Source organism: Oryx dammah, unplaced genomic scaffold (assembly GCF_014754425.2).
Source record: "Oryx dammah isolate SB20612 unplaced genomic scaffold, SCBI_Odam_1.1 HiC_scaffold_5, whole genome shotgun sequence".
Lineage (NCBI taxonomy): Eukaryota > Metazoa > Chordata > Mammalia > Artiodactyla > Bovidae > Oryx > Oryx dammah.
Genome location: NW_024070189.1, coordinates 38,409,585 through 38,553,763, shown reverse-complemented (window position 1 = coordinate 38,553,763; position 144,179 = coordinate 38,409,585). Strand labels below are relative to the sequence as shown.

General features: G+C 47.0%; 2 protein-coding genes across 2 annotated transcripts; one reads left to right on the top strand and one right to left on the bottom strand.

Moving 5' to 3' along the window:
- The first annotated feature begins 34,873 nt into the window (after positions 1 to 34,873).
- FABP6 (fatty acid binding protein 6) lies at positions 34,874 to 40,962 on the top strand. The gene is made up of 4 exons (XM_040239480.1): positions 34,874 to 35,000; positions 36,163 to 36,338; positions 38,065 to 38,154; positions 40,838 to 40,962. Exons 1-4 carry the CDS (start codon positions 34,934 to 34,936, stop codon positions 40,889 to 40,891), a joined length of 387 nt encoding a protein of 128 aa, XP_040095414.1. The 5' UTR covers positions 34,874 to 34,933; the 3' UTR covers positions 40,892 to 40,962.
- A 6,308-nt stretch (positions 40,963 to 47,270) lies between these two features.
- Positions 47,271 to 113,073, bottom strand: CCNJL (cyclin J like). Its single transcript, XM_040239479.1, has 6 exons — positions 112,811 to 113,073; positions 112,307 to 112,421; positions 82,328 to 82,541; positions 52,470 to 52,772; positions 50,802 to 50,961; positions 47,271 to 49,361 (listed from the first exon to the last, which is right to left on the bottom strand). The coding sequence occupies exons 2-6, from the start codon at positions 112,370 to 112,372 to the stop codon at positions 48,947 to 48,949; spliced, it is 1,158 nt and encodes a 385-aa protein (XP_040095413.1). The 5' UTR covers positions 112,373 to 112,421; positions 112,811 to 113,073; the 3' UTR covers positions 47,271 to 48,946.
- Between the last annotated feature and the right edge of the window lie 31,106 nt (positions 113,074 to 144,179).

The window sequence follows — 144,179 nt, the reverse complement described above, 5'->3', positions numbered from 1 at the left end:
ACAGCAACAGAAAAGAAGGTATAGTACATACATATGATGAAATATTAACTTGCCATAAAAAAGAATGAAATAATGCCATTTGCATCAACATGAATGGACCTAGAGATTATCATACTAAGTGAAGTCAGACAAAGACATATATCATATAATATCAGTTATCCAAGTCTATGCCCCAACCAGTAACGCTGAAGAAACTGAAGTTGAACGGTTTTATGAAGACCTACAAGACCTTTTAGAACTAACACCCAAAAAAGATGTCCTTTTCATTATAGAGGACTGGGATGCAAAAGTAGGAAGTCAAGAAACACCTGGAGTAACAGGCAAATTTGGCCTTGGAATGCAGAATGAAGCAGGGCAAAGACTAACAGAGTTTTGCCAAGAAAATGCACTGGTCATAGCAAACATCCTCTTCCAACAAAACAAGAGAAGACTCTACACATGGACATCACCAGATGGTCAACACTGAAATCAGATTGATTATATTCTTTGCAGCCAAAGATGGAGAAGCTCTATACAGTCAACAAAAACAAGACCAGGAGCTGACTGTGGCTCAGATCATGAACTCCTTATTGCCAAATTCAGACTTAAATTGAAGAAAGTAGGGAAAACCACTCGACCATTCAGGTATGACCTAAATCAAATCCTTTATGATTATACAGTGGAAGTGAGAAATAGATTTAAGGGACTAGATCTGATAGATAGGGTGCCTGATGAACTATGGACTGAGGTTCGTGACATTGTACAGGAGACAGGGATCAAGACCATCCCCATGGAAAAGAAATGCAGAAAAGCAAAATGGCTGTCTGGGGAGGCCTTACAAATAGCTGTGAAAAGAAGAGAGGTGAAAAGCAAAGGAGAAAAGGAAAGATATAAACATCTGAATGCAGAGTTCCAAAGAATAGAAAGAAGAGATAAGAAAGCCTTCTTCAGCGATCAATGCAAAGAAATAGAGGAAAATAACAGAATGGGAAAGACTAGAGATCTCTTTAAGAAAATTAGAGATACCAAGGGAACATTTCATACAAAGATGGCCTCGATAAAGGACAAAAATGGTATGGACCTAACAGAAGCAGAAGATATTAAGAAGAGGTGGCAAGAATACACGGAAGAACTGTACAAAAAAGATCTTCACGACCCAGATAATCATGATGATATGATCACTAATCTAGAGCCAGGCATCTTGGAATGTGAAGTCAAGTGGGCCTTAGAAAGCATCACTATGAACAAAGCTAGTGGAGGTGATGGAATTCCAGTTGAGCTGTTTCAAATCCTGAAAGATGATGCTGTGAAAGTGCTGTACTCAATATGCCAGCAAATTTGGAAAACTCAGCAGTGGCCACAGGACTAGAAAAGGTCAGTTTTCATTCCAATTCCAAAGAAAGGCAATGCCAAAGAATGTTCAAACTACCGCACAATTGCACTCATCTCACATGCTAGTAAAGTAATGCTCAAAATTCTCCAAGCCAGGCTTCAGCAATACGTGAACTGTGAACTTCCTGACGTTCAAGCTGGTTTTAGAAAAGGCAGAGGAACCAGAGATCAAATTGCCAACATCTGCTGGATCATGGCAAAAGCAAGAGAGTTCCAGAAAAACATCTATTTCTGCTTTATTGACTATGCCACAGCCTTTGACTGTGTGGATCACAATAAACTATGGAAAATTCTGAAAGAGATGGGAATACCAGACCACCTGACCTGCCTCTTGAGAAAATCTGTATGCAGGTCAGGAAGCAACAGTTAGAACAGTTACAGCAACAGTTAGAACTGGACATGGAACAACAGACTGGTTCCAAATAGGAAAAGAAGTACATCAAGGCTGTATATTGTCACCCTGCTTATTTAACTTCTATGCAGAGTACATCATGAGAAACGCTGGACTGGAAGAAACACAAGCTGGAATCAAGATTGCCGGGAGAAATATCAATAACCTCAGATATGCAGATGACACCACCCTTATGGCAGAAAGTGAAGAGGAACTAAAAAGCTTCTTGATGAAAGTGAAAGAGGAGAGCGAAAAAGTTGGCTTAAAGTTCAACATTCAGAAAACGAAGATCATGGCATCCGGTCCCATCACTTCATGGGAAATAGATGGGGAAACAGTGGAAACAGTGTCACACTTTATTTTGGGGGGCTCTAAAATCACTGCAGATGGTAACTGCAACCATGGAATTAAAAGACGCTTACTCCTTGGAAGAAAAGTTATGACCAACCTAGATAGTATATTCAAAAGCAGACATTACTTTGCTGACTAAGGTCCATCTAATCAAGGCTATGGTTTTTCCTGTGGTCATGTATGGATGTGAGAGTTGGACTGTGAAGAAGGCTGAGCACCAAAGAATTGATGCTTTTGAACTGTGGTGTTGGAGAAGACTCTTGAGAGTCCCTTGGACTGAAAGGAGATCCAACCAGTCCATTCTGCAAGAGATCAACCCTGGGATTTCTTTGGAAGGAATGATGCTAAAGCTGAAGCTCCAGTACTTTGGCCACCTCATGTGAAGAGTTGACTCATTGGAAAAGACTGTGATGCTGGGAGAGATTGGGGGCAGAAGGAGAAGGGGACGACAGAGGATGAGATGGCTGGATGGCATCACGGACTCGATGGACATGAGTCTGAGTGAACTCCGGGAGATGGTGATGGAGAGGGAGGCCTGGCATGCTGCAATTCATGGGGTCGCAAAGAGTTGGACACGACTGAGTGACTGAACTGAACTGAATATGTGGACTCTAAAATAATGATACAAATGAACTATTTAAAAATAGAAACAGACTCACAGAATTTGAAAACAAATTTATGGTTACCAAAGGGGAAAGTCTGGAGGGAGGGATGAATTAGGAGTTTAGAATTAATATATACATACCACTATACATTGGAGGAGGAAATGGCAACCCAGCCCAGTCTTCTTGCCTGGAGAATCCCATGGACAGAGGAACCTGGGGGACTACAGTCCACGGGGTGGCAAAGAGTCGGACATGAGTGGGCCACTGAATCACCATCACCACCACCACCATACATGAAATAATTCACAAGAATCTCTATTTTGAAACTTTCTTGAGACAGGAATGATTTGTACAGTTTTAAAGACTGGGAAAAAATTAGGCAAAGGGAAATATGTTACCGAGAATCTCTGCTTCCCTGATAGCTCAGCAGGTGAAGAATCCTTCTGCAATGGAGGAGACATAGGACATGTGCATTCAATCCCTGGGCCGGGAAGATCCCCAGAGAAGGAAATGGCAGCCCACTCCAGTATTCTTGCCTGGGAAATCCCATAGACGGAGGAGCCTGGCGGGCTCAAGTCAATGGAGTCACAAAGGGTCAGACACAACTGAGTCACTGAGCACAAACAAGAACCTGCTGTACGTCATAGGGAACTCTACTCAGTATTCTGTAATAATCTACATGGGAAAAGAATCTGAAAAAGAATGGATATTTGCATATGTATAACTGAATCACTTTGCTGTATCTATGAAACGAATTCAACATTGTAAATCATCTACACTCTGATATAAAATAAAAATTAAATTTTTTAAAAAAGGGGAAAATAAATCATGGAGCTTTTCCCTCCTTCTTCAATATTCAGGGCTGGGTTGGAGAGCAGGGGAGAAGCATAGTAATGGCAATGTTAACCTGGAAAGGGTTGAGTAATAGAGGGGATAGTGCCTTTTCAATCCTTGTCTCCACATCTTTGAAGGTAAAACCTTTGTTAGATACTGAATAACTATAAACCTTATTAACTGTAGGGAATTGGAGGTGGGGGGTGGTTGGAGGACAGTTTATGGGTGTAAGGCTTTAGGACATTGTTTTGGAGGAAAGGAATGGCCAGGCCTTTTCTGTGCTCTCTCTCAATGGAGCTGGGGATCTTTCTGCACAAAAGCACATTTTAATGTAGGGAGTAAAGAGCTCAAGGTAGACCTCAGAATTTTCATTCATTCACTCACTTATTCATCCATTCATTCAGTTAATTCAGTGGTTCTCAGTCGGGGTGACTTTGCCCTCTGGTGAGCACTTGTCATTACCTAGGTCCCCTCACTCCATGGGAAATGGATGGGGAAACAGTGGAAACAGTGTCAGACTGTATTTTGGGGGGCTCCAAAATCACTTCAGATGGTGATTGGAGCCATGAAATTAAAAGACACTTACTCTTTGGAAGGAAAGTGATGACCAACCTAGATAGCATATTCAAAAGCAGAGACATTACTTTGCCAACAAAGGTCCAACTAGTCAAGGCTATGGTTTTTCCTGTGGTCATGTATGGATGTGAGAGTTGGACTGTGAAGAAGGCTGAGCGCCAAAGAATTGATGTTTTTGAACTGTGGTATTGGAGAAGACTGTTGAGAGTCCCATGGACTGCAAGGAGATCCAACCAGTCCATTCTAAAGAAGATCAGTCCTGGGTGTTCTTTGGAAGCAATGATGCTAAAGCTGAAACTCCAGTACTTTGGCCACCTCATGTGAAGAGTTGACTCATTGGAAAAGACTGTGATGCTGGGAGGGATTGAGGGCAGGAGGAAAAGGGGACGCAGAGGATGAGATGGCTGGATGGCATCACCAACTCAATGGACATAAGTTTGGTTGAGCTCCAGGAGTTGGTGATGGACAGGGAGGCCTGGTGTGCTGCGATTCATGGGGTCACAAAGAGTCGGACACGACTGAACCACTGAACTGAACTGAGAGACATTTTGGGGTGTCTCCCCCAACTGGTGGGGAAGTATTACTGGCAGTCAGTGGGGAGAGGTCAGGGATGCTACTAAATATCCCAAAATACACAAGATAATCCCTACAACAAAGAATTTTCTAGCTCAAAGTGTCAGTGCTGTGGTGGTGGAGAAATCCTGATCTAGCTAGTACTTCAGTTCAGTTCAGTTCAGTTCAGTTGCTTAGTCGTGTCCGACTCTGCGACCCCATGAATCGCAGCATGCCAGGCCTCCCTGTCCATCACCAACTCCCAGAGTTCACCCAAACTCATGGCCACACACAATAAATTTATCAGGTGATGATAAGCATTATCAGGAAAATGTGGGGGCTGCAGCACAGAGAAGGGATCTTGATGTTCCAATTGCAAAGAGCTGGGGGAATGGAACTTCTACGGCAAAGGCCCTAAAGGCTGTGGGGAATTTGGTTTTATTTATTCTGAGCTTCCCTGGTGACTCAGATGGTAAAGAATCCACCTGCAGCACAGGAGGCCCTGGTTCGATTCCTGGTTGGGACGCTCCCCCACTCCAGTACTCTTGCCTGGAGAATCCCCATGGACAGAGGAGCCTGGCAGGTACAGTCCATGGCTTCACAAAGAGTCAGACATGACTGAGTGACTAAGCACAGCACGTTCTGAAAATACTACTGAAGTGCCTCCTGTGCATTAGGCACGTCCCAGGTGCACAGTATAGATCAGAGGGCAATAAAGACACAAACTCCTGCCCTCATCAACAGTGCTGGCTCTGGTGCCTAAGGAGACTTTATAATAAAATGAAAAGTGCCTCCTCTGGGCACTGAGAAGGTGACACCAAGCCAATATTGGAAGAGAGAGAGTGAGCTTCCCAGGAAGTGAGGACCACCAGTGCAACAGTCCTGCATTGGGAGGGAGCCTGTGGAAGGGGTAGGAAGCCAGTGTTGTTGAGTGAGCAGCCAGAAAGGGGCTATGGTCTGAATGTTTGTCATCCCCCACAATCCCATGTTAGAATCCTAACCTCCAAAGAGGAGGTGATTAAGTCAGAAGGGCTTTCATGGGATTTAAGCGAAGTCAAATGAAAGTCACTTAGTTATGTCCAGCTCTTTGCGACTCCATGGACTGTAGCCTGCCAGGCTCCTCTGTCCATGGGATTTCTCAGGAAAGAATACCAGAGTGGGTTACCATTTCCTTCTCCAGGGAGTCTTCCCGACCCAGAGATCAAACCCAAGTCTCCCGCATTGCAGGCAGATTCTTTAATGTCTGTCTGAGCCACCAGGGAAGCCCCTCATGGGATTAGTGCCCTTATAAAGTAGGCTCCAGAGAGATAGCTGTCTTTCATTTTTTTTCTGCTGCTCAGCATGTGGGAATCTTAATTCCCTGACCAGGGATTGAACCTGTGCCCCCTGCAGTGGCAGCTCCAAGTCTTAACCACTAGACCCCAATTCATGTTGTTTATAAGCCCTCAGTCTGTAGTCTTTGCTTACTGCAGCCTTAACAGACTAAGATGGTCTGTGTAGGTCACTGTAGGAATACTAGAAGATAGGGTAGGGGGAACCAGAGAAAGAGAACCAGGCATGGCTTTCTCGACGGAAAAGAAGCCTCTCTTTTTTCTTGGCTATACTACATGGCTCGTGGGATCCTAATTCCCTGACCAGAGACCAAACCCAGGTCCCTGGCAGTGGAAACTTGGAGTCCTAACCACCGGGCCGCAAGGGAATCCCCAAGAAGCCATTTTTGACCTAAGCCATTTTGTGATCTAAGCCTGGCCACAAAACTTGCCCTTGAACAAGTCTCAGTAATTAGCGATCTTAAGGGAAGTGAGAGAATACAGGAACAAAAGAAAAACAGTCAGTAAACAATAGTTATCAGTGACAAAACAGTCCCAGTTCCTTCTCAAGGGATAGACATAACAATCTGATTATGTCTTTGAGTTCTGCAGGAACTAAGGCCCCCACCCTGGTGGGGAATGGAATGATAATGTTGACCAACATGACTTTAATCAAACAAAGCTTAGCAGTAGTAGTGTGTGCTCAGCTGTGTCTGACTCTTTGTGACCCCATGGACTGTTGCCCACCAGGCTCCTCTCCATGGGATTTCCCAGGCAAGAATACTGGAGTGGGTTGCCATTTCCTTCTTGGACTTTGTCCAATATGGCCCCAATTCTGTGATGAATCCTCTTCACCTAGAACCCCTTTATGAATATGCATTGCCCTTAGCTTAAAACTTCCCCAAGTTTGCTATCTTAGGAAAGATCTCTGGTAACTAAGATTCTCCTTACTTGCTGCGGAGTGATAAAGCTTTCCTCTCTCCGATCTTTGGTTTGGTTGTATCTTTCCGCTGACACCCACCAAAAGGCAAACCCAGTTTCCAGGATTAAAGGCAATATCTGACCAATGAGAGCTGCCCAGGAGAAGCCTGTAGGAAAGAATAACAAGAAGGGTTGTGGGCAGTCTAGATTGTCAGTAATTAGTCCACAGGAAGCAGCGTGGACAGAGGGGAGAAGTGGGTGGCAAAGTTCCACAAGGAGCAAGCAAGCCTCTACCCTATAGACACATCTACAGGGGTAAGCGAGAAAATGAACAGTTCCCCTTGAGGGTCCCAGGTAGAGGTGTTAGGTGAGGGGGAGGGGCGGTGGGGTACGGGGAGGGCAGATTTCAGGCCAAAAAGGGGAAAGGAAGGTGCAGAGAAGAGGCTGAAAACCCAGCAGTTTTCTGATGAGGACTGTGGGCTCGTGACAGCGCCATGGCAGGGTGGTCGCAGAAGCCGGGACCCTAGGTCAGATTAGGAGCTGTGCGGGGGAGGGGGTGGGGCTTGTGGGAACCAGGGTCCAGGGGATGGAGGACGGACGCGGTGGGAAGCTCGCGTTTGTGGTGGCGAGGGATCTAAGAGTTTGGCAGTTACACCTACTCTGATCCACGCCTTTAATAACTGTTTACTACTACTTCTGTTTCTCCCGGCAGCCAGAGGAAGGAGCTTCTGAATTCCTCCGGGGCGGCTCTCCTAGTTCACCCCGGAGGGAAACAGGCTGGGACGGGTCTCGGATTCCAGCCGGGCGGCTGGAGCCACTGTGCACCCCACGGCTGCCCTCGGGCAGCTCCAACCGATTCCTTATCAGCCAGGAGCTCCCCAACCCGGCGCGGATCAAATGCTGCTTTCAGAGCCGAAAGGAGCTGGGCGTGTCTTCCGTGCTTTGCCAAATCAGGGGGTGCGCGGGAAAGCCTGGGCGAAGTTGGAAAGCCTGGGCGAATCTTCTGGCCCTGGTAGGCCAGAGCAAGCAGAGCACGGGACTCGCCTTAGAGCTGGGCTGCAGCCGGGTGGGGGCCGAAGCCGCCGGAGGCACCGAGCGGAGAGCAGAGACCGAGGGGGGAGGCGGGGCGGGCGGCGGAGACCGAATCGCAGGGGCCTCCCCTTTCCCGCCTGGGAGAGGCCTCCACAGACACCCCCACGTACCCCGCCGCTGCAGGCCCCCTCCGGCCCAACTGAGGCCCCAGGGGCCGAGGCGCCCCCTAACCCAGACGCTGGTCCACGCCTTTCTACCCTGAGGGAGGAAGTCCCCAACCTGGCTGTTAGCCACGTGCTGGGTGGCCTTGGACAGGTTGCCTCTAGGCTCTGAGTCTAAGTTTTCACGTTAAAAAGAGGACTCTGGACTCAAATTCTCCAAGGAGAATTTCTCTCAGCTAAAAGGAGTTGAGCTGGACTCAGCTCCCCCGGGTTGGAGCAGTTCCTGCAAGGACATACCTTCTGATTTGGAACTCTTGTTTCCCCCTTGGCCTGCAGGTGGACCCTGGGTTATCTCAGATGCTATTTGTCCATTTTGTATTCTTAGGGGCAGAACTGTTGCTGTGCAGCTGTGCTTCCCATCAGAGGTCCGCGCACACTTTTTCTAAGAAGGAACAGATGATAAAAAGTTTAGGCTTTCTAGTCCATGAGTTCTCTGTCACAACTATTCAACTCTGCCCTTGGCAGCAAACACAGCCCTGGAGGATGGGGAGCTAATGAGCGGCGCTGTGTTCCCACAAGACTTTGTTCGTGGCAGCTGATTTCAATTTTTTAAAATTCTCGGGCATCAAGACAATATCGCTGTTTTTAGATATATCGTTTCTTTCATTTAAAAATGCAGAAAGCATTCCTAGCCTAGCAGGGTGCGCTAAATCAGTTTGTAACCCCTGGTTTACAGCCCAGGCTTTGTAACGCGGGGTTTGGGGCTGATTCCTTCACTTTTCTGGAGCTGTTTTCCCATCTACAAATCCTTGACAAACTTCAGCCTGGTTGTGGATGAAGCCAGACCACAAATGAAGCTACCACAAAATTGATGTCTCTGTGTTGCAGCTGGTACGTGTCCTGGGTTAGAAGTCAGGATGGTGTCTTGTGGGGTCCCACACTCCCCCCCATTCCCTGAGTGCTTATTATGTGACAGGCACTGTGTCAGCGGTTTGCATGCTAAGTCGCTTCAGTAGTGTCCGACTTTTTGCAACCCTACGAACTATAGCCAGCCAGGCTCCTCTGTCCATGGGATTTCCCAGGCAAGAATGCTGGAGTGGGTTGCCACTCCAGGTGGTCTTCCTGGCCCAGGGATGGAACCCCCGTCTCGTGTCTTCTGCATTGGAAGCCTGGTTCTTTACCATTAGCATTACCTGCTAAGCCCACTGGGTTAGCTGCTCACATGCAAATCTCACTCAATCATCTCAGGCTTAGAGATAGAAATTGTAGGCAGATAGGGTAAGGGGTCCCAGAGAAGGAGAACCAGGCATGGCTTTCTTGACAAAAGAAAACCATTTTTTGGCCTAAGTCATTTTGTAATCTAAGCCTGGGGCACAAAGCTTGCCCTTGAATGGGTCTCAGCAATTAATGATCTTAAGGGACACGGCATCACTGACTCGATGGATATGAGCTTGAATAAGCTCCCGGAGTTGGTGATGGACAGGGAAGCCTGGCGTGCTGCAGTCCATGGGGTCACAAAGAGTCGTACAGGGCTGAGACTGAACTGACTGAAGAAGGGAGGGGAGGGAATGAAGGAACAAAGGAAAAGCAGTCGGGAAACAATGGTTCAGTGAGGAAACAGCCCTAGGCCCTCCTTAAGGGATATACACAACAATCTGATAATGTCTCTGAGTTCTGCAGGAACCAAGGCGCCCACCCAGGTGGAGGAGGGAATGATGATGTAGACACTCCTGCCTTCAATCAACTAAAGCCTGGACCCTTCATGAATATGAATGTACCCTTAGCTTAAACATCTACTTCTGCTTCATTGACTTCACTAAAACCTTTGACTGTGTGCATCACAACAAACTGTGGAAAATTCTTTGAGAGATGGGAATATCAGACCACCTTATCTGCCTCCTGAGAAATCTGCATTCAAGTGAAGAAGCAACAGTTAGAACCAGACATGTAAAAATGGACTGGTTCCAAACTGGGAAAGGTGTATGTCAAGGCTGTATATTGTCACCCTGCTTATTTAACGTATATGCAGAGTAAGTCATGAGAAATGCCAGGCTGGATGAAGCACAAGCTGGAACCTAGACTGCTGGGAGAAATATCAATAACCTTAGATATGCAGATGACATCACCCTTATGGCAGAAAGTGAAGAGGAACTAAAGAGCCTCTTGATGAAAGTGAAAGAGGAGAGTGAAAAAGCTGGCTTAAAGCTCAACATTAAAAAAGCTAAGATCATGGCATCCAGTCCCATCACTTCGTAGCAAATAGATGGGGAAACAATGGAAACAGTGACAGGTTGGGCTCCAGAATCAGTGTAGATGGTGACTGCAGCCAAGAAATTAAAAGACGCTTGCTCCTTGAAAGAAAAGCTATGACCAACCTAGACAGCATATTAAAAAGCAGATACATTACTTTGTTGACAAAGGTCCATCTAGTCAAGGTTATGGTTTTTCCAGTAGTCATGTATGGATGTGAGAGTTGGACTACAAAGAAAGCTGAGCACTGAAAAACTGATGCTTTTGAACTGTGGTGCTGGAGAAGACTGTTGAGAGTCCCTTGGACTGAAAGGAGATCCAACAAGTCAATCCTAAAGAAAATCTGTCCTGAATATTCATTGGAAGGACTGAACCTGAAGCTGAAGCTCCAATACTTTGGCCACCTGATGCGAACAGCCTACTCATTGGAAAAGATCCTGATGCTGGGAAAGATTGTATATTGTCAATATAGGCGGGAGAAGGGGATGACAGAGGATGAGATGGTTGGATGGCATCACTGACTCAATGGACATGAGTTTGAACAAGCTCTGGGAGTTGGTGATGGACAGGGAAGCCTGACGTACTACAATCCATGGAATTGCAAAGAGTCAGACATGACTGAGTGACTGAACTGAACTTAGCTTAAAACTTACCCAATTTTGCTGTTGGGAAACACTGCTTTGGGAAAAATCTCCAGTGTTCTCATTGTTATCATCTACTTGTTTAGTTGTGTCTGATTCTGAGACTCCATGGACTGTACCCTGCCAGGATCCTTTGTCCATGGGATTTTTTGGGAAAGAATACTGGAGTGGTTTGCTATTTCCTCCTACAGGGGGTCTTCCTGACCCAGGGATCGAACCTACATCTCCTGCACTGGCAAGCAGATTCTTTACCACTGAGCCACTTGGGAAGCTCCTATGTTCCAGTATTAATCCTTCCTTCCCCCTTTTTGGGGCTTGGTTGTGTCTTTTGGCTCAGCATCCACCAAGAGGTGAACCCAGTTTGGGGTTAACAAGACGACGTATTCCTACTTTAAGGGTGAGGAGGCCGAGAGTCAGAGCCCAGATCTGAATTGGATGTGAGATCAGAACCCCTTTCCTTGTTTCCTTGTTCTTCTGTTTGATAAAACTTAGAGTTGCTTAGTTTAGCAATGTGATCTCAAACAGAATGCTTATTTTTCTAGACATTTATAATCTCTCTGGTCAAAGGACGAGAGTTAATTCCCATTATGTGCATCTGTCATTTTGCTCCCATTTTTTCAGAAGACAAGACTGAGGCTTGAAGAGGTTGAGGACTGAAGTCTGAGCCTAAACCGAGCCCTTTTGACTGAGAACAGCTTCCATGTAACTGGTTAAATAGGCTCCAAGCCTAAGCCCCGGCTGGGTTTCCTCCTGTCCCTTCCCCCATGTCCGTGTTGGCAAGTTGTTTTGATTCATCCTTGAAAATATATCCGGAACCTATCATCTGAGGGAAGGAGAAGAGCTGCTTTAGGGCTACTGTGATCTTTTGAAAATGCAGAGTAAAACACTGGGAGCGTTCCTAGTTGACTTGGAATAAGATCCCAAACCTTACCCAGCCCACAGGACAATATGCCATCTAGCCCAGCTCTAGCCATCTCCTGTCTCCCAATCATGGCCACCTTCCCTTGGCCCCAGCCTCAGTGGCTTCCTACCTTCCGCTGTAATGAGAGGCTGAAAGAGATAACACAGGCACAGTATGGTCCCAGGGCAAACGCCTGGTAAATGACAGCCTGATGACAGCGTGATAGTCCCTCTCAGGCTCAGCACTGTTGACATTTGGGGCAAGATCATTCTTTTGTTGTGGGGGCCATCCTGAGCCTTGAAGGGTATTTAGCAGCATCCCTGGCTCCCACCCACTAGAGGCTGGTGGCATCCCCTCTCAACTTATGATAACCAAAAATGTTTACAGGTATTGCCACATTACCCAAGGAGACACAGTTGCATACAGCTCAGAATCATGGGTCTCGAGGGAAATGCAGCAGGAGCCAAGAGGATGGAGTGGAGGCAGCAGGAACAGGAGGTGATGTGAAAGGCAGCAAAGCCCGCATCCCCCTCCTTGCAAAACTCCACTGTCAGCTCCTCTTGCTCAGTCTCAGGAGACCCTTTGTCTCTGCAGGAGGCTTCCTTCTGATAAGGCTGCAGTAAACTGCGTGCATGCATGTGTGTGTGTGTGTGTGTGTAAGAGCTGGAGAGGGAAGGGAGAGAGGGAGAAAGAAAGGAGACAAAGAAAGGAGACAGTGATGGGTATGAGAATGAGAGGGGGAAAGAGCTCTGTGAGGCTAGAAGCCCCTCTGGCCTCCAGGTCCCCAGCCTCTGAACATTCTGAGCCATATCCCTGGGGGCTTATGGCAATAGAGTCTAGGGTCCTTTGCCCCTCTTCTAAGTGAGCCCAGCAGATGACTCAGTGGCCCTATCCTCAGGCTGGAAGGAGTGTGGAGGGGGAGGCACCAGCCTGGTCTCGCCCCCTCCACCTGCGGCCCACCAGCTGTTCCTTTCCATCTGGCCTCTCAGATTCCTCAGAATCGGACTCCACCCCACTTTGGTTCAGCAACCATCCCCCTGTATCTGGAGACCTGAAGTCCTCTCCTAGCTGCCTCCCTGCTTCCACCCTCACCCTTCCTATCATTTGTTCTCCAAGCAGATGGAATGACCTATTATTAAAATTGCAATTCAGATCATGCCATCCTCGGTCACAGCCCTCCAGTGACTTCCTTGGACCCCAGAATCAAAGCCAAACATCCAAGCCCCTGGTGCACATTCACGCAGATGTGGTCCTCAGCCGTCAGGTTTTACCTGACGTTCCGCTCCCTGCTCTCCCCAGTCCTGTGTCCTCAGCATGACTCGCCAGACAGGCTTTCCCTTCCCTCCTCACCGTAAAACATTTCCTCAAACGTGGGCACTTCCATCGCATATTTTTCAAGGCACTTTGGACCACACCTTCTCCTGGAGAAGGGAATGGCAACCCACTCCAGTATTCTTGCCTGGAAAATCCCATGGATGGAGGAACCTGGTAGGCTCTAGTCCATGGGGTCGCAGAGAGTCAGACACGACTGAGCAACTTCGCTTTTCACTTTTGGACCACACGGCTTACTTTCTTTGTTGTCTGCCTCGCCTTGCCTGGAATCTCAATTCCTTGTCTGTCATTAATTCCTGCATCCACAGGGCTCATACGGCTGGCACATAGTAGGGGCTCCATACACACTTACTGAACAAACAAAAAAAATGAACAGTTTGATGGTCTCAAGAGCCCCTGTCCTTGCAATGACTCTGCCGACTAAAAAAGGTGTACAACTTGAGAGTTGTGAGTTAAGGCTTATTGGGGGCAAAATGAGGACTGCAGCCCTGGAAGCAGCATCTCAGATAGCTCTGAGAGACTGCTCCATAGCGGCAGTGGGGGAAATTCAATATATAAGGTTTTGGTGAAAGGGGAGCTCAATACCATGAAGCACTCAGTTTACAAAAGGGTTTTTGATAGTCATGAGGGTCTGACGTCACTATGAAGGGATTTAGTGCTTCTCTAGATATGAGGAGATGCAGGACTGAGAGCATAAAATCTGCTCCTAAAAACATCCAACTATCTAAAGACCCGTCCCACCAGATTCCCTGGAGGTGAGTGCCTCAGTCCACCCTGAACTCTCTCAGGGGTTGTTGAAGGTCAACAGCTACAGCAGCCTGGGGTTCAGTCTCCGTGGAGGCGGGTGGCAAATGCCTCTGTTGCTCAGTCATTGGCAGTGCTCTTGGTAAGTGCCAGTTTGTAGTTGACAGCTCTGTGCCTCATCACAGGCTTTGAGGCCTTGGGCTCAGTGAGGCTCACAGGCAGGGCCGGCTCAGCCTAGAGTGATGGGGCAGGAGGCACAGGTTCGGCAGCCCTGTGAACGGGTGAAGATGTCATCAGAGGTAAATGCAAGATGTCCCTGGTCACAGTGGAGGGGGACACTTGGGGAGTTACACATAGAAAGACTCTAATGATGACTCCACGGCTTCAAGAATCCTTTCCCTTCTTTCAGCAGTCTCAGGGGCGCTCTTTTTGGGAGTGCCTCAGTGTTACTATTATTAAGCTGGCTTCCCTCCCCACGGAAGGACAATCCTGGGGGTGGTGCCCCCCTGCGCCGAGATGATCCTGGTGGGGAAAAGGGGTCGCCCCTCCTCCCCTGGGCCCCGCCTGCCCAGGACATCCTGCGGAGCGCGCCACCAGAGGGCGCTCCAGGTCACCGCATCTCCTTGCTGCGGCCGCCAGAGGCAGCGGGGCTGGGTTTTGCTGGCTGTCCCACCTGCCGAGGCCTCTCTCTCTCCCCACCTCCCTTTCCTTCTCCCTCTCGTTCTCTTTCAGGTCTTCCTATAAGAGGTGGGGGCTGTACATGGCCTTCTCCATGGAGAGAACTCCACATACCCACCCAATACCTGCAGCCAGTTCCTCTTTGAGCCCCTCACTGTGCAGTCACAGGCCACGTGACTTTCTGAGATGGAAAAGGCTTGTCGGGGTCTCTCTGCTTCACCTCACTGAAGGTGAATCTAAGGCAGTGAAACAAAATCTTAAACTTGGAATTCTTCTTTTTTGTCCTGATAGCTCGTGAGGTCTTATCTCCCATCCAGAGATCCAGCCCAAGCCTCTGCAGTAGAAGTGCAGAGTCTTAACTGCTGGACCACCAAGACTGGATGTATATCTTGACTCTGTCACTTAAGACCTGGGCTGCCTTGAGTTGGTTCCCTAATCTCTCTGAGCTCAGGCTGCAAACGTTCCAGCCTCTTAGGGACGTGGGAAGTTACACACGCAACATGTTTATCGCTGTGCCTGGAGCTTCCCTGGTGGCTCACACCATAAAGAATCTTCCTGCAATGTGGGAGACCTGGGTTCGATCCCTGGATGAGAAGATGTCCTGGAGAAGGAAACAGCTACCCACTCCAGTATTCTTGCCTGGAGAATCCTGTGGACAGAGGAGCCTGATGGGCTACAGTCTATGGGGCTGCAGAGTCCATACGACTGAGAGACTACTACTTTCAGTTTCTGGAGAGAGCTATTATCATTATGAAAGTGGCCTACGTAAGGCCACCTATCAAGCCAAGGTGGCAGACCTGGGCTGCCCTTCCTCTGATGGGCAAGGGTCACCTCTGGTTGCTTATGGGTTCTTAGTTCCCTGACCAGGAATTGAACCCGAGCCCTTGGCAGTGAAAGCTGCGGAGTCCTAACGACCAGACTGCAAGGAAATTCCCGAGGGAGATTTTCTTTGTGGCCCTTTTTGTTACTCCTGAATACTGAAACATGTGACTATATTATCTATTTTGAAGCTTAATTCTAGAACTCTCTTTAATGAAAGAAAATGGTGACCAAAGAAAAATTATATAATACAACATAATATGATAGGACACGATATAATGTCATATATTTGGGTTGGAGAGAACTCATCTGGGATTCCTTCTCCATCTTCCTCTTCTTCCCTCCTTTCTCCACTTCCTCCTCCCTCTCTTCAGGGAACTGCCTTCTCTGGACCAGCCCAGATGGTGAGCTGTCTCTGAACTCATTCATTCATTCACTTGTTGTTGATCTATTCACCAAATGTGCTCTGGGACAGAAGAAGGATTTAGGCAGACATAACTACTTTCTGCTGTCTATGGGGGAGAGAGATATTATGAACCCACAACTACCTAACAGAGTCGTTGCAATTAGTATGAGTGCCGTGACAGAGGTGATGTGGCAGCACAGAAAATGGACCTCACCTAGCCTCCAGGGTTGGAAAGGTTTCTGAGGAAGTGTCTCCCCCCACCAAACCCCTTTTATTCTTGGACAAACTCTTATACTTTCTTTTGAAAGAACTAACAAATGTACAAACACATAGAAACTATTATCATGAACCCCATGCAGCCATCACCCAGCTCCCACAATGAGCAACGTGGTTAATCGTGTTTTGCTTCTGCACCACCCACTCCCCTACTTCACCCCCACCCAATTATTCTGAAGCAAATCCCAGGCGGCTTATTATTTCATCTTTAAATACTTCATTGTGCTGTGCTGTGCTTAGTCGCTCAGTCGTGTCTGACTCTTTGGGACCCCGTGTACTGCAGCTCACCGTGCTCCTCTGTCCATGGGGATTCTCCAGGCAAGAATACTGCAGTGGGTTGCCATGCCCTCCTCCAGGGGATCTTCCCAACCCAGGGATTGAACCCAGGTCTTCCACATTGCAGGCAGATTCTTTACCATCTGAGCCACCAAGGAAGCCCAAGAATACTGGAGTGGGTGGCCTATCCCTTCTCCAGGGGATCTTCCTGACCCAGGAATTGAACAGGGGTCTCCTGCATTGCAGGCAGATTCTTTATCAGCTGAGCTACCAGGGAAAACCAAATACTTCATTATGTATCTCTAAAAGATAAGGATGAAAAATCTGCATGCAATGTGGGAGACCTGGGTTCGATTCCCGGGTTGGGAAGATTCCCTGGAGAAGGGCATGGCAACCCACCCCAGTATTCTTACCTGGAGAATTCCATGGACAGAGGAGCCCGGTGGGCAACAGTCCATGGAGTTGCAAAGAGTCAGACACGACTGAGTGGCTAACACTTTCACTTTCAAAAGATAAGGACTCTTTAAAAAGAAAAATATCTCAGTGGTAAAGAATCCACCTGCCAATGCAGGAGACATGGGTTGAATCCCTGATCCCCTGGAGAAGGAAATGGCAACCCATTCCAGTATTCTTGCCTGGAAAATCTCATGGACAGAGGAGGCTGGTGGGCTACAGTCCATGGGATTGCAAGAGAGTCAGTCATAGCTAGTGACTAACCAACAAAAACAAAAATCACAACACCATCCTCATGCCTAAACAAAAGGAACATTTCCTTAGGAGAGGAAGTGACATTATGCTTAGAGCAGAAGCAGGTGCAAAGGCCTGAGGCAGAGAGGGGCATATATATATATTTAAGGAATAAAGAAAAGACCTGTGTGGCCGAAGCAAAGGAGAGAAGGGTGGTGGCAGCGGCTAGACCATCTAAGGGTTTGTAAGCTGCGGTAAGGACTCTGGCTTTGAACCTTACCCTCATAGCAATAAGTAGCCTGTGAGAAAAGTGAAAGTCATTCAGTCATGTCCGACTCTGAATTCTCCAGGACAGAGTACTGGAGTGGGCAGCCTTTCCCTTCTCTAGAGGATCTTCCCAACCCTGGCATCGAACCCAGGTCTCCTGCACTGCAGGTGGATTCTTTACCAGTTGAGCCACAAGGGAACCCCAACAATACTGGAGTGGGTAAGGTAGCCTATCCCTTCTCCAGAGGACTTCCCAGCCCAGGAATCGAACCAGGGTCTCCTGCATTGCAGGCAGATTCTTTGCCAACTGAACTATGAGAGAAGCCCATAGCCTGTGAGCGGCTTTAATCAATGTTGAGAGATGATCTGTGAAAAAACAATTCCAGCTGAATACCTGGGCCTCCCATTGAGCCTGAACTGTGCTTTCATGTTTTGGAGGTTGAACAGTTATTTATCTCCTTCAAGATGTTCAGACAAGGGCTTCCCTTGTGGTCCAGTGGCTAAGACTACACACTACCAATGCAGTGAGCCTGGGTTCAATCCCTGGTAGAACTAGATCCCACAAGTTGCAACTAAGAGTTTGCATGCAGCGACTAAAGATCCCAAGTGCTGAAACTAAGACTCGGTGCAGCTGAATAAATAAATTAATAAATATTAAACAAAAAAGATGTTTCGACATCTGTGTTCCTATTTGACAGAGTGTGAGCTCTGGAATGAGGCCGTCTGGAATTCAAATCCCACCTCTGCTCTTTATAAGCACTATGAGTGGGAAAATTTCTCTCCCTTTCCAAGCATCATTTAAAAAACCCACAGAGTCCTTGCTTCAGAGTTCCCTGTAGAAATGGGGTGAAATTCCATAGGGAAGTTGCAGGCTTCCCTGCTTCCTGACCCCGCCATATTTTCCTTACTGGGAAACGTGCTGTAGAGTGGAAGGGAAGCCCAGGGCTCAGGGCCCACCAGGGTAGGAGGCACCCGGCCAGCAGCCTTGAGCTCCACTTCCTGCTCTCTCTGAAATCTCGACCTGAAGTTTACAGCCCCTTGGGTGGGGCTAGGGTGGGGATCATGGAGGGAAGCCATATGGCAGCTAAGCTTGCCCATTGGCTGTTGGAGAATGGTGGTGTCCCAGGTAGAAAACCGCAAGCTCTCAGGGAATCAAAAAATGTGGTGGGTCCCCTCCTCCACTGCCAGTAGTGTGGTTTCAGTTTTTGATAAGGCCTGAGTCTTCTTCCTGGCTCGGGACCCAAGGCCTCCCAGTCAAGGGCAAGATCCCAGTGATGATTCAACTGTTACCTTGGCCAGGATTTGCAGTCTCAGCGTATGTACCCAGGAAAGCCACAGCTCGGGCAGGTCAACCCCACTGACTTTCCCTCTTTTTGTGTGCCCACATGCGAGCCCCTGGCTCAAGTGGACGCTTGCACCTGCACGCACATACACATTACACATTTCCCTGTGTTTATATGCACTGTTCTCTACACATACTTGTGCACCGACATGTGCACCTACATGTGCATATATGCACATAAACAGGTGTGTGCGTGTAAACTGACACACATGCACACATAGACACACTGTCCTGCACATACCCACATTCCTTAAAACATACACACACAGGCCAAAGTGCACATGATCAGATACACCCACCTTCGTGTTCAGGACCTACTCCTGCTGTGGCGGAACGTCTTTAAAATGGCTGCCATTACTGCTTTTATTCTCTGCCTGTGCATGCTGCCCTACCTATCCAAAGGTAAATTCTATTCCTTTCCTCTTGGATATCTGTGGAAGAAGTAACATTCTGAGATTTCTGAATCCAGGCTTTATGAGGACTGGCAGTTTTACTTCCTCCTTGCTGGAAGTCAGCAGCTATGTAAGAAGTGCAAACATCCTGAGACCACCATGGTGTAAGGAAGTCCACGCTAGTCATAAAAGAGAGAGAAGCCGTGCTGAGGGGCATTCACATGTCAGACACGCAAACGTAGACCTTCCAGCTCAGCCCACTTACTAGAGGAACATAGCTTTGTGAGTGACCCCTGATGATGCCATTTGGGGGACATGACCATCCAGCCATACCCTGCACAAATTCTGATCCACAGAATGATGGGAAATAATAAATAAAACTTTGCTGGTTTAAGCCATTATATTTTGGAAGAGTTTGTTATGCAACAATAGGTTATGAAAACAACCATACGCAACACATACTCACTTATGTCCACATATACCAAAACTCATGTACACTTCTGAAAAGGCATACCTGCATACATGCACATGGCTTTGTACTAGACATTTTTTTTTTTTTTGCTGTGCCATGCAGCTTGCTGGAGAAGGGAATGGCAACCTACTCTAGTATTCTTGCCTGGAAAATTCCATGTTCAGAGGAGCCTGGTGGGCTACAGTTCATGGGGTCACAAAGAGTTGGACTCAACTGAGCATAGCACAGCAGCATGCATTTGGGAGGATTCTCTGACCAGGGATTGAACCAGGGCCATGGCAGTGAAAGCCTAGAAACCTATTCGATCCCCAGAGAACTCCTGTACTAGACACTGTTGACTATCTATCCAACTCCCATTCCTGCTTGTCTTCCTTCCTGACTGAACTGTCAGCTGACTACCGCTCTACCAAGCAGCTTTGGGCTTTGAAAGGCTGTTTCCATCCTCAGTTCCAGAAGAGGGATCCTGATGAGTCTAAACCAAACTTGGTGGTCTCATCCCCTCAACAGATGGGCTTAGCTTTGGCCATGTTTAGTTCTACCCCATGAGACATGGGGGGAGGTAGGCTTGAGCTTCTGGGAAAACTTCCTCTCTAGAGAAAGTCACCCCAGAAACACTGGATTTTTTTTTTTTTTTTTTGCTGTGCCATGAGGCATGCAGGATCCTGCTTCCCCAAACAGGGTCAAACCCATATTACCTTCAGGGGAAGTATGGACTCCCAACCACTGGACCACCAAGGAATTCCCAGTCACTGGATTCTTAATGTCTGAGTGTGGGATATGGAAATGCTACAGTCATTTTGTGACCATAAGAATGCAGAATTAAGCCAAGAGGAGAGGTGGTTGTTGTTCAGCCGCTAAGTCGTGTCTAATTCTTTGTGACCCCATGGACACCAGACTTCCCTGTCCTTCACTATTTCCTGGAATCTGCTCAAACTCATACCCACTGTGTTGGTGATGTCATCCAACTATCTTATCCTCTGTCGCCCCCTTCTCCTCATGCCTTCAATCTTTCCTCGCATCAGGGTCTCTTCCAGTGAGTCAGTTCTTTGCATCAGGTGGCCAAAGTATTGGAGCTTCAGCTTCAGCATCAGTCCTTCCAATGAATATTCAGGGTTGATTTTCTTTAGGATTGACTGGTTTGATCTTGCTATCCAAGGGACTATCAAGAGTCTTCTCCAGCACCACAATTTGAAAGCATCAGTTCTTTGGTGCTCAACCTTCTTTATGATCCAAATCTTACATCCATACATGACTATGGGAAAAACCATAGCTTTGATTATAGGGGTTTCCCTGGTGGCTCAGATGGTAAAGAATCCAGCTGCCAATGCAAGAGACCTGGGTTTGATCACTGGGTTGGGAAGATCACTTGGAGAAGAAAATGGCAACTCATTCCAATATTCTTGCCTGGAGAATCCCATGGACAGGGGAGCCTGGTGGGTAACAGTCCATGGGGTCACAAAAAGTCAGACACAACTGAGCGACTAAGCATGCATGTATGCACCTTTGTCAACAGGCCCTTAAAGACATTATTGATCAAAGCGATCAGTCAGCTTGAGAGTCCTCCTTCCCCACCTTTGGAATTCCAGTCACGTGACATAAAAGCTTATTTATTGTTTGGGAAGAGTTGTTTGCTTGTTTTTGCTTGAAGTCTAAGGCATCCAACTAATATCTCCCCTCCCTTCAGTAAACAAACACTCTCACATAACTATATACAAACAGATCCAGGGTCATGCTCAGAAAGTCACAGCTGAGCACATGTGCACTCTGCTTTGCATGGAAACACCAGCACATACTAATACTCCACATGTATACCCCGTGATACACACCTACACACAAAGGAAGTATATATCCTACACACACAGATACAGGGGCACCTACACATACTTTCTCAGGACATGCATGCAGTTTCATCGTAGAGTACCGCAGATATAAATGTTCCTGAGCAATGTGCATTTTTGTACAGAGAACCACAGACACACACACTGGCCACATTAATGTCAACATGAATTTAGCGATTCCTGCCCATGTCTGAATAGCAACAACAAACATAGAGCTCTGAGGGGCTCCCTGGCTGCAGTGAGAAGCCACCGGCAGAGGCCAGCAGCACCTCACGTGGGACTGACGGAAAGTTCTGGAGATAGGAAAGAGGGACTTGCAGACCAGAACGTGGCCCAGGAGGTGGGAAGTCAATTCCAGTGTGACCTAGACATGCATGGCAGCCTCATGGTCATGGAGGCTGAACTCAACACAGCACCAAGGAAGGCTGTGAGAAGCTTGTTCCTACCCTGAAAGGGGAAAGAAAACCTCCCCCACAGCTGCCCAGCACCTTCTTCCACACTAACATAAAAACCTGTGCTGTAAGGAAGCCCAAGCTAGCTTGCCCTCCAAGGGCCTCTTTTGGCTTTCTCTGTGGGCAAACGATTGACACTGCATGAAAGTAGACTTTCACCATTTATGGCAATGGGCATTCCAGTTAAAGATGAATACATGCAAAGGCACTGTGGTGCAAAAAAGCATCGTGAGTGTGTGGGGTTCCAGTGACCGTGAGTTTGCAGCATAGTCAGGGCACGGCAGAAAATGAGGCTGGGGAGGGAGCAAGGGCCACATCAGGCCCCTGGGTTTATCTCTAAACTCCGCAATCCTGTTCAGTCACCCTGACTCCCAGTGCCAAGCAACTCTGCACTTAGGCCTTCACCCTCCATTCACTGGTCTTCTCATGCCAAACTCCTACATCAAACTGATAAACCAGATGTTTTGGGAGATAAGGTAGCAATGAGCAAATTTCCTTTCTGGCTTGCATATGAGGTGATTTGGACTTTATTCTCTCAATCCCCCTTCTTTTGTATCTTCCTATAACCCAGATGAGCTACCAAGGATATTTTTGTTAAATTAGTTTTTATTATCATCTGATAATGTAAACTCATCTTTCAGAAATTTCATATTTCTAAAGTTTAATAAAACACAAGTTCTAAAATAAAATGTATGATACAATCCTATTTTGGGTAAAATGTTGGCATGTATATTTGTGTGCATATCATAATAACGTCTGGATGGGTACATACACCAACTAGCAAACAACTGTCATATCTGAGTGATGGGATAACAAATGATCTTTCTAGTTTTTAGGCTTTTCTGCATTTTTTGAAATTTTATGCAAAAACCATAATTTACTTTTAACATCCGGAGAAAATGAAGTCAAACTAAAAAAATAATTTAGGGACTTCCCTGGTGGTCCAGTGGTTAAGACTCTGTGCTTCCCCTCATTCCCCCTAGTGCAGTGGGCCTGGGTTCAATCCTTGGTCAGGGAACTAAATCCCACACTCTACAACTAAGAGTTTAGGTGCTGCAACTGAAGATCCCGCGTGCCACAACTAAAAGATCTCACATGCCAAAACAAAGATTGAGCATCTATGTGCCTCAACGAAGACCCCGCTTAGCCAAATAAATAAGTAAAAATCACATATATTTTTAAGGAGTTTATCTACGTTTTAGCCAAAAGTATAAAGCTGGTTGTTAGACAGGAAGAATAAAGAGAGAATTTCAGGGAGAAGTGGGGAAAAGAAACATGAATCAACTTCTGGATGATAGACTTTTCCAGGTGTCCTCAGAGCCCTGACCTAACCCTTATTGCCAGAGTCTTGCAGCCATGATCTGAATCAAGGCGAGACAAATAGGTAAAGGAGGTCATAGACACAGCTGCCACCTCAAGGACTGTCTGATGCCACTGCGGTGGCAACCTGAGTCACATGTGCAGGAAATGCATGCCAGGCAGTAAATGAGGGGTGAGCTAGAGAGCTAAGTCACCTGGGGGTGAGGAGACATGGGTTCTGTTCCCAGCTCTCACACCCAGCAACCTTGGGCAAGTTGCCTCACCTCTGTGAACCTCAGTCTCTTATCTGTCAGAGGTATAATGATGATAACTGGGATACTGTGATGATCAGATGAGATAACCTATCTGTGACAGCTTTGTGAACTCTTGACGGGTGCCGTAGGTCACCTGTCAACCTGCAACAGGGCCTCTAATGTAAAGGAATCCATCCCTATGATGAAAATTCAGACTCAAGCTGTAGGCCATGTGGGGCAGGGTCACCTTTGGATGGGGCTTCCCTAGCGGCTCAGCAGTGAAGAGCCTGCCAGCCAGTGTAGGAGACGTGGGTTTGACCCCTGGGTCAGGATGATCCCCCAGAGGAGGAGATGGCAACCCTCTCCAGTATTCCTGCCTGGGAAATCCCATGGACAGAGGAGCCTGTGAGCTATAGTCCACCAGGTCACAAAGAGGCAGACACGATATAGTGACTGGGCATGAGAACCACCTTGGATGGTCTTTAAAAATCCCACCACACAGACTGCAGCCTGCTCAGCTCTGCCATTGCATACAGAACATAAACTCAGGAAGGGCATTCATGTCTTCACTCAAAGACCCACACAGCTGGATCCCCACTGTAGAGCAGTACACCCCAAGGAGAAAAAAATAGAAGCGGCTACTTCCTGGCCTTCTCTGAGTGTTCAATCCTCTCCATAATTTAACTGCCTGCTTTGGGTAATTACTTTTCTCCTGCTTATGAGCTTAGAGCAATAGTAGTTCCCAATTACTAGAGACTTAATAAGGCTAAATTATAATGAGTGTCCCGTGGAATTACATACCGCATTAGCACCAAATGAGTTCATTAGAAATTCATTAGGAATGATTCCTATGGCTGCCACAGGTATTAATCATGGTTAGCCAGCGGCAGGAGACGGGGCAATGAATAACTGCACAGGAACTGTATGAAGACCTTTTGGCACCTGACTTTGGCCTGAAGCAATATTTTTCAAGGGTCACAGGCTGCTTTGGTTCCAAGTTTGGAGGGCCGGTTGTTTGGATGTTGTTGGGTCTATCCGCCTTGCTTCCTCCTCCTTGCTGGCTATGGCCCCAGCAAGGGTCAGACCGGGAGACATGGCGGGGTGGCTCTGGGGTGCTGAGAAATTTATAAAGAGGATTCAGGGTTCTTGCCTGCCCAGCATGCACTTCCCCTTCCTCTGTATGAGGCCTTACCTGTTCCTTGAAGGGCTGCCTCTACCCCTGCTGCAGGTGGGTCTTCATGGGACTGTCAGTCAAGACCCTCCACCCACCCCCAGGAGTTGAATACAACCTAGTTAGGCCAACAGAACTTTGTCTCCTGGTACTTTTTTTTTTTTTTTAAGCGTGCTTCCTCAGTTGCTCAGTCGTGTCAGACTCTTTGTGACCCCATGGATTGTGGCCTGCCTGGCTCCTCTGTCCATGGGATTTTTCCCATGGACAAGGCAAGAATAGGCAAGAATACCAGAGTGGGTTGCCATTTTCTCCTTGAGAGAATCTTCCCAACTCAGGGATCAAACCTGAGATTGCTGTGTCTCCTGCATCAACAGGCAGATTCTTTAGCACTAAACCACCTGGGAAGCCCAGGGTGTCTACATACTGGTTCAGTAATAAATTATTTACAGTATTATGTGCAATTTAAAGACAAAAATACACACAAATACAAACCTATGCATGCTAAGTCGGTTCAGTCGTGTCCAACTCTGTGACCCTGTGGACTGTAGCCCACCAGGCTCCTCAGTCCATGGGCTTCTCCAGGCAAGGATACTTGCCTGCAGTGGATTGCCATTCACTTCTCCAAGGGATCTTTCCAACCCAGGGGTTGAACCCACGACTCTTATGTCTCCTACATCGGCATGCGGATTCTTTACCACTAGCGCCACCTGGGAAGCCCAACACAAACCTACCACTATAATAAGATGTCATGGTATTTTTAACACCTATGTATTTCTGTGTATGATTCCACTTGACTCAAGAGGCTTCTAGGTCATTTGCTATAAATTAAATTTCCAATTAAGACTTGGAAATCATAACATAAATAACACTATAGCACCTTGAGACTTTGCCTGCTTTAATGATACTTGCTGAACTGACTGGCTGTTTTAAAAGCTATTTTTAATCTTTTTCTATTTTCAGGATAATTTTTACACTCTCTTATATTAATAGTACTCATTAATATGATTTAGTATCATTTAAGGAAAAGAGGAGCACAAGGTGAAAAGTCAAAATGACCACTAAAAAAATAGTCCTTTAAATTAGGTAGCATCTATTAAGTATTTGCTAGGTCCTATGCTCCTTCCTACATACCTTCATGTGTTGAGTTATCCAGTCCTCCCCATGTCTCTAGGAGTCAGATTTAATTGTTAACCCCATTCTGCCCACAAGCAGTCCCAAACACAAAGGTTAGGTGACCTGTCGATATAGCCAGTAATTGGTTGAGCTGGGAATTTGAGTCTCCAGTGGAGGACTATAAGAAGGGAGAGTGGGGACTTCCCTGGTGGCTCAGTGGCTAAGGATCCATGCTCCCAATCCTTGGTCAGGGAGTGAAGTGAAAATGTTAGTCACTCAGTCATGTCTGACTCTTCGTAACCCCATGGACTGTAGCCCACCAGGCTCTCTGTCCATGAAGAATTCCCAGGCAAGAAATACTGGAGTGGGTTGCCATTTCCTTCTCCAGGGGATCTTCCCAGCCCGGGGATCAAACCTGCATCTCATGCTTGGCCAGGTGGATTCTTAACCATATCCATATGGTGGATTAATTTAAGGTCATTAAAGTGATAGCAGGGGACGGGGCTGGCAGGCAGGCAGTGGGAGTGATGTAGAAGACTTGATAAGGGTAGCTGGCATAGATAATGGAGTTGGGAACCACCACTGATGAGGGGAAATACCACTGAGCTGTTCAAAACTTGGCTGAATGAATCTGTAGTGGTGGTGCGCTCCTCCCCACCTTCAGTTGCGTGTCTTCTTCTGGTTGTAGTCCAGTGAGGGGAGGTGGAAAGACAATTTTTGGGGGGGGGGGTCCAAAGATGGGGCCTGGGAAGCCAGGGTGGCCAAAGGACATTGAGAGTCCTAGCAAAAGAAGGAAAGCATCTGGGGTTCCCTGGTGGTCCAGTGGCTAAGAACCTGCCTTGCAGTGCAGGGATGCAGGTTCAACCTCCAGTCCAGTAACTAAGATCCCACACACCATGGAGAAACCAAGTCTACGAGTGGCAACTACTGAGCCTGCATGCTGCAACTAGAGAGTCCGTGTACCGCAACGAAAGATTCCACATGAAACAACGAACGTCTCATGTGCCACAGCAAAGACCCAGTGCAACCAAATAAATAAATCAGTGAAGCACCCATGGGCTGCATAGGTAAGGAAATGAGTCTAAGAGTAGGAGATGAACCTGGGGAAAGGGAGTGAGCCACGAGGCTAGGAGATTCATTCGATGGAGTGGGGACTGTTTTCTCTTCTGCTGTGTATCTTCCTTCCCTAACACACCCAGGTGCTCAGTAAATGTATTTTGAATGAATGAATGCATGGGTTATAACTCTGATGTTAGAGCCAGAGACTGGCATTCTGCTTTTCATCAGAGAGCCATAGTGGTGGCAAATATCACTTCAGGTAAAAAAGAAAACAAATGAGTTCACACCCAATCTTGATCAACAACAAACTGTGTGATTCTGAACAAGCCAGCTAACCTTTTAAGCCTAGGATTTCTTTTCTGTAAATTGAGATAAGGTCAGATTTCTCAGAAGTTTGTTGCAGGGATTAAATGAGATGCCATGTGTCAAGTCCTTAGCACTGTGTCTGGCATTTAGGGATCACCTGCTAAGTACCATAGGAGGAATCATGGTCTCCAAGAGCCTGCCTGGTTCTGGAGGCTACACCCAAATTCAACTGCTGTATTTAGTTAGAGGTCATGGCAGCAAGATCTGAAGTAAAACTGCTTTCTCAGTCAACTAACTGTGACATTTCTGAGCCTGTTTCCTTATTTATATAGTAGGGATAATATCAAGGCCTACCCAATAGACTGGTTGGGAAAACTTGAGTAATAATTTATGCAAAGCATTTAGCATACTGCAGGTGCACAACAGATGCTGGCTGCTAGGATTCCCCATTATTGGAGATGAGGAGTTGGCTTTGTTGAGGGCATAAAAATAGGAGTTTTGGACCTGCCAGTCTGAGATGGCACAAGACATGAAGTGGAGCTGTTAGGTGCGCAGTTGAATGTAAATTCAGAGAGGAGGTCTCAAATGGGGAAAATATCTGGGAGTCATTGACATACAGATGATATTTCAAGCCAATAAACTGGGGACTTCCCTTGGTGATCTAGTGGTTAAGAATTCCCCTCCAATGCAAAGGACATGGGTTATAAAACTGGTCACAGAACTAAAATCCCACATGCTGTGGGTAACTAGAGATCCCACATGCCGCAACTACTGAGCCTGCACATTCTAGAGCCTTTGCACCACAAGAGAAATCCATGCACTGCACAAAGACCCAGCACAGCCAAAATTAAAACAACAACAATAACAAACCAGCTAAAAATTCAGCATTAAAACTAATAATAAGCCCATGGACTGGATGAGATCACCAAGGAAATAAGTGCTTAGAGAAAAGGCAAGAATGAGGACTGAACTCGGGGGTACTGGATGCTTAGTGATGATGTACATAATTGTCACTGCAAAGCTGGTGACCAGACACAGTGATGCTGAGGCTGCATAGCCAGCCTGCCCGAGCAACGTTTATTTAACACGCTCTTATATACTGTGCCAGGCTCTTAAAAAATTGCTTTATGAAAATTAACTCATTTAATACTCATAGCAACCCTTTAAGTTAGAAGCAATTATTATCTCCATTTTGCAGATGAGAGAACTGAGACACAGGAAGATAGCTAACTTAACCAAGGACACTCTGCCAGCAAGAAGCAGAGCTGGGATTTAAACCTAGGGAGCCTGACCTCAGAGCCTCCATCTCTTCTAATTTTAAATTTCTAAGTTCTACTTGTGGATAAACCAAATGTCAACTGGATTTTCCAAGAGAAAGCTTAATCTCTTATTCTCTGACCATTGAGAGCAGAGCTAGGAGAACTGTTATGGAATAAATTGCCATCAGAGGTCCCATTCAGCCTGGGTACTCCAGGATTAACCCTAGTTAGCATTTCAGATTCTTGGTTGAGGAAAGAAGAGGAAGGGGATGGGTGGCTGATCAGGGAATCTATAACTCTGATGGATCACTCACTTCATACATGGCCCTGGAAAGTCCTGGGGTGAGGAGGTTAGGGGGAGGTCAAGGGCTCATGTTCCAACTGTGGACTCAAGCACCTGCATTTGCTACTTCCTTCACTAGTTATTCTCAGAAATAATGGTGGCTGGTTTGACGCAGGAGCCAGAGTCCAGGTGGGAAGTTGGGGTGGCCCGGGGGGACTAACCTTGGGGCCATTCTTTATCTCCATGGGGAATAGCTGCTCTAGGGGTTCAATTGCCCCATAAAACCTCACTGTGACACGGAAGCAGTTTGAGTTCATTTACTCCTCTTGGAAGGTTCTCAATGAGTGTCTGAACAAATAGGTGAACCTCAGTTGAAGAGGGAGAGAGAGAGTGTGTGTGGGTGGGTGGAAGGCTGGAGGGTCAAATGCACAGGGATTCCAGTTAAGAGGAACACTGCTGAGTCAGGTCTCCCGGTGCCAAGCCTGACCCTTCCCACACCCCTGCCCCTCCCATCCTGTCTGTGCTGCTGGCTTTGGACGAGCTACTGAGGAGAAAATGGTTCGGACCATCCACAAGGAAGTCCATGGGAAAAAGAGTGAAGTCGGGGTCTGGTGAACCCATCTGGTCCATCTGCAAGCCGCTGCTCACGAACCCTGGCCTGGAGCTTCTCAGGGTAATAACTACAGCACAACTACCGGGGATTCCAGGACCCCACCAGGCTGACCAAATCAGAACTCCTGTGGGGCAGGGCCCATAGGTTTCCATTTTTCACAAGTGCTCCTCTCCTGCACCCTTAGCAGTGTATGATTAAGACCACACTTGGAAAACAGTCTCACAGCCTATTCCAGACTGCTCTGAACCAATAAAACAAAATCAGAGATGTCCCAGTGCTTACTAGGTACACAACCATAAACAAGTAGGAAATGCGGGCTCTTTCCTTAAAGGGATTATAATCTGATTGGGAGATAAAAGACACATTTTGTGAAGAGTCAAACTAATGCTACAAAAAATAGTGGGCATCCCTTGTGGCTCAGTGGTAAAGAATCTGCTTGCAATGCAGGAGACTTGGGTTCAATCCCTGAGTTGGGAAGATCCCCCGGAGAAGGGAATGGCAACCCATTCCAGTATTCTTGCCTGGAGAATCCCATGGACAGAGAGCCTGGTGGGCTATGGTCCAATGGGTTGCAAAGAATCAGACATAACTGAGCCTCTAAGCACACACACACACACACACACACAGAAATAACAGTATCATTCAATGAACACCTACAAAATACTAGATCCTGTCTTAAGCCCTTTATTTATATACTCTCATTTAATCCTCATTTAGTCTCTGGAAGACAGGTCTGTTTTTATTTATTTGGCTGCACTGGGTCTCAGTTGCAGCACCCAGGATCTTTGTGGCCGCATGTAGGATTTTAGTTGCAGCATGAAGGATCTAATTCCCTGATGAGGGATCGAACCCAAGGACCCTGCATTCAAAGCTCAGAGTCTTAACCACTGGATCACCAGGGAAGTCCCAGAAAACAGATATTTTTATTACAACTTGTCAGGATGGCCAAGTGGTCTAAGGCGCCAGACTCAAGCTTCTACTTCCCACTTACTAATGGTTTATTTGCCAATTTTCCTCACACCAGCCTTCCCTGACCCTTAAGAGGTGATAAGAGTGATGCCTCTGTTTTTCAAAACACCCTGATGTAACCGACTTTATCTCATTTATCATACCATGTTGCAACTGCCTGTGTACTAGGCTGGGTCTCTCACAAGACTTGAGGACAGATACTCAGTAGTTCCAGGGTCTAGTGCATAGTAGGCACTCAGATAGTGTTTTCTGAATGAATAAAGATTCTGTCTGAAGTCTCGGTTAATATTGTGACTCTAAAGCCCAGGTTTCCCCATGACCCATTACAAGCAGCTGGTACACACCAGGCAGATTCCTGTAACTGATTTATCTATAGGTTGGAGTAATCAAAGAAGTCTCCCTGGAGAAGGTGTAGTTGGGAGGACAATTCAAATTTGGAAAGACAGGTGGAAGGTGAGCACGCAGGCCAAGGCATAAAGGTAAAAGGGCATACTTCCTAGAGACCCCAGGGGATTTGAGGAGACTATCCCATCCCCTAAACCTCTCTAGCTTAACCATCTTACATCCCAAATACTGCTGTGGAATTACTTTCCTCCAAGCTTTCCAGGGAGATGGCAAATGCTCTTATTGGCTTCCTACGCCTAGACCAGTGGATTTCTCTGTTTGGAAAGTCCCTTTAAATAATGACTGGGGTAGTTTCAGTTTCCATGAAGAAATAAGATCCATTAACCTCTATGATATACTGCTAGGTGGGGGAAAAGGCAAGGGAAAACAGTGTCTAGATTTCAGCAACTGGGTAATCAGGGGCTAACCCAATTCAGTCCCAATGTGGCAACACATATTAAGAGCTGTAAGAATGTTCCAGATCCCATAACTTGGTAATCCTTTAATGCCAGAAGACACATGTAAACAAGCTCACTGTGGCCTCTCATTTAAATGGGTACCCCTTTAAATGAGAACCCCCTAAAATTCCAACAGCAAACATTATGCAGCCTTTTCTAACAATAAACATGGCAGCTTGTGACTTCCCTGGTGGTTCAGCAGCTAAGACTCTATGCCCGGGTTTGATCTCTGGTCAGTGAACTAGACGGAGAAGGCGATGGCACCCCACTCCAGTACTCTTGCCTGGAAAATCCCATGGGCAGAGGAGCCTGGTGGGCTGCCGTCTATGGGGTCGCACAGAGTCGGACACGACTGAAGCAACTTAGCAGCAGCAGCAGCAGCAGCAGCAGTGAACTAGATCCCTCATGCCACAACTAAAGATTCTGAATGCTGCAACTAAGACCCAGCACAGCCAAATATATATCTATAAATATATATACAATGTATACAATGTATATATATTTATAGATATATCTATCTATATATATATGGCAGTTTTACAGAAACATGGGACTGTATTTACAAACCAATACTGAGCAAAGAAAAAGAGAATGGAATATTGCATTTACATGGTGACTATGCCTATTATATATCTGTTAGAATCAGTGAGAAAGAAAGCAAGGATGAGAGAAGAGAGAAAGAGATAAGAGAAAGAAAAAGCAATGGGATTATGGAAGGTTTTTGGAAATGTCTTTAAATGATGCTGAAAATTGTCTTGGTAGTAAATATGAATTATACACAGGGACTCAGTGACTTTGAGTGGGATACTTAACTTTTCTGAACCTTGGTTTCTTGGTTTCCTCCTTGAAAAAATGGGGACAATAATGGTCTTTACTTCATAGAGTTGAATGTAAGAGTAAATGAGAGAATAAGTAAAAGAAGAGTAAATGAGAGAATCCATGTAGAACACTCAGCATCATGCCCAGTGGGTGGGAAGCACTTAGTACGTGTTAGCTATTACTGTCATTAGTATGTCATCAATGCATCTCCTGTGTCCTGCATTGGCAGTTGGACTCTTTACCAATGAGCCACCTGGGAAGCCCTATGATAGCCATCAGCTCAGTTCAGTTCAGTAGCTCAGTCGTGTCCAACTCTTTGCGACCCCATGAATCGCAGCACACCAGGCCTCCCTGTCCATCACCAACTCCAGGAGTTCGCCCAAACTCATGTCCATTGATTCGGTGATGCCATCCAGCCATCTCATCCTCAGTCGTCCCCTTCTCCTCCTGCTCCCAATCCCTCCCAGCATCAGAGTCTTTTCCAATGAGTCAACTCTTCACATGAAGTGGCCAAAGTACTGGAGTTTCAGCTTTAGCATCAGTCCTTCCAATAATAGCCATAGTCACCATGTAAATGCAATATTCCATTCTCTTTTTCTTTGCTCAGCACTGGTTTGTAAACACAGCCCCATGTTTCTATAAAGCCACCATTAAATATATATATACCTGCCTGTGCCAGGTCTTAGTTGCAGCGTTCAATATCCTTAGTTGCGGCATCTGGGGATAAGGGGAAATGGATCAATGAAGGGAAATTCTCATATTCTCTAGATAGGAGTGTAAACTGTTCTAGTATAGATATAGTTTTAACTCACATATAAGTTTACATATAACTTTAGGTACAAAATCCCTTTGTTCTAGGAATTGCATGTCTAGGAATTCATCCTTAGCAAATAATCTTAGTAAATAAGCTGATATGTACACCAAGGGGAGTGAATGAGAATTTTGTCTCAGAGTTATTTATAACAGAAAAAGATTGGGAACAACCTAAACGCCCAGCAATAGTTACATAAATTGTGAAATATACATACCATAGAATGTGGTATACCTTTATGTAATGATACACACATATACTTACATCATTACATAAAGAATACATGACAGAACAATATAATCTTATTTACAGAAGAAAGTATAGGTATTCACTTAAAAGTCTGAGAGGACAGATACCAACTGTTATCAAGGACATCTCTGCCAGAACTGTCATTTGCTCTGAATTATGAAATTTTAATATATATAGTTTAGCATCAGAAAATCCAAGATGGGTGGAGGGGAGACAGTATGGGTATGTATTGATGTTGTTATTTTCTAAATACGACTCTTGGCTGGGGTAAGGAATTCTAAAATTGAAAATTGTAGATTTGCAGAATGTGGCAAAACTGGTTTCATCAGTTCAGAAACCACTCAGTCCCAGGTCTAGGGTTAGCAACTGTGGTGAATTCTGCTTTGCATATAAATGATGCGTATTCTGCTGCTAAGTCGCTTCAGTCGTGTCCGACTCTGTGCGACCCCATAGACAGCAGCCCAGCAGGCTCCCCCATCCCTGGGATTCTCCAGGCAAGAACATTGGAGTGGGTTGCCATTTCCTTCTCCAATGCATGAAAGGGAAAAGTGAAAGTGAAGTCGCTCAGCCGTGTCCGACTCTTAGCGACCCCATGGACTGCAGCCTACCAGGCTCCTCTGCCCATGGGATTTTCCAGGCAAGAGTACTGGAGTGGGGTGCCATTGATTCTAAGGGACTCTAAAAAAAAGGAGACAGATGCAAAACTTTCTTTAATAATAATAAACATGAGAGCCTTTGTAAGTGCTTCATACTTTGCATGGCCAATCTATCTGATCCGGAGAGCAGTCCCATGAGACAGGCTGGGCAGGAGTTATCACGAGGAGATGGAATCCTTGAGTGTGAAGTGGTGTCAGAGTCAGAACTGAGACAAGGGGACTTCCCTGGTGGTCCAGTGGTTAAGAATCTGCCTTCCAATGCAGAGGACACGGGTTTGATCCCTGGTTGGGGAACTAAGATCCTGCATGCTGTGGGGCAACTAAACCTGTGTGCCACAACTACAGAAGCTGTGCCTTACAATGGAGATCCAGCACAACCACAGAAGAACAGGGACAGGAAGTTGGGGCCGGATGCCTGGCCCTCCCAGTTGCTTAGCTGGAACAGACTGAAATTTGCCACACTCCCAGCCCATGCCAGGCACATAGCTGGTCTCTAGGGCAACTGGCACTGCCTCCTCCAGTTGGCTCCCTGGCTTGTGGGCTACACTCCATGGGTGCAGATGATCACACCATCTACACCCATCTCATGCCTGTGCTTCTGCAAGTGTTCTTTGCTACAGACAAACTCACTGTTTCCTTTCTTGGTGGCTCTACCCAACTTCATCACATTGTTCCCTCAATTTACAATGTTATCTGCCTCTTCCAACCTTACCACTTCTCTAAACATCCAAATTCTTTCAAGACCTGTATTAAATGCCACTTGCTATGCAAAGCTGCACCAGCCAGCTGGACCCCACTGCTTCTTCCCCAGATCTGTGTGTCGCAGGACATATCCCATCCTGCTTGCATGAGGATTCTTTGCAGGTGTGTTTTGACGCTGGACCAGACTGGAAGCGTTTTGGGGAAGAGGGTATGTCTCACTGTTTCCTCAGTGCTGGCCACACACTGAGGTACCCGACACATTCTGGTCAATGAATGTGGGGGTGACTGAGTAAAGGAGGGATGCTAGGAGCATGGATGGAGGGAGGACATGGATGGATGGATGGAGGAGGGCTGGGCAGAGATGGATGATCACTCAAACCCTGCAGCAGAGCCATCCCTAGCCTTGCCAATGGTAATAGGATTCCAGCCAGGAAGTCCCCAGGGTGAATAACCTCAGGGTTTTTGCTCCTCCACGTCCTGCCCACATCATAAAATTGTAAGTGCTTCCTCTTCATGGGTGGGAAGAAGTGGGGTGACTTTGGGGCTGAGCCTCAGCATCCAGAAGGGTTTATAAGCTGAGGCACCAGGTCCCTCAGCACCACAGCTCTTCCTTCTCATCCTTTGCTCCTGAGGCTCCAGCTCTTCAGCAGTATGGCCTTCACTGGCAAGTATGAGATTGAGAGTGAGAAGAACTACGATGACTTCATGAAGCGCCTGGGTGAGTGAGCTCCTGAGAGCACCTTCCTGGGGTTGGGCGTCACAGCCAGCTCTGCACAGGGAACCCAAAATCCATGAGGCTCAGAGAATTTGAGTGACTAGTGCAAGGTCACAAATCTAGTAATAGGTGAGATGGAGAGTTGATTGGCTTATTCATTCAAACATTTATTGAATGCTTGCTATATGCATGGGCCAACCTCATGTTACTGATGGGGCATTTCAGCAAGAACGGCTCACGGTTACGCATCAGTGCCAGAGGTCATGAGACCCCCCCTCCCCCAGGAGCCAAGGATAAGATGATGAGTGATGTCACCACATCCTGCCTGGGGAGAGGTGACAAAGGGGTGGGAACATAGATACCAGGGTTGACAAGCTACTTGTTCACGCCATCATTCAGCAAACAAGGGCCTCTTACAGTGTTAGGCACCATGGCCGGAGATCAAACACCCCACTCTTGTGACTACTCGATTTGTAACACTGGTTGAGAGGAACCAAAGAGACGGTGGACTTGACGACCCTGCAGAAATCTTGGTGTGTCAGCCAAGTGTGAGGGATTGCAGCGGTCTAGATTCAGAGGACAGCCACGGGGGACCTGGGCCCCACCTGGGCCCAGGTCGGAGAGGGCCCCCAAGAGCAGGGGCCTGGGGCCATGGGGAGGAAAGAGCCCTTCTGAGTCAAGTACTGGGACTGGCTCTGAAGGAACAGGGACCTGGCTTCACTTACAACAGTCTAGTTGCAGGGATCCGTATCTGTAAAACAAGAGCATCAGAAGACAGTCTTGCAGGTCTCATTCATTTTAGGACTTTGTGAGCTTGGGAAATTTCTAGCATACTACTTTCTAGTAGTACAGTAGTAAATTTCTAGTATAGTATAGAAGAGCAGCTATTATTGTCAACTCCATGCCAGGAGTTTTATCAGACATAATCACTGTCATTTAATCCCTGCAACAGTCCTGTGAAATGGGCCTTATTATTCCGTTTGTGGATGAAAACCCTGAGCCTTAGAGAGATAGTAACTTGCCCAAGCCACATGGCTCATGACAGAACTGGGGCTTGTGCTCTTGACTGTCAAACTAACCTGCCATGGGTGAAGCAACCTCGTGCCCAAAGCCACAAGTTGTAGGCAGCTCTTACACGGCCACTCTGCTTGTTCCCGGGGCCCAGGGCTCTCCAGCGACACGATTGAAAAGGGCCGCAATTTCAAGGTCATCTCGGAGATACAGCAGGACGGGCAGAACTTCATCTGGTCCCAGCACTACCCTGGGGGCCACTCCATTTCCAACAATTTCACCATTGGCAAGGAGACCGAGATGGAGACCGTGGGAAACAAGAAGTTCAAGGTGAGAGCCTGCTAGCTACCCCGCCCTCCTTCCCCAGGCCTCTGGCTGACTTCTTGGCTCCCACCAAGTCCCCTGGGGCTGCTCCCTAAGCTGAGGCTTCTTCTGAAGTCTGTGAGTGAGTGCTAAGTCGCTTCAGTCGCATCCAACTCTTTTATGACCCTATGGACTGTAGCCTGCCAGGCTCCTCTGTCCATGGGATTCTCCAGGCAAGAACACTGGAGTGGGTTGCAATGCCCTCCTCCAGGGGATCTTCTGACCAAGGGATCAAATCCAGGCCTCCCGTGTCTCCCACATTGGCAGGTGGGTTCTTTACCACTAGCACCACCGGGGACACCCTTCTTCTCAAGTCTAGTCTACAGCATTAAGAGCCTGAGTTACTTGGCAATTTAGCCATTCTTGGTTTTTAATGATACATCAATAATGGACACAATATTGGTGATAAAAATTGTTCCCATCTGCCAAATCCTTCACACATATATCCTGGACACTAGCTGGATCTGTCCCACATCTTAATGCAGGTAAGCCTGTGAGGTCACTATAACTACTGCCCCACTTTACAGATGAGGGAGTTGGGCTGAGTCTTGTGATTAAATAGCTGCCTGGATCCCACAGCAAAGCTGGGCCTGCACACTCAGGCAGTCTGGTTCCAGAGAGCATAACCACATTTTTATGCTGCCTGTAGTGTGACCTAGAGATTAATCTTGCCCAGGCCCTAGAACTAGACTCATCTGGGTTAGAAACGGCAATCATGGGTAGCAAAGAAGCGAAAGTTGGCTGTTTATCCCCTTCCTACCCAGAATGGCCCCTCAGGTCTTCCACCCAGCCCATGTCCCCTCTGTAGCCCCCAACCCTGACCAAGAAAGTACTCTGCTCCTCAGATTGCCAGGGGAGGAAGATAAGCAGTCATAATATTGATATGCTGCCACTTGGGTATTTTAAAAATTTAACAACTTCTCACGGTGTCTTTCAGTTTCAGCACATATTGACTTACCTTATTCTTTTCTTAATGGTGGTATAGTGTCCAACGGTATGGAAATGCTAGTCAGCATTCCCTCATTAATAGATATTTAAGCTATTGACTGGCGGATAACGTAAGTTGAATATTTAGGTTGTTCACTGTTACAAACAATGCTGCAATCAACGCTCTCGGATGACATCAGGATCACTTAATAATGATGATCATAACAGATTTTGCAGCTAACAAGGAGTGCTCAGCAGGGAGCCAGGCGCTGCTCTAAGCACCTTACACATATCATGTGTGACTGTTCAGAAACGTCTGACTCTTCTAGGGAACCTTCCTGACCTCAGGATCGAACCCTCCCCTTCTGAATTGGCAGGCAGAGTCTTTGCTTCTTCACTGAACCACCCGGGAAGGCCACGTATATGACAGTAAATCATTTAATCTTCACAGTAACCCCATGGAGTAGGTGCAAGTACCATCCCCATCACTGAGATGAGAAAACTGAGGCACAGGAAGGTCCAGTGACTTGCACAGATTATCTGTGTCTTTGGATGTATGTAATCACATGTCTTTGTTGGTGGTGGTGTTCTGTTGCTCAGTCGTGTCCAGCTCTTTGCGATCCCATGGGCTGCAGCATCACAAGTCTATAGGACACATTAATTCCTAGAGGGGGCTGCTGGGGCTGGAGGCAGGTCCATTCCCCTGAGGGCTGGTCTGCATTTGTGGGGGCTCTGCAGCTCAGGCTACCTTTTGCTTTTCTTTCAGGTCACCGTGAAGATGGAGGGTGGGAAAGTGGTCGTGGACTCCGCCAACTACCACCACACTGCAGAGATTGTGGACGGCAAGCTGGTGGAGGTAAGTGTCCTGCTGGTTCCCACATAAAATAGAGGACGTTCTTCTGCCTGAGAGGCGGGCCTCTGGGAAGCTGGCTTTACAGGCATGGGCTCTGTGCTGATCGCTGGATGCACAGGACTTCATCTGACCTTCACAATCACGCTGTTAGGTAAGGATTTTTATCCCCATTTGGCAGGTGAGCAGACTGAGGCACGGGGTGACTAAGAGATTGGCCAGAGGGCACAGAGCTTTCTTGACAGAGCAGGAATTTGGTGTTAGGCGCCAGACTCCAGTGCCCGCACTCAGCCACCTCAGGGGCACAAGTCTGGACTTCCCAGAGTATCAATGAAGCAGGGAGTCCTGGTGGGCCCTGCAAACACAGCTGCCACTCCCTCACTTCCATGAGGGACTTCAGGCCCTGAATGCTGTATCTTCTGGTGTTTCAACAGAAGCTGGAAATTGGCACTTTAAGTGAAATTTCCAGACTAGCCAATATTGGCAACTAATTAAAAGATTTAAAAAAAAATGTTGGCGGGGCCAACTCACACACCTGTGGACTGACCCCTCCCACAGGCCGTTTCCTCCTCCAGGGGATCATCCTGACCCAGGGATTGAACCCTCGCCTCCTGTGTCTCCTGCACTGGCAGGCGGGTTCTCAGTAAACACAGGTCGGAGGTGCTCCACCCCCCATCCAACTCTTCCCCCGGGGGCTCCAGAGTTTCCCTAGGTGAAGGAAACGGATGTGAGGTGACGAGAAAAAGGAAGATGCTTCGACATGTCAGTCATTTCCTCCTCATGACCCTAGGTCTTGGGCTAGAGTCCCCCCCAGGGGAGGTCGGGGCTGTCCTCCCCAAGCCTCTCCAGGAGGACGTGCTGAGGGAGGCAGGGTCTGCCACCCTCATTCCTCTCTATCTTGCAATCTCTTCCCCGTTTCCTTGTTTCCTCGCCCAAGTCCAGTCTACAGAAAAGCAGCACGTGGCTCCGGAGGCCCGATGCCCTCACATTACTCCCATTTTACAGAGAAGCCTCAGAGGCTCAGAGACATAGGCAACTTGCCCAAGGCCACACAGCTAGTCTGTGGGGGAGGTAGATGAAACTGGCTGATTTCTAAACTCTGCCTGCTCTTCCCAGGCCATGGGTCTTCTTTCCCTCCTTTCATTTCAGTTAAAAAGAAAACTATAGTGTTTTAAAATATGTCTGTGTACATATATGTATAGCCACATATACATGCATATATATATACGGCACAGGCTTCTCCAGTGGCTCAGCAGTAAAGAATCCTCCTGCCAATGTAGCAGATGAGGGTTTGATCCCTGAGTTGGGAAGATCCCCTGAGAAAAGGAAATGGCAATCCACTCCAGTATTCTCGTCTGGAGAATCCCATGGACAAAGGAGCCACGCGGGCTATAGTCCATGGAGTTGTAGAGTCAGACACAACTGAGCAACTAAGCACAGGCACGAGCATTGTTTTCTGGATGGAAATTGACTTCTTGGATAATCTGATGAAAGCTAGAGGACACTGACTCCCAGAGGCAGAGCTCCCCAGCCTGTGAGGGGTTCAGGAAGAACCCAGGGCAGAGCCTGTGAGGGGTACAAGGAGAATCCAGGGCAGAAAGAAGCACATCTGTGCCCGACAGGAGAACTCATCTTCCCAAAAGAAACAAATGTTCCCTAATTCCTGGGGACACCTGACCATGGAGCCTGTACGGTGTGAGCAATGCCCAGAGTTCATGGCTATTACACACATACACACACACAGGCACAAGAAGGCACACACACACACAGGCACAAGAATGCACACAGACATGTGCACATGGACAGACTAGGTACCAGAGAGAAGCTGTCTTGGTCGCATATGTGCTCCCATCTCTGGAGACCCAGAATTATTCTGGACACCTTCCTCCTTCTCCACCCACAGGGATGCATTCTGTGAGCTTCCCTCTTCCCAGCTCCACCCACCACCAGCACCCCTTCTCTCATCACTCCTCCTCTAGATAGAGCCCTGGCCTCCCCCTCTACTCCATCCTCCATCCACCCCATATGAAAATCACACATCACTTTACTGCTGCCCTTAGGCTAAACTGCTTCCACAAAATTCCATTTGCCACCCGTCCCCTCCCACAAGAAAGCAGCTCTCCTCTGCTAGGCATCAGGACCAACTGATGCTATGACCACATCCAATGACAGCGTGTCTTGGATGAGCCCAGGGTGCTGCACACAGCGGGCCTCTGCTGAATAGCATCCTCTTTTCAGCCTTTTCCACAAAACCTTACACTTCCTAAGGGCAGAGACTGTATCTCCTCATCACTGAGCACAGGGGGAAATGCTAAATGGTATAGAGGGTGAGCGTGGCCTTCCTCCTTAGAGGGGTGACTGACTTCTCTAACCTTTAGCTTTCTCATCTGTACAATGGGGCAAGCTCAGTGTTGGGGGGAATGTGACTGGCATGGGTGAAATGAAACGGATGGATAAGTGGAAGTTTATCCCAAGAAAAGTCACGTGGTGCCAACATGTTAGCACTTTAGCCACATAAAAGTGAACAGAGTGAGCCTTGCAACAAACTGGGAACCAGAGGCCCAGAGAAGCAGTGCCACGGGCTCACTCCCATCAGGGCTGGGACTAGAGGACAGTCTACCTTCTCTAGGCCCCATGGTCACCTTGGGCTCCCTGCACTGACTCCCTCTGTTCGGGCTGTTTCTTCCAGGTCTCCACCCTTGGAGGCGTGACCTACGAGCGCGTGAGCAAGAAGGTGGCCTGAGCTGGCCCGAGTTGGCGGGTAGGGCTCCGCGGGGGCCATAAAGCCGTATCAATAAAGCTGGTCTAACAAGACTTTCTGCTCGTTCCAGAACCTCTCTTTGTTCTCTAGTGTCTTAGGGCAGTTCTGGCTGGTGGAGATGGGAAACCCCTGCAGATGGCTGTGCAGGCTACACCTTGGCCCTGAGGTCCCTGTGGGCCCCATGTCACCACAGAGACTTGGGGTGTGGACAGGTGTGGACCTAAGACCCCTGGCCCCAGAGAAAGGGCACAGATGGTGCTCGAGAGGCGTGGTGGGCACATCTCTGTGGTCCCTGCCGCTACCTGCCACCCACACTCAGGGTGGAGAGATCACTCTTTCTCAAGAGACAAATGTCCCCTGGGAGGGGTGACACACTGACTCTCAGATGGGCCACAAGAAAGTGTATCAGAAGCAGGGGGCAGGACTGGTGATTCCCTGGCAGGACTCGCTGCTGCTGGGCGCCGAGGCTGCACAGACACTGGGATGGACGCACCAGCCAGGAACAGTGCTTCAGCGTGGCTGGGGTTCTCTGCTCATTCACTGCGGAGTCCTTCCTTTGGGCCTCAGTTTACCCACTGGTACAAGAGAGGGGCCAGGAGGACCAATGAGGGACTGAGGAGAAATGGGAGTCTATGCGATGACAGAGGGGTTATGGGTGTGCCAGGCAGGAACTGAAACGTCATGGATTGAACTAGCAGGGCTTGGATGGGGGCCCAGGGAGGAACTTGGAGAGGCTGCAGTGGGATGGGAAAGGTGATCAGAAAGGTCACTCTGATTCCCGGGTAGGTGCCTGGACCTCTGCATCAGGGAGGATTCCAAGGCCGCACCTGGACTGAGCAAACGTCCCTGCCTGATCACGGTGTCTGTTCGGGGCATGGAGAGGAGGAGAGGGGTCTGCCTGCCCCTTGGATAGATCATCCCTAACCTCGAATGGGATTTTCTCATTCTCGTCTTTCCTCGGTGCCACCCTGAGTTGTTCTCCCTTTTGTTTAACTGGCTATGCCACACTGCACACCGGATCCTCAGCTCTGGGGATCAAACCTGTGGCCCCTGCCGTGGAAGTGCGGAGTCTTAACCAATGGACCGCCAGAAAAGTACTTCACCCTGACTTCTTTTTACCCCATACTTTTCTCCAGGACAATTCTTTTGTTTTTACTGCAAAGGAAACTTTATATCACTTTCATACATGGAAAGCCATCATCATTTTCCATAAATAGATTTAAACTATTTTAAAAAGTCAAAGCTGAACAATATTGACTTTGAGCTGGATTCTGTTGTCAAAGCTGTGAGCCTTAGGCCTCCCTCTGTGAAAAGGGAAAGAGCCGTACAATAGCCAGTAGCACCAAACAGGAAACTCTCTCATTCCCTCATCAAAATGCCTGCAGGACTCCATGACAAGAGAAGAACACACCCTCCTTAAGAACTGAATTATCTAAGTGTCCATCAGTGGATGAATGGATAAAGATGTTTCACACACACACACACACACACACACACACACACACACACAGGAATACTATTCAGCCATAAAAAAGAATTAACATTGATGGAGCCTGAAGTGGAGTGAAAGTGGCTCAGTTGTGTCCCACTCTTTGCGACCCCATGGACTATACAGTCCATGGAATTCTCCAGGCCAGAATGCTGGAGTGGGTAGCCTTTCCCTTCTCCAGGGGATCTTCCTAGCCCAGGTTTCCTGCATTGCAGGTAGATTCTTTACCAGCTGAGCCACAAGGGAAGCCCTAGAGTCTGAGGGTATTTAGATGGAGAAAGACTTTTCTGGTGGTCCACATGATTTCAAAATAAACTCATAGATAGATACAGAAACAGGTTAGTGGTTACTAGAGAGGCTGGCATACAACAGGTACTTAATAAGCGCTATGCTACCTGACCTCAGGTACTTGCAGCCTGTGTAATCTACAGTCGTTCACTCTCAGGAGCCTGCCTCAGCCTGGACAGATGGCACCGCCCAGCTCACTGGCAGCTCAGCCCTTGCCTCCTCCCACATTGTGCCCTGAAACTTGTTTCTTTCCAAGAACAGCACTCAGCCTCCCCTACCCACCCACCAAATCAGGACCCTGTGAATTCCAGCATTTTGCCAAGACTTATTGCTAATTAAGTGAACTAGAAAAGCATTAAATTAAACTAGCAGTGTTCCTGTTTTCTGTTCAGACTGAATAATTACTCATAATGAGCTTGGATAATAAGTCTCTAAATAAGAGTTAAATACAACTAGGTGGAAAACTGAGAGAGAGAGAAGGGATAAGAGAAAGAATAGAAGAGAAAGGAAGAGTTGGGAGGAGAGAGATTGTTTTTGCTTTGGTAACCAACTCAAGAACAAATTCAAACACTGCAGCCAGTGTTACAGAGTCACAGAGTCACAGACTCAGAGAACAGAAGAACCTCAGAGCTCAACTAGTTTAAATTCTGTATTTCAGATATGAAAACCAAGGCTCAGAGAGGTGAAGAGATTTATCTAAGGTCACATAGCTGAGCAAGTCTCCTGAGAGAAATGTGGGGCTGGGCATCACCGGCTGATGGAGGCTTGAGGTTCTAATTCCAGTTTATGGGAGTAAGTGGAGTAAGGTGAAATGGGGTGAGGTATCCATTTTACCGGCATCTTGGAAAAGAAGTTTCCTCAACCAGAAGAATGGACACAGGTTAAGAGCTCGGACTCCGGAGTCACATTGCCAGGGTTCAAATCTCTCTTCTGCCACCTAGAAGCTGTGTCGCCTGGGGTAAGTGCATCCATTTCTCTGAGCCTCAGATTCCTCACCTGTCGGTGGGGATCAAAACTGCACTTACCTAGTAAGAGCTGTCACGCTACGAAGTAACTAGCCACTGTGAAATGGCCACCATCACCTCCATCATCAGCACCACCATTCTCAAGCCAGTGTGACCAAAGTGCCAGGAGTGCCTCCTCCACGCGCGGGTGAGACACGCGGGCGTGCTGCGGTGTTCCTCAGCGGCGTCTTGTCCGTGTGTAAAACAGCCAATAAAGCCTTTCCTTCTTGGGTTGTAGAGGCGTTTCACGGGTAAAAATCCATTAAAGTTAGATGCGCATCACCATTCTGCTGCACGGTCCAAGGTGCCCCTTTACCCTGACCACTTCCCTCCCACCAAGCTCACTTGCTGTTAACAGGAGCTTCCCAAAGTATCCTTAAAGACCACCACTAGGTGGCGCTCCACTACGCACCTGCGGTCCCAAGGACCCCTGGGTGTGCATGTATGCTGGGGATGGGACAGGTGGTTGACCAGTGAAATCCGGAGTGATTGGGCTTTGGGGTGGGTGTGGATGTGTTCTCTGGGGGGTTGGGGGGTCAACTCAGAGGCCACGTAGCTCCTCAGTCCAGCACATCTCAGTGCAAAACAGTTCACCATTGCCTGTGGTGAGACCTTGGGCCTCTTTGAACCTCAGCATCACCTGAAAAGTTGTGATTGTAAATAATGCTAGGTTATGATGTTGAGAGAACAAAAGAGGAGCAGGGGATAAGAGAGCATGAGGAAAGTGTCATGCACAGGGCCTGGAACACAGTAAATGCTCACTGAACAGGATCCTTATGGGTGGTCTGACTGGTAGAATGGGCATACAGAGGGTCAGAGCTTCTAGAACAAGAAGACCAAATCCAGATATGCATACACATTTCCTCAGGGGCATATTAAAAGGGCAGCCCAGGCCCAAACGCAGACCTACAGAATGGGACACTTTAGGTATGAAGACCAGAAAGCTGTAATTCTTCCAAAGTGCTGTCCAGCCAGGTGTGACCTTGCAGATCATTCCAGTCCCAATCCTCCCATTTCACAGATGAAAAAACTGAGATCCAGAAAAGGGGACTGACCTGCCATGTCTGCACAGCCAGGGGGTAGCAGAAGTTCTGACTTCTAGTATATGCTGTCTGCTGTGGCTCTGGCAAGGGCAGAACCTGAAATACTCATTGGAGATGGGCCAGCAGAAGGCTGACCACTTAAGTTCCTCTCCCTTAAAAGTCAGAGTGGGCTGGAGGGAGGTGAAGCTCTGGGGCTCATCTGAGCACCACCCCTCAAAAAGGAGTGGTCCACTTTTGAGTCCTCAAAGGATGCATTGTTGGATAATGATTCCATATATTCCATGCTTTCTTATCATAAATCTAAAATGCAGCCCAGCCTGACAATGTTCCCACCTTTATAGATGACGAGACAGAAGTTCAGAGGGGAGAGGAAGCTCTTCTCAAGGTCACCTAGCTAAAGGCAGGCAAACTCAGATCTTCCACCTCTTAGGTCCGATGTTCTTGTCTACACACCAGAAATTGTAAGTTTTTAGGCTAAGAATTTCCCTAACCGACTATTGTGTTTCATTGGTCTTCTATTGCATTTTTTTGGTAGCTTTTAAAATTACAAATACTTAGATTTCCTAGAAAGTGTAGACTGAAAATTTGAAGTTGTGGCAATATACAGCTTACATCCCTGAAAGGCTGTAGTTAGTCAGTGATGAACAGAAGCCAGCCGTATCCCTTACAGGGGAACATAGGGTTCAATAGTCCCCACCATCTCACACTGTCTCACAGTCATCCAGCTGATCTACTCACTGTTACCTGCCTGATCCTGATGGGCCTTTGGATTTGACACTCCTGCTAAGTGCTATGGCCTTTCTGCTGAAATTTGTCACAAGCAGCTTCCCTGAGGAACAGAGAATGAGATTAATGAGGCTGCTAAGATTCTTTCACTGGAACTCAGTGCCAGCTATTGCCAGAACCAGCCCAAAGGTAGGGTCCCTGCCAGGGGATGCTCGGGGAATGCCCCAAGCAGGATCTCAGATCTTCACCTTCACAGATGAGGCTGGGGGATCCCCTCCCAGGTCAGAGCCTGTTGGAGGCAGGCAGATGGAGCTGTAAATCATATTAGCCTGCGGCAGCTGTGCAAAACCATTTCTGTCTGCTACTGAGCATGCTCTAAGAACCCCCTGGGACCCTGTCAATCAGGAGCACGAATGCCTGGCAACCCTTTTACAAACCCGTATCCATTACTCTGTTATGTCTTCTCCAGCAAGTGAGCGGGATGGCCCGCGGGAGCCTTGCACTCATCCAAAACCCCTGAGGCACCTCAGGGTGGCAGGGCAGCTCCTGGCTGCCTGAGTTTGAATTATGGCTCCTTCCTTCACCTGACCTTAGGCAAAGAACTCCTCTGTGCCCGTTTTTCTGGTCTGTAAGATAACAGCTGATAATAGTTCCTACTTTGGAGGCTTCTTAGGACGATTATAGGAAATAATATGAACGAATTCCTTAGCACAGTGCTTTACTAAGCAAATAATAAACGCCAGTTGGGTGATGAGCACTACTATCTACAAGTATCTATATATTCTATTGGCTGGAGGTGGTTTAGGGCACAGCCATCAAACTCAGTAAACAAAATGATTCCAGGTGATTTAACAGCTATGATGAAAATGAAAGGGGTAATGAAAGGGACCTGGGGGATGATAGAGACCTCATTGGAAGGTGTTCTGTGGGTTAAGGTTTTTCAGCCACAGCACTGTTGTCATTTGGGGCCAGTCCGTTTTTCACTGTGGGGACTGTCCTGTGCGTTGCAGGATGTTTAACAGCATCCTGCTAAATGCCCACCATGCCCCTCTCCCAACTGTGACCACCAGACGTTGCCAAAATCCCATGGAGGGCAAAAATGAGCCTTGCTGAGAATCACTGATTAAGGGGTTAGTAGAGAGGAGTGTTGAAGAAGGCAATGGTAACCCACTTCAGTACTATTATTGCCTGGAAAAACCCATGGACGGAGGAGCCTGGTAGGCTGCAGTCCATGAGGTCACTAAGAGTCGGACACGACTGAGTGACTTCACTTTCACTTTTCACTTTCATGCACTGGAGAAGGAAATGGTAACCCACTGCAGTGTTCTTGCCTGGAGAATCCCAGGGACGGGGGAGCCTGGTGGGCTGCCGTCTATGGGGTCACACAGAGCTGGACACGACTAAAGCGACTTAGCAGTAGCAGCAGAGAGGAGTGTTCATATGACAGAACAGATGACTTTGGAGAGATGGACTTTGAACCTAGAGGGCATGAGGAAGTGGAACCTTAGCTCTGATCCTAATGCAGGCATTCACAATGTTTGGCCAATTTTCTTAGCATAAATCACTCTCACTACATATACAATGGGCTCTGTTTTTCTGGAGAGCCCTGCCTATTCGGTGGTGGTGCTGGGCTGACTCTTGCAGCCCAGCCCAGGCCCCAGGGAGGCGTAGCTCCAGCTCAGAGGGCAGGAGCTCTTCCTGCAGTCACCCACTCCTCCCCGACAACCTCTGGGTACCAGTGTGAATCCCTGGGGCTGACGAGGAAGAGAGAGGGAGGGCTAGCTGAGAGAAGGCCAGGAAGAGAACCCAGAGAGGCCACAAATAGGTGATGTATTTATTGCAGGACCACTTCTTCTTTGGGCTGGGCTGGCTGTGAGGCTCTATTTGGGGGGAGACCCTCACAAATGGCCAGACCCAGAAAAGACAGACACAATAACTCGGAATCCAAACCAGTTGCACATAAATAGAAGGAGGCTGGCAAGGAAAAAGAGAAAACAAACGAACGTGCACTTTCTATGCTAGTGTGACAACGTGACCCCTCCGTGCCGGCGTCCAGGCTCTTCTTTAACTCAGCTTCCGTGCTGAGGCTCCCATCAGCTCCGAAAACCACCTTCGGATCTGACTTCCGGCAGTCCCTCTGCCAGTCTCCTAGACTGGCAACCAAGTCAAGAAAACCAAAATGGGTTCTTCTTTAAGAAACAAACCAAAATATGCTTCCATGGTTCTTTGCACCTCTCGGTCCCAGGGGATGAACAATGTGACCACTGACCCCAAACCAACCAAAAAATAAAATACACTGAGCACAAGCCGTGAGTCAGAATAAAAACATATTGCACATGGTTCCAAGAGTCTTCCTGAGAGCCCTCTCACTGCAGAGACCCAAATACTGGCTTTTGATCCAATCCATCACTGGCTGTCAGTGGTGTCACAGACCCCACACGCCCCTAAATCCAGCTGGCGTCAGGCGTACATTCCACATTATGATCCTTTGCTCTGAGCCAAATGCAAGGCCAAGGCTGGGTTTAACCTCATGCACTAGAAGCATGCGGTGGAGGGAGGGAGGTGGGGGTTGCTGGTGTTAAATCTTTGTCTACTTTTCAACAGTCTTTTTTCTCTGGGTGGTTATCGAAGTTCTACAGATGAACAGAGCATCCAAGATGTGGAATCTTCTGGAACCGAGAGCTTGGAAAGTGGTTCTCCCCAACCATACATTTTTGCAAAAGGGAGCTCTGTGGTTAATCAGGGGTCCATCCCAAGCTGGGTTAAAACCTACAGCCCACACATGGGACAGGCAGTGTAGCAATCACCAATGTTTTTCTCCTAAGCAATTTTCAAGTATCATAAAATCCCTGATATAGCATGTAAACAAGACATCTTACTGAACAGAAAGCTAGGTCACTTCGGGAAGCAGCAACACGTGAAACATCTCAAAGGCTGAAGAAGGTTTTAGGTTCCACAACAAATCAAGACAGCTTCTCACTGTGTCTCCGGAGGCAGACGCATACCCAGGCCCCTGCGGATGGAGCCAGACGGCATCTACTGGGGTTCCTGAGAGCACGTCAGGCCACCCCCTTTTCAATGGTGCAGCTGCCATCAGCAAAGAATAAAGGCGTCTTCGATGCTAACACCTGGAGGTGCTCGTGCACTGCAGGTCTGCATCCAGTCTCCAGCGTCCTGGCCTCTTCCCGAGTCTTCCTCGACCCTCTGGGCCCCTCTCCAGAGGGTGGCCACCGAGCCACCCTCCTGCACCCTAACCACAAGTGGAAGACATTTTTCCAGAGGAACGCTCTCGGGTGAGGTATGTTATTACTTGTTTTGCTCCGGGTCAGTTTTATTTAAAAAGACCACAGACGCACTCTGTTCAAGGGCCCTGAGGCTCTCTGTGGGGATGGCCCCTCCCAGGTGCCTCGCTGGGCTAGGCTCCCCTGGTCAGCATCCTCTTCCTCTGCCTGGGTCTCCAAGGCCTCCCTGTGTGGCTAAAGGTGCCCTATCTATCAAAACAGCCTGCGGGGAATGCATGACCCCCACTGAAGTAACTGCTCCCATAGGTGGCGGCGAGGCAGTGCCTGGGCTCGGCTGCGATCGCCATCTGCATGCTGAAGGACGCGGGCAGCGGCACAGGACACACGTCCAGGGGCTGGAGGGTGGGGTACAGGGCGTGGAGGGATGAGCTCGTGCCCCCCGAGAGCAGGGTCCCCGAGCGGTGCGCTTGCAGCGAGTCCCGATAGGCCAAGCACAGGTCCTGCACGGGGGTCTGGAATTGGGCCAGCGCCGTCGCTGACGGCTGGCTGAGGCCCGGGTAGGTGGGTGGCTGGAACAGCACCTGGGTGGGTGAGCCGGGCACCATTGCCAAGGCCTGGCTCTTGACAGCAACGGCATCCTTGAGGACGTTGTCATAAGCTCTGAAAGGAAAGGACTGGGTGAGACTTGGGAGGCCAGAGGCCGCAGCGCCAGTCACCTGCCTTGCTGAGTGGGATGCGACCCATGTGCTGCTGGCCTCTCCTGGCTTGTGCTCACTGCCTCAGCTGATCTCCGACTAAACCCAGGCCCCAGATCTCAGTTTGGATCTGCTTCCCACAAAAGCCCGGCAACCCGCAAGACTAACGTAGCTGTTCATGCAGACCCTCTGCACTGCCCCTACTTGGCGGTCAACACTGCAGACGATAACTTTCAGGTCACTCCGTGGCCCCTAGTGTGGAGTTTAACTTCGAGAGGGAGGGCCCGTCTGCTTTTGCTCATCACTGTATCCTCACACAGGGCACAGGAACTGCCCGCTGGTGCTTAGGTGAGCACCCCTTTTGCCTTCAAGACACTTTTGGTCAGCTCCATCCCCGGCTGAGATGGAGTTATGAGACTTAGCAGATTTCAAACAGGTTGTCCCCAGGGGCCTAACTGTCTCCATCTGAAAAGTAGGATAGAACAGGTTTTTTTCCATCTCAAAAAAAAAGAAAAGCTTCCCATAATAAATTTGTTTTGGGAAAACAATTAGAGGCTTTGGTAAGAAAGAAACAAGTGAAGCTGTAGCAGGTCTGAGCAGGGGGCTACCCCAGAGCCTTGGAGAAGAGGCAGGGCTGATGGCTAAGTATCTGGGACACTTGTCCTCATTCAGGTCAGACCATATTTCCAGCTTTCAAAAGGCAGAGATTTTAAAATCAGGGCTAGGGAGCATGACTGATTTCAGAGGATTGAGACAAAGGCAGCTGTACCAGGAGATGAGAGATGGCTCTTCAGAGGCGTGGCCCCGAAGTGAGCGGGACCAGCACGCAGGAGATGCTGCCAGCCGTTGGATGCAAGAGAGACCAAGTGCAGCCAGCTGAGAGATTTCTGTCCTCTCTGTCCTCCTCCCTGCAGTCACTACTTGGCCTCCAATATCAGTTTTAGGGTGCTGTGTCTTTAAGCATCCTCTCTGAAACATTGAACATTTCCTCCACAAGATTCCTAGGCTATGGTCTCTTAAGTGAAGCCACTCTGGGCTGAGCAGGCTAAGAGTTCACTTTGTGACCACATCTGAGAAAAGCAGCTCATAATGAGGGTCTCTCCATGTGCTCACCCAGAAGACTGACTGATACATTGGGTCAAAGAGCCCAGACACTCAGAAAAATGTACAGTGAGCCCCTCTTCTCCTGCACTCTTGACCTGACAATTGCAAACCCAAAGCTACCCAAAATAGGAAGGACCAACTCCCCAAATCTGAATTCTATCAGGAGTCATGGTGGTTCACTTTCTGTGAGCCACCAGGACACCATAAGCGTCAAACTGCAGGAAATCACCTGAGGTGGGCCTTACGAGCAAGTGGAACTTGGCTATTTCAGAAACACAAAAGGATCAGGAGACGAGCTTACACCAGCAGGATTTCGATGCACGTGCTGAGATGTTCCAGGGAGTAGTTTGAGATCCTCTGCAGGTCTCTGGTCCAATAGGGAGAAAGCTGAAGGCAAATCCTAGAGGCCCCAACGCAGGCTGCAGCCACCACAGAAGGCTGGAATTTATAGAAAATATGATCTGGAAGAGAATCACAGAGAGACTCACCATCAGAAGCCTGGCCTTGGAGCTCTGCCTTGTGCTCCCTGGGAACTGGGAGACAAACGATTAGGTCCAAGGTTGTTCACCATACACGCAGTGCAGAGGGTCTACGTGAAAAATTAAAATAGCATGAATTTTCATTCTTAAAACACCTCAGCTCTCGGTCTGCGATTTCTGATGTCAGCCTAGAGCAGCAATTGTCAAAATACATCCCTGGGTTCCAGGGGCTGCAAAGGACTTGCTGATGCTACAAGGAGAAACACTAAACATCTGTCCTTCCTTTGAAAGACAGTGGGGAACACACACCATTTCCAAGACTTCTGTTTGGGGTGCTGACTAAAGGCTATTTAGTAACGAAGCCTGGCCCACAGCAGAAACTCACTGAAAATCTGCTGAAGAACGAACAAACAAATGAATGTTAAGAATTTGATATTCATAAATTTACTCAGTAATCTTCCCCTCACCCCACCCCAGATTTATTGACAAACAACTGACAAATACTATATATTTATGATGTACAGGGTGATGTTTTGGTATAACTAAACACTGAAATAATATGAGAAATCTTAATGTCCTACTAAGATATTTGGCAACCCGGCAAAGCTGGTACTAACATGTGCAAAGACAAACTGCTCAAATTCCCACAATTCTCATGAAGAATAGCTGGTTATCTGCACATTACTTTCCTGTCTTAAACTGTTCATGACTTTCAACGATTTCAACATTTGCCTCTTAAAGTATGAATTAGGCAGGGTGGTATGGTTATAAGCACAGTCAAGAGTCAGACTCCCCAGCTTCAAATCCTAGCAATAACCTTAGGATAAGTTACTTCACATCTTGAGTATCGATTAAGGAAACCGATTTGTAAAATGAGAGTAGCCTAAGTGAGCTTCATGTGAAGTTGCTGTGAGGTTCAAATGAAACAAGACATGCAGAGCACTGCCTGGTGTACAGTAAGTGTTCACTTACTGCTTAATATCACAATTGTTGATACTGTTACTCATAAGCATTTTGGCTTGGAGTGGGTTATCAGGTGGTTAAATCAACAGTATTTCTGACCTAGTGTTGTACCTAATACCTAGATCTTAATACCCAGATCTTAAGACACTTTAAGCAAAAGTCTCCAAATGGTAAAAGTGTATTGCTAAAGCAGATGGAAACAAAACCCTCTCCCCCATCCTACCTGTACGATACTCTTTCAGAATGACCTACCTGTGACTCTGGGCTACTCAGATCATTTGCAGTGTTCCCAGTGAGTTAAAAACTACCAGGCAGGTGATCAGTAAACAGACAGACTACAGGCTGCCTGCACACAAGCTACTCCTCCTTTACACATTATTGCTAACTCCGTCTCTGCTTACCCCTGCAAATCTTTCTCTGCCTATCCCTGCAAAGTGGGGGTGATCTGGTGATGTGGGTGCACTGGCCCCTGACCTTGGCCCCCATGTGGGTGGGGAAGGGTGGACAGGCCTTGACATTGGCCCCACCTTGCAGGGTGACCTCTAGGAAGTAGTGGGCATACTCCTTGAGGCACTCTTTGGTCTTGCGGGGGCAGGTGGTGGGCCAGCTGTGGCAGTGGTGGTCCTTCTGGCTGACGGAGGCTAAGAGGTAGTAGTCGAGGAAGTGGGCAGGCGTAGGCAGGCAGAGGTTCCAGCCGAAGGCCTCCAGCAGCAGCAGCTCTGTACTCAGCAGCTCCTTCCTGGTGAGGGAGAAGTTTTGGCTGCTCAGGATCCTGGTGCTGTTTATCTGCTCCAGCTTGGGGACGTGGTCTTCCCGATCCTCGAACTTACCTAAAGGAGAAGCAGAGATTATGTGAGACAGCACTTGCTGTAAAGGCCCTCTTTATAGTACCCAGATGGTGCTGGCAAGAAGAGCAAGCCCAAAGGCACAGATTATAGATCTGTCACATTTGAGCTTGAATCCCCACACCATCACTTCCAGCTGTGTGATCATGGAAACATGTCTCATCCTCTCTGTGCCTCAGTTCTCTCCTATGTAAAATGGAACTTATACCTCCTGAAGCTTTTGTTAGATTCAATGAGATAACACACACCAAATGTACAGACCAGCGTGTGGATCACAGAAGATGTTCAACAGCAGTTCGCAACAGCAGCAAGGGCCTGGGCCCTCCTGTCTGGTCTGTACTAATTCAACATCAGGACGGGTCAGGGGGCCACAGTCACAGTGACCTTGTAAATCTGGCCTGTCCTTGCAGATGTGGAAGAGCCCTTCAGTGGCTCCCCAGTATCTTCAACACTGAGCTTTAACTCTGTCAAAGGTTTCTGAGTTTGGATTTCCTTAAAACAGTTTTCTTGGGAGGTGAGCCTGGGGAAGATCTATAAGTAGGAGAAGACAGAAAAGGGATGAAAGCCAAAGGGGCATTTTATCTTGAAGAGGTATCTAAACGCCATGTTCACTGCAGCATGATTCTCAAGAGCCAAGAAAGCCTAAGTGTCCACTGACAGAGAATGAATAAAGAAAATAGTTATTTATGTACAATGGGCCCCATCATTTCATGGCAAATAGAAGGGGGAAAAGTGGAAACAGTGACAGACTTTATTTTCTTGGGCTCCAAAATTACTATGGATGGTGACTGCATCCATGAATTTAAAAGACACTTGCTCCCTGGAAGGAAAGCTATGACCAACCTATACAGCATATTGAAAAGGAGAGACATCACTTTGCCCGCAAAGGTCTGTATAGTCAAAGCTATGGTTTTTCCAGCAGTCGTGTACAAATCTGAGAATTGGATCATAAAGAAGGCTGAGTGCCAAAGAATTGATGCTTTCAAACTGTCGTGCTGGAGAAGACACTTGAGAGTCCCTTGGACTGCAAGAAGATCAAACCAGTCAATCCTAAGAGAAATCAACCCTAAGTATTCACTGGAAGGACTGCTGCTGAAGCTGAAACTCCAGTATTTGGCTGCCTGATGTGAAGAGCCGACTCACTGGAAAAGACCCTGATGCCGAGAAAGACTGAAGGCAGGAGGAGGAGAGGGGGGAACAGAGGATGGTTGGATGGCATCATCAACTCAATGGACATGAGTCTGAGCCAGCTCTGGGAGATAGTGAAGGACAGGGAAGCCTGGCGTGCTGTAGTCCGTGGGGTCGCAAAGAGTCGGACACGACTGAGCAACTGAACAACAACATATTTGTTGTTGTCATGTCTGACTCTTTGCGACCCCACGGACTGCAGCACGCCAGGCTTCCCTGTCCTTCACTATCTCCTGGAGCTTAAAGTGATATTATTCAGCCATGAAAAGAAGAAAATCCTGCCATTTGGGACAACATGGATGGACCTTGAGGTGAGTAATGAGAGAGACAGACAACTACTCTAAGATACTGTTACCGAAGATCGCCAAGTTTGTGTGCCCGACACACAGTAAGGCCAAACAATACTAAAACACCGGAATTTGGAACAGAGAAAGGTTTATTACAGGGACATGAAAGGAGATGAGTGACTCATGCCTTAAGAACCCCGAAGTTACTGAAAGCTTTCAGCAAAGCCATTTTAAAAGTAAAAAGATGAGGGAGGGACACGGTTACTTGTGTCAGGGCCTTTGTTCTTGAGGTCAGGTAATGATGTTCCTATAAAGCTCCACCAAATGAATGTCATTCCCTGTTCTGACACGAAAGGGCCAGGTCCCAGGTTCTGGGACCCTCACCCCCCGAGGCCCAGGTTCTGGCTGAGAGGAGGCAGAGCTCAGCTGGCAGCTTCCTCAGGGCCACGTCCCAATATCCTGTCCAGCTGTCATCGCCGAGGGAGCCAGGTACTCAGGACCCAACTGGCCCTCACGCTCCTCAAGCTGCCCGTACGGCGGGGGCAGGTCCTGAAAACTGTGAGCCAGGCAGACGGCCACTGCTGTTAGGTCGCAGACAGGGACTGAGGAGAGGTTCACAGTTGCCTTAATGCCTGGGCCAAGGCTAGTGAGCAGCCTTGGCAAGGGCTCTGGTGCCCTGCAGGACACAGTCCCCAGTCTGTTCTCTGGGCCCCCAGTTCACCCGCTGGCCCAGGGCTGGGTGAGTTGGGGGGCCTCAGGGAGAAGGCTGCGATCCGCCTCTTAGCTCACTCTGCACCTCAGGACCACCACTTTACAGTTGTCTGAAGCCCCTCACTAACTGTTGTTGCTTGTGGGCGGGGCCCACTGCCCCGCTGTCCAATGGCAGAGAAGGACCACTAACGGTTCCTCTTTGACAGCTGGTTGCCAGTGGGCAGGGCCCACTGAAGCACCTACCAACTGAGCAGGACCCACTGCCTGGTAACAGTGTGCAGAGTAACAATGCACAGCAATGGCTACTACGCTAAGGGCTGAGCTCCCGGCACTGTGTTACAGTATTTGTTACATGTAGAATCTTTAAAAAATTGAACCCAGATACAGATAACAGCTTGGCGTTTGCCAGAAGCGGGGTGGGGAATGGGATCAGAAGGTACAAACTTCTAGTTATAAGATAAATTAGTCCTGGGGATGTAACATAGTGTATAGTGACTAGTTAACCATATTGTATATTTGAAAGTTGCTAAGACAGTAGACCTTAAAAGTTCTCATCTTAAAAGAAAAAAATTCTATGTGAGATTATGAATGTTAACTAATTGTGATTTCACAATATATGCATACATCAAACCATTATGTTGTACAACTTAAATTTATACATTATGCCAAATGCATCTCAATGAAACTGGAAAACATGGTGTCACGTAACTTCCAAGACAATGCTTTAAGAAGCCTTACAACTTTTAAAAAAAATTATTTTATTTTGGCTGTGTTGAGTCTTAGTTGTGGCACACGAGATCTTCACTATACCATGGCGGACCTCTCATTGCAGCACATGGACTCTCTAATTGTGGCTTGCAGTCTTAGTTACTCCAAAGTATGTGGGATCTTAGTTCCCCAACCAGAGATCGAACCCATGTCCCCTGCATTGCAAAGTGGATTCCTAACCACTCGACGACCAGGAATGTCGAGAGAGACCTTACAGATTCAACTTGGCCCTACCTGGAGTGTCATTCCAAGACCTCCATGTAAGGAAGCACATTTAGCCCCCTGGAGTCAAAGAAGCCACAGGGATGAGAACAGACATGCCCAGGCAACATCCAGCACTGATTCTCATACATGAGAATGAGGCCACTCTGGACCTTTCAGGCCAGTGGATCCTCCAGCAACTGTATGAATGAGCCAAAGTGAAACCAACACAGAACCACCGTGCAGTGCACATTGCTGTTGTTTTAAATCACTAAGTTTTGGGGGTTGTTTTGCAGGAACAGATAACTGAAATATACTCATATCGGTGCACAGTGACAAAAAGATGTGAAATCCCACAGACGGACCTGTCACAAAGCTCGGAAAGGGACTTCCCTGGTGGTCCAGTAGTTAAGAATCTGCCTGCCAGTGCGGAGGACATGGGTTTGATCCCTGGTCTAGGAACTAAGATGCTCAGAGGCAACTAAGCCCATACACCACAATACTGAAGCCTAGCCACCCTAGAGCCCATGCTTTGCAACTAGAGAAGCCACCACAGTGAGAAGCCCTCGCATCACAACTAGAGAAAGATCTCACACAGCAATGAAGACCCAGCACAGTCACAAATAAAATTAAATAATTAAAAAAAATTTTTTTTAAGAAGTAATAAAAAAAATAAAAAATAAAAATAAAAAGAAGTAATAGCCGAGTCCAGAGATAAACAGGCTCTAGGTTAGACATTTACAACTGGCTTCCTATTTGCATTTCTTGGGGCAGGAAGAAGTGGGCTTCAGACTGCACACTTCTAACCAGTCTCCCGCGTGCATTTCCTGAGATAAGAGATAGGTGGGCTCCAGTTAAGGCATTTACAATCAGCCTCCTATTTGCCCTCCAAAATGGAAGTAACAACAGAAACAGGGGAAACAGCCAGCCTTTGCCTCTTGTAAACACCTTAAGGTAATAGTCATGGCAAGGACAATGAGGGACAAAATCCTGCTTGAGTAAAGGATTAAGGAATTTCTGCTCCCCACTTTTTTGGATAGACACTACACATACACAGAAAGGCTCCTTGCAAGCCGAAAGTCAGGGAATAATGCTGGACCATAATGAGTCTTGATCCTCCCAGAAGACTTCACTTCAAAATCTATCTTGGTTGAGGGGTGTGCACACATCCAAGAGAGGGTCCCAGGGTAGGTCAGATGTGGAAAAAGAAGCCAGATAATTGGCTAAAGGTAAACAAAGACCTGTAAGAACTGACCTATACAAATGACTTACCCACCTCTTTACTGCATTCCTCCTCACTAAGGGGGACAGCCACAACCTTTCCCTCCGCGCGTGCATCTCTGCCTTGCTTGTCTTAACAAACTGCTTCTCTGTGTGCTCTCCCACCTGTTATGTGGTCTCTAATGATAAACTCTGTACCTGCATTTACAGTTCTTGTCTCCATGATAAATGCATTTTTCACCGGGGGCAAAGATCCATGGAAAAATAGCTTCTAGCCTGTAACCCTGGTTGGTCTGGTGGCTGGGATTCCTGGTTTTCATCCAGGCTACCCGGGTTCAATTCCTGGGTAGGAAATTAAGATCCTACCTCACACCACTGCTCACTGCTGCCTCACTGATTACATACTGGAAGATCCTGGAAATAAACTGCATGAAATACATCCAAATGGAGCTAGATACAAACAAAAATAAAACACAAACCTTGGGTTATCCTGCTCAGGGTCAAGGGAATGGAGGATTTCCATAGTAATGCCGCTGGGCAGTCATCCATGGTAGAAGCCCCACAGGCAGCCTGCGTTGGAGGCAGCTCTACAGGAGAAACTGCTGGGGACCCCTAGCCTTCACACCAATGCTCAGGGAAACCACTCACACCGGACTGTGGCCTTGGCCATGGAAGTTTTCTGAAGGCACTGTGCCTTCCTTGCCGACGAGCCTTGGTTAGCGCAGCCCTTCTGCCCGAAGCACCTTTTCCCATCGTCCTGTCATTCCACCAAGCTCACCCTGTCCTCCACCTCAAAGCCACTCCCCTTCGGAAGCCTTCCCTGAGCACAGTCCCCACATGCTGCCTGACACCCACATCAGACGGTGCACCCAAGGCCTGACCTCGGTCCCATCACGCTGGCCTCCAAGTCCAGCCTTGCTGTGTGCAGAACAGCTGCTGGAGCAGGTGTCGGAAAAGGCAATGGGCGACCTAGTTGAGCTTGGAGCACACATCTGTTCCGACAGCGGGAAGAGCCAACAAAGCGTCCACACACCTGTGCACAACTGCCAGCGCCCCATGACCCAGTTCTCAGCCGACACTCTCGCTCGCCGAGAGATAAGGAAGTAATCACTTCAGGCAGGCGGCCCTGCAGCAGAGACAACACATTCCTCACCAAGGCCTCAGAAGACGTCACTGAGAAACGAAACACCGACTCTGGGAGGCCTGCATCTTTCTTCTCAAGGAGCCAGGCAACAGCCAGCCCACTGGATGGGCAGAGACGATGACATGCAGTTCTGGTCTTTGCCTCGGAGGAGGGACCAGTGCAACCCAGACTCATCTCCTTCCCAGCCTGCCAGGCACAGCCCTGCCTCCAGAGCACACACCTTTCCTTGTACCAGGGCAACTCGGGCAGGGAAAGGCGAGGACAGTGCTGCCCCTTCCCCAGGTGGAAGAGGCTTTTGTATGATGAAATCCAGGGAGGGGGCGCTGCCTGCTGATCAGGCCTTGCCACGTTCCGCAGCTCGGGGCCCCACGCCCTCCCCAAACACTGGATCCAACCACACCTGAAACGTGACCCCTCCTCCAGCAAGGTGTGCTCATGCCCTCACCCACCTTATCACATGTCCTCCAGAGCTTTGATCAGAGGCCACTGGGTGTCATCAAGGCACTTCTCACACTCAAGATTTTTAAATTTCAAATTTACTGTCAGTGGCCAGCACCTGGCCATTAACAGGTCACTAACAAGTATGAGAGCTTCCCTGGTGGCTCAGTGGTAAAGAATCTACCTGTCCATGCAGGTGATGTGGGTTCGATCCCTGAGTTGGGAAGATCCCCTGGAGAAGGAAATGGCAACCCACTTCAGTATTCTTGCCTGGAGAATACCATGGACAGAGAAGCCTGGAAGGCTATAATCCGTGGGGTCGCAAAAGAGTCAGACATGACTTAGCAACCAAACCATCAACCAGTGTGAGCCCCAGAAGAATAGGAACCACATCCCACACGTTCTCAGCTGTGCCCGAGGTCCCAGCACAGTCCCCAGCACACAGTAGATGTCCCATGCCTATTTGTTGAGAGAATGAATGGTTCTCTCTGGACAGTTGAACTGTGCTTGTTGCTTCAGTCATATCCAACTCTTTGTGACCCTAAGGGATGTAGCCCGTCAGGCTCCTCCGTCCACGGGATTCTCCAGGCAAGAATATTTAAGTGGGTTGCCGTGCCCTCCTCCAGATATTCCCCATCCCCCCCGGGGATCGAACCCGCATCTCCCGGGTCTCCTGCACTGTAGGCACATTCTATACTGTCTGAGCCACCAGTGAAGCCCTAGCTGAACTGCAGGCCATATGAACTGTTCTCTGATGCTCTCTGATTACCTGTACTCCCTCATTTTTTTCTCCAATGATTCACATATTCTTTTGGCAACTTAAGAAAAAAACTTTTTTTGCCAACTTATTAAGGTTTCCCTGAACCTTGGGCTCACTTGAGTCAATGCTGTTCACAGGCACTCAATAGCTAGAGCTCTTTTCTTCCCAGAACAGAAGGTGAAGGTGAAGGTCACAGCTCTGGCAGAAATATCAATCATGCCGGTAGTGGCACTGAGACCCTTCCATGGCTCTGCTGGCAGTCAGCCATCTATCCCAACAGGCTGCTGCTGCTGCTAAGTCACTGCAGTCGTGTCCAACTCTGTGTGACCCCATGGACTGCAGCCTACCAGGCTCCTCCGTCCATGCGATTTTCCAGGCGCGAGAGTACTGGAGTGGGTTGCCATTGCCTTTTCCTTCTATAGATGAGGCTGAGGTTATTTAATGAAGCTGAGAAGCAGCATATCACATTTGAGAACCACAAGCCTCAACATCACCTAGGAACCTGTTAGAGAGGTGAATCCTTCAGCCCCACTCAGACCTACTGTATGAGACTCAAGGTGGGGCCTAGAAATCTGCATCCTAGCAAGCCCTCCAGGTGGTTCTTCAGCACACTCAAGTTTGAGAACCCCTGCTCTGGCACACTGTACTTCCTGCAGTTCTGTGGAAGTAGAAGAATCTCTCATCCAACCCATCCGTTTAGATTAGTTCAATGTCGTACTCTGTGAAACCTTGTCAAACTCCTCAGTCAGCAGACTGGGTTCCTAAAGCACCTTATCCTGCCCCTATCAGAGCCTTTGCCACACTGACTTTAATTGTCTCTGATGCTGGGCTACCTAAGGCAAGGAAGGGCATCTTATTCATTTCTATATCTTTAGCACTGGAATATAGTAGGCACTCAAAAACCGCTCCTAGAATGAACACGAGTGAATAATTGATGCCACAGTGCAGAGTGGAGGAGGGGTAGAGAGTGAAGGGGTGGAGGAGGGTGCAGAACGAACCTCCCAGGCCTTTCCAGCAATTTCACCCTGGAGTTGACTGAGCCCCAATTAACTTTTTTTTTTTTTTTGGCCTCACCCTGCAGCATGTGGGACCTTATTTCTCCTACCAAGGGTCAAACCTGCATCCCCTGCATTGGAAGTATAGAGTCTTAAGCACTGAACCACTAGGGAAGTCCCAAGGCCCACTTTAGTTTGACCACCCTTCCCTGGCCTTCTCAGAGTGGCACTGGACTCTGAGGGTACATATCCCAACAGGCAGATGTACTCAATCAGATTAGTTCCTCCCTGCCCTTGATGCTTTCAAACTTTTGAGAGTTGTGCCTTTCCCACAGCTACCAGGACCCAAAGAATCACTCTGAAATGGAAAGGCCAGCAATTACTGAGGAATCTGATTCTCCAGCTCCCTCTGCTCCCGACACAGGGGAAGCTTCCTGGGGACTCACCGCACTGCAGGCCAGAGCAGGGCAGAGCTGGGTCTGAATCCTCAAGTTGACTCTGGGCCTAAAAGCACTGAAATCCACAAGCTGTTCATTTCCTCTCTAGGAATATGCCCCCACGTGGAGAAAGCATGGCTGTGCAGTATGCAAAGTCCTCTAAGACGTACCCAGCACAGAGAAATGGATGGAGCCCCATGCTGGGCTGGGCACTGGGCTTTGTGCTGGACACATGCTGGATGCCCCCAGGTAGGTTCTGTTCAGAGCCCCAGGGACTTAGAGGAAAAGGGCCTGCAAGCACTCAAGTCCATACCTAGGAGCAACCTCACAGCCCATGCTATTCAGTTCAGTTCAGTTCAGTTGCTCAGTCGTGTCCGACTCTTTGTGACCCCATGAATTGCAGCACGCCAGGCCTCCCTCTCCATCACCATCTCCCGGAGTTCACTCAGACTCATGTCCATCGAGTCCGTGATGCCATGCAGCCATCTCATCCTCGGTCGTCCCCTTCTCCTCCTGCCCCCAATCCCTCCCAGCATCACAGTCTTTTCCAATGAGTCAACTCTTCGCATGAGGTGGCCAAAGTACTGGAGTTTCAGCTTTAGCATCATTCCTTCCAAAGAAATCCCAGGGTTGATCTCCTTCAGAATGGACTGGTTGGATCTCCTTGCAGTCCAAGGGACTCTCAAGAGTCTTCTCCAACACCACAGTTCAAAAGCATCAATTCTTCAGCGTTCAGCCTTCCTCACAGTCCAACTCTCACATCCATACATGACCACAGGAAAAACCATAGCCTTGACTAGACGGACTTTAGTCGGCAAAGTAATGTCTCTGCTTTTGAATACGCTATCTAGGTTGGTCATAACTTTTCTTCCAAGGAGTAAGCGTCTTTTAATTTCATGGCTGCAGTCACCATTTGCAGTGACTTTAGAGCCCCCCAAAATAAAGTGTGACACTGTTTCCACTGTTTCCCCATCTATTTCCCATGAAGTGATGGGACCGGATGCGATGATCTTCGTTTTCTGAATGTTGAGCTTTAAGCCAACTATTAGAACATGCTATTAGAACAACACATTTCACAGCCAGCAAAGATTTTATGAGTTTCTGACACTGCATATGCCGGGCATTCTTCTTCCCAGATCTGGGGGCCAGGCAGCCCTATGTCCCCAGCCTGCCAGCACCAAGCACTGCCACCCAGCTGCTTGCTCCTGATTGACAAAGGGCACAGACAACAAATGCCAGGAGTCTTCAGGCAGGTCCCCTGGAGGAGTCGGGGACGGAAGGCTGAGTCTTTCCAAGTCAGGCAAGAGCCACAATTTGCCTCCAACTTGTTTGATGTACTTTTATTAGGAAAATTTTCAAATCCACAGGAGAGATGAAAAAACAGAACAATGAACCCAGATGACCCCTCCCCAGAGTCACCAATTGCTGACACAGAGCCACAAAATTGCTGTGTGTGTGTATGTGTGTAGTATATAAATATTGGTTTTGCTGGACTATTTTAATTAAGTTGCAGACATGACATGCCACCCCTCGTTACTTCAGCATCCATCCCTGAGGTCATTTTCCTATATTATAATGCCAGTAACAATTCCAAGAACATCAACATTAATGCAGTGGCATTTTCTAACATTCAATCCATATCTGGCTTTCCCCAAGGGTCCTGAAAATGCCTTTATAGCCTTTGTTTTTTGGATCCAGATCCAACAAGGCTACACATGCTGTCCATTACATCTCTTTGGCCCCACTCTTTGCTTTTCATGACACAGACTCTGGATGAATCTGGGTCAGTTGTCTGGTACAGTGACCCATATCCTGGACTTCCCGGATTGTTTCCTCATTATCAAACAGTTTGGTCAACAAGACTACAGAGGTGATGCTTTGTTCCTACTGGGTCTCCTCAGGAATTATACAAGGTCAGTTTGTCCCAGCAGTAGCAACGCTACGTTTGATCACTTGGTTAAGGAGCTGAAACCAGATCTCTCTATTTTAAAGGTACCACTCTCCTGTGAAATTAATAAGTCATCTGTGAGGTGACACCTCAAGGTGAAGTGAACACGCTGTTTCCCACAACCTTTAACTCAATGGTTTAGCATCCATGGATGATCCTTTCCTAAATAAATTGTTATACTGGGGTTGAAAAAAAAGAATTTAATCTGTATTTCATCTACATTTCATCTACCATTTCACCTACATTTTTCTTTTCACACTGTTCCAATTTTGAACAGTGGGAGTACTATCAACATACTAAGGTTAAAAAAAAAAAAATCCTAAGCTTCCCTGGTGGCTCAGAGGTAAAGAATCCACCTGCCAACGCAAAAGACATGGGTTCATTCCCTGGTCTGGCAAGATCCCACATGCCAAAGAGCAACTAAGCCCATGAGCCACAACTACTGAGCCTGTGCTCTAGAGCCGGAGAGCCGCCAACAACTAAGTCCACGCACCCTAGAGCCGCTGCTCCACAACAAGAGAAGGTACCACAATGAGGAGCCCATGCACCGCAGCTGAAGTAGCCCCCACTTGCCGAAACTACAGAAAAGCCCTCGAGACGAGGAAGACTCCGCACAGCCAAAAATAAATAAATAAAATTATAAAAAGAAATCCTAAGCCTATCAAAGCACTCACTCTGAATCTGGGAGGCCAGTTGCATGCACATGAGCCCAATGTTAGTGGTGATGGTGAAATATGCAAACACCACCTTTGAGGATGTTCTGCGCATCAGCTGGCTGACTGCTCCCACACTCCCAGGGGCTGGTTCAAAGAGAGCCTGAGCCACTCTTGGAAGGTCACAGTTAGTAGACTGATGACATGTGTCCACCAAGTGGCCTAAATCACAGTCTCCACCACAGTGGCCAGACACTGCAAGCCAGCAAGCCTTGGAAAGGATACCCACACAATAGCTTTTCCTTTTTTAAAAAATGGTATTTTTAAAAATTATAGTAAAATGCACATAACATAAAATGTACCACTTTAACCCTTTTAATTGTACTGATCAGCGGCACTAAGTACATTCACACTATTGTGTAACCAATCTCCAGAACTCTTCATTTCGCAAAAACAGAAACTCTGTACCCACTTAACAACTCTCTGTTCCCCTCTCCCAGCCCCTGATAACTGCCTTTCTACTTTCTGTCTCTTGGAACTGACTAAAGATTAGCTCTTTCTTATTCTATCTACTGTCCTGACAAGCCTTCAGTTCAGTTCAGTTCAGTTCAGTCACTCAGTCATGTCCGACTCTTCGCGACCCCATGAATTGCAGTACGCCAGGCCTCCCTGTCCACACCAACTCCCGGAGTTCACTCAAACTCACATCCATCGAGTCGGTGATGCCACCCAGCCATCTCATCCTCTGTCGTCCCCTTTTCCTCCTGTCCCCAATCCCTCCCAGCATCAGAGTCTTTTCCAATGAGTCAACTCTTTGCATGAGGTGGCCAAAGTACTGGAGTTTCAGCTTTAGCATCATTCCTTCCTAAGAACACCCAGGGCTGATCTCCTTTACGATGGACTGGTTGGATCCCCTTGCAGTCCAAGGGACTCTCAAGAGTCTTCTCCAACACCACAGTTCAAAAAGCATCAATTCTTCGGCGTTCAGCCTTCTTCACAGTCCATCTCTCACATCCATACACGACCACTGGAAAAACTATAGCCTTGACTAGACAGACCTTTGTTGGCAAAGTAACGTCTCTGCTTTTCAATATGCTTTCTAGGTTGGTCATAACTTTCCTTCCAAGGAGTAAGCGTCTTTTAATTTCATGGCTGCAGTCACCATCTGCAATGATTTTGGAGCCCCCCCAAAATAAAGTGTGACACCGTTTCCACTGTTTCCCCATCTATTTCCCATGAAGTGCCATGATCTTTGTTTACTGAATGTTAAGCTTTAAGCCAACTTTTTCACTCTCCTCTTTCACTTTCATCAAGAGGCTTTTTAGTTCCTCTTCACTTTCTGCCATAAGGGTGGTGTCATCTGCATATCTGAGGTTATTGATATTTCTCCTGGCAATCTTGATTCCAGGTTGTGCTTCATCCAGCCCAGCATTTCTCATGATGTACTCTGCATATAAGTTAAATAAGCAAGGTGACAATATACAGCCTTGATGTACTCCTTTTCCTATTTGGAACCAGTCTGTTGTTCCATGTCCTGTTCTAACTGTTGTTTCCTGACCTGCATATAGGTTTCGCAAGAAGCCGGTCAGGTGGTCTGGTATTCCCATCTCTTTCAGAATTTTCCAGAGTTTATTGTGATCCACACAGTCAAAGGCTTTGGCATAGTCAATAAAGCAGAAATAGAGCATATCAAATAGAATACTGACTTTTCTGAAGTAGGACCAAGAGAAGCAATATTTTTATTGCTTAAAAAACCCCTCAAACTCTTAATTTCAGAAAATTTTAAATTTTAAAAAGAAACAACCCACAGAGAAAATGTTATAATGAAACCCGATGAATGCATTATGAACCTTTAATGATCATCCACATTTACACTGTCTTTAGAAAAAGTCTTGCAACTTCCCTGGTGGGTCAGTGATTAAGACTCTGTGCTTCTATTTCAGGGGGTTCAGGTTCAATATCTGGTTGGAAAACTAAGATCCTGCATGCCACACAGCCAAAAGAGGGGAAAAAAAAGAAAAGAAAAATCCTTAAACAAAAAGGTAAACAAGCACAGAATGGGAGTTTTTCTTAAAAAAAAAACTGGCCTTTTAATAAAAAGTTGACTGTTTCTCATGCCTGAGCTCAGCGCTGCCCACTCTCTACTAGACAGATTCCAGTTAATTCCTGCAAGAATCCTACATCCCTGGCAAGACACACACTTAAGAGATTCACTTAGGATTACCTGCTGCTCATTCAGGAGTTAAACCTAGGCTCAGACATGAGGCCAAGGCCTCCTGGCTACAGAGACCAGGTTTTAATGCAACAGCTATGAAAACAATTCTTCTTTGCTAAAGAAGTGCAATGCCTTTTAAAACAGGCAAAGCTGCTCTTTCTCAAGAAAGGCCACTCTCCTATTTTAAAGTCTCCCCCCACACCCACCGCCCCCGCTTTTCATCTGAGATGAAGAAACAAAATGTTCTTGATCAGGGATTGAGACCCCATGGCTACTCCTTCTTCTTCCAGCAGCCCTCAGCCCTACTCTGTGTGCAGCCGATGATAAAGGGAAGGGTGGTAAGCAGGTTGGAGGGTAAAGAGCCACTCTGGTGACTGCCTCGTCCTTCAGTGAACCTAACATCTTCTGACATGACTGTAGAAGGTGCTGGGTGGTAGAGGAGGTGAAGACCCAAGAGGAAAGAGAAAGCCCTGCTGGAAAGGGCTTTTCCCCAATGGCTGGGAGAGGAAGTACTCGGGCCCTTTAGTTCCCAGGCTGGGCCAGGCAGAAAGGAGACCTTTCTGATGCAAATTCTTCCTTAGAGTCTTCTTTTAAGGGAGGGGAGACAAGTGGCCTTCAGGAAGAGCAGGATTTTTTTGTTTGTTTGCTTTTTGTTTTTGAGCAAGATATTTAATGAGGGCTGAGCATCCTGCTACCAGGGGAAACCCAGATTCTGGGGGAGGGGGGTCCTTAATGGAAACAGTCAAGAATGCCTCCTCTCGAACCGTCACCCCCACTCCCACCAAGGATTTCAAGTTCAGGCTCAGGTGCTAGTTCTCCATCCTCACTGCTGTTATGATTCACACGATTCTGGGCAATCACATGGAAACCTACACCCCAAAGGATGGTTGGGAAGGCTCAAGGAGACAGAAGGCAATATGACTGGCAAAGGACCCGGAGTAAAGCAATCGCTCCATAAATGGTAGCAGCTGCTGCTCTTATTTGCTGAACATGGTATTTATTCTTTGCACCTTGGACCTGGGATCTTCTTCTAAAGTCCTGTTAGTTAAGTAGAGATGAACTAGCGTTGGCAGTCAATACTACAAACATTTTCTTACAGGCTCTGAAAAAGGGGTGAAAGTAAGTCCAACCAAAGGCTCCCTCAGCCCCACTGATTCCACCGGCCGGGCTGTACCAGACCCCCAGAGAGAATGCCAGAGTGGCTCCAGCCTCCTTGCCCTAGACTGTGACCTTGAATTCCACCCTTCTGCTGGTGATTTCAAGGTTCCCAGAGCCTGGGAAGTCAAGGGCAGTGTGGGGTCCAAGGCCTTTCCCAGATGGGTCCTCCTCACAGGGGAGGGACTTTCCTAGTCTAGCTAGTTGGCAAGAGGCAGAGAATCCACACACCAGGATGTGAGCCCCAGAGGGCACATGGTTCACTCTGGGCTCCCCTCTGTCTCCCAGGCTCCAGCACTGCACAGCAGGCATCAAACAATGCAGGCAGCCCCCAGGGAGGCGCAGCCTCAGGAACTGACAAGCAAACTCAGTTCATTCTGGGAACAACCCCAGAGGTTGGGAGTGTTTTCCACATGGAATTAGAAGCTCAGAAAGGTTAAGTGAGTTGCCCAATCACCCAGTTGTGAAGAGCAAGAGCAAAATGCAGTCTGGCTAGCTCCTTATTCCATGAGGACGGGAACACATCCGTCTTTGTAACACTGTAGATGCCCTCCACTCAGCACAGCAGCCAGCCCAGATTTAATACTTAAGCAGTTCTTTTTAAAATGAGTACAGAAATGGTTCCAAAGTCTAGAGTTTTCTATTCCACAAGCAAGAAATCTCAGATACAGTCACAAAGATCCTTGCAATCCCAGAAAGTCTCCGAGAGTATATTTATCTGGGCGCAGAATTCCCATGAACATGGGTGTCAGGCCAGCTGCAACCTCCCCATCTAACCACCCTGTTGTCCACAAATACTCACCTCTGTCAATCCTCCTCTTTATGCCATTTAGCAATTTAATCCCAGAGCCTTTCCACTAAAGATGTGTATGATCAAAGAGACTTAGTTTTTTCTTCCAAAGCAAACTTTCTGCAATAAAGAATAGCCTCCCCTAGAGGATGTGGGAAAAAAAGGAAACCTCCTACACTGTTGGTGGGAATGTAAGTTGGTGCAGCCACTGCGGAAAACAGCGTGGAGATTCCTCAGAAAATTAAAAACAGAATCATCATACGATCCAGCAACCCCATTCCTGGGCATATATCCAGGCAAAATCATAATTCAAAAAGATATATGCACCCTTATAGTCACATCACATTACTCACAGCTAAGACATGGAAACCATCCAAACGCTCATCAGATGAACCAGATGTGGCGCATGTATGCTACGGAATACTACTCAGGCACAAAAAAGACGGAAACAATGCCATTTGCAGCAACCTGGATGGACCTGGAGCTTAGCTACTAAGTCAGTCAGAAAGAGAAAAACAAATATCCTGTGGTATCACTTACATGTGGAATCCAAAGTATGACACAAATGAGCCGATCTATGAGACAAACAGCATCAGAGACACAGAGAACAGACGTGACTGCCAAGCGGGAGGGCGAGAGGGGAGGGATACACTGGGAGGGTGAGGCGAGCAGATGTAAGCTTTTCTATATAAAATAGATAAATAACATCCTACCGTATAGCACAGGGAACTATGTTCAACATTCTGTGATAAGCCATAATGGAAAAGGATACATTAAGAAAAGAATGTGTGTGTATATATATATATGTAGGTATAAGGGAATCACTGCTGTAATGCAGTAATTAACACAACACTGTAAATCAACTATACTTCAATAAAAAGAAATTTTTTAAAAAAGGACAGATTCCTCTCCACCCAAACCAGCTTTTCATTAAAAAAAAAAAAAAAATTTTGTTTTCAGTTACTGAGGCCAAAAGCTTGCTTCCTATTCATCCCCAAACGGGCCATGCTCATATGCAGCAGACAAGTGTCTTTCCAAGGAACCAGGGGAGACAGTCTGAGCAATCTGATGGAGAAGCCAGAGCCAGCACAGCGCGCAGGACCACCCAGACTCCCTGGAGGCTTGGTCAATCACCGGCTGTGTGGCTAGGGGCGACTCTCAACCTCAGGGCATGAGCAATAGGAGTGACAGGAGGAGACAAAATGCTCGTGAGGATGGCACAAGGGCTCAGCATGCTCAGAAGGGCCCAGAGCTCAACAAACCCTGGAATGTGCACTGCTTTATAAACATCTGCTCGCTTCAGAGCCAACCGTGCAGTCAGCCACAGGTGCAGTGACAGCTTCACCTCAGGACCAGATTTCAGGTGGGAGAGAGAGAAAGCCGGGGACAGAGCAAGAAAACCCTCCCGCTGCAAGACAGTACTTCGGGGACCTCCCTGGTGGTCCAGTGGCTAAGACTCTGCACTCCCCATGTAGGGGGCCTAGGTTTGATCCCTATTCAGGTTAGACCCCGCATGCCACAAATAAAGATTCCACATGCCACAACTAAGACTCAGCATGGCCAAATAAATAAATATTTTTTTAAAAATTAGATCTTTAAAGAAAAAAAAAAGTGCTTCGGTGGCAGTCTTCAGTGAAGGGAAGAAGCTATAAAGACCATTGTAGGTGGGAAGTGGGGAGCATCCTACACCCACAGTCTGTCCTTGAAGACCTGCTCCAGATGCACCACATCCAAGAACTCCAGCCCCTCCAGGGATCTAGAGGTTAGGAAATGTCCTGCAGAAACAAGCCTGTGATCCCAGCCAAACTGGAGCATCTGGGAGACCCAGCGGGAAGGTAAAGTGGGGTTCTTCCGTGGTTGAGCTCCCTGCCTTCCTCAGGACACAAAGAAAGGCCCTTGAGGAATGTCCATGATCCCCGCAATTCAAGATTCCTTTCACACACACACACACCTACTATGCGCTGAGCCTGGGAGATGGTGGGGCCCGCGACAGTCAGGTCCCTGGGCCTTTCAGAGCCTCCCCGTTCCCCTCCGCACAGCAGGCTGCTCTGTTATGGCTGCATCTCAGGGTCCAGAACAGAGCAGAGCTCAATAAATAATGAATGAATGACTGAAAGCACATTTCTGACAGGCTGGCTCAATTCCGGAGTTCAGCTCTGGACTGGAGGTGAGGCTGCGGGTAGTTGTTTTCTCCAGGAGGAAATTGTAAAAATGCCTCCGAGTCAGAGGTGGCATTCGGCCAGCTGGGTCACACACCGGCTTCCCTTCTGGCCGTGAAGGCTTCCCTGTCTCAGGATGGAGCAAACTGGCGCGATGACTTCACTCGCTGACCACAGCAAAGCCTGGGCTCTTTTGTGCTCCTCTTTAAAAGGGACTCAAATAATTTCACTGAGTATAAAAGCAGGGCCATGCAATGTGGCCCCCTGTCATAGCTGGTTTCTGGGGCCAGGGTCAAGCAGTTCTTTGTGCAGAGGAAGGGAGTTCTCCCCTGTAATGAAGGCCACTGCTTTGCAGAATGCCCCTGCCAGCTGACTTGGGCAGCTGCGGACCAGGCCTGACTGGGCTGCCAGCCACAGAAAAGCTGACAAGTTCTCTTCTGGGCTGAAGGCGTGGATGTCAGGAGTTCTGGATCCTTTGTTATTCCAACTTCTCTGCTTGGAGAATGGAGAAGGGGGAGGGGGAGGAAAATGAGGAGGAAGAAGAAGAGGAGGTGGCGGAAGGAGGAGCAAGGCAGCAACCTTGGCCACCTCTCTCAAGGTCAGAAGGGTCCCTGGGGCTGAAGCTTCCATCCAGGTCAGCTGAAACACGGCTCAGCAGACTCAGAAAGCGGAGGAGCCAGGCATCTCCCAGCAACCTCTCTGGTTGCTGGTTTGGGTCTTCCTGCTATGGCCAAGGAAGAGAATGACCTGCTCGGTGACAAAGGCTGCTGTTGTGTAGTGGCCGAAAGCAAGGACACGGGGCCACCTGGGTCACCATCCTGGCTGCTCACCCAATTGGAAAGTTACCCAACCACTGGGTCTCGGTTTCCTCCTCTGTCAACTGGAGGAAATAACAGTGCCTACTTCACAGGATGGTTTTGAAGATTAAATGAGCAAATCCACACAAAGAGTTCAAAACACCGCCTGGCCTATAAACATTAAATCTTAACCATCCCATGATCACTGAGGCCAGGATCTGCCCTCCACCCCCAAATTCTGATTGTAGGAAAAAACGCAGTGGGTTTTCAAGTAGCTTTTACTGTAGCTACTACTTTTTAAAGTAGCTTTCTACTTTTTTCTATTTTCTAATTTTCTACAAGGAACAAATATCATTCTGCCACTGAGGAAAAACAGTTTCAACTTCTCAGAAATCAAGATGCCACTGTTGGAACCCTCGAAGCCAGAACCAGCAGAGTAAGTGCCAGAGAAGGTTCCTAAATGTGGACCTGCCCTCAGTCAAGACGAGGGTATAGGGAGAGGCGAGGCATGCTCACTGAAGACCATCTTGAAAATCTAGGCAAACACAAATAATACAGTCTCATCTTGGGGGAATTTCCTGGCAGTCTAGTGATTAGGATTCCACACTCTCACTTCTGAGGGCCCAGGTTCAATCCCTGGTCTGGGAATTAAGATCTGCCAAAAAAAGAAAAAGATTAATCTCATCTGACCTCCCAGGGAAGGCTAGGCTGACACATTTCCTTTGGGTCTGAAAGGAGTTTTAAACCAAACCTCCTCTCTCACCTCGTTTCCAAGATCACCAAGAAAAGAAGGAACAATGATCCTACAGAAAAAAAGCCCTGGTCACGTGCAGCCTGTTCACAGCACCAACTATGCCCAATGCTTGCCCAAGGATAAGGCATTAAAAAGTTTGTCGTTCAGACTTCCCTCGAGGTCCAGTGGTTAAGAATCCGCCTCCCAATGCACATTGGTCCCTGCCACCCCCTGGTCCAGGAAGATCCCACATGCCTCAGGGCAACTAAGCCCACATGCCACAACTACTGAAGGCCACACCCTAGAGCCCGCGGTCTGCAACAGGAGAAGCCACCACAATGAGAAGCTTGTGCACCACAACTAGCTAGCAGCCCCTACTCGCTGCAACTAGAGAAGGCCCATGCACAGCAGCAAAGACTCAGTGCAGCCAAAATTAATATTTTTTCTTTTTTAAAAAATCTGTCATTCGGAACATTGTGGAGGCCGCAGCCGTCAGGGACGACAATTCTGAAGCAAGTGTTTTCAAAGCCTCTGTGCTTCCCAAGCTGTATGTGAAACAACACTATTGTATGAACTGTACCATTCACAGCAAAGTAGTCAACCAGGCAGCATTCTCAGAAAGCGCCGCCCTGAACAACAGCACCCGGATTTAGACTGCAGGTGCTGCTCCACGACCTCCACTGAAGCCCATGAAAGGAGATGAGCCCTTAAAGACTGAAGAAATACTGTTCTCTGAAAAGACAATAAAATGGAAATCATACTTTTCTTTTTAAAAAATAATTCTATTTATCTTTTTCTTTGGCTGTGCTGGGTCTTTGCTGCCTTGAGAGCTCCTCTCCATTTGCAGTGTGCAGGCTTCTCACTGAGGTGCCTTCTCTTGTCGCAGAGCACAGGCTCTAGGGCGCTCGAGGGCTTCAGTACTTGCAGAATGTGGGCTCAGTGGTTGTGGTGCATGGGCTTAGCTGCTCCGTGGCATCTTTCCAGACCAGGTTTCAAACCCATATCTCTTGCGTGGGCAGGTGGATTCTTTACCACTGAGGCACCATGGAAGCCTGGAAATTATACTGAAGAGAGAGGAAAAAAAGAAAAGAACCGAAAGCTGCCTTGCTGGTCCTACTATAACCAATGCAGACATTGGTGGGTGCCTCATGGAGGGCACAATGCTATGACCAGAGGTGTGGACCCCCCACCACACAGAGCCCAAGTCTCCTTGGCAAAGCAGGGAAGGGCTCTAACCTGGAGGACAGACTCTGGGTGTGGGGAACTGGTGGCCCAATGATGAAGGACTCTGAACTCTGCCCTTTAAGCCTTCAGCATTAGCAGGAGGATGCTTATAATGCAATTCTGGCTGTGAGAGCAGAGAAAGAACTGTAAGACACTTGAGCGTTCACTGCTCAGTGGGTTCAAGGTTACTGTAAATAAGAAAATAAAGATGCCTAGATCCCAGCAGCCAAACCGCAAATAGCGTGAGGAGCAGAGAGAGTGCCCAACGTCGATATCCTAGTCATGGTGTGAGCCGAAGCGTTCTCCTAACAGTAAGGACACTCGGATTTTCGCCGCAGGGTGACTGGCTTGTTCTTGGCGTGTGCCCAGGACTTGCTGGTCATGCCTGGCTTGAAGCCTGCTTTCTTAGGGTGCGGGCTTGATCTGCTTTGTGCCCCGCTATGTGCCGCTAAGTCTTCCAGGTGAACTCTACTGTCCACCACGTCTCCCTGAGGTTGACTGATGTGTCTGGCATACAGCAAAGGCGGAATACAGGTTATTTTGGACTATTTTACCCATGTGGGGTCAAGGGCTCTTGAACACCGCATGATAAATCAACTCATGCAACTCAAGTTTCCCCGTCCCCTCAAAAATCTCTGAGACCAGAACAGCAGGCCTTCGCCGAACAGGTCTGGGCACTAGACTTGCTAGGGGAAATGGCGCAGTTCCTCAGTGTCCAGCCCAGTCAGCTGTCTGACGGGCACTTTACACAGAATCCCTCCCCTCAAACAGTTCTAAGCCTGCTGGTCTGCAGAAACAGGAACAGGAGATGGAAAATCACCACGTCCTCGTTCACTGTGCAGTAACACTGGAGCTGCTTGGCGTGGCCCTCACGTGACAGACCACTGTTTCTAGCCTGCCTTGTGCTGTGTGGGCACCGCTGAAATACTACGGATTAGAATACGCACCACGGACACTGCAGCAGCTTTCTGGAGGAAGTAACACACACTGGTCATATCGAGTGCACGCATCAAAAGTGAGACCCATCCTGACTTCTGAAATGTGAAACCATGGCCGGAAGGAAACACAGGGCCGACCACTCTTGCAAGAGAGGCAGGGAGCACTGAATTATTTCCTGAACAGGGACAGCCAAGTTTCCTTGCAGATTTGAGTCTAATTCTATGAGCAAGTCTTACACTGTTTTGAAGCGCACCCCTGAACAAGGCTACCTGGAAAAATTGCCCCCACTTGCATCTGCTGAGACACAGGAGATGCAGGTTTGATCCCTGGGTTGGGAAAATCCTCTGGAGGACGAAATGGCAACTCACTCCAGTATTCTTGCCTGGAAAACCCCATGGACAGAGAAGCTTTGAGGGCTACAGTCCAAAGGGTTGCAAAAGTTGCTCCGACACGACTGAGCACGCAGGCACACAAGCAGCCTGTGACTGGTACCCCAGCGGGGTCCCAAGAATCCCCGGCTTTAGGGCGAGCTGGGGCATCTTCCTTCATCCCTGTTGAGCAGGGACATCAGAGGGATTAGGCTGCTTTCAAGTTTCTAAAACCTCAAAATCTCAGAGGGAGTGACCCATCCCCCGACTCCGCTGGCAAAGAAGCTGCTTCTCAGCAGCTAAGTAATCAAAGCAGGGGAAGGGGAGGGGAAGGATACAGGGGTGAGAGAGAGAGGAAGACAGTTTACTGAGAGAAAGACAGGCCTCTTCTGGAATTTGCGGAGGCCCAGAGGCAGTGCTTCTTTTGGTACCTTCACTAAGAGATGAGGCTATTGATGTCTGGCTTAAGAAGCCTTAACAGCAGTTGTTGTGGGCACTCATTTCTTACCTAGGCGTCCTGGACAGGACAAGGCAGAAAGGCGGGATGCAAATGCACTCCCCGCTGGGAAGCCCTAGCGGACAGTGAGGAGGGGCCAGGATGGGGGAGGGATGTGGCTCTCCTGATGGTGGAGAAGTGCGGCTCCAAAGGCTCCTGCACACTAAGTCCAACTGAAGAAAAGGATCTCCTCAGCTGTCGGTTTCAGTGCAAGCTACCAAAATCTTAAATGCACACACCTCTGACCGAAACCATCCCATCTCTGGGCATGTATCCCACAGACTTACTTCAGTGTGCAAAGATGCAAGGGAAAGGACAGTTGTTGTCACGTTATGTAAAGCAGTGTGAAAAAAAAAAGGATGACAGTGTAAATATCCATTGACAGAGAAATCACTCTATAGATGTCGGTGTTTATAACACGGAGAACTCTGCACTCAGTATAAAGAGTAAGGTGCCTCCACAAAGACTGACGGGAAAGATGTTCCCTAACGAACCACAAAGAAAGCACCTTTGGTGTTAACCCACTTGTGCAGATCTAACTGATTCTGATTATTCATGGTGCACACTGATTTGGTGAACACAGAATCATGCTCCTAGAGGGAAGATACAGGGTTAGGTTCCTGTGAGTCTGATCACAATTAACCAACACATAAGCTTTTTTTTTGGACTTCCCTAGTGGTTCTGTGGTTAAGAATCAATCCCTGGTCCAAGAAGATGCCACATGCCACGGAGCAGCTATGTCCACGTGCCACAACTCCTGAGCCCATGTGCCTAGAGCCCAAGCTCCAAAAGAGAAACCATGGCAACAAGAAGCCCACCCACAGAAGCTAGAGAAAGCCTGAGTGCAGCAACAAAGACCCAGTGGGGCCAAAAAACCCGCTACGTAACCTTTTCTGTGTATTTTTGTTTACTATATCATTGATTTATGATCACTGAACTCATAACTAATAGCACTATACCTTTTGCCTGAACAAAGCTTACCTAACACACAAATGTTCTCCTAACACACAGCACAGCCTTCCTAAAAGCAAGAACAGAATACTGTAGTTCAACATGATGGTGGGGGCTCATGTCACAAGGCAAAATCACCAACAAGCAGAAAAATCAGAAAACATGACACTAAACAGAGTGGAAAAGGCCAGCTGACACTTGCTATTAGTATGAGAACCGAAATGAGAAAGCACAGAGCTGCCCCCCAAAGTTCTAGAAGTACTGGTTTTGGAGTCACAAATAAATTCCAGTGAGCAGGTGAATTTGCAAGTATGGAATCTTGGCTCATGAAAGCTGACTGACTGTATGTTTGTATACACACAGAATATTCCTAGAAAATACATTCGATTGGTTTTGGGCAAAGATATAAGAAACTGTTCCCATGAGTTGTCTCTGGAAAGTGGGATGGGCAACAGATTTTTTATTTTATTCTTTGAATCTCATTACGAGTGAGCGTACCACTGCTAATTTTAAAACTCTACCAGAGGGAGATGGGCCTGCTACAGTTCTGTTCAGTTCAGTTGCTCAGTCGTGTCCGACTCTGTGACCCCATGAACCGCAGCACGCCAGGCCTCCCTGTCCATCACCAACTCCTGGAGTTCACTCAAACTCACGTCCATTGAGTCGGTGGTGCCATCCAGCCATCTCATCCTCTGTCGTCCCCTTCTCCTCCTGCCCTCAATCTTTCCCAATATCAGAGTCTCTTCAAACGACTCAGCTCTTTGCATCAGGTGGCCAAAATATTGGAGTTTCAGCTTCAACATCAGTCCTTCTAATGAACGCCCAGGACTGATCTCCTTTAGGATGGACTGGTTGGATCTCCTTGCAGTCCAAGGGACTCTCAAGAGTCTTCTCCAACACCACAGTTTAAAAGCATCAATTCTTATGCGCTCAGCTTTCTTTATAGTCCAACTCTCACATCCATATACGAGTACTGGAAAAACCATAGCCTTGACTAGATGAACCTTCGTTGGCAAAGTAATGTCTCTGTTTTTCAATATGCTGTCTAGGTTGGTCATAACTTTTCTTCCAAGGAGCAAACGTCTTTTAATTTCATAGCTGCAATCACCATCTGCAGTGATTTTGGAGAGTGGGATGGGCAACAGATTCTTTATTTTATTCTTTGAATTTTATTACAAGTGAGTATACCACTGCTAATTTTAAAACTCTACCAGAGAGAGACAGAACTACTACAGCGCAGAATAGCAGGACTGACTCAGGCCCAGCTAAGGCAGCCTGCCCTGCAGGAGGACCCAAGGACAGAGAGGGGTCCTTTCCTTGCAGAGACCATGGGATCACCCTCCTGCTTGATGCCTCCCTCTCCTGGGGAGAAGGATGAGGGCTGAGATGAAGGCCAGCACTGGACTCAGGCTCAGCTACAAAAAAATGGAAGTCAGAATTATATCCCAAGAAACACATGGACTCATCTCCCTGAGCTCCCACAGCTTTTCACAAATCAGAAGTCAGGGGCAGGATGCAGCTCACCAACAATTCAGCACTCAGAAACCTTGTTTTCCCAAGGAGTGGTCAGGGGTCCGAAAGTCACAATGAAAGAAAACAGAAGCTTGCAAAGAGAAAGTATAATGGAATTGGGATTAGCTGGAAAGAAAGAATGAAAAAAAAAGAATGATAAAAGGAGGAAGGGAGGAAATCTGGCAATTTGTTTACTGGGCAGTTTATACAGCTGTTAACCTATGATTCATTCCCTCCCCCACTCTGAGAAATGAAAATAGGTTTATTTTCTCAATTATGAACATACATAAGTACATCTAGATCTGGAATGATACACCCCAAACTTTGGGAATGGGACTATGGATTTGGGGAGAAACTAATTTTTTTACGCTAGGTGCTTCTGTTCCTTTTGGATTCTTTTTAACAATAAAAACATACAGTAAAAAAAAAAAAAATATATATATATATGTATATATATAGTAAGTCTCCTACATATGAACCTTCAAGTTGCAAACATGCAAAGATGCAAATGTGTGTTCTGTCAATGTCAGGCATGAGTGAAACTGCAGCTTGCTCTCTGTCTCCTATTCCTGACAGTCCTTCAGCTCTACCATCTCCCGCCTCCTCTCCCTCCTCCCGTCAGTAATGCTTCTTGCCTGTTCAATCGATACCAGCCCCTGTATGCCGGCTATTGTACTGTACTACTGTACTTTTCAAGGTACTGTACTGTAAGATTAAAAATGTTTTATTTTTTGCTTTTGTTTTTATGTGTTATTTGTATGAAAAGTATTACAAACTTATTACAGTAGAGTACTACACAGCAGATTGTGTTAGTCAGGTACCTAAGCTAACTTTGTTGGACTTACGAACAAGCTGGACTTATGAATGCACACTCAAAACGGAACTCGTTCATATGTCGGGGACTTACTGCATCTCATACTTCTTATATCATCATCGTAAGATCTTATACTACATTTAAGGCCTTGCCATCCTAGCTACACACCACTGGTCACGCCTCTTGCCTTTCTGGTTTTCTTTCCCTCCCTCTCTCCTTTCTCTCCTTCCCCGGTCCATATCCTGGGGATAAGGACTCAGCACATTCATCCCTGAATGGCAATAACGAGGCAAAGGCGAAACACCAAGTTTCCTTCAAAAAGTTCAGCACAGAATAACCATATATGGGCAGCAATTCCACTCCAATATTAATACCCAAAAGAACTGAAAATAAATGTTCTAACAAAATTGGTGCTCAAATGTTCACAGCAGCACTAATCCTAGCAGCCAAAACATGAAAACCACCCCAATGTCCATCAACATGTGAATGGATAAACAAATTGTAGTCCATCCATACAAGGCTGTATGTATCCATACAGCCATAACAAGGAATGAGGCACTGAAGTACTGACACATACTACAACATGGATGAACCTTAAGAGAAGCCAGACATAAAAAGGTCACATATTATATGATTCCTTTCCATATGCAATATCCAGAACAGGCAACTCCATACAGACACAAAACAGACTGGTGGTTGCCAGGGGCTGGGGATGGGCAGGAATGGGAACTGACTGCTTAATGGGGTACATGGGCACCTTTCAGAGTGATGGACATGTTCTGGAACTAGAGAGAGCTGATGGCTGTACAACAGTGGTATGTGAACTAAATGCCATGGAACCGCACACTTTACTGTGGTTAAAATGGTATATTCTACGTTGTGATTTGAATTCTACCTCAATTAAAAAAAAAAAAAAAACAAAGCAAAATTCCAAACTGTGTGACTCTGGGCCTCTCTGAACCTACAGAATGGGCGGATGACTACACGGGCTGGTTGCGAGGCTTCCAAGTGATGTGCGTATGAAGTGGCTGGCACAGGGCTGGGTATGTAGAAAGGGACTAGTAAACAATGCGGCCAGCCCATCAGGATGAGGATTATGTGGCCCCATCAAAGCCAACTCACCTGCAAGTGGTGGGGTTTCTGTGTTGTCGAATTGCCCTTTTAATTAAACAACAACAACCAAAAGACAGCTGGGGAGGGGTGCTGTATAAGACGAGAGACTACAGAAGACAGTGGCTCTATTCGATTTACGGCACACTTATATCTAGATTGGGGCTTCCCTAGTGGCTCAGAGGATAAAGCATCTGTCTGCAATGCAGGAGACTCGGGTTCAGTCCCTGGGTTGGGAAGATCCCCTGGAGAAGGAAATGGCAATCCACTCCAGTATTCTTGCCTGGAGAATCCCATGGACAGAGAAGCCTGGTGGGCTACAGACCACAGGGTCGCAAAGAGTCGGACACAATTGAGCGACTTCACTCAAATGATTATACTTACAGAAGGAGTCTCTCCAGGCTATCCTGGTGGCTCAGTGGTAAAGAATCTGCCTGCCAATGCAGGAGACATGAGTTTGATCCCTGCGTCGGGAAGATCCCCTGAAGGAGGAAGTGGCACCCGACTCCAGTATTCTTGCCTGGGAAATCCCATGGACAAAGGAGACTGGTGGGCTACAGTCTATGGGGTCACAAAAGAGTCGGGCACAACTTAGCAACTGAACAACAACAGGAGTCTCTCTTCTGTTAAGGAAGGAAATGAAGTTAACTTGGTCATACAAGGACTTCCCTGGTGGTCCAGGGGTTAAGAATCTATTTAGCAATGCAGGGGATGAAAAATAAATAAACAAAACGATCACAGAGAGGCAAAGGGCGGCTCTGCCACTGGTCCGCCATGCACCAGCCCACAAACTCTTGCTTGTCTTCCTCCTCCTACAATCTGGAGACATGGGTCCTTGACCGGCTCCTGTTTTACGGGAGCAGAGAAAGTGCATGTGGGTGAGGGGTTTCCATCTATGCAAGACCCTCACCTGGAAGCAGCTGCAAAAACCCAAGAACGGTCACCCTTCTTATCTGGGAATTAATTAGTTGCTAGGAAATTAGCAGAACTCAGAACCTCCTGAGCAAGGTGACCTCCCTTGTGGCTGACAGTTGGCCTGGGGAGAGGCGAAGGAGGAATGAATAGGATTTCAGGCTGTCATGGAAACTTTTCTTGCCTGGGGCCCCTGAGCATATGGCAGGTGTCCTGAAAAATCCATTCCTGCCACTCGAGGCTGGCTGCCGCCCTCAGACGTGTGGGTGTTTCGGGGGCTCTGCCTCTCTGTCTGAAAGGCCCCCTCCCTCTGCCACGGCAGCCACTGCACAAAGAAGTCCCCAGCGCACACCTCCCGCCCCAGCTCCCCAGACAGACGCCGGAGCCTCGGGGGCCCCATGGAAATCCAAGTCCCGCACCCCAGGGGCCTCGATGCAGACCACAGATCACAGACAGCAGCAAGCCAGAGGCCACGGCGCAGACTCCCCGAGGCCCCCCTGAAATGCGACGCCCGTCCTGCCTTCCACTGACAGGGACGTCTTGCCAGCCCCCAGCTCCTCCCAAGACCAAAGAGAGCTGCGTGCTGATTTGGGACTTTGAAGTAGCAAGCAGGCCAGTCTCCCAGCAAGCCGGGCTGCCTTATATCACAGGGGAAAGCCAGCTGGTCCAAGGTAGAGAAAATCACAAATCCGGAAGTCTGTAAACCCAAAGCTGGCACAGGGATTATAGATAACGGCAGGTGGCAGGGTGGAAACCAAAGCAGAATGCTAAAAACTCTAATGCCATGTATTTGGAACTGGGTGATGGTGATGAAGGGTTCGCAGCAGTGTGCCAGGGACAGACAAAGCCACTGGAGAAAATGGGCATGGTCTTCTTGAAGCATCAGCGGGAGTCAAAGAATGGGGAAGGGACCCCTGTAACAAAATAAGACAATAACGTAATGAAGCGACGAAGGCAAAATCTGATTAGATAGCAAGGAACCGTGACTGCAGCTGAATTGTCACTTTGGGGTATCTGCTCTTCTGCATTAAGGGCAACTTGGAGAAGTGTGGGCGCCCCACTCTAAGGGAACCCTTGGCTCCACTCATTTCCTTTAGTCCACAAATACTATATTCTGAGGCCTTCCTATGTGCTCCTTTCCCCTCTGAAACTCACTGTTTAGTGGGAGTGTGCTGCTCAGTCACTCAATCCTGTCTGACTCTTGGACTGTAGCCTGCAGGTTGGACTGTGACCCCATGGACTGTAGCCTGCAGGTTCCTCTGTCCATGGGATTCTCCAGGCAAGAATGCTGGAGTAGGTAGCCATTCCCTTCTCCAGGGGCTCTTCCTGACCCAGGAATTGAACCAGCATCTCTGGGATCTCCTGCATCTCCTGCACTGCAGGCGGATTCTTTACAGCTGAGCCATCAGGGAAGCCTGCCTAGTGGGGGAGGTGGGTTTGAATTAAAAATCCACGACGCCGTGGAACTGTACATCAGAGACACCTTACATATGCACCACTCACTCTGCAGGCAGTGGTGGAGTCTTTCTTGGGGATGCAAGCGCAGGGCCCAAGTGCTGTCTAACCAAGACCAGATGGGCGGGGGAAGAGAATGGAGGCTCTGGGCAGAGGGATCAGCATATGCAAAGCTCTGTCACAGGGGAGCAGGGGGGCTGGCTGGAACCCAGGGATGGAAGAGGAGAAAAGCATGAGGTCAGAGAGGCAGGACCCTGACGGCTGGTCCTTTTAAGATTGTTGGCAAACCAGGGGGCGATTTTAAAGTGGCAGCATGGTATGGCAGACTGTGTCTGGACCAGACCAGGAGCATGTTCATTTCCTACCCAGGCAGACAGACAGATGGCCAAAGCTATGCTGTGTTTTAGTGAGGCCTCATTGAAAGAGGCCTGTGCCCAGGCCTGACAACTATATGAAGGGTCCTGCTTGGGCCCCACACAAGCAGTCACATTTCTAAACACGTCTAAGGACAGTGGTTGCTAGAGTTCCCCAGCCACCCACCTAGCACATTCTGAGGCCCTATGTCAGAAAGGAGGTAATATGGGGTTAAGACATAGATTCTGGCATCATGCATTTCTGAGCTCAAATCCTATCTGCTATAGACCCAAGCAGATTTCTTAACCTCTCTGTGCCTCGGTGAAATGCAGGTACTCAAAGATCTGTCTTCTAGAGTCATTATGTGGATTCTTTTAAGATCAAGTTGCTAAAATCCTTATGCCTTATAGCCTGGTACATTTTAGATGCTAAAGAACATGTTGATTATTATTACTATAGCTTGCATTCAGCTAGGGCTTCCCTGGTAGCTCAGACGGTAAAGAGTCTCCCTGCAGTGTGGGAGACCCAGGTTTGATCCCTAGATTGGGAAGATCTCCTGGAGAAGGAAATGGCAACCCACTCCAGTATTTTGGCCTGGGAAATCCCATGGATGGAGGAGCCTGGCAGGCTCCATTCCATGGGGTCAAAAGAGTCGGACATGACTGAGCAACTTCACTTCTTCTCATTCAGCTAAGGATGAATACAGAAGATGCACAAAGACCATGGAAAAGTAGAACAATTTGGGAGCATGTGGGCTCATGGAACAGGAGGGCACGGCACAGGGAAGGAAGCAGGGTCCACGTACTTGCGAGCAGGAGGCAGGAGACCGCCACGGCGTAGAGCTGCTTGGAGGTGGTGATGTCATAGCGATCCAGGAAGTGATCCAGCAGGTAGACAGCCAGGTGCCGGGCAGCGGGGCAGAGCTGGCAGTGGCTGCTCAGCAGGGTCAAGATGTCAACGAAGAACCGGCGGCTCTTCAGGAGTGGGGAGTGGGCTCGGAAGGTGGGCAGCTTCAGCTCCTGGAACACGTAGGGCAGAAGAGGGGGTCAGGGCTGCCTCCCGGGAGCCTCAATTCCCTCCATTCCCTCTTCGCTTTCCTTCAAGCCCCAGATGGCCTTCGCTCTATTCTAGAAACTCTTGGACCATCCCCCTCCCGCCCTCGCTGAGCACGTGAAGTGTCAAGAACATGAAGACAGAGGCAAGGGAAGCAGCCTGGTCATTCCCAGAAAAAGGTCGACTGCCTGAGATGCACAAGGCCATAAACCACACAGGAGGACTTAAGTTGGAGTCCCAAGTCCAAATTCAGGTTTTCCCACTCAGCCAGGTTGGATGACCTTGGTCAGCCCACCTTCACCTTGGCTTCCTTTCCAACAGCTGAGGATTAAATGAAAAATGGATACAAGAACCCAGCAACCTCTCAGGGTCCTCGGCTTAATTTCCTCTATGGGTGGGATTGTGAGAAACACTGTTTTGAAAAAAATTCAGTGTAAGAAAGGTTGTTCATTTTGAGCATAAGGACTTCCCTGGTGGTCCAGTGGTTAAGACTCCATGCTCCCAATGCAGGGGGGCCAGGTTCAATCCCTGGTCAGGGAACTAGATCCCACATGCCACAACTAAGAGTTCATATGCCACAACTAAGGATCTTGTATGCCACAACTACAACATCCTGCATGACACAATGAAGATCAGAGACCCTGAGTGCCACAACTCAGACCTGGCCCAGCCTAATAAAAACTAGAGTACAGAGAACTCCAAATAGCCTTCACCCAGATTCATTAGTTGTTACTTACCTTTTCTTTCTCTATACACACACTTTTTCTAAAAGTAAGTTCCAGCCATCATATGTCCCCTTGAAGAACCTAAGCCACCCCATTTTGTTAAAGAAGACTCCATTTTAGAGTTCGGAGGAAAGTCTTTGGAAATCCCCTGACCTCACCCCACCACCTGCGAGCCAATTAGATCCCAGATCAGGATCTCCTGACTTTACATTCAGGACTTATGACCTGCCTGGGAAATTCGAATTAAGCCCGGGGAAACGGGAACCAATTAGAACCCGTGGCCAGCCCGGGAAATGAAAAGCAATCAGAACCCAACACCTAACCCTTCCACAGAAGGTAACCAATTAGACATCTCCCAACCCGGAAACTCCTGTTTTTCAAATTTTTCGCACGTGAATACCCTATATAAGCAATGTAACCCAGAGTTCGGGGCTCCTCCCTATAGCCGCTGCGTCGGTAACGGTGGGAGCCCCAGCTTGAGCTTGGTAATAAAAACTCTCTTGCTTTTGCATCGGATATCGGCTTCCTGGTGGTCATTGGGAGATTTCGCAACTTGGGCATAACACCCTGAGGAGGTGACTCTTCCTTCATTATATACTACTGTGTCATCTGAATTTATCAGTCAAACACAAGTAAATGCAACAAGAAAACTATGTCACCCAAGATTTTGATGAATGAAAAAATTTTCTTATACCTCTTCCATACATTTAACCAAGCAGATCAGACACAGTTAACTTAGGAAATGTCTTAGCAACATTTTGTCAAAAAGGGAAACAAAAAAAGAAGCAAAAATCCAGGAAAAACGTAAAGAAGAAGCTGCAGAAAAGGAACTGTGAGAGCTCACTAAGGGCAGGTTAACTGGGGGATGAGATTAAAACAAACTGGTGACCCTCCCCTGCCTAACACCCTCTCTTAACCCTGGGGCTGTGAATAGCACAGCTTTGGGACGAGGAGATATCTGTTCATTCACTCTTTTAAGAGATATCAATTCATTCATTTCACTCAGTAAGTATCAAGTACCTTTTATATACCAGGCATTATTCTAGGCAGAGGGGGTATAATCAGGAATGAGACAGACACAGACATGAATGTAAGATTAAAACTGCAAAACTCTTAAACAGGAACAAATCTTTATGATTAGGTTAGGCAGTGGTTTCTTTGATATGACATCCAAAACAGAAGGAATAAAAAAAAAGAAAAAATTGCATAAGTTAGATTTCAAATTTTAAAACTTTCAAAAGACACCATCAAGAAAATGTAAAGATAACCCACGGGATGGGAGAAAATATTTGGAAATCACAGATCAGTAAGAGACTCTAATTCAGAACATACAAAGAACTCTTACAAATCTTCAATAAAAAGACCAACAACCCAACTTAAAAATGGGCAAATGATTGAACAGATATTTCTTCAAAGAAGGTATAGAAATTGCCAATAAGCACATGAAAAGATGCTCAGTATTATTTTAGGAAAATGCAAATCAAAATCACAATCAGATACCACTTCACACCCATTAGAATGGCTATTATAAAAACAGAAACAGAAAATAAACACATGCTGGTGAGAATGTGAACAAATTGGAACAAACTGGAACCCTCAGACACTGCTGGTGTTAAAGAAAAATGGTGCAGCCACTGTGGAAAATGATTTGGCAGCTCCTCAAAATGTAAAAGAGTTACCGCATGACCTAGCAATTCCAATCCTTGGTGTACACTCAGGAGAAATGGAAACAGATGACCACACAAACACTTGAACTGGAAAGTTCATAGCACCATTATTTATAATAGCCCCAAAATGAAAACAACCCAGATGTCCACCAACTGATGAATGGAAATATATGGTATACCCATCCCATGGAATATTATTATTCCACAAAAAAGAATGAAATACTGGTATGTGTTACAACTTGGATGAAGCTTGAGAACATTGTTAAGTGAAAAAGATCCAGTCATAAAAGGCCACATATCATAGGACTCTCTTTATATGAAATGTGCAGCACAGGAAAATCTGTTAGGGAACTGTTGACCAAAACGGTCTGCTTGGGTCAGGCATGGTAATAACCACCTGCATGAGCTGTCTCACAACAGGAGGTCAGAGATCCCCATAAGGCACACGGTGCTGCCACTGAAAACTAACCAGGAAAATCTGGGAGGGGCCGAAAGGAGAGAGGAGTCACCAACCCATAATATGTCCTGCCAACCTCCCAGAAATCCTCCCTTGGCAGAGAGAATCTGGCGCCATCAGGAAGGACCCTAGTCAGACCAAAAGTGGGCACAAGCAAGATGACTGGCCACAGACAACCTGGTAAGCTAATCCCATTACCATAAAAACTGAGACTGTGCGCCACGAGGCAGAGGAACCCTCTGCCCAGAAGGAGGGAATCCCCTCCTGGGTTCCCTCATCCCACTATTCTCTGCCTGGGCGCCCCTTCCCAATAGTCTTTTGCTTTGTAAGGACATGCGTCTTCTTGGACGATTCGCTTCCAAGTGTTAGACAAGAGCCCACTCTTGGGCCCCCCTTCTGGTAACAAATCCATACAAACAGAAGGTAGATGAGCGAATGCTGGAAGCTGGGGGCAGGTGGGAAGGTTAACGGCAGGGAGAACCTGCTAATGGATATGAGGGTTCTTTTAGGAATGATTAAAATGTTCTTAGTGTCGATGGTTGCACATCTCTGTGAATACACTAAAAAGCAACTGAATGTGACTTCAAAAGGGTGAATTTTACAGTATGTGAATGATATCTCAATAATGCTGTTATAAAAAAAATAAGATGGATACATCACCCACTCTAATGGAGTTTATGGCCCTGCTGGAAAGAGATGACCATCAAAGAGTAAGGCAACTGCAGAATTCCAAACCGGGATCAGCACCGCAGAGGAAAGCTGTGGATGCTGGAAAAGCTGCTTGTCTTCCCTGAGGGAGGGGAGATCTGCCCTCTGAAAGCGAAGCCTGGTAGAAATTTCATGCTAGGATCTCTTCTCTGACTTATTCCCCCAGAACCTGAAGCCACACCACTACTCTCTCAGTAGCCCTAAAGCTGTGATCATGGAAGGTGCCCAACGTCTGATCAATTATTTCCTGTCCCTAACATCACACATGGAGAAACTCAGTGTGACCAAGTCCTATAGCCCCAGGGCTTAACTAACAAGAAATATTAGATCTGAGACTAGAAAATTTTAATGTATCCTTTTCTTCAACTTTTATTATTTTTTTAAATCATGGAGAAAATCTTTTCCAATAAACAATTTTTAATTGAAGTATAGTTGATTCACAATATTTTGTTAATTTCAGGTTACATTAAAGTAATTCAGTTAACATATATATTTTTTCAGATTCTTTTCCAATATAGGTTATTACAGGATATTGAATACAGTTCCCTGTGCTATACAGTAAATCTTTATTCTTTATCTATTTTATATGCATCTGTTAATCCCATATTCCTAATTTATCCACCCCTCCTTTCCCCTTTGGTAGTTCAGTTCAGTTCAGTCGCTCAGTCCTGTCCGACTCTTTGCGACCCCATGAATCGTAGCACGCCAGGCCTCCCTCTCCATCACCATCTCCCGGAGTTCACCCAGACTCACGTCCATCGAGTCCGTGATGCCATCCAGCCATTTCATCCTAGGTCGTCCCCTTCTCCTCCTGCCCCCAATCTCTCCCAGCATCACAGTCTTTTCCAATGAGTCAACTCTTCACATGAGGTGGCCAAAGTACTGGAGTTTCAGCTTTAGCATCATTCCTTCCAAAGAAATCCCAGGGTTGATCTCCTTCAGAATGGACTGGTTGGATCTCCTTGCAGTCCAAGGGACTCTCAAGAGTCTTCTCCAACACCACAGTTCAAAAGCATCAATTCTTTGGCGCTCAGCCTTCTTCACAGTCCAACTCTCACATCCATACATGACCACAGGAAAAACCATAGCCTTGACTAGATGGACCTTAGTCAGGAAAGTAATGTCTCTGCTTTTGAATATACTATCTAGGTTGGTCACAACTTTTCTTCCAAGGAGTAACCGTCTCTTAATTTCATGGCTGCAGTCACCAAAAGTTTATTTTTTATGTGTAAGTCTGTTTCTGTTTTATAAATAAATTCATTTGCATTATTTTTAGATTCCACATATAAGTGATAACAAGTATTTGTCTTTTGCTATCTGACTTAATTCATTTAGTAAGTCACATGATAATGATACTCTCTAGGTCTGTCTATCCGTGATGTGGCAAATGGCATGATTTCATTCTTTTTTATGGCTGGAATAATAATCTGCTGTATATATGTACCATATCTTCTTTATCCATTCATCTGCTAATGCACATTTAGGTTGCTCCCAAGTCTTGGCTACTGTGCTGCTATGAACATTGGTGTGCTTGTATCTTTTAGAGATAAAACTTTCATCTTCTCTGAATATATGCCCAGGAATGGGGTTGCTGGATGATATCACAGACTTTTTTTTAGTTTTTTTAGGGAACGTCCATACTGTTTTCCACAGTGGTTGCACCAATTTACATTCCATTCCCTGGTGGTTCAGTGGTAAAGAATTTACCTGCAATGCAGGAGAAGTGGGTTCAATCCTTGGGTCGGGAAGATACCGCCGGAGAAGGAAATGTCAACCCATTCCGGTTTTCTTGACTGGGAACTCCCATGGACAGAGGAGCCTGGTGGGCTACAGTTCACAGAGTTGCAAAGACTTAGCAACCAAACAACAAAACAGAGTCAAAGGGTTCCCTTCTCTCCACATCCTCTCCAGAATTTATTATGTGTAGACTTTTAAAATCATGGACAAAGTCTTCACTTCTTTAAGGAAAGGATTTGACTTCTTTGGGTATTTTTCACCTGCATTGTTTGATGGATTCATGCTACCACCATGGGACTTCAAGCTCCTTGAGGGTGCAAGTCTGGGTCTGCCACTGCCCTGGTGTGACAAGAACATGGTCAGATGCCTGGAATTAAATGGTGAAGGAGTGAAGGAAGGGAGGGAGAGAGGAAGGGAGGGACTGCAGTGGTGAGTACTGACTGCCCAGGGCCCAGAGGAAGGTGTGGCCACTTGTGTAGAGTAGCAAGTCAGTGGGAACCTCAAGGAGACCTGTCTAGTCAAATTCTGGAAGGACATCTAGGAACTAACCGGTTGAAGATGAAGGGGAAAAGGAAGTTCAGCTGGAAACATAGCACCTGCAAGGCCACACTGGGGTCCCGTCTGGGGAAGCTGGAGCCCTTGGAACAGCCAGAGAGGGAGAGTATGCTTGAACAAAGTAGGCTGCAAGGGTGGACGGGGTCTCAGTCTATATGTCCTGCTAAGATGGTAAAGAACCCACCTGCCAACGCAGGAGACGTAAGAGACATAGGCTCAATCCCTGGGTTGGGAAGATCCCTTGGAAGAGGGCATAGCAACCCACTCCAGTATTCTTGCCTAGAAAATCCTATGGACAGAGGAGCCTGGCAGGCTACAGTCTATGGGGTCGCAAGAGTTGGACAGGACTGAAGGGATTTAACATGTAAGATATCCCACCTGCCCTGTGGGCAATAGGAGCCAGTAAAGGGTTTGGAGCAGGGCAATGACAGTAAAGGGTTTAGAGCAGAGTGGCCTTGCAGGGAAGAACTCTCAGTCAGTCTTGCCGTGGCTTATAGCCAGACAGCTGGTAGCAGCAGCCAATTTGCGGCTGCAGCCCTCTCATCACCAGGACCCCCTCCCCACCCTCCAGCAGCCCCCACAAGCTTGCAGCCTACTTGGGTATTTCCTTTAAGCAGAGGGTTCTAAGGCTCTTGACAAGAAGCAACAACAATCCCAGATATTTAGTGTTCCATAGGCAACAGCTGCCGGAAATTAGCGAAGTGACCTTTGGCCCGGGTTGCACTGCCCTCATCCAGGCGGTTCAAAGGCTCCAAACACAAGAAGTCAGATATGCAACATCCTGACTTCTCTGGTTTTAGCTCAGCCCGACAGAGCTACACTCCCATCCTCTGCATTTTCCCTTGTGTAGGAAAAGCTCAAAGCAAGATGCTGTATGTCTTTCCTCTGCACACGCTCCTGCAGAAAGAGCCCACTGGCTTGAGCAGATTCTCTGAGGAAGCCATCGGTACATAAAACAGCTATGGACCTTTGGAACAGGCAATAATAGCTCAAGAAGGAGTCAGCAGGTAGGGCTTCATGGAAAAGGCTGTTCTCAAGGGTGTGCAGGCTTCTAGGAAGGAGAACAGCTGTCTGTGACGCTCCCCAGCTCCACTTCTGCTCGTCCCTCAGACAGGTTTAATCATCACTTATAAAGAGAGGCTTTCTCTGATCCCTCATCATTCTAAATCAGGTGTCCCTGTTAGCACGCTGTTCTTCAAGGCCAGATATTTACTTATTTACGTGTCTCTTCCTGCTAAACTAGCTGCAAAGAGCAGGAGCCACATGCCCCCGGCCAATACCAACTGCCCAGAGCCTGGCACAGGGGCAGGTGCTCAAAAAAAATCTCTGCATAAGTTAAAAAAAGGAAGGAGCATCCATCAAGAAGGCAAGGAGAAAACGTACATGCATGTTACGAAGTGGAAGTAGGCAATCTGAAAAGCCTACATACTGTGATTCCAACTATATGACAATCTGGACCAGGAAAAACTATGGAGAAAGTGAAGAAAGATCAGTGGATGCCAGAGGCTGGGTGGGGTAGAGATGAACAGGGGAAGCACGGAGGAATTTCAGGGCAGTTAAACTACTGGGTACGGTATGGTATGTAATGGAGGATACATGTCATTCCGCATTTGTCCAAACTCACAGAACATACACCACCAAGAGTGAACCCCAGTGTAAACTGTGGTCTCGAAGTAATGTGTTTATGTAGGTCCACTACAGGAGCGCTTCCTGAGCCGCCCCGCACTGGCTGGCTGCTCTTCCATTTCTGGAATTCAGGTGAGGATTTGTAGGTTCACTGACTTGTTAACAAATGGACCCTTCTGGTGGGGGTTGTTGATAGTGGAGGAGGCTGTGGATGTGGAGGGGAGGCGGGGTACACGGGAAATCTCTGTACCTCCTGTTCAATACTCTGTGAACCTAAAACTGCCTGAAAACACAAAGTCAGTTAAAAAATAAGAATGAACACAAGGACATCCCTCCCTGTTCCAAATACACTCCTCCACGTTTAGGGGAACAGCCTGGCACGGAGTGCAACATTAGGCAGTTCTGGGGTGGAATCTCACCTCTACTGTTTACTAACCCTGGACATGTGAATTCTGAACCCTGGTGTCCTCACCTGAAAAGGAGGTCACACTGTCCTAATGCAAAGCGTGTGGCACTTAACAGCACTTAGGCCTGCCTTTCCCTCAAACCGGGAAATCAACCTTCAGATAAGCTGAGCTTATCTGCCTTGGTCGGGCTCTCAAAGGATCCTGATTTGTACTGCTGAAGGAGGCATTCTACCTGAGGGTTTATAGCTGGGCTAGGGTCGGGACAGGGGGGTGGCGGTGCAAAGAAAGCTGCCTGCCTCCACATGCTCTGCAGAGGGTGAGAGCCAAAGGAAATTAGCACTCTGAGCCTTCACTTCTGCTCAGCACCTCAGAGCAGGGCGATTCTTTGGGAAATGAACAACAAACCAGGACGCCAGCATGCCTACCCTGTTTAGTTGAGAGTCTGGCCAATTATTCCCCTAACCCAATTGTGAGTGGGGTGTGTGTGGGGGGGGGGGGGCGCCAGGGAGGGGTTGGCGGGGGGCGGGGAAGGCATCCATTACAAGGGCTTTGCTCTAAGGATCACATTCCTCCTGGAGCACTCTTGACCTAAGGCAGCTCGAAGCAGCTGGGTGCATGAAGCCAGCCCCTCCGCTGAGCCGCCTGAATTCCAGGAACAAAAGAGCAGCCAGCGAGGGGAGGCTCAGGAAGTGCTCCTGGATTAGGCAGGCACTTGGCAGGCAGGCAGGCAGGCAGGCAGCTGCTGGCGAGGGCGGAAAGGGGGCAGGAACCGGCCAGGCAGGGTGACCCTGCTCACGGTGGGGCCAGGGGCAGCATCAGTGTGGCCAGCACAAAAGCCACACTGAGAAGGGGCGGGGCAGAGGCTTCCTGAAACTCTCCCTCCCTAGACCTTTATCACCTGAGCCAGACGGGAGAGCTTTTTATTTGCCCTCCCAGAAGGTTGATTGCCCAGTTTGAGCAGGTGGGGGCACAAAGACAGATGGTTGTGATGGGGTTGGGGAGGGCGGGCAGGTGGGACTCCACCTTTAAAAAAAAAAAAAACTGCTTTTGCTATCTCAGTTGTTATTGTTTAGTCACTAAGTCGTGTCCGATTCTTTTGCAACCCCATGGACTGTAGCCCACCAGGCTCCTCTGTCCATGGAATTTCGCAGGCAAGAATAGTGGAATGGTTGCCATGCCCTCCTCCAGGGGATTTTCCCGAGCCAGGGACTGATCTGGATCTGGTACAGTTAAGGGCAAATGAACATCTGGTGAATGAGGGGATGAATGTATTCATGAATGAATGGAGTGTTCTGTGATGAACACAGGTACAACCCAATCAACACCAATTGGGGGAACTTCCCTCCACCTGGAGCCTTCTCTGCCCTCCTCCCCCAGATCTCCCTTACCTGGTCCTGCACCCTTTCCTGGGGGTAACCAAGATGGTTGGGGGACAGTCCCAGGGTGAGAAGCCCCAGAGGTGCCATCCTGGAGGAGAGGAAGGTGATGGGTGTCAAGACGGGCTGGAGTCCTTTAGAAACACTCCCCTGCCTGCCCAAAGGCTCTTCCAGAGGCTTACAAAGCAGAAAGAGGACTGCCTGAGAGGGGCAGGGCTCCAAGAAAGACCAGAGACAAATGAATCATGACCTACATGAAACCCCAAACCAAGTCACACACAGAGAAGGCAGGGCCGCCCGGAGTGCAGGCGTCCAGACCCCTCCCTCACCCCCAACACAGAGGCACTGACCTTGGCAGAGGTGGCAAACCCTGCCCACCTGCGCTGTGCTCAGATGTGACTGGCAACAGGAGTGAGGCCAGCTCCAAGTGCAGGCTGACAGACCTGGAGCCCACAGCCAGGAGAGCTGGGTGGGGACCCCAGCCTGTCACTGCTGCAGGACAGATGGGCAGGAAATTCAGAGTGTGCTCCTCACACACAGGCTCTGCTCACATTTTGAGGCTAACCTCAGAGGGCCCTGAAGGTCACATGCACTGTGAAAGTTCAGCCAGTCACCCCTGGTTTCTCACGATGGGAGGAAAGGAAGTCTTCATTTGACCCTGTGGTGTCCTGCGCTGTGTTACTTTCTAATTGTCTCTTAACCCACTCTTCCTGCCGATCTCAACTTAAAGGTCACTTCTGAAGAGAGTGTCCCCAGGGAATGCCCCTGTCAGAACTCAGGGGCATCCAGGACTTTCTATCCATCTCTCCATCCATCAATCCACTGTCCTTCTTCATCCCTGACCGCAGGCATCATGAGGGCAGGGGCTGGGTTCATCTTGTTCAGCTCCAGGACACCAATGCCTGACACAAAAGAGATACTCAATTCTTCTAATCTCCAAATTTTGGGAACGGTAAATACTTGAAATGAAAAGGCAGGAAAAAACGAGTTGCTCCTGATTTATGTTGAATAAAACTATTCATCTAGCTGGGCAATTCAAACTACTCAAAGCCTGGCAGGGTAGGGGCGGGGGTTGGGGGTGATGCTGAATTCCAGGGGAAAGAGAATGTTGTCCTTGCCTCGCAGTGGCATGTACCTCAGTCTACCCAACAGCAAAGAGGGTAGGGTAACCAAGGAGGAAGCAGGTCAGTGTTTACAGAGGACTGGAAGCTTCAAGAACCTAAATCATACCCTCCATACTTGGTCATTCCAAAGATACTGCTTGCTGACATGTGTCCCATGACACCCCAGCCCCTGAAGAGGATTCTGTGGGCCACTAGTTTGGGGAACACTGCATACCACATTCTGTGTGCACGCTCAGGCACTCAGTTGTGTCCAACTCTTTGTGATCCCACGTACTGTCGCCCCCTCCACCCACCCCCCACCGCCCCGCCCAGGCTCCTCTGTCTATGGGATTCTTCAGGCAAGAATACTGGAGTGGGTTGCCATTTCCTACACCAGGGGATCTTCCTGACCCAGGGATCAAAGTGGCGTCTTCCTGAAAGTCTCCTGCACTGCAGACAGAGTCTTACCTCTGAGCCACCAGGGAAGCCCAGGACTACATTGTTCCTTCCTAAAAAGCATCATATATTAGCCCATGAGAGGCCCAGAAATATGTGTTCAGAAAAAACTCACAGTTTTGGGAAACTCTGAGTTAAATTTACCCACTGACCACTATCACCCCCACCCAGCCTTTTCGGAGATTTACGGTGCTGGCAGCTGGGACCCCAGCACATCTGCAATGCAAGACTCTGGTGAAAATCCCTGGCACACTGCCTAGTAATCTGATAACTCTAAATTTAGAGACTAACTGAAAAGTTTGCCGAGATGGAAAACCACAGCTTCCACCTGCAGAATGGCCCCTGCTAAGAACTCCCACATGGCAGTGGTATTAAGGAGCCTAGGACGGGCACAAGAGGTCAAAGATGCCAGCCACAGAAGCCCCAGGCAGCCAGGTGCTGGGTGCCCTGCCTTGTGGGGTCCGGGGACTGGGCCCCAGATTAACCCCCGCCCACCCCAACCCATCTCACACCTGTGCTGTGAACGCGTGCTCGGTCACCTCAGTTGTGTCCGACTCTTTGCAACCCTATGAACTGTAGACCACTGTCTATGGGGGGGATTCTCCAGGCAAGAATACTGGAGTGGGTTGCCATGCCCTCCTCCAGGGGGTCTTCCCAACCCAGGGATCGAACCTGTGTCTCCCGCAGCTCCTACATTGCAGGCACATTCTTTACTGCTGAGCCACCAGGGAAGCCCATCTCACACAAATATATATATATATATAACTTTGGCAGCATCCCGTCCTCCATAAACACAGACCTGGGTTCCTCCTTGATACTCTGTTGTTACTGGATAGACTGAGGTACATAGTACCCCAAGGCAAGGACAGAGCTTTCTCTCTCTCCTGGATTACACCTCCCCTCTGGTCTCCATGAGAATCTGGACTTGCTCCTTATGATGAATAGTTTTATATAACCTCCCATTTCATATATATGTATCATATATATATATATCATATATCACATAATTTGAAAGCTTATATGTCATTAGCCAGACACTATGTCTCATGCATTTTGTCCTCTCATCCTCCAACAGGCCCACGAGATGGGGATCATTGGTGTCCTGGTGTTCCAGACCAGGATGGCTCAGAGAAGCTAAGTAACCTGCTGAAGGACATCGAGGTAATGAAGGACATATCTGAGTCCGGGCTTTCTGACTCTGTGCTCTTAACACTATGTTTTGGGGCCTCCATGGGATAATTTAGGCTTGTGTTTTCCTTCCAAGATAATGTTGTATGAAATCGTTTATAAAATAAAGGCAATGGCACTCCACTCCAGTCCTCTTGCCTGGAAAATCTCATGGATGGAGGAGCCTGGTGGGCTGCAGTCCATGGGGTCGCTAAGAGTTGGACACTACTGAAGCGACTTAGCAGCAGCAGCAGCAGCACCACTATACAAATTTTAGAAAATACGGTGAGTACTAAGAATATTAAATCACCAGTAATCCCGCACTAGGAGACTGTGAGTCCATACAAGTCCACACAAGTCTCATGACATGCTCTGCTGACACTGCTTCTCTACACAGAGATGCCCCCCAACAACTTAACCCAATTCAGGCTCTCCTCTCAGCACTCCCTGTCTTGAGGTGGGCCCAGGCAGGGGAACTGCCACTAACACTAGCAGAACCCAGGAGACTGAGGCTCAGAAGTGCAATGGCCCAGGCCACACTGCAGGCCAGTGGCAAATCCTGGCGTGGACATCAGAAGAGCTGGCTGGGCCTGGGGTGGGACACGGCTTTGAGTGTGACAACTGCTGCATAAACAGGCCAAGGTGCAGAGCAGGGCCGAGCTGCCCTCCCACACCAGCCACTGAAAGAAACCCACTCCAGGTCTCCTCCCGTGTGCCTCCCACCAAGCTCTTCCTCCCTGCTGCCAACTGCTGCCTCCCTAGGGAGGCTGGGCCTCCAGGCACCGGGCCAGCTGCTTGGGAAACAGCTCCAGGGCTTGAGTCCGCCTGAGAACAAAGAGCAGCAAGACGGTGAAGAAACACCATGGGTAACCAAGGTGACCAACAGGAAGTGGAGACTTGCAAATGGAAAGGGAGAAAGGGGAGGGCTGGGCTGATTCTTCAGAGGCCTCAGGAGGACAGGCCACAGACCTGGGAGGCCCTGCAAAGCCGGAGGATCACCCACCCCTTCCCTCCCCTCGCAAACCGATTGCTTCATAGAGCCCGAGGAGGCATTTTCCGTCAAGAATCAACTTCTCTGTGGGAACATTATTTCAACATCCTCGAGAGGGTGGCCTGCAGCACATGAAGCCAACAAGGCTGGTCACATCCTCTCCTGCTGATGTCTGGCCTGCAGCTTCCTTCCAGCAAAGAGAGGTCACCCTGAGCCACCCCACCTCTCGTGGGGAACCCCTGAACTCTGCAAATCATAGGAGGGCCAGCTCCAAACACACTTCCTCATTCCCAGGAAACAGAGCCACTGCCCTTCAGGGCACAAAGGCAAGTCTGAGCCCCAACACCCCGCCCCCCACTCCCAGGTGACACCCTTACACCGCCTCCCCGCACCCCTCCCCCGATAAAATGCCAGCACCCCCCTGAGTTCTTAACAGCTTCCTGATACGACCCTGTCCCACACCTTCTTTACTGGAGGTGCCCCTCATTCTTCCACACCCTCTGTCACCTAGGGACAGGGGTCATGGTGTGCCCCCTTCCATGCTGGTTGGGGAATAGGCCCAACCCTCACAACTCTTCTTCTCCCCTGGGTCACCACTCCTAAGCTGCGGCTTTCACTCCACACTTTCAGCTACCTGCCCTCATTTCCAGATTCCTTTTGATGCATTTTCCTGGGCATCCTGACCCTACTGTGCAGCCAGAAATGGGTCGGTAGTGGTAGTGGTAACCACCACCACTAAGCCCCAGCTGCTCCAGCTGGGATTCCAGTCCCCTGCTGACCTGGGCTCCCGCACCTGTGGCCAGTTGATCACAGGCACTGGACTCTCCCAGGGATCTATTGAAACATGGAGGCTGCCCCTCGGTACTGAGTTGGATGCCATCTCCACCAGATTCAGGTCCGCCCAGAACCCTAGAACGTGACCTTATTTGGAAACAGTGTCTTTACAGAGGCAATCAAGATAAAATGAGATCATACTGGATTAGAGTGGGCCCTAATCCAATGACTGGTGTCCTTATCGGAAGAGAAACCAGAGACACACAGACACACAAAGGGAAGACCAGAGACACACAGACACACAGAGGGAAGACCAGGCAAAGACAAACACAGAAGAGGGCCAGGTGAGGATGGAGGCAGAGAACAGACGGATGAAGCTACACGCCAAGGAATGTCAAGCATGGCCAGCAACCACCCTATGTTGGAGATCCTCCCTGCAAGACTCTGGAGGGAGCACCACCCTGTAAACACCTTGATTGCAGACTTCTGGCCTCCAGAACCACAAGGGAATACACTTCTGCTACTGTAAGCCACCCAGTTTGAGGCAGCCCTAGGGATCTACTATACTCCCCATTTCCTGTCTTGCTGACTCAGTCCTCCTAGGATGGAGCTGGGCATCTCTCTGCACTTTACAGGCACTTCATGTGAGCCTGATGCTCGGCTGTAAGTTCCATGAAGGTGGAGAATTTTATTTGCTCACCACTTATATCTCCAGTGGCTAGCAGTGCATGGCATGTGATCAGCTGCTAAAAGCCATGTGCTGAGTGAAAGAATGAAGGTGGACCAGCGTGCAACAACCAACTCCGCCTTGGTCAGGGCATTTCAGTTCTTTTCAGTCGCTCAGCTGCGTCTGACTCTTTGCGACCTCTTGGACTGCAGCACACCAGGCTTCCCTGTCCATCACCAACTCCAGGAGGTTACTCAAACTGATGTCCATCAAGTCAGTGATGCCATTCAACCATCTCATCCTCTGTTGCCCACTTCTCCTCCTGCCTTCAATCTTTCCCAGCATCAGGGTCTTTTCAAATGAGTCAGTTCTTCACATCAGGTGGCCAAAGTATTGGAGTTTCAGATTCGGCATCAGTCTTTCCAGTGAATATTCAGGGTTAATTTCCTTGAGGATTGACTAGTTTGATCTCCTCACAGTCCAAGAGACTCTCAAGAGTCTTCTCCAACACCACAGTTCAAAAGCATCAATTCTTTGGTGCTCAACTTTCTTTACAGTCCAACTCCACATCCATACATGACAACTGGAAAAACCATAGCTTTGACTAGATGGACCTTTGTTGGCAAAGTAATGTCTCTGCTTTTTAATATGCTGTCTAGGTTGGTCATAGCTTTTCTTCCAAGGAGCAAGCGTCTTTTAATTTCATGGCTGCAGTCACCATCTGCAGTGATTTTGGAGCCCCCCAAAGTAAAGTCTGTCACTGTTTCCATTCTTTCCCCATCTATTTGCCATGAAGTGATGGGACTGGATGCCATGATCTTAGTTTTCTGAATGCTAAGTTTTAAGCCAGCCTTTTCACTTTCCTCTTTCACTTTCATCAAGAGGCTCTTTACTTCTTCACTTTCTGCCCTAAGGGTGGTGTTATCTGCATGTCTGAAATTACTGATATTTCTCCCAGCAATCTTGATTCTAGCTTGTGCTTCATCCAGCCCAGAATTTCACATGATGTACACTGCATATAAGTTAAATAAGCAGAGTGACAATATACAGCCTTGAAGTACTCCTTTCCCAAATTAAGCAACTTTAACAATTAAATGAGATAATGTGCATCAAACATTCAGCAATGTCTGGCATGTGGTACCCGATAAACGCCTACTCCCTTAATTTAGAGGGCAGTGGGAGTCTTGAAAAATTACACAGAAATTAGCAATTGCTGGAAGGAGCATTCCAACAATAATCTTCACCATGAAAAAGGCCAATCCCTCAGCAATGGAAAATCACTTTGTTCCAACAAGTAAGAAACATTAAGTCTTTCACTCTGTTTGTTAACTGGTTCCTATGATCCTATTGCCTAATACTCTCAAGTCTTCCCACTTCCTGCCCTGGTTCAGAGGCCATCTCTTTGGAACACTGCCAACACCTAGGTCTTCAAGGCCAAGGATATTTTCCAGTGATCCAACCCCCATTCCTCAGAGTTCTCTATGTCTCAGGATAAGTGTAAATGTCTACCGAGACCCATATCCCAGAGCCGACACTCCTGGTCCACCTGCCCGGCCCTACTCATCAGACTGCCCCAGGCAGACCACCAATGCACGATCACCATATGCTGCAGCCCTGGGCCCTAGTAGATGACATTCCTCTATGTCTCACCTTTTGGAAGCTTTTCGTGTTTCCCCAGGCAATGGGATGTCATCATGGGTATAGTGGTTAAGAGGGTGCACTTTGGAGCCAGTCTGCCTGGGTTCAAATTTTGGCTCTTTCATCTACCTGTTTCATGACCTTGGATAAGTTATTTAACTCTGTAAACTTTAGCATCTGTCTCATCTGTAAAGTGGGGGTAAAATGAAGATAATTTAGTACCACTAGAGGACTTAGGGGATTCTCAGATGGCACTAGCAATAAAGAATCTGCCTGCCAATGCAGGAGACTTAAGAGACACAGGTTCAACCCCTGGATCGGGAAGATCTCCTGGAGGGGGGCATGGCAACCCACTCCAGTATTCTTGCCTAGAGAGTCCCATGGACAGAGTCCATGGACACTGTCGGCCAGGCTCCTCTGTCCATGGGATCACAAAGAGTTAGACACGACTGAAGCGACTTAGCAGCAACAGCAGAGGATTTAGATAATGGGAGGTGACATAAGTCAGGCACACAACAAGCACCCATTAATGGGGAAGAGTTTTGCTAACTTTGACAAATACGATGGCCAGAGTGGTCTGAGATGATTATCCTCAGTTGTACTAAGAATAACCCCCCAGGAGTGAGGCCAGGGGCTGTGATATCTTCTGTACAGCTTCTCAGTGTCTGCAGGTGACACACGAGGTTTTGTGACCCCATGGACTGAAACACACCAGGCTTTCCTGTCCATCACCATCTCCCAGAGCTTCCTCAAATTCATGTCCACTGAATCAGTGATGCCATCCAACCATCTCATCCTCTGTTGTCCCCTTCTCCTCCTGCCTTTAATCTTTCCCAGCATCAGGGTCTTTTCAAATGAGTCAGTTCTTCACATCAGGTGGCCAAAGTATTGGAGTTTCAGCTTCAACATCAGTCCTTCCAATGAACATTCAGGGTTGATTTCCTTTAGGATGGACTGGTTTGATTTCCTTGCAGTCCAAGGAACTCTCAAGAGTCTTCTCCAACACCACAACTCAAAAGCATCAATTCCTCGGTGCTCAGCCTTCTTTATGGTCCAACTCTCACGTCCATACGTGACTACTGGAAAAACCACTGCACTGCCTGATAAAGAAGTGGTCGGCCAACAAAGCATGGGACAGTCCAAGGAAATGAGCCAAAATTTGTCTTCCCAGACTCAGAGCCAGGCCACCCTTCCTCCTGATCCGACTGCTGTATCCCTTTCACCCAAAACAGGCTTCCGAGCTCCCAATGCTGAGAGCCAAGGTTTGACCCTGATCGAGGAACCAGATCCCACATGCCACAACTAAAGATCCTACAGGGTGAAACTATGACCCAGCGCAGCCAAATAAATTTTTTTAAAAAAGGAACCATGCAAAAGAAACCCTGAAATGTTAAGGGATAACAGGGCATTGCATTTGCATCTTGGTCTGCATCTTGATCCAGGAGAGGAAAAAAATGCCTAAAGAAAGAAAAAGGTGATGATAAGGCAAATGTGTTAAAGTGTTTACAATTGTGTACTGTGCTGGCAACTCTGTTAAGTTTGAAATTATTTCAAAACAGAAGGTTAACACAAGAGACCCATGAGAGATTTCCACTCAGAGCCAACAGCTCTGTACCACGGGCCTCCGCCTTCTCACCTCTCCTTGTGTGGGTGCCCGGGTGTTGCCCCGCCGCCAGGGGAAGTTCCTGTTACACATCACTGCCTTCAAGGCTGCGTGCAACTCTGCTTGTTGAAAGTCAGACTCTGGACAGCAGATCTTGAGGTTTTAAGGTCCCAGCTCTCCCACTTAGTGACCAAGTGCTGAAGTCCCTGGAGGCTGTTTCTCTCCCAGCCATGCTACCTACCCCACCAGGCAGCGAGGTCCAGGAAGGTGAGGTGTGGACTATAAGGCACAGACCCCAGACCAGGCGTCCATGATGAGCACATACCAATGGGGGGCGGGGAGCTGCTCATCTGCAGCAGCTGCTCTGCTCAGAACTGGGGAGACACAGTCCCAGCCTGTCCTCACAAACCTGCCATCCAGGGAGATCCAAACGGAATAATTCCATTAATAAGTATACAATTACAAATTGTGCTGAAGGAATAATCAAGGGTTGTCTAAGAACACAGCAGGGACCCACACTGACCTTGTGTGGCAGCCAGGGAAGGTTCTTCTGAGGAAGTGATGTTTGATTGACAGCTAGAGAACAAGAAGGTTACAGCATGTCCTAGTCCCACAGAACAGGGAAGTATACAAGCCAAACTTAACAGTGAAATTAAGGACACCATGAGGAAGTAATAGGTCAAATCAAGAATATGGGGTGTCCTTCAGGACATATGACCTGGTTTAGCCAAAATTCAATGGCATGAAAAATAATTTTTTAAGGCAATGGGAGACAGGGAGACCATTATAGAATGAAAGACTTAAGAATAATTTTTAAAAACCTACTGAACAGTAGCAGTTATTTGCAATGATATGACTGATACAATTCAACAGATCAAATACAAATGAAAAAAACAAACAACTGGATTTTAAAAAGGGGAGAACTAAACAAGTATTTTTCTAACAGGAAATGCAGATGGCCAACGGGCATATGAAAAGATGCTCAACATCAACAGCCAGCAGGGAAATGCAAATAAAAACCACGAGATATCACCTGACATCTATAGAATGGCCATCATCAAAAAGAACACAAGTAATGGATTCCTTGGGGGTACAGTGGGTAAGAATCCACCTGCCAATGCAAGAGACAAGGGTTTGATCCTTGGTTTGGGAAGATTCCACATGCCACAGAGCAACTAAGCCAGCGTTCCAAACTACTGAGCCCCTCCTCTAAAGCCCTGAGAACTACAACTAACAAAAGCACGTGCTGCGACTACTGAAGGCTGTGAGCCCTTTTGACTGCCTAAAGCTGGTGCTTCAAACCAAGAGAAGCCACTGCGACGAGAAAAAGCCCCCCCAATTGCCACAACTAGAGAAAGCCCATTCGCAAGAACAAAGGCCCAGCACAACCAAAAGGGAAAAAAAAAGAATACAAACAACAAATGTTGGCAAGAGAACCCTCCTACACCACTTGTGGGAATGCAAACCGGTACAGCCACTGTGGAAAACAGTATAGAGATTTTCCAAAATATTAAAATGGAACTACCATATGACCAAGCAATTCCACTCCTGGGCAGATAGCTGAAAAAACCAGAGAAACAAATTTGAAAAGATACACATACTCCAGTGTTCAAAGCAACATTATTTACAACTACCAAGGTATGGAAGAAACCTAACTGTCCTTCAAAAGCTAAATGGATAAAGAAGATGTGGTGTGTACATATACACAACGGAATACTACTCAGCCCTAAAAAGGAAATTTTGCCATTTGCAGCAACATTGACAGATGCTAAGTGAAATTAAGTCAGAGAAAGGCAAATATTGTATGATATCACTTATATGTGGAATCTAAAAAAATGTAACTAGTGAATATAACCAAAAAGAAGCAGACTCACAGATATAAACAACAAAGAAGCAGACTCACAGATATAAACTACTGGTTACCAATGGAGAGAGGAAAAGAGGAGGGACAATATAGGAGAAGGCGTATTTTTTTAAAGTGTTATTTCAAGATTATATTAAATCATGTATGTGAAACTTCTGAAACTTTTATAGCACTATAGAATTTAAAGAACCTGTCATTCAATTAAGAAAAATGTAATACATGGACCTTATCTAGATCATAATTGGAACAAAACAACTATAAAAGCCATTTATGAGACAGCTGGGAGAACTGAACACGAACTGAGCCATGCCGCTGCTGCTGCTAAGTCGCTTCAGTCGTGCCCGACTCTGTGCGACCCCATGGATGGCAGCCCACCAGGCTCCCCCGTCCCTGGGATTCTCCAGGCAAGAACACTGGAGAGGGTTGCCATTGCCTTCTCCAATGCATCAAAGTGAAAAGTGAAAGTGAAGTCGCTCAGTCGTGTCCGACTCTTAGCGACTCCATGGACTGCAGCCTACCAGGCTCCTCTGTCCCTGGGATTCTCCAGGCAAGAATGCTGGAGTGGGTTGCCATTTCCTTCTCCAGTGCATGGAACTGAGCCATAGAAGACTACTAATGAATGATAGTGAGTTTTGTAAGACTGGCATAGTTGTTATGTTTTTTTAAAATGGCCTTTATCTCTTAGCAGATATTTATGGGTGAAATGACATGCTGTCCGGAGAAGAAGAAGCAGGTACTGAAGCTAGGTGGAGAGTATACAGGGATTCACTCCACTATTATTCTGTCTACTTTTGTGTATCTTTTAAAATTTCTATAATAAAAAATTAAGGACAAGATCACTCCAAAGAGTCAGACCTATTAAGTCATTTGATCACTTTTATAATGATCAGAAAAATCAATTGTTATTAAGTATAAAGTTATGTACCTCGTCACATCTAATAATTCCACCTATTTTAGTGCACGGATGAACCAGAGTGAAAGCAATTCCTCTCCGATGGGCACTGAGGCTTTCTACAACTTTTCCTTACAATAATTCAATCAATCCAATTCCTGATGCTCCTTGCTGTTCTTATGATCTTCCCTACCCTTTCCTGTCATCCCAACCCACCCACTCAAGTCACCAGATGATCATTTGTCGACTCAGTAAGTAGCTGGTGCTACCAGCAGGGATGTCCCTACCAAGAGAACATCCAGGCTCTGGTACCATCTGCTCCAGTGACCTACAAGGGGACCAGTGCCTCAGGACAATTCAAACTCAGCCTCAGGATTCAGTTTCCAAGTAACTGCCATGTGAGGATAGAGGGAAGCACACACTGCGGTGGCGGGGCTCAGGGGGAGTTGGAGAGTTCCGTGGCCTGAGTCCCAGGTGAGCAGGCCTCCCCCAGCATGACGTGAGTCTCAGGATGGTTCTCTGCTGCAGATGGGCCTCCCCGGATCCTGGAAAGGGTTCAGAGTTCTCTACCCCTTCCTTTGCAGCTTTTAGTACTTTTCCTATTCAGAGTTCCTGCTTCTTTTTAAACACAGACAAGAGACACCATTTTGACCTATTAAAACGGAACAGACTTTTTCTTTTTTTACCATTTATTTTATTTGTCTTAGTTGCAGCACGTGGGCTCTTCACTGAAGTGCATGGACTCTCTAGTTTTGGCTCTCAGGTTCAGTAGTTTTGTTGTGTGGGTTCAGTTACTCCAGGTATATAGGATCTTAATTCCCCAACCAGGGATTGAACCTGCGTCTCCTGCATTGCAAGGCAGATTCTTAACTACTGGACCACCAGGGAAGTTCTTGGACTTCTAGAAAAGGCTAATACCAGGGTTGGCAAAGTCACTGGGAAGCAGGCACCCTCCCACACCACTGGTTCGAGTGACAGCTGGTGCAACTTTTGAGAATTTATTAACTGGTGAAATACAAAGTTCTTAAAATCATACCCTGTGACAAGCAATTCCACTCTAGGCATTTATTCTCATGAGCGCACTCAGAGACAGCAGAGTAGGATCAGCGCTGCAGGGATGGAGAAAATCAAATGGAGCACGAGAAAGGACCCAACAGGCCATCAAGAGAGGAACGGACAAATTATCTAACATACATACAGTGGAATAGTACTCAGCAATAAAAAAGGAAACAAACTCCTAATAGATACAACACAGGTGAATCTCAAAAGTGTTAAAAAATTAAGTTTAAAAAGACAGACAGAAAAAAGCATATATGTGTAACTCCATTTCCACTCTGGAAAAGATTAACTAATCCACATAAACAAAAAACAGCTCAGTGACTGCTGGTGCTGGGATGACTGAGAATGACTGAGAAAAGGTACCTGTGAACTTTCTAGGTTGATGGCAATGTTTTATCTCTTGACAATGGTGGTTACTACATGTATATACATTTGTCAAAACTTGCTGTATACTCAAAACTGCATAACCACTTAAGATCTGTGTGTTGTATCATAGATAAATTAACTTCGGCTTAAAAAAAACGAATAAGCAGCTCCATTTACATATTCAACAAAGAAATGAGTTAATCCAATCATGGTATATCCATACAATAAAACATTATGCATGATACCTGTAGACCAATAGTTAACTTAGAAAGTTATTTAGTATATACAGTTAACAAAAAAATTGTTATGAAACTATAACATACTGTAATACACTATGACAACATTTATATAAAATAAAATATATACATTTGGATAAAAAATGGCCAAAAAGAAACATTTCATTCATTCATTCAACACAAATATATTGAGTATCTACACTATACCTTTATTGTTACAGTGAGCAGAAAAGACCAAAAAAATTCCCTTTTGGTCATGGAGCTTCTGTTGGTGGTTTCATAAAGATATTTAAATTATTAAAATGTAAACATTTAAAAAATCAAATGGTACAGGGAAGTGTATAAATTCTACTACCACTTGTGTCAGAACACACACACATGGCTTGTTCACACACAGGGTAACTCTGGAAAGATTCAGAAGAAACTGGAGTCAGTGGTACCTTTCAGGGAGGGAACTAGAGCCTCTTCATCATCCAACCTTTCATGTGTGTTTTTTCCTTTCTTATCATGTTCTTATATTGTCTATTCTAAATAAACATAAGGAATTGTTTCAAATTTTTTGCAAAAGTCCAATAATCAGGATTGGGTGAAGAAGAATGATATGGAAATGTGAGCATGATATATTATGAAATCAACAGTGTTTTAAGAAAAGATATTTTCTATCTTCACTAAATAAAAGCTCTATAAAAATGTAATGACACACACACAAAAGAACAGAAGAACCTACACTAAAATGTCAACAGATTACTCCAAGGAGTGGGATTGTGGGGGGAATATTACTTTCTTCTGTTTGCTTGTATTTATTTTCATAGTTTCCTAGAGAAACAAAAAACGTACTTTGTGTGTTTAATAACTTTTTTAAAAAAATGAAGGGAAATCCCTGGCCATCCAGTGGTTAGGACCCGGTGCTTCCACTGCAGGAGCATGGGTTCGATCCCTGGTCAGGGAACTAAGATCCTGCAAGTTGCGTAGCATGGCCAAAAGAAGAGAAAGAAAGAAAAGAAAGAAACAGCAGACCAACAATGTCGCCCCTTTCTGGCAGGTTCTCTCAGAGAGAATTGCTGGCTGCACTCCCTTTACCCAATGGACTGTGTGGTTTAGGAAGACAAAGAACAAGTCAAGGGCAAGGGCATAGAGCCAACCCGAAGTCTTAACTGTCCTCCCTCACTTAGGGAGCACAGGCCTCCCCAACCAACTAGGATGCCCGCCAAGACCCTTCCCCACTAGGCAATCCAGAGGCCTGGGAGACAGAAGGAGGATACCCATAACCATTTTCTCCTAGGATACCTGGGAGGCAGGGAGCAGGAATCACTCTCCTGGTTTATAGATGAAAGGGAGCCTTCGAGATAATCTGCTTCTTCCACAGATAATGGATAACGTGCAAAGATCTAGTCTCAGCTGAGTGTTGAGGGCCCACTGGGGGCTTCCACAGTCTAACGCTGCTAGGACTCGAGAGAAAATGCTAAGTTCTGGTTCAGTTTTGTCCCCAGCTTCCTAGAGAATACAGGTAAGGCAGAGGAGTCAGTGAGTCTGCAAGCCAGATGCCACTTTGAAGGCCATCTCCTCCTGCCTCTGAAAGCCATTTCTCAATCCACTTTCCATCCTCTGTCTGCACACACCTCCAGGGCAGCCTGCAGCAGCTCGGGACGATGCACGCCAGAGACTTCTGCTTCCGCTAAAAGCTTCACCCTTACCTCTGGACTGGCTGTCCTCCCACTTGAAGACCACCACCACAAGGCGCCCCTGTCAGTCCCCAAGGGCTTGTCCCAGCCAGCATTTGGGGTTGAAAGGCCTGGGTGACACATTCCTGGAACTAAGCTGGCCAGACACATCCCAGTATGTGGAACATTTTCTCATAGGTGGACCTGGGTGTGCCTCATGATTTAGGAAGAACTACTCCCTGGGGGTGCAGAAACCCAAAAATGAGGGGAAGAGAACAGAAAAAGCAAGTAAGAGGTGACCTGGGTCAACACTTTCTATAAGGAGACAGATGTTCAGCTCTGCAGTGGGGACATTCAAGGAACGTAAGGGAAGGAGTGAGAAGAGGGACTACCGATGTTGGAAAGGAAAAATAAAAGAATGTACGCACTTTAGGGGTCACTAGAAGACAGGGTGGTTTTAATCCAGGTGAAGGACAGAGCTGGGGTGAGATCCTACCACATGCAGCTGTCAGAGTTCCAGGAAGAGGAAGGTCCCGAGGCATCTCACCCTTTTCTGGGTGGGGAGAAACAGGAACAGCCCCCCAGGTGCACCCCGGGGGCAGGCAACAGCAGAGGCCAGATCACTTCAAGGTGAGAAGCCCCATGCACAAGTGTGGCAAGGGACCCACCAGGACCAGATAAACGAGGCCCTTGCCCTGGGAGTCAGCAATTCCCAATGCCCAGGTTTTTCAGGATGGTTTAGGGAGAACCCAGCCCTTGGAGAGCCATCGGACCACAAACTAAGATACAGAGCCTACAGTGTCATGGAGGGCAGAACCTTGATTGTTCTGGCGCTGTACTTCTATTTTTGGTTAAAATGGGTGGTTTTCTCCCAAACAAATTTATGTTCAGGCTCTGATACAAGCAGGGTTTTGATCTCACGACAGTTACTGACACATTCTGTCTTACAGTTTTCATCTACAGGGTCAGTCCCAGAACCGGGGCAAATAGGAGGTGTAAGTGAGGTAATACACAGGGGCGTGCTTGGCACACTGTCTGAAACATAGGAAGTGCTCAAGAAACAGTAGCCACTAACATTATCATCACTAAACATCATTTCTGTTGGTGTTTCAGAATTTCTCTGTGTAAATTTAGTCACAGATCAGTAAAAATGTCCTTTAACACTCCACTGGTTCAAAAAACACAGTCTCACACAGTTAAAGGCCTTTAAGTGTACAAGAAAGCCAGCTTCAGGAAAACTGGCTGTTTTAGGGAATATACATTCCGTGGCTGCTTGCTCTGAAGATCTCAAATCTGGGGTGATGGAAAAGACCCCAACAGTACCACATGACTCTGATCCTGGGGGAAGGTGAATGCCTGATGGAGGAAGAAGGGGCCGGAGGAGGAGGAGGCCTCTGGCACACAGGCTTCCAGAGTCCTGGAAGAGAAAGCTACCAGTGCTGTCAACATGGCTTCGGCAGGGTGGGGGTACTTCTTCCCCAAGTAATCCTCTGAAATCCCCATATTCAGAAAGTCTTCCACATACCCAAGAAGCCTTAAATCACAGTGATGAGAGCTCTTAAACATCCTGTTTTACTAACATAAGCACTTCCTCCTAACTGGAATGATGATTATGTGTAACAAGGACATAAGTCGAAAGGAGACCAGAGTGAGTTCTATCTATTGTACTGCTCGTCCAAAGACAAAATTCAGGGAGGAAAATGGAACCTCCCGCCAGAAGTGTGGGAGGAATGATCTAGGTTTCTATTATTCGGGCTAAACCTGTGGCTCTTTTCCTACAATCCCAGTGCAGGACTTTGGTCCAGGGCAGTAGGTCTGTCTTCGTGGGCAGTTCTTTTCCTAGTCTCTTCTCTCTTCCTCTCCTTCTCACTCCCACCCCCACATTATCCCAGAAGAGAATGAGACTATCTACTATCAAGGCTATAGGAGGCGAGGAGGCGGCCTTCACCTGATTCTGTCCCTGGCACCATGGCCAGCACTGCAGCCACTCACATGGACAGCCCCTGCCAGGCCAGGGCGACCGGACAGAGGGCTCCTGGGAAGCACTCCTGCACCACCGTTCGAGTGCCCCAGGAAGTCTACCTGAGCCTGGTCCTTCGCCTCTGTGCTCCCCCACGGCTGTGCCTCCAGCAGGTGAAGCAGCGGACACCCCTTGTCTTCCCTCCATACCACACGCTGGTCTGGTAAAGCTGAGATATCACACAGCACGCCGCACGCCTGTGAGAGGCTCACAGTCTGGTGAGTAGGACACAGGTAACAGGACCATGAGGGAAGCATGAGGTTGGGGCCAGGACACTTGGGGGAGAAGAGAGAGGCTTGAAGGACCACGAAATTGGGCCTCAAGCTGAGAGCCATCTCCTGCCCTAATTCTATCATGTGTACCCAGAACCTGCTCATTTTAAATGGCTGGATGCATCTTTTGGCAAAAAAAAAAAAGAAAAAAAAAAGTGGGAGTCAGTCTAATCCGAACACTCCGGGGCCATATGCCTGAAAAACATCACTAACAGCCTCACTGTCACCACCAGCCTGGTGGGGATGATCTGGTCCTCTCTCATGTTCAGTGAAGAAGTTCAAGGGCACAGGTGTGATGGGGAAGAATCCTGACTCCCTTGTACTGGGGGGCGCCCCCAGGCCCCGCCAGAAAAGTAGTTAAATGAGGAAGAGCTCTAAGTCTGCTTCAACAGAAGCAGTAGGGCCAGGTAGGATGCTCAAAGGAGTACTTTAATATTCACAAATGGTGTGACCTACAGGGCTCAATTTCCAAAATATACAAACAGCTTATACAACTCAATAACAAAAAAACAAACAACCCAATCAAAAATTGGGCAGAAGACGTAAACGGACATTTCTCCAAAGAGAACAGACAGATGACCATTAGTTACATGAAAAAATGCTCAACATCACTGATTTTTAGAGAACTGAAAGTCAAAACTACATTGAGGTATCACCTCATACTGCTCAGAATGGCCATCATTAAAATGTCTACAAACAATAAAAATACTGGAAATAGTGTAGAGAAGAGGGAATCCTCCTTAACAGTTGGTGGGAATGTAAATTGGTGCAGCTACTATGGAAAACAGTATGGAAATTCCTCAAAAAAACAAAAATTGAGGCGCCATATGATCCAGCAATCCCACTCCTGAGTTTATACCCAGAAAAAAACACAAATTTGAAACGCCATTCACAACCCAAAGTTCACAGCAGCACTATTTACAATAGCCAAGACATAGAAGCAACCTAAATGTCCATCAACAAATGAATGAAGATGTGATATATATACAACGGAATACTACTCAGCTGTAAAAAGAATCAAATACCAAGTGAAGTTACGTCAGAAAGGAAAAGACAAACACCATACGATATCACTTACATGTGCAATCCAAAATATGATACAGGTGAATTTACTTACAAAACAGAAACAGACTCACAAACTTGGAAAACAAAGTTATGGTTACTAAAGGGAGAAGGGGGAGGGGAGGGATAAGCTAAGAGTTTGGGATTAGCATATGCAAACTATTATATAGAGAATGGATAAACAGTAAGGTCCCACTGTATAGCCCAGGGAACTATATTTAATATCTTATAATGGAAAAGAATATGAAACAATGTGTGTGTGTGTGTATATATATATATATATATATATCATAGCTGAATCAGTTTGCTGTACACCAGAAACTGACACAACATTGTAAATCACCTATACGTCAATTAAAAAGAAAAAGGAACTAATAAGACCAGTTTCAAGTCACAGGTGACTCTGACCACTAACTCAAGTGAGTTTTCAACCTCTAACATGTAAGACCTGGACAAACCCATCCTCCCTCAAGGTAGGCAGCCCAACAGTGAACTAACATGACATGGGTGAGGCACAATTAATGGGGAACTGCCTGCCCTGCTCCTTTGAGTGGCTGAAGGAGAGATTAGAACATTCTTATTTATATACAAAATGTCGAGGATTCTCAGGTAACTGAGCTGGTTGAGTTTATGCTGCTCTCAGAAATCCTTCCTGCCAGAAAGGAACCAATGAGGTCAAAGCCATTCCCCTAAGCTACAAGCAGAGCTGACAACCGCTGGCACCTGCAAAGAACAAGCAAGCCCCGTTTTTACAGCACGCCTCACTAATTCATCTAGCCACCACCTCCAGAAAAGGACCAAGACCTTATTACCTGGTCTACCACTCCCACTGCCTGCATGTTAACTGAACCACCAAGATCTGGATTTCTTTTCCATATGCCTTGCTATGCTTGCACCTTGGGCCGTACTGTTCTGGGGAGAAAAACCAAGGGAAGCAGAGGAAAGCCACAGCGCTGACAAGCAATGCAAAACAGGGATGGACTAGTAGGTACAGGAAAAAAAGATAAGATAATTGGACTGGAATACAGCTACCCCGTCATGAGGAAAAAACTCTGAACAGCTAATGACTTTTTAAGCAGAACTCCACAGACCTTGGGTGCAAATGCGCTGGATGTGAGATCTGTCTATGCAGGGACCCAAGGACTCACTAAAGAGACCTCCCCCTCGCTGTACTGGGTTGGATAGTGTCCCCCCCAAATTCATGTCTACCCAGAGCCTCAGAATGGCTTTATTTGGAAATAGGGTCTTTTCTGATGTAATTAGTTAAATTAAGATGAGGTCAAGCAGCCCCCATTCCAACGACTGGTGTCCTTATAAGGCGAGAAAACAGAGGCACAGACAGACATACCGATAGAACACCATGTGACAAGAGGCAGAGGCAGAGTACTGCGTCTACCAGCCAAGGAAAGCCAAGGAGCAATGTGGCCCTGCTAACACCTTAACTTCGGACTTCCAGCCTCCAGAATTGCCAGAGAGCACATTTTTATTAAGGCCCCAGGTTTGTGGTAGCTTGTCCAGCAGCCCTAGGAAACCAATGCTGCTGCTGCTGCTGCTGCTAAGTCGCTTCAGTCGTGTCCGACTCTGTGCGGCCCCATAGACGGCCTCCTACCAGGCTCCTCTGTCCCTGGGATTCTCCAGGCAAGAACACTGGAGTGGGTTGCCATTTCCTTCTCCAATGCATGAATGTGAAAAGTGAAAGTGAAGTCACTCAGTCGTGTCGGACTCTTTGCGACCCCATGGACTGCAGCCTACCAGGCTCCTCCGTCCATGGGATTTTCCAGGCAAGAGTTTTGGAGTGAGGTGCCATTGCCTTCTCCATACACACCTTTTATTACACACCTGTTCCCCAAACCATCCTTCCCAGTCTCAGCTCAGGGGCAGGAGACAAGACACACAGGCCATACCTCCAACCCACCTGGAGTCCGCCACCTTCCCAGAGCCCATCAGCACTTCTCCCTTTAAGGGGTGGGGGAGAGCAGAGATCATATTTCAGCTGTCCCCCTCTTCTGCCAGTGGAGGCACACCGTCAGGGGAGTGCTGGTTTTCTCCCCACATTCTCCTAGATTTGTAGCCTCTCCTTTAGACTAGTGTTTCTAAAATCTTATTCAGTCCCATCCTAGATATATTTGGGGTGGGGCATAACTACATATGCCTTAGTCTAGCATTAACCTAACTGTTCTTTATATCATGTTACTACTTTTACTTAAATAAACATATTTAAAGGAACTGCTATATCGTTACAATAAATGGAAAATCAGCATCATTTATTCTACACAGAGCTTGCTAGATACATGTTTTTAAATTGCACATTAAATACAGGATAACTTTTTTTTAAGTCCGTTCATGTATCCTTTAAAATAATCTCGGGTGACAATACTATGGGAAATACCACCTTAAGGAGTACGGTTTAATTGTCTAAGAACTCTGGGCTCCTATGCAGAAAAACCAATTTAAGCTCTCCAGTCCCGTTTCTCATTCCCCTTCTTCCCGCGACTGTCCCAGGAGGAGGCTAAGAGCAGAAGAACAGAAAGGCACCGGGAGTTCCTAGCTCCGACGCAGGGCGACCCGAGGATATGGAGTCAAGAGCAAGAGGGACTTTAAATACCCAGTCCTGCGAGTGACAAGGACCGGGAGGGACTGACCTTCTCGCGCAGGGTGCAGTGGACGTCCGAGGCGACGCGCCCTTCCCACCACGGCTCATCCATCATCGCGTCTGCAGCGCCGCTCTCCGAGGCTACCGGGTTTTGAGGGCACACCCTGAGTGGACACAGGCAACTTCAGAGCCCGCAGCGCGCCCCCCAGCTCCTACCCCGGGATCCCCATCCTCTCTTGTCCTCGCCTCGGGCCTCTGCCGGGCGCCCCCTTCTGCCCCACTCAGCGGAGGACGGTCGCCTCCTATCCCAAGAAGGCTGCACCGTCCCCTCCCCTTTACTCGTGGGACCTGAGGCGACCTGGAGCTCTGCAACAACTTGCAGAAATTTTATCTTCCTTTTTGCAAAAGTTGCTCAGAAAGTTGCAGACTCCGCTAGCTCTCCAGAGGCCGGGGCTCCGGCAGCCGCCACCGGCTAGCCGTCCCCAACTCCTCCCCCGCCGCCCAGCCTTTGTCCTGCTCCCACATCCTGCCCTCCAGCCGGGGCGAAACTCACGCATCCCTCTCCGGAGGTGGGGGGCTGCGGGCGCCGGGCCCTTCCCAGGGCCGAGCCGGCTGTGCCCTCGGGTGCCTGCAAGCGAAGGGGCCCCTGGCGCGGGGCGCTCCAAGCTCTCGACGGCCGCCTCCGTAGCCCTGCTCGCCCGTGCCGGCGCCGCGCCCCTGCTTGCGCTCGGGTCCCGCCGCGGCTCGCAGCCTCCGGGCCGCCGGGGGCCTCCCTCCTTCGCTGGGGGAATTGGGGGCCGGGCCTCGCGCATGCGCCGCCGGCCCCCGCACCCCGCGGGGCTGGGGGCTGGGAATTGGAGTCTTTCTTTCGCCAGAGCTGGCTGTTTTTCCAGTCCGCACTCCACCCCCGCCTGGGTGGAAAGCTTCCTCTCACCTTCGGGGGGACTCCGGTGGTCTCCTGGGCACCCGTGTGCTCACGCGGGCAGCGCTGGGACCGCGGCGCCACCTGCGCGCGCCACTCGTGAAGGACGCGGGCAGGATGCCCCCAGAAAGTTCTGTCTCTCGCGTGCGCCGTTCTAACCTACCTTTAGTCGGTTCCACCTGTTTTTTCTTTTTAACTAGTCCTGAAATGCGGAGGTGGATGTCTAAATGTAAAATTCCCACGGAAGCCCCCCAACCCGCTCTTGATTATCCGAGAGTCCCTGTTTCTAAAGGAGGCTCAGTAAATCAACGGATTTTGTTTCGTGCTCCTGCGAAGTATAGATCTACTCGTTACACTGGGAGAAAACCAGTGTTTCTGGAGGGTCAGGTGTATGGAAAGCATTGTCTTTTTAATTTAGTTTTAATTTGTTTTCGGAAAGACACTCCCTTGAATCAGCCCCTCTGATGGAACAACAAATTGATTGCTTTTTGTGTTACTTTTGGAGATTGACTCGTTTCAAATCCAGCTACCGACTGGATGACTTTTGCCATGTTCCTCAGACTCTCTGGGAACCCTCATGTGAAAATTGGGAATAAAAACTACACCAATCTGCTGGAGATACTGCATCATTAAATAAGATAATTCGTATAAAGGGATAATCCCCATCCCAAGTATAAAACAAACAAGAACTAGCTGCTACTAAGGAGGCTTTGGTTTCTGACTAGTTTCCTACAGGCAGGTACCCACCTGGAAAGAAATTTTTAAATCAGCTTTGATAAGCTTCAATAGGTGCTTAAAGAGAAGTTTTAATGTTAAAAAAAAAACAACTCCTTGTAAAAGTGAAAAATAACAATGAATAAGCATTAATAAATACAGGGCTCTTAAAGACATTATAAAGGTTGAGCAGAATAAGAAAAGTTTGAGGAAATAGAAAAAGGTGAAAATACCAACTTTGCACAAATTAACTTTTTAAATAAAATTCTAACAATTGTGGGTAGATGGGGGGTGGGGGAGGGATGACAACACTTCTTTTTCTAACACTTAAATGGAAGAATATCAATGAGTAAAGCTAAGATTTTTATCTTTTAAAAATGAGGGATAGAGCTATATATTGCCAAATCTTAAAACATATCGCAGATCTATGATTCAAACAGTGTGGTGTTGACACAAGAATGGGTAGGTAAGTGTCAGTGGAATAATCGAAAGTTTAGAAATATATTCCACATACTTAGAAACTAACTATGATAAATGTGGCATTTCACTTTTAAGGGGAAAAGGATAAATTCTTCAATAAACTGGCCAGGGGAAATTAGTTAATTTGAGGGAAAAAAGTAAAATTAGAGATTTATTTAAACCATTATCAAATTAAAAATAAGAACCTGTCAAATGATAAAACTAAAACAATAGTGATGGTTTGATGTTATTTATTTAAGGGAAAATAATTCATGGATTGGGAGAGTACAGTGCCTTAGAAACAGTGGAACATTCTTCCCAAGGAATTTTGGGCAAAAGTGAATTTTATATGCATAATAATGGAATCTAAAAAGTTAATACTAATGATCCTATTTGCTGGGCAGCGAAGGAGACACAGACATAAAGAACACACACAATGGGGAATGGAGAGGACCAGATGGGATAATTTGAGAGAATAGCATTGAAACATATATATTACTGTATATAAAGTAGATAGCCGGTGGGATTTTGGTGTCTGACTCAAACACCTTGAGGTGATTGGCAGCAAACCCAAAGCTGGTGCTCTGTGATAACCTAGAGGGGAGGGATGGGGAAGGAGGTGGGAAGGGAGTTCAAGAGGGAGGGGACATATGTATACCCATGGCCGATTCATATTGATATATACCCAAAACCATCACAATATTGTAAAGTAATTATCCTCTAATTAGAAATTTTAAAAGAGAGATAGTTATGTAGAGTGTTATAAGAAGGAGGAAAGAGTACATGATTGACAAGGAGGTCCTATTTTTTAGGGTAGGGTGAGCCGGCTTTAGCTCACTTGGAGGACTGATTGCTGTACTTAGGTTCCCTAGACAGTGAGATGTTTCCAGTCAGTGTGGGCTGGCTGACTTAGGTTTAAATGTATGACATAGGCCAGACCACTGGGGTGGTCTCCACATAACGAATTAACTTTATCAAACCCAAAGAACAACAAACAAAATGACAACCTCCCCAATTAAAAAAAAAAAAAATCACAAGATAATTAAGAAATTAAGAAAGAAAACATAGGTGATTTATTTCAGACAAGAAGGTCTAGAGGTTAAGGCACAGGAAGAAACAAAAGGCTAGGATGAGTATATGTAGATTTGAATGAATAAACCCAGAGAATCCCATGGACAGAGGAGCCTGCGTCCATGGGATCACACAGCCGGACACGACTGAAGTGGCTTAGCACTCAGCACTCAGCCATCAAATATCACCAAAAAGGCAAATGATAAACCTGAGGGAATGTTGGTAACAAATGTGACATGGTTGATTTTACCATATAGACCTCTTGTAAATCACTGTGTAAAACACTAACACCTGAGATGCAGGAATGGATGAACAGGCATGCATGAAAGAGGAAATTCAGATGGACAATTATCATTTTTTAAAAAGCTTTTTTTAAATCCTCATACTCACTAGCCAAGACATTAAACACGTTTTAGAAACGGGGTGTATCTCTGACAAGAATTTTTTAAAGCACAATATACAGGATTGACAAATATAGTGTTGGTGGGAATGAAAATTAACACCGTCTTCTGATAGACAATATAATTGTATTCAGACGCAGTTCTAAGCTGACTGGGAGGCTTAGAAGACGACACAGCCCGAGGGCCTGGGCCCTTCATGGCCCACAAAACTAACCCACATTCTCCCCTGCGGCAGGGCTTCCTCCACTTTGTGGTGAGCTGAGCGGGCATCTTATTCCTGGAAGGTGCCCGGCCCTCAAGTCTTCATCAGAGACAAAGATCACTATTTGCAAGGCTCAGCTAAAACCATTTACAGCCTTTCTGCACATAGATTGTAGTCACTTTTCTCTCCAAAACCTTAGGCTTTTGCGTTTTATTTTTTTACTTTCACTGATCCACTCAATTATTGTCTTTTATACTGAGATGCTGGAAAAGCAGGAGACAGTTGTGCCTCATCTATTATTGTAAAAATATAACAATAAACTTCCTCAAACTAAAAAAAAAAAAAAAAAACCACCTTAAAAAAGTATCACTGGATCCAACTATTCCACTTCTGGAAATTCACTCTAAAAAATAAGCATATGAGTACAAAGATTTCTTTACAGGGAGTTTCATCACAAAGCTTTTCCATTATAGTGAACAGGGACTGGTTAAACATTAATTTGGCTCAACATTTTTTAAGAGAATAAATAATTATCTGAGAAAATGTTCACAAGATATTAAGTGAAAAAGCAGATTAGATTATGATCCCAATTATACATTATGCTCACATACACACACTCAAAAAAAAAAAATGTCCATAAAAACACTCAGTCAGTTCAGTTCAGTCACTCAGTCATGTCCAACTCTTTGTGACCCCAAGGACTGTAACACACCAGGCTTCCCTGTCCATCACCAACTCCCGGAGCTTATTCAAACTGATGTCCATCGAGTAGGCAATGACATCCAACCATCTCATCCTCTGTTGTCCCCTTTTCCTCCTGCCTTCAATCTTTCCCAGCATCAGAGTCTTTTCCAATGAGTCAGTTCTTTACATCAGATGGCAAAAGTATTGGAGTTTCAGCTTCAGCATCAGTCCTTCCAGTGAATGTGCAGGGTTGATTTCCTTTAGGTTGGACTGGTTGGATCTCCTTGCTGTCCAAGGGACTCTCAAGAGTCTTCTCCAACACCACAGTTCAAAAGCATCAATTCTTCGGCGTTCAGCTTTCTTTATAGTCCAACTCTCACATCCATACATGACTACTATGGAAAAACCATAGCCTTGACTAGATGAACCTTTATCGGCAAAGTAATGTCTTTGCATTTTAATATGCTGCCTAGGTTGGTCATAGCTTTCCTTCCAAGGAACAAGCATTTTTAAAACATTATCCTGTGTAATCAGAGTGGTAATATTATGGGAAATTTTAATTTAGTTTTTATTCTAGTATATCTGAGTTTTCTAAATTTTCTTTAAGAAACATGCATTACTTTCACAATCGGAAAAAAAAAGAATGAATGCTATTTTTTTTTTGAATGCTATTTTTAAAAAATCACTTGATATATTTACAGAGTGGCCTTCCATTGAATAACAGTTCACAGGGTTGTTTTGTTTCTGATTTGGTTTTATCTTTTTCATAGCAGTATTATTTCTTTCTCAGGGTATACCAAAGGAGGTCAGGTCTTTATTGTTCATTGATTTGGAGTTCTCTCTTCCTAACTTCAGGTTCTCAGTTATCCAGAGTCCCAATAGGTGAGCGAGATGCAGAGACTTTGATCTTTTCTCCCAGGGCTATTTTAAGAGGATACTAAACATCATTCATATTCTTCAGTCTTTTGTATACAATTCTCAGGAGTCTCTCATTTTCCCTGTGTCTCTGAAAGATAAAAACATGTTGCACTGATGGTTTTGGTAGTGAGTCCTGTCCACAGGTAGAAATGAGGTTGGTGTCCTTAGCAGAAGAGGCTTCTTATGGTAGATGACAGGAAAAATGCAACTGGAGTTATTTCTCCCACTCACTGCATTATGAGCAGTAAATAAGCCAAGGAGTATTGATTCATTCATTCAAAACCTACAATTTTATCAGATATGAACTATGAACCAATTACTGCCTTTCCACTTCCAATCTCTGAAACTCACAGGATGGGAACCAAAGATTTAGAGCAAGACCATCCTACCTATCTAAAACTTTCCCATGTATAAAATGAAAAAATAATTTTTTTTTCCTCTGATCTTTTCAATCTTCCTCAGAGGACAAATCAATCTAATATTATCAACTGCTCACTTTTTATTTTCAACTGGTCACTTTAACTTTCCTTTGTCTTTTTCCCCCTCATAGGATACAAGCTCTCACATTATAAATATATATTTATGGTGAAAAGGATGTGTTCTCATCCTGTTCCCAGGCTTTGATCTCCTCCTCAAGGATAAGCAGCGCCTGATGTTTCCTTCCAGAAGTGATCCACACACTTACCAACATGAATACCCATGCCTTTCCCCTTTACATGAATGGCACCGTATGGAACACACCCTTCTGCATCTTGTTTTTCCCTCTTGGTTGCCCCGTGGTAGTGCCCATAGAGCTGCACAGTCAGCCTGTGTGGTCAGTAGATCAGTCATATCTGGCTCTTTGTGACCCTTTGTACTGAACCAGGCTCCTCTGCCCATGGAATTCTTCAGGCAAGGATACTAGAGGGGGTTGTCGTTTCTTTCTCCATGAGATCTTTCCAACCCAGGGATCGAACCCCCATCTCCTGCATTGCGGGAGAATTCTTTACCACTGAGCCATCAGGGAAGCTCCACAGTTACCCCATAGTCGCATAGTATAGATCCATCCACCGTGATATATGGACCCAGTCTTCTTCTGCTGGACACTTACATTGTCTCCAGTCTTGCTGCCATAATCACACTACAGTAAATATCCTGGGTGGCAGGGGGGTCCATGATACAAATTCTTCAGGCACACAGCTTTGCAGGTCCTAAGCTGAGGCTAGACTTTGAGTAGTATTTCCATAGAGCCTTTGTCTGCTTGTTTGTTTGTTTTAAAATTTTTATTGGAGTATAGTTGATTTACAGTGTTGTGTTAGTTTCAGGCATATACCAAAGTGAATTAGTTATACCTATGCATTCTTTTTTTAGATTCTTTTCCCATATAGGCTATTACAGAGTAGTGAGTAGAGTTTCCTATGCTTTACAGTAAGTTCTTATTAGTTATCTATTTTATACATAGTAATGTGTGTATGTAAATCCCAATCTCCAAATTTTTAACCCCCCCCCCCCCCGCCTTATTTCCTTAGTGTCTTAATGGTTTGCATTGCTCTATTTAGGACAAAAAGCACGAAGCCTGGCTCAGTTTATAGGGACAGAAGGAAGACATCTGGGCTATAAACTTTGAGACATAAGCCTTGTTTACCACTTTGGTCTTTAACCAAAAACCAGTCCAACCCTTTAAAATCTCTCTAGTTCTGTGCTCTACAGAGTCAAAAGAACATTGACCAAATCCTTTATGATCCTCGATTAGAAATTCTTGACTTAAAACTCTACAGATTAGGTCTGAGACCCTAGCAGGATGAATTTTTAAAAGGACCATTTTGAGAACAAAACTTGAAACCTAGGATATTTATAAAGCAGGACCATACTACTTTTTTCAATTAAAAGGGTAGCATGGCATCTAGAAGGCACAAAAGATAAGAAAAAGTAAATTTCCCTCTCACTGGGTCAATTCCTGGGTGTGTGGCTTATGCAGCTGCCCAGGCTGAAGCTCAGAAGGGCCTTGTGCTCTTTATGTTCTACTGTCACACCTTGAAATTCTTAGAGAGTTTTGTCTTTGAACCTGTGTTTTGTAAAGGAAGTCCAGGACAGAGGAGCATGTACGTGAACAAAGGAACTTTGTGCCATAGGTGTCTGCTATTCCTTGCTGCCTTGGGAGCATGGAATTCCAGCAAACTGACAAGGCACAGGAGTTCAGTGAAATCCAAGGAAGTAGAAGGTAAGTGTGTTACATCTATAACTGCAAGTCACAGGGTGGGAAGAACTGACCACCTTGAGACGCTATACTTTCCACTTGAACTAGACTTGCTTTAAATGCAAAAAGAAGGTGTGACAGCTTCCCAAAGGCTGCTATTAACAAAATACCACAAACCGTGTGGCTTAAAACAACAGACCTGTACTCTGTCACAATTCTGGAGCCTAGAAGTCTCCATGGTGTTGCAAAGAGTCTGACACAACTGAGCAACTGAACAACAACAGAAGTCTGAAATCAAGGTGTCAGTGGGGCTATGCTCCGTTGGAGGCTCTGGGTAGAATACTTCCTTGCCTCTTCCAGTTTCTGGCGGTGGCTGTCAGCCCATTGGTGACTTGGCTTCCAGCTGCTTCTTCTTCATCTGCCTTCACCTTCATAGCGTTCTTATAGAACACTAGTCAGTCAACTAGATTAAGGGCTCACCCCACTACTGTGATCTCATCTTAACTAAGTATAACTAGAACAACCCCATGTCCAAATAAAAATTAACATACTTTGGTGGGGGCACAATTCAGCCCACAACAGAAGGCAGTAGCGTTCTGAGAAATATGAACAACCACAGAAGCCTATCCCAGTGTTTCTTACTGGTGTTGCTTACTTGTATTAAGCAACCACATATTAGGACAAAGAAGGAAAGGAAAAGATGGCGCAACCCATCATTCCTTTTCCTTTCCTCTCTTCCCTACTTCAGAGAAGGCAATGGCACCCCACTCTAGTACTCTTGCCTGGAAAATCCCATGGACGGAAGAGCCTGGTAGGCTACAGTCCATGGGGTCACTAAGAGTCAGACATGACTGGGCAACTAAACTTTCACTTTTCACTTTCATGCATTGGAGAAGGAAATGGCAACCCACTCCAGTGTTCTTGCCTGGAGAATCCCAGGGACAGGGAGCCTGGTGGGATGCCTTCTCTGCGGTCGCACAGAGTCAGACATGACTGAAGCAACCTAGCAGCAGCAGCAGCTTCCCTACTCGCGAGTGAGCCAGAGGTAGAGAGTATTGATAAGATGCGCACATCTCAAGAAGTTCACTGCAGCAGTATTCACAACAGCCAAGACATGGAAACAAACTAAGTGCCCATTGATGGACGAATGGATAAAGAAATTGTAGTATATCTACACAATGGAATATTATTCACCCATAAAAATGAAGGGAATCTTGTCATGTTTAACAATAGGGATGAACCTGGAAGGCATTATGCTAAGTGAAATAAGCCAAACACAGAAAGACAAGTACTGTATCACTTACACATGGAAGCTAAAAAGATTGAATTCATAGAAGCAATAGAACAGTGGTTACCAGGAGTAGGAGCTAAGGAAAATGGGAAGCTGTTGTTCAAAGGTTATGAAGTTACAGTTCTGTAAGATGGATAAGTTATGAGGATCTAATGTACAGCACAGTGGCTATAGTCAATAAAATTGCATTGTAGGAATTTCCCAAGTGGTCCAGTAGACCAGAATCCATCCTTCCAAGGCAGGGGGTGTGGGTTCCATCCCTCATCAGGGAACTAGGATCCCACATAAGGCATGTCCAAAAGCAAACAAAAACCACATTGTATACTGGAAATTTGCTAAGAGAGGGGATCTCAGGTGCTTTCACCACCAAAACAAACAAAAACAAAATCTTAGGTAACTATATATTCTGATGGGGGTGATAGATACGTTAATTAGCTCAGCTGTAGTAATCATTTCACTGTGTATAGGTAAGGCTTCCCTGGCAGCTCAGAGGGTAAGGAATCTGCCTGCAATGCATGAAACCTAGGTTTGATGTATGTGTATATCAAAACACATGTTGTACACTTTAAATTATATAGTTTTTATGAAAAAACAAAAGTCCCTCAGTCACTGGTTCCTCACCTCCAGGCAGCCCTGTGTTGGGGTGAGGGCGGTAGGGAAAAAAGCGGTGAGCGGAGGCGCAGCAGAGGGTGGGCGACCAGGACAGGGCAGAAAGAGAACAAGCCCTGACCTCCTGAGATAGTACCAGATAGAGCTCCTTGGTGTCCACTGGCCCCCCCCGGCCAAGGAGCGGATGAGGCTCTGCCTCCTCGAGGGCCCGCCTGCCCTCAGCTGGGGATTCGACGTGTGGCCAGCAGTCGCAGTCGTGGCCACACAGGTGCCCTTAGGCCCAGGACTCTCCGGGGCCTCCCTTCCTATCGGCAGCAACTCTGGAAGTGTCTGGAGTGGCTCTAGACCCCTTTGCCTTGAGGCTCTGAGCTGGGTCTGGCTGTCTGGAGGGGGCTGCTGAACGAGTGTGAGCTCCCCCAACCTCTGCCAGTGTTCTTGCCTGGAGAATCCCAGGGACAGGGGAGCCTGGTGGGCTGCCGTCTGTGGGGTCACACAGAGTCGGACACGACTAAAGCGACTTAGCAGCAGCAGCAGCAGCAGCAGCAACCCCTGCCCTGCACAGATGGCCAACGGCTGATGAGCTGGAACTAATATTTATTTTAGGGAAACCTCGTGCCCACTGTTGAAGGCTTGGGTCAGCCCACTACATTCTTGTTGGCAAGCTGGTGGTTCTCTTTGTAGGGGAAGGGCCTGGTACTGGGCGTTGCTTGTGGCCCTCCCAACTATTGGGGCGGTGGTTGGTAACCCTACTCTACCGCACGCACTGACCTTGCCCCAGCCCTGGCACAAGAGTGAGCACCCTCAGCTGGCCCCTGCGGCCCCACTGCTTCACCTGCCCTCAGAGGCAGGATGTGCAGGGCCCTGAGCTCACCAGCTCCCTTCCTTCCTCCTCTGACTCTGGGTGGCCTGAGGGCCCACCTCCATACAACCCCGTAGAGCTGTCCTTCCCACGTCACACTGCCCTTCCCACGTCACACTGCCCAGGTGTAGACCTGCACCGCTGGAGAGCTGGGTCCTTAAAGGCCAGAAAGTGAATCTGAGAACAACTCTGTCCTAAATGGAGAACTATAGGCAGAGTGTTGGGCTCCAAGATGAAGATTAGCCTTCCTCATGTAAGGAACCTGCGTTGACATCTACTTTGCAGCAGATATTTTAATCTCACTGGTGGCCTTCCCAGGCAGAGGACAAAAGCAATTTCTACTCTGTGAAAACGCTGATGAGAGCTGCAGATGGGGGTCACAAGGTTTTCCCGCTCACGGGCAGCTCCTGCCCTGTTCTGACAGAGCACGTTCACCCGGATAGCTGGGGCCCCAGGGAGAAACAGGCAGTCAAATCCATGGAGAAGACAACTTCCCATCCAGAAAGTGGGGACATTTAAGTGACAGACAAAAATACCTTTTAATATGCATCAGTATTTTTTTGTTCATAAAAACTGGTAGATTATTGAAACAAAAACAAACAAAATAGAAGTGAAGTAAAAAGTTGGTGTTATGGAGTAGGAAATGGCAAACCACTCCAGTATTGTTGCCTGGAAAAGTCTATGGACAGAGGAGTGTGGCAGGCTACAGTCCATGGGGTCACAAAGAACCAGACACAACTGAGTAGATGAGCACAAACAAACAAGGGCTCACCTTAATCCAGGTTGATCTCATCTCAAAATCCACAATTACATGTACAAAGATTGTTTTTCCAAATAAGGTCATCTTTGCAGGTTCTAGGGGTTACACCTTGGGCATACCTTTGGGGGCCACTATTAAACCTGCTGGCATCTGAAAAAAAAAAGTTGATGTTAGTCATGTGCACCATTTCCACTGCTATTATGTAAGCTAAATACATATGTACATACAAACTGTGAAATATGAATTGTGTAATTTCAGGGATCCTGCATATTAGTTAAATTCTCATTTTTGCTGCAAAAAGTGACAATGCGCAATATAAAGATGAATGATAAAACTCACAGTAATATTTAAATTAATTTTTTTTCTTTTTAAAAATTTTGGTCTGCCAGGTAGCGTTCGTGGATATTAGTTCCCCAACCTGGGAATGAACCTGGGACTGTGGCTTTGGCGGTCAGAGTGTTGCAGGGAAAAGCCAATTCTGACTCCATACTGGAACTGTTTCTTTGATGTGCTTTTCACTGCTTTTGTTCTTATAATCAAACATAATGGCCTGCCTCAGAGAATACTGCCCCTCTGCCTCACTGTTAAACTGAAATGCCTTTGTTCAGAACCCTGTCCACCTGTAGATGGCAGGAAGGAAGAATCAACACCTACCCTGCCTGAGGCTTGACATTCTAGGCTATATTGGCAGGATTAACGGCCTTTTTACTTTGTGTCCTCACCTCTCCCCATCTCTAATCTATAGAAAAACCTGGCATTTGGCCCCCACCTCATAAGCTGGTTATTTTGAGACATTTATCTGCCACCTTCTCGGTCAATCAGCTCTCCGAATAATATTCCTCACCTCAACACCTCATCTCCGATCCATTAGTCTGTCATACTTAGATTGGACTCAGTAACAAAAGCTTGGAGTCCTAACCACTGCACTGCCAGGGAATTCCCAATTTTTCTTAACTTAGAACAATAAATAGCAAAAAAAACCATGACAAGCTGAGAGATGGCAGATGAAGTGGAAAAAAACTATATTTTAATAACTTTAACAGCACTTTTCTGTGCTTTTTGAACTAGGGGCGCTGTGTTTTCATTTTGCACTAGTCTCTGAAGAGGACCAGAGCTAGCCTAGCTCCCCGCTCTGGTCCTCTGACCTCTACCTAAGGGGAAACCCACTGCTATGATCTGAATGTTTGTGTCCACCCCTCCCCCCACCTCCCAAATTCATATGTTGAAATCCTAACATTCCAAGGTGTTAGGAGCTGGAGCCTTTGGGATACATGTAGGTCTTGAGGGTAGTGCCTTATGAAAGAGACCCCAGAGAGATCCATGGCCCCTTCAACTGCGTGGAAGACACGATGAGAGAGTGCTGGTGGTAAGCCAGGAGGAGGGCTTGCACCAGAACACGACCATGCTGGCATGTTGATCTTTGTGTTCCCAGCCTCCTGAACTTCTGAGAAATGAATTCCTGTTGTTTATTTGTTTGTTTGACTGCACTGGGTCTTAATTGCTGCACACAGAGACTTCGATCTTTGTTGTGGAATGCAGGGTATTTAGTTGCACCGTGTGGGACCAAGTTCTGTGACCAGGGATGGAACCCTGGGCCGCTGCATTGGGAGTGCAGACTCTCAACCAGTGGACCACCAGGGGAGCCCTCCTGTTGTTCAGAAGTGACCCAGTCTGTGGTATTTTGTCATAGTAGCCTAAGCGGAGTAAGACACACATCTATGCTCCTTCCAAAGATAGTCTTAAACCTTACAATGCTTAATCTGAACTCACCCATCCCCCTCCATGGGCAATTGTTGGGGCAAAAATTTCCCCTTCTCCTTACCCTCAGTATTTACCCTTACACCATTTAGGCTCCTTGAGGAAAAGCACAGTACCTTATGTAAAGGAGGGGATCAATACAGGTTACCTGAATTAACAGATAAATGAGGGGCATGTAGCTAGCAGAGCTAATAGGGTCTGAAGGAATCATCTGGCTCAGACTTCAGCTTGGTAAGGCATTACCCCCAGTTTTTAAATGAGACTCAGAAAGTTGTGTGACTCCAGACACTTATGCTCTTTGGTTTTGGAATGGAGGAACTCTGTTTCCTTAAAAGACTGTTGTGATGATGAAAAGTAGGGGCATGAGGGACTTCTTTGGTGGTCCAATGGCTAAGACTCCACCCTCCCAATGCAGGGGTCCCAGGTTCAATCCCTGGTCAGGGAAATAGTCCTCACATGCAGCAAATAAGAGTTTGGATGCTACAACTAAGAGTTTGAATGCCGCAACTAAAGATCTTGCATGCTGCAACTAAGACCTGGCAGAGTCAAATGAATGCATTTTTAAAGACAATTTAAAAAAAAAAAGAAAAAAGAAAGGTGAGTGGAAGTACAAAGTGCTCTCTAACAGCGTCACTCATAACGAAACATGCCAGAGCCTTCCTAGGACACTGCATTTTAGAGCCTGAAGCAAGCACTGTGCAAGCTCACTGTAGGGACTTGACAAGCAACACCTCTTCCACAGGGCTCAGTTTCTCCTCTGTCAAAGGAGGGGAATCAAAGGAGAGGATGGGATTCGATCCTGGCAGGGGCTAGGGGGGCACAAACCCAAGGGGATCAACATGAGAGAATCTTGTCGGGTGGAAGAAAGCTCCCAGCCCTCCTGTGGAACTCCCCCACCCCGACTCCTCATTCTGAAAGAGGTGGAGGGATGGAGAAGTATTCTTCCCTGTGAGGAAAACAGCAGCCCAAGTTTGAAGGTCAACAGCCATGCCACCAGGGACAACCAGGGTGCTGAGGACTGAGGTGAGTCAGACCGCTCACGGCACATCCAGAGTGAGGCCCCTCTGTGCTGCTCTGATTGCTCCAGCTCCATCATCGCCAGTGGCTAGATTTTTCAAAGAAACGAAGACATCTTCTGACTTAAAATACTAGCTTTTTTTCCTTTCCTTTCGTGTTCTTTTAGATTATGAAAGTATGACAACACATTTACAGGAGACTTGGAAAATACAGACCTACATGTACTTACACTATATATTATAATTATTCTTTTAGGTAGATAAATTAAGATTTGTAGTTGGAGTTTCAATATCAAACATTCAAAAACTAACAGAATGAATACACAGAGAAGTAGAAGGATATAGTAAGCCTGAAAAGCACTGTGAATCAATTCAGCATAATTAAGGTTTATACACTTCTCAAACAACAGTAGGATACAAATTCTACACTCAAGTTCCCATAGACTAAACTAGGAGACACTGGAACATATCCAGGGACATAAAACAAAGTGCAAAAATTTCATGGTCTAAAGTTATCGAAATCATACAGAGTCCATGCTCTTACCATTGTGGAATTATGTTAGAAATCAATATCAAAAATATTTGAAAATAACCCAAATATATTTTCGAGTGCAATGTGACATTTACCAAGAGAAATCTTCAACTTAGCCATCAAAATGCTCAGTAAAGTTAGACTGAAAAAAAAACACAGAGGGCGATTGCAGAGAAGAAAGCATTTAAGTGAGAAATTAATATTTGAAACACTTTAAACAAATTCCCACGTATTTCGTACTTAAACATCCATTTTTAAATGATGCGTATATCTACCTTTTTTCCTTTTTTTGTTTTTTTAATGCTTAAGGCCACACTCACAATCAGCCCCAGTTTGTGAACTCTGGACTAGGTGTGTGATAAGGAGCATTCCAGCCAGACTAGGAGTCTTTGGGGAACAATGGAACAAGAGCCTAAGAACTGCCCAGACTCCAGGAGGAAATAAAAGCCGTCATTAACTTAAAAGCCCCTGAGCCTGCCAGACACCCCTCCTCTGCCAGACAATGAACAGGAAGGAAACTGAGACTGGACAGTAAAAGCAACCAGACAAGCCTGCTGGGGCCTGCCCCTGGCACCCTCAAGCGGAGAGGGTCCTGACCACAAGCGGCCAGCACTGCCTTCCTCGGGCCGCAGGATGCCGCAGGATGCCGCAGGTCTCCTTCCCTGAGGGGCTCCGGAAGCTTGCAAGTGCTCAGAGACCCAGGCTCAAAGAGCCAAGAATTAGGGCGGCAGTTGCTCAGCTGGGGACCCTGAGGCCAAGGGTGGGGGAAGGTGCTGGGCAATCTTCTGTTTTGACATTTTTAAGTTACACAGGTATCACTCTGCTTGAAACAGTATTAAAGCATGTTTAAAATATGTTTAAGATCCTGAACAACCCCACGGCCCCACTACCTCTAGGCAACTGTACGGTATCAGTGTGATGGTGTCCTGGGCTGCGGACATAGATGGTGGGGGTAAGAGCAACCAGGTCCGAGGCTCAGGGTGGAGGCGATGGGGGAGGTGAGAAGGAGCCAGACTCTGAGCATGTTTGGAAGTTAGAGCTGATAGGATCTGCTGATGGACCAGATGAGGGGTGTGAAAGAGGGGAATGAAGATGAAACCAACAAGGCTTTAGTTCTGAGTGTCTGAAGGTGGAAGTTCTCATTTCCTGAGACCTTAATCCCATCACCCAGGATATTTTTGATGTCTTGCCCTCCCCCACCCTGGCCTCTCTGCCTCTTGCAAGCTCCATGATTCAATCAGAGTCCTGAGTGAGACTGCCCAGACTGCAATCTTTTTTTTTTAATTAATTAATTTTTAAAATTTTAATTGGAGGACAATTGCTTTACAATGTTGTATCGGTTTCTGCTGTATAACCATCTGAATCAGCTATAAATATACATACATATATTCCCTCACTGTTGGGCCTCCTTCCCGCTCCTCCCGCATCCCAGCCTCTAAGTCCTCACAAGGCATGGAGCTAAGCTCCCGGTGCTATATAGCAGCTTCCCACTAGCTACTTATTTTACACATGGTAGTGTATATGTCGGAGGCGGCAGTGGCACCCCACTCCAGTGCTCGTGCCTGGAGAATCCTGTGGACGGAGGAGCCTGGTGGGCTGCAGTGCATGGGGTCGCTAAGAGTCGGACACGACTGAGCAACTTCACTTTCACTTTTCACTTTCATGCACTGGAGAAGGAAATGGCAACCCACTCCAGTGTTCTTGCCTGGAGAATCCCAGGGACAGGGGAGCCTGGTGGGCTGCCGTCTATGGGGTCGCACAGAGTCGGACACGAGTGAAGCGACTCAGCAGCAGCAGTGTATATGTCAGTGCTACCGTCCTGACCTTGCTTCTTTCTAGTTGATGATCTGAGGCAAGCTACTTAACTCCAGATTCCTCATTTGTAGAATGGGATAATAAGGAATACTTCCTTTATAGAGTTATATGCCTGGTATGTAGATGGCACTAAGTGTGAGCCATGCTGTGAAAGTGCTGCACTCAATATGCCAACAAATTTGGAAAACTCAGCAGTGGCCACAGGACTGGAAAAGGTCAGTTTTCATTCCAATCCCAAAGAAAGGCAATGCCAAAGAACGCTCAAACTACCGCACAATTGCACTTATCTCACACGCTCGTAAAGTAATGCTCAAAATTCTCCAAGCCAGGCTTCAGCAATACGTGAACTGTGAACTTCCTGATGTTCAAGCTGGTTTTAGAAAAGGCAGAGGAACCAGAGATCAAGTTGCCATCCTCTGGATCATGGAAAAAGCAAGAGAGTTCCAGAAAAACATCTATTTCTGCTTTCTTGACTATGCCAAAGCCTTTGACTGTGTGGATCACAATAAACTGTGGAAAATTCTGAAAGAGATGGGAATACCAGACCACCTGACCTGCCTCTTAAGAAATCTGTATGCAGGTCAGGAAGCAACAGTTAGAACTGGACATGGAATAACAGACTGGTTCCAAATAGGAAAAGAAGTACATCAAGGCTGTATATTGTCACCCTGCTTATTTAACTTCTATGCAGAGTACATCATGAGAAACGCTGGACTGGAAGAAACACAAGCTGGAATCAAGATTGCTGGGAGAAATATCAATAACCTCAGATATGCAGATGACACCACCCTTATGGCAGAAAGTGAGGAGGAACTAAAAAGCCTCTTGATGAAAGTAAAAGAGGAGAGTAAAAAAGTTGGCTTAAAGCTCAACATTCAGAAAACGAAGATCATGGCATCTGGTCCCATCACTCCATGGGAAATAGATGGGGAAACAGTGGAAACAGTGTCAGACTTTAATTTTGGGGCTCCAAAATCACTGCAGATGGTGATTGCAGCCATGAAATTAAAAGACGCTTACTCCTTGGAAAAAAAGTTATGACCAATTTAGACAGTATATTCAAAAGCAGAGACATTACTTTGCCAACTAAGGTCCGTCTAGTCAAGGCTATGGTTTTTCCAGTAGTCATGTATGGATGTGAGAATTGGACTGTGAAGAAGGCTGAGCGCTGAAGAATTGATGCTTTTGAACTGTGGTGTTGGAGAGGACTCTTGGACTGCAAGGAGATCCAATCAGTCCATTCTAAAGGAGATCAATCTGGGGATTTCTTTGGAAGGAATGATGCTAAAGCTGAAGCTCCAGTACTCTGGCCACCTCATGTGAAGAGCTGACTCATTGGAGAAGACTTTGATGCTGGGAGGGATTGGGGACAGGAGGAGAAGGGGATGACCGAGGATGAGATGGCTGGATGGCATCACTGACTTGATGGACGCGGCTCAGTGAACTCTGGGAGTTGGTGATGGACAGGGAGGCCTGGCGTGCTGCGATTCATGGGGTCGCAAAGAGTCGGACACGACTGAGCGACTGAACTGAACTGACCTGATATGATGAAGTTGTGATCACCTGAATGCAGTTTTTCATCCTGCTACTTCTAAGCCCCAAATTATCTCATGAGTATTTTTATGAGATATCTTAAAAATATCTTTCAAAAATATTTTCAGGGGCTTCTTTGGTGGCAGAGGTTTAAGATTTTGAGCTTTCACTGCCGTGGCTCAGGTTCAATCCATTGTTGGGGAACTAAGATTCTGCAAGCTGCCTAGCACAGCCAAAAATAAAATAGTAATGGCTGCATAATATTCTAGCATATTGCCAAATCATTTATTTAATTAGTTTTTTGTTTTTGGATAATTTAAAATACAACTAAGTGTATTGGTAACACACTGTAGGGGTTGTATTTTTTCTTGTGTGTGTGTACAATATAAATAAAATCCTAAAGACATACTGTCTTTATGCTTTTCCAATTCTATCTTGAGGATTCACTCCTAGAAGTGAGATTGCTGTGATAAAGAGTATGACCGTTTTATGCCTTCTAAAATAGATTATAAATGGGCCTCTAACAACGTTCTACCAAAGCACATTTCTGTTTTCAGTACAATGTTAGAAAGTACCTACTTCCCTGGACCCACCAAGACTAAATTATCATTAAAAAAATTTTTTTTTAAGAGAAAGTATGTTAAAATTTTCTTCAAACTGATTATGAAATTGAATATAGTGTTTCAGTTCACATTTCTTTGCTCTCCAGTGAGACTGGAGTTTTAAAATGTGATTGTTTTTGTTTCTTCTACAAACTGTCCTTTATCCATCTTTGTGTTGGCATGTTACAGTTTAGCTAAAGGAAGTGCTGCCACCACCGCCAAGTCGCTTGAGTTGTGTCCAACTCTGTGCGACCCCACAGACGGCAGCCGGCTCCGCCTTCCCTCGGATTCTCCAGGCAAGAACACTGGAGTGGGTTGCCATTTCCTTCTCCAATGCATGAAAGTGAAAAGTGAAAGTGAAGTCACTCAGTTGTGTCTGACTCTTAGTGACCCCATGGACTGCAGCCTTCCAGGCTCCTCCGTCCATGGGATTTTCCAGGCAAGAGTACTGGAGCCTGCTAGTTATATATTAAAACTAGCAAGACTGTTAAATTTGTGGCAAATGTTTTTCCTGCTGTCTTAAATTTTATGTTAGATTTTTATGATATATATAGTCAAACCTATCTTTCCTTCCTGAGAGTATGTGCTTCCAACCGCACCTGGGAAGCCAGAGTGCAGGCCCTTCCTGCCCTAACTTGACGTGCACCTGCAAACCTGTGACATCTGTCAGATCACAGAGTCTCTGCCTGGCAGTGGGGGGCAGATCTGATTAGACCTCGGAGCTTCCTCCCAGCTCTGGCATTCTCTGATTCTAGTTCTAGAACTGGAAATTTGCTTCTGAGCTCACATTTCAAGAAGCTGTCATTGCCAATTACAATACCCTCTGTCTTATCCCAGGCTGCTATGACAAATTACCATAGCCTGGGTGACTTAGACAACAGACATTTACTTCTCACAGTTTTGGAGTCTGGAAGTCCAGGATCAGGGTGCCAGCATGGTCTGGTTCTTGGGGAGAAGCCTATTTCTAGTTACAGATGGCCTCTTTCTTGCTGTATCCTCACATGGCAGAGAGAGAAAGCTCTGGTCCCCCTATAAGGGCACCAATCCCATCGTAGGGGCTCCACCTCTCTGACGTTATTCAAACCCCATTACTTTCCAAAGGCCCTACCTACAAACACCATCACCTTGGGGATTAGAAATTCAATGTATGAATTGAGGGTGGGGTATACAAACATTCAACCCCACTTGCGACCCCTTCATGGTCTGATCTTTTATTTATTTATTCATGGCTGTTTTGGGTCTTAGTTGCAGCATGCGGACTCTTTCGTTGTGGTGATGGGCTCAGTAGTTGCAGTGTGAGGACTTAGTTGCCCTGTGGCATGTGGTATCTTTGTTCCCCAACCAGGGGTTGAACCCACATGCCCTGCATTGCAAAGAGGATTCCTAACCACTGAACCACCAGGGAAGTCCCTTCATGGTGCGGTCTTTAAGTGGCATCGCTATCAACAGGGACCTTGGGAAGCTCTGAACACCCTGCTCAAGGTTCGTTACCAGACTCCAAGCAAGCCTTTGATTTCCTTTCCTGTTCTCCCAGCCTTATCGACCTCTGCTCTCTGTCAAAATGAATATTTGTGGTTCCCCAAATATTTCTGTTCATACCATTACCTTTGCCTTTACAGTGCTCCCACACTGTAAATTTTACGTGGAAAAATATTACCTAACTTTTAACTCCAGCTATGCACCGCCTTCTCATAAAGGCTTTAGTAACTGCTTCCCAGTTCAGAGAGAATTTTCTCTTTGAACGACAGGGTCTTTCACAGGCCACTTGCATTATGGCTATTGATATTTGTGCCTTACTTCCTGAACAGAAAATATGAGAAGCCACTGTATGTGGTGAGTGCAAACTGGCAGTCTAGATGATATTTTCAGAACTGGGAAATTTCACATAAAGTCCCAATTTCCATCTTCTGTTGGAAAATCAGATTTGGACTACATTCCTTTAAGGCAGGGGTCAGTAGACTACCGCCCATCATCACCCATCATCTGTTTCTGTAAAGGATGTTGTTTTATTGGAATACAGCCACACTCATTTGCTTACAAATGCTCAGTGGCTACTTTCTTGCTACAAAGCAGAGATGAGTAACTGCCACAGAGATTATACGGCTCCCTAAACCTATTTACTACCAGGCCCTTTGCAAAAAAGGTTCACTGACCCCTGCTATTAGACACCAGCTGTGGGCCACCACCGGAGCTTCCTCTAAATGGAACACGTGCCCTCCAGTTTGTGGCGGATCTTCCCCAGTTGTTCTTATATCAAACCAGGCCAACTCCAAGTATTTATCTTGCTCTCCAAGGCCTTTGAGTCATTTGCATTTTTTATTCTTATTCATTCTCTAAATCACACCCTAATACCACATGAAAGCTGTTATGCCATAGAAGCAAGACAATCTCTAAAAAGTACCTAAAACCCTTATACTGCCAAAACTAAATGTGATGACCAAGTCTAATGATCTTTCTCAGTAATTGTAGCTGCTGATGAAGGAAGTTCTTGTAGTTCTCAGCTTTGGGGTCTAAAGTCAGAGTGCTTGGATTGATAATTCCAGCTGTACCACAGCTGCAACCGCAAGTAAGCAAGACTGAGTTTTAATTTTCTCATTGAAAAACGAGGATACATAAGCTTGGATTGATGAAGGGATTAAATTCCTTCAACTTGTATTTATTGATACCTGCTATCTGCCAGGCACCATGCTGGGCTCTTGGAAAACAGCAGTGAGCAGAAAGAACTGTCTTCTCTCACTAAAAGTTTATACTCTAGTGGGGAGACAAGTCAGGCAGCAGAGGCCTCACTTTGAGTTTAGACAGACCTGTGCTGACTTGCCTCTGATGTCAGTTGCTTAATCGTGTCCGACTCTTTGCAACCCTCTGGATGGTAGCCCACCAGGCTCCTCTGTCCATGGGATTCTCTAGGCAAGAATACTGAAGTGGATTGCCATCCCCTTCATCCAGGGAATCTTCCCAACCCGGGGATCAAACCCAGGTCTCCTACATTGCGTGCAGATTCTTTACCATCTGAGCTACCAGGGAAGCCCAGAGCCTTCTCCAATACAGCCTTGCAGCTGAAACTAGCTTGGCCCAAAGGCAAGCAGAGCCTAGAAGTCAGGGAATTAAAGCCTCAGAGGCAGCCTTCGGTGAAAGAGCCATCAGAGCCAGCAGTTGAAGGCGTAGTCCCTATATATAGCAGAACAGACAACCGTGTGAGGTGTTCTTTGTGCTTAAAATGGGGCTAATAATAGTATCCAACACAGAGGGATTTTGTGAACATTAAGCAAGTCAACTTATCGCAGAGGAGTTTAGGATAATGCCTAGCATCCAGAAGACCCTATCTGTACTTTTCATTCTTTCCTTTTTTTTTTTTTTTTTTTTTTGGCCACCCTGCTTGTAGGACCTTAGTTTCCCACTAGGGATCAAATTCCCTGGTAGGAGGCTGTAAACATACACTGACCTTGCATCCTCCCTGTCTCACTGTCCCTGCGTTTTCACGGCTGCTTTTTGGCCACATCTTCCAAATAAGCCATCGGCACCCAGATCCTAGTCTCAGTCTCTGTCTGGGGGGGAATGCAGAGTAGAACAGACGCAAACAAAGCAAACAGGGTAGTGAGGATGCTCAGGGAACTGAAATTGGCATGAGGGAAATTAGTGAGCAAAGGCCTCGTGACACTGGGGACGTGGGAGGCCTCAGATGAGAACTCAGGGACAAGAAGAATCGAGCCGTGCACAGGCTGGGAGAAACAATCCCCTGGGCAGAGGAAACAGCTGGGCAAAGACCCAACACAGGAGCATGCTTGGCATGTTAAGGAAGGGAAAGGTCAGTGACTCTGGGACGTAGTAGATGAGGAAATGAGGAAGAGAGGAAGACCAGATGGTGAGGGACGTGGTAACCCAGGAATAATGATCTGGGGCTTCATTCTAAATGCCGTGGGTGAGCAGTCAGAGGCAGATTTTAAGCAGAGGAGTGACACAGATTGATGTGCAGTTTTGAAGTATCACCCTGGCTGCTGTGCGCGAGTGGGTTAGAAACGGGAGTGAAAATAGGACTCCCAGTGGGCAATGACGGGATCTTGGACCAGTGTTATCACAACAGAGATAGAGAGAAGGAGATTTGGGATATGTTTGATAAAGAATGGAAAGCACAGGAGAATTCCCTGGCGGTCTAGTGGTTAGGACTCTGTGCTTTCACTGCCGAGGGCCTGGGTTCGATCCCTGGTCAGGAAACTAAGATCCCACAGGCAGAGTGTCCCCCTGCCCCCGTGCAAAAAAAAGGAAAGAGGGAAAAGAATGAAAAACACAAATAGGGCCTCCTGTATGCTAGGCATTCTTCTAGTCCCCTCCATCGTTTAACTCATTTAATGCTCACAAAATCCCTCTCTGTTGGATACTATTATTAGCCCCATTTTACCACTGGGAAAATGGAGGTGCAGAGAGATTAATTTGCCTAAAGTCGCCCAGAGCAGAGATTTGAACCAAGTTCATCTGACTCCATAGTCTAAGGTCTGACTGTGGTAGTACCCTCTTGTCCATGGAGAATACATTTCAAGATCCTCAGTGGTGGTCTGAAATCTGGAATAGTGCCAAATCTTATATATATACCATGTTTTTTTCCTATACATACTTACAACTCCAGTATTCTTTTTAAAAAGTATCTATATATTTGGCCTCACTGAGTGGGTCTTAGTTGCAGCCTCAGGATCTTCAATTTTTGTTGAAGAATGTGGAATCTTTTAGTTGTGGCATGCAGAATCTAGTTCCCTGATCAGGGATTGAATCCAGGCACCCTGCGTTGGAAGCACAGAATCTTAGCCACTGGACCACCAGGGAAGTCTCCATTCCTGTATTCTTGCCTGGAGAATTCCATAGACAGAGAAGCCTGATGGGCTACAGTCCATGGGGTCGAAAAGAGTCGGAGGTGACTGAGCAGCTAAGTACACACACACGTTTTTTTCCTACACATACATATCTATGACAAAGTTTAATTTATAAGTTAGGTACAATGGGAGATTAACAACTAATGATAAAATAGAACAATCATAGCAATACACTGGAATAAAAGTTATATGAATGTAGTCTCTCAAAATTTAATGCCTTGTACAAATGTAATGCATTTTCCTTCTTAACGAAACACTTATCACACACACACACTGTGGTTGTAACTTTTGCAGTTTGAGGTGCAACAGCGAAACTAGCACAAGCGTTTTCTTCTTATTCACAAGTTGATAGAAAATTCATTCTTACTGCAGATCTTAGCAACCTCAGTGTATGATTTTTTTTCCTTATTAAGTCAAGAACTTTCACCTTTCCATGTAAAGGAAGCACTTCCAGTTCCTCTTTGGCGGATCTGAATTACCAGCATCATGGACGGCTCTTGCACTTTGGAGCCACGTGAGTAAAATGAGGGTGACTTGGACACAGGCACCAGGATACCGTGATAGTCCATCTGATGACAGAGACTAGAGTGCTAAGGGATGATTCAAGGAGCGGGAGGGCGACTGATTTCATCACACAACTCAGGACAGCAAGCAATTTAAAACTTATGAATTGCTTATTTCTGGAATTTTCCTTTTAATATATTCAGACCGAGAGTAACTGAAACTGCAGAAAGTGAGTGCTTCCCTTGGGTAAGGGGGGAACTTATATTGCCCTGCCTCACGGGAGGGTGATGTGCTGGGGATTCTGATGGGAAGGAAGCAGCTGGGAGTCAGTGGGAGGCCCAGAGTCCCAGGTGTTTAGGACAGGCTTCCCTCAGCCTCCAGGCCCCTGCGTTGGTACAGTGGACCACCACCTTCTCTGTGCTCCAGGCAAGACCCAGCTCCTCCGCTTCCCCAACACTCACAGCTTCACCCCAACACGATCCACCTCTTCAGCTCAGGTCTCCCAGGCCTCCTGTCCCTTGCCCAGGCTCTCATCCCCACGCTCACCACCCTCCCTTGTTCTAACCTGTCCCTAAAGTCCACTGTTTTCCCTCTAACCCCAGGCCAATCCTGGGCAAAGCCCCCTACATCCTCAAACTCCTCTCTGTGTCCCCTTTAGCTTCTATTGTCATTCCCGGGCTGCACATATAAGTCACCTCCAGGACTCAAAAGCACACTAAAGCCCAGGCTCCTCACCAGACTAATTAAATGAAAATGCCGGATGGTGGGGTCCAGGCACTGACAGAGACACAGAGTCCCCCCACGTTGATCATTTGTGGCTCAGGTGGAGAACCACAGACCCTGGTTCTCCAGGGAGCTCAGCCTCTCAGCCCTCTCTGCAGGTGGAGGCTGTGGCACTCCTGCCTCTCTGCTTATGGACCTGGAGGTGGGGGGCTCCCCTGCTCCCCCTTGTCTCTGCTGGACCTTCCTCCATTGTCGTTCCTGTAAAACATTCTGGCTTGGAACCACTTGTCATCAGAGTGCAGCACCTTTCCTTATGGCAGTCACCTCCTGACCACTAGGCCATGACTTCTTTGCTTGAGGATTTTAATGCCTGTCTGGCTCATTGTCACTCTCTCTAACCGACTTCTGTTTTAATTCTTTGTATTTTTAATATCCAAGCAGATAGATGTACCTTCCAAGATTCTGGCCTCTTATTCCTTGACTTCCCATCTTCCAATCACCCCATCTTCCTTACCATGGTCTCACCCCTCCATAAGCTCAATTTCTAGTTTTCTCTCTCTAGAACCCACATCCCAATAATCCTTGAAGTCCTGAATCCTAATACCTCTCTACTGTCACCTTGTCCAGATTCAGTTCCAAGGTCAATCAGTTGAGTCACTCTGGTGGCACTAGTGGTAAAGAACCCACCTGCCAATGCAGGAGACATAAGAGACTTGGGTTCGATCCCTGGCTCAGGGAGATCCCCTGGAGAAGGGCATGGCAACCATTCCAGTGTTCTTGCCTGGAGAATCCCATGGACAGAGGAGGCTGGCAGGCTACAGTCCATGGGGTCACAAAGAGTTAGACGTGACTGAGCGACTGAGCATGTGTGCACCAAAGATTTCAGCCTGATGATACTGGTGGCTTTCTCTTAGATTTATGCTTCATCTTACAAACTGTCACTGACTTGCTTTCAGTGATGCATTAATGCTGACCCAGAAAGTACCTTTTCATCTGTTACCCATATTTGCCAAGAGCCAAGCTGTGGTTGACTAACTGGAAACACACAAGCAAATGGATTGACTTTATCAATGTGTTCTGTGTACCCAAGGCCATGGCTCATTTTCCATCAAACTTCAAGAGTATTCAAAGATTTGGCTAAGAAAAACATTGTTTCTGTGTTCATACAATGTTAATGAGTAGAATGTCAGTCACATATATTTTAAAGATTAAAACATATCAGCAAAATTCAGGAGCTGGGCCATGGAGCAAAAAATCAACAGATGGGAATTGTGGTAGGAGGCTCCATCTGCCGAGGTCCTGCTAGTTGAGGATTTAAAAGAACGCTGTGTGTCAGCACTGTGATAGAGGGAATGGCCTGACATGCCTGAGCAAGGATCAAACGTGATGACCTTTCTTGTTGCTGTTTAGTTGCTAAGTCGAGGCTGAGTCTTTGTGACCCCACGGATTGTAGCCCGCCGGGCTCCTCTGCTGCTGCTGCTCCTAAGTCACTTCAGTCGTTTCCGACTCTGTGTGACCCCATAGACAGCAGCCCACCAGGCTCCCCCGTCCCTGGGATTCTCCAGGCAAGAACACTGGAGTGGGTTGCCATTGCCTTCTCCAATGCATGCAAGTGAAAAGCGAAAGTGAAGTCGTTCAGTTGTGTCCGACTCTTAGCGATCCCATGGTCTGCAGCCCACCAGGCTCCTCCATCCATGGGATTTTCCAGGCAAGAGTACTGGCTCCTCTGCCAGCTACTAAATGGGGGACCTCGGGGTAGAACCAAGGGTTGTGGGTTCAAGTCTCTGGTTTTACGCTTCTAACTGCAGGGTCTTCATTTCATTATCTGACATGGATGACTCCAAATTGCCTCAATTCTGTCATTCACTTTTTGACATTTCTAATATTGAGAGTGTGTCTTAAAATTAACCCATTTGAAGGAATAGTGTTTGTTTTTAAATGAAAAAAGAATAAAACAGAAAGCAATTCTGTTTCTTAGTGTTGAGTTATAGTGAGGGGGAGAGGCCCCTGATGCAGCACATAAGGCTGTTGAGAGGATTAAGTCAGCAGAAATGAGTTGTTGTAGGTAAAGCATTTAAGAGAGTGCCTGAACCTGAGGGGTGGGGAGGAAGGGATGCTGTAGCCCTCTGTGTCGCCCTTCCCATCCCCGAATGCTGCTAAGATTTCCATGTCATCTTATCTACGCTGTGACATGGCAGAGCAAGACAGAAAAAGGAGAAAGAAAACATCCCTACCCTGCTCTGCAGGGTTACTTCTTATCTATAATTTGTCATAATGAGGTCCAGGGACTTGGATTTCTGTGGTGCTATTTCCTACCCCCCTTCCTTTATTTTGTTGATCACCCTGAATCCTATTTCAGAATCCTGTCACACCTCACCCGCACGTTCAGCACCTCCACAGGGGGACCTGCAGCTTGCATTTACTTCCAGTTTTCCTGTGCATCATTTATGCAAAACCATTGTTCAAATGCTCCAGGGACTCTCCAGGTTCAGTTCAGTCACTCAGTCGTGTCTGACTCTTTGCTACCCCATGCACTGCAGCATGCCAGGCCTCCCTGTCCATCACCAACTCCCGGAGCTTGCTTAAACTCATGTCCATTGAGTCAGTGATGCCATCCAACCATCTCATCCTCTGTTGTCCCCTCCGCCTCCTGCCTTCAATCTTTCCCAGCATCAGGGTCTTTTCCAGTGAGTCAGTTCTTTGCATCAGATGGCCAAAGTATTGGAGTTTTAGCTTCAGCATCAGTTCTTCCAGTGAATATACAGGACTGATTTCGTTTAGTATCGACTGGTTTGATCTCCTTGCAGTCCCAGGGACTCTCAAGAGTCTTCTCCAATACCACAGTTCAAAAGCATCAATTTTGGTGCTCAGCTTTCTTTGTAGTCCAACTCTCACATCCATAAATGACTACTGGAAGACCCATAGCTTTGACTAGATGGAGCTTTGTTGGCAAAGTAACATCTCTGTTTTTTAATATGCTGTCTAGGTTGGTCACAGGTTTTTTTCCAAGGAACAACCATCTTTTAATTTTATGGCTGCAGTCTCTCTGTCTGCATGCTAAACCCACGTGAGGTGAAAGGCCCTTAATGATCTCCTGCCATTGGTTCTCTAGCCAAGATGGCCAGTCGGCTGAACACAGGGTGTGAGCTGCCAGCTCAAGCCTTTGCCTGTGTCATTCCTTCTGCCTGAAATGCTCCCTTCTCTCATAGCACCCTCAGGTAGTTGCAACTCATCCTTAAAGAGTAAGATGGCTAATGCTCAAGTGCCACCTATGCAGTAACACCTTGGGTTTCCCTAGTAGTTTAGCTGGTAAAGAACCTGATTGCAATGCAGGAAACGCTGCTTCAATTCTTGGGTCGGGAAGATCCCCTGGAGAAGGACTAGACTACCCACTCCAGTATTCTTGCCTGGAAAATCCCTCTGGACCAAGGAGCCTGGTGAGGTACAGTCCATGGGGTTGTAAAGAGCCAGACAGAACTGAACGACTAAGCACAGCACAGTTCACCTTTTCTGAACGTAGTTCACCTTTTCTGTCGTTAAATTCCTTACCTGCATCTAACAAGCTCCCTATGTCCTCTCCTAGTTTCTTCTCTCTCCATAGTAATTAAGAACACACAACATATTATATTATCTTTTTACCTGGTTTATTGCCTCTCTTTATTAGAGCACAAGTTTCATGAAGGCAGGAATCTTCCTCTGTTGTGTTTGCTGCTTTATCACCACTGTCCAGAACAGAGCTGCACGTATAGGTACCCAGTAAGAACTAGTCTTTAGATGTCCCAGGTGGCTCAGTGGTAGAGAATCTGCCTGTCCATGCAGGGGGCACAGGTTCCATCCCTGGTCCGGGAAGATCCCACATGCCGCAGAGCAACTAAGTCCATACGCTGCAACTACTAAGCCAGTTCTCTAGAGCCTGGGAGGCGTACCTACTGAGCCCACTTGCCCTAGGGCCTGTAGTTCGCAATAAGAGAAGCTACTGCAGTGAGAAGCCAGCACACTGCATCTAGGGAGTAGCCCCTGCTCTCTGCAAGTAGAGAAAATCCCACATAGCAACGAAGGCCCAGCACAGTCAAAAATCAATCAATCAATAAAATTATTTAAAAAGAAAAGAATAACTAGTCTTTATATGTTTCACATATCCCTTCTTTAAATTGGAACTAAAAGAGGAGGCAAGAGGACTGGGCACAACCTCCAAAAGAATGACATAATCCTTGAGGATACAACATAAATTGGTTAGACCCAATTTATGTTGGGTCTAACTAGGTCCAAGACGGGGGAAGATTCAGCTTCCAGGAGATCCTGAACCTCATTACATGCTCATTGTAATATATTCATGCGTGCTAAGTCAATTCAATCAGGTCTGATTCTTTGTGACCCTATGGACTGTAACCAGCTAGCCTGTGTCCATGGGATTCTTCATGCAAAAATACTGGAGTGGGTTGCCATGTCCTCTTCCAGGGGATCTTCTCGACCCAGGGATCGAACTCAAGTCTCTTACTCTTGCTGCCTTGGCAGGATAGTTCTTTACCACTAGCACCACTTGGAAGCCATTGTACTACATTTGCATAAGCTAAATGATACACATAAGCACCAGGACAGTTCCAAGGCTGACCATAAAAGGACCAAAAGTGAGTGGTGGCCCAATTGCTGCAAATTTCCACCCCCTCTTCCAAAATAGTGGGATAATCCTCCCACTATTTAGCCTGTGAAACTACCCAGCCCATAAAAACTAGCCGTCCCCGTATTTCAGGGTCTCTCACCTTCTGAGATGCCCTCCACTTTGTCTGTGGAATGTGTTTCTCCCAGAGCCCTTCTTGCCTTTTGAGACAGACTGCTTGTTGTCTGTGGAATGTGTATGTCTCTAAATAAATCCACTTCTTAGCCTATTACTTTTTCTCTTGCTGAATCCTTTTTATGGCCTTGCCACTTGCGAGATCTTAGTTCCCTGACCAGGGATCAAACACCTGTTCCTGCAGTCCTGCAATGGAAGCACAGAGGCCTAACCACTGGACTGCCAGGGAATTTCCCTAAATCTATGATCAATTTTGAGTTACTTTGTGTAATAAAGTGTGAGATTAGGTTGAGATTTTTTTGTTTGTTTGTCTTGTTTTTCCTATGGATGTCTAATTCGGAGCCTGCATTGTAACAGATCTTTGGGAACATCAAGGTCTGAGAAATTTCAGGGAGGGATTGGTAGGATTTAGATGGTGATGTGATGGTAAATGTTTCACAGCCAGATCTTGGTGGGGGAGGGACAGTTTCCATGGTATAAATACAACACTTCTAGCTGATTGCTAGCAAATAATAGGATGCCCCTGAGCACAGAGTTAGGAAGAGATTCGTAGGAGCACCCTGTTATATAATATGCTCACACTTAGAATAGATGCACATGACCTCAGAAGTATAGAGAATAATAAAAGGTGGTAGGAAGTGATGCGTTTTGAGTATTTATCAACTTTATTTTAAATATAACTTATTTAGTTGTCAAAAACTTTGGAGGTTCTAAGAGTTTGCCGTACTTGCCAACTAATACATTGTCAGTTTCACGGAAGCTGACGGAAGACATGAGACTCCTGGGTCAGAGACAATGGACTTTATTATTTACAGCAACTGCAGTAACTAGAGTGTCAGCATTGTCTTATACTGGTTCCCTGAGCCCCAGGTCCCGAATGGTGATGCAAAATGGACCAGCTGGCACTTGCACGTGTAGTGAGTGAGTTGTAGGACAGGAATCCTGAGCTTAGGGACCCAAATCTTCTATAATGCTAAGTAATCATCTTTTATAATGCTCAGAGCCAGACATTATTTTTATCATTCTGGACGATACGCAAACCTGCCCTTTTTTTTTTTTTTTTTTTAAAGGGAAACACGATACAAACAAGCTTGAAAAGATAATCCTGAACAAAGACTGTTAGTGCTCCCTCTCACAGGACCAAATGAAACGAGCGAAACTCTTAAAGAATTAGCTTCAAACAGCTTACATAATTTTTAATTTTTAATAATGGCTGTGTTTAACAACCAGCCCACAAAGTTCCTGAAAATGGAACAATAGGCCCTCAGAAGCCAGTACAAATTGGCTCCAGTATTCCAATGTATTTTGAGGGAAAAAAAAAGGAAAGACAAAAAGGAGAGACTCCCTCTGGGTTGATTTCACAAGCTGGGAACCCAGGAGGCCTCATCCTCAGAGAAGCTGTTTTAATGGTTTGTTTTCCAGAATGTTTAATTTTTATTTTTGGCCGGGTCTCCTGGCATTTGGGATCTTAGTTCCCTGACTATGGATCGAACCTGTGCCCACCACGGTGGAAGCTCAGAATCTTAACCACTGGACCGACACGGAAGTCCCAGAATGGTTAGTATTATAATGGAAATTCTACTAAGGGTTATTAAAGTAAAAATAGCAACTATTCTCTGTTGCCTGTGAGTACAGTTTATTCATTTGGTGGGCTTTTTATCTCATTTAATCCTCATAATGATCTATGAACAAAGGACTATTACTATCCTCATTAATAAATGATAAGACCGAGAATCCTAAGATGTCAAGGAAAAAAGCTGAACTGGGATTGAGCTTGTCAGGCAAACTCTTTAACACTGAACAGTTGAGAACTCATAGTCTTAAAAGCAACTTTTCCGTTCATGTCAACTGGCATTATGGGGACCCTGCCTGCCTTTTCTCTGCCCCTCTCAGAAGCAGAGCTGTGTGGTGTCATACTGGCAAGGGCCAAGAGTGCAGATTTCTGGTTTCTGTTCCCCAGTGAGGTCTATTGTGACCTCGGACAGATTGTTCATCTCTGTACCTCTATTTCGTCATCTGTCCAATGGGCTGATGATACTGTTCTGCCAGTCTTGCAAAGTTATCCTGAAAACCAAACATGCATCGACATCATCTGTGGTTGTGGTTTAGGCCGCATGGCCTTGCGTCATCCATAAAATCTCTGCAACAACCGCCCCCCGAAGTTTCTTATTTGCATTATGGGGACAAGGCATATGCAGTCTCCATAAAGCCGTCAGATTCTGAGTCTCTAAGTGAGATAATAGCTCCAGAAGGTTCTGGAAAAGGCAGAAAGCAGCCCCTAGATGTGAGGTATTGTTTTTTGCTCTCTGCTGCCCCATCTCTTTCTAACTTCTTGCCGTTGTGCAGTCATGAGTCAGAGAGGATCAAGTAAGCATTTGTGACTTGAGTTTTGGACTGCAGGAATGATGGCGGTTCAGGGCGGGGTGGGGGCTGGTTTCCCTGGAGGCAATTAAAGACTTATCCCAGGTATCAGAGAGAATGTGTCTGGGAGGAGCAGGAGCCTGGGGTAGAGCCTGCCTCTGGGCCTCTCAACTCAGAGTCTGTTCAGAGCTCTGTCTGGGCCCCACCTGGGTTCCAGACCTGGAGTTGCCAAGTGACTGGCTGGGGGAAGGCATTCCAAGGCCAGGGACCAGCAAGTATCGAGGCCTGGAAGGGGCAATGAACTGGGCAGGTTCAAGTGGCAGCAAACCAAGTGGCTGGAGAGGGAAAAGGGAGAGGG

Coding starts and splice junctions, on each gene's coding strand:
- CCNJL (XM_040239479.1), bottom strand. CDS start 112,372: ATGATGGATGAGCCGTGGTGGGAAGGGCGCGTCGCCTCGGACGTCCAC. Junction 52,773..82,327: donor CTCCTGCCTCCTGCTCGCAA/GTACGTGGACCC, acceptor CTTCTCCTTTAG/GTAAGTTCGAGGATCGGGAA. Junction 49,362..50,801: donor TGCATCGAAATCCTGCTGGT/GTAAGCTCGTCT, acceptor CTTTCCTTTCAG/AGCTTATGACAACGTCCTCA.
- FABP6 (XM_040239480.1), top strand. CDS start 34,934: ATGGCCTTCACTGGCAAGTATGAGATTGAGAGTGAGAAGAACTACGAT. Junction 36,339..38,064: donor TGGGAAACAAGAAGTTCAAG/GTGAGAGCCTGC, acceptor CTTTTCTTTCAG/GTCACCGTGAAGATGGAGGG. Junction 38,155..40,837: donor TGGACGGCAAGCTGGTGGAG/GTAAGTGTCCTG, acceptor TGTTTCTTCCAG/GTCTCCACCCTTGGAGGCGT.